Source organism: Mus caroli, unplaced genomic scaffold (genome assembly GCF_978045245.1).
Source record: "Mus caroli unplaced genomic scaffold, Mus_caroli_1 scaffold_14, whole genome shotgun sequence".
In the NCBI taxonomy this organism is placed as follows: domain Eukaryota; kingdom Metazoa; phylum Chordata; class Mammalia; order Rodentia; family Muridae; genus Mus; species Mus caroli.
In genome coordinates, this window is record NW_028227269.1 from 11,525,952 (window position 1) to 11,670,130 (window position 144,179).

The window sequence follows — 144,179 nt, forward strand, 5'->3', positions numbered from 1 at the left end:
TTGTCATTGGACTGCATTTCCCCCAGTCTCTTCTCCATCTTTGTCCCTGTAGTTCTTTTAGATAGGAATGATTGTTCAGAAACTTTGACTGTGGGATAGATATGCTAAATCCTTGAGAGGCTTGAGACCCTAGGGGAGGGACAGGCTTGGTGGAGGGGAGCACCTTCTAGGAGGCAGTGGGGAGGAGGAATGGGATGAGGAAATGTGGGAGGGGGACCAGGAGGTAGGGAAAACAACTGGAATATAAATAAATAAGATAATTTAAAAAAAGAAATGAAGTTCTCTGCATTCTAATTTCCATTGTTATTTTATTTTCTTAAGACTGGGTCTCACTTCTATCCTTGACTGACTTACAACTTGTAGGCTTGGAACTTGCTACATAGGACAGGCTGGCCTTCAAATCCTATAGATTCCCATGCTTCTCACTCCAACGTACTGGGATTAAAAGTATGCACCACTACATCTGGAATGATCATTTGTATTTTGATCTATTGTGGTTTTCTGTAGTGATCTGTCTACTGCAAAAAGAAGTCTCTTTGATGAGAAATGAAAGTTGCACTTTTCTTTGAGTAAATAGTTGGAATGTGTTAGGAATTATCCTGCTTTATTAAAGTGTCCCCTAATTTGTTATCAAGTAGTAGTGATCAGCTCTGAAACTAAATATAAATATACATGTAACACTATATAGTCCAAAAAGATTGTAATATATATTTAGGGATATAGAAATATTCCTAATAATTTATATATTTAGTATAACAATTAATAAATGACATATTATATATATATTAGATATATATATATTAGATACTATATAAGCTATATATGTAATGTGTAATGTGTATTGTGCAATGTTCAATATACATGTAAAATATTTTAATACATTTAATATACAATATATAACATATATTTAAGAAAAAACAGTCTATAAATTTGAGATATGGTAAAGGGTTCATGAGTGAGAATGGGGCGAGGAATGGGAGAGGGATAATGATGTAATTATATTTTCATTTCACAAAAATTAAGTGAGATAATTTTGAAAGGATCATATAAAATGATGTGTTGCATACTGAAAGCTTTATGTATAGATAAACTTGTACTGATTTTATTTTACAATATTAGTTATATATCTTAAGGCTGAGATGATCATTCGGTGGATAAAGTGCTTGCTGCCCAAGTAGATGAGTAGGGTTTGGATCCCTAGTATTCAGATAAATGCAAAGTGAGTGTGATGGTTCATGTGCTATCCTAGTGCCTAGGATATAAAGTTGTGGGTCCCTGAATAATCTGGCTGTCTAGAATACTAGGTGAAGTATGCATTCAAGTGAGAGAACCTGCCTTAATATAAAAGGTTGAGAGTGATCAAGTAGTATACTTGACTTTAATCTCTATCTGTTTGTCGTCTTCTTCTCCTTCTCCTTCTCCTTTTCCTCCTACTCCTTCTCCTTCTCCTCCTCCTCCTCCTCCTCCTCTTTCTTCTTCTTCTTCTTCTTCTTCTTCTTCTTCTTCTTCTTCTTCTTCTTCTTCTTCTTCTTCTTCTTCTTCTTCTTCTTCTTCTTTCTCTCACACACATAGACACACACACACATACACATACATACACACATACTAGTACAAATGTGCACACACATACTACTAGTGTATGTGCACACACCACACACATGAAAGTGCACATATACATATATACACAATCTACAATCTACACACACATTTAATTTAATTATAAATATTAGCTTATATTATTATGTTGGGTACAATTTCTCAGCATTTGCAAAGTTCCTCATCGTTGTCTCTCCTTAAATGTTCTACTGCACAGCTTCCTCCTTCAGTGTTCTATGCCTAAATAAGAGGAATGAGAGGTTGTTGGTTCCATATTGAAACAATTTGTGCCTGGGTAAAAAAAATCATGATTTTTACCCCTCACACTGTATGATTCCAATCAGCAGTGACTTTATGGACACTTTCAGTGTAGCTTTTCAGATGTAAGAATGCTGCTGTTGAACCGTATCTTCCAGGTGCTGCATTTGCTGCATGAAATCTAGCTACATCCATTTTATAGAGAGGCTAAAATGAGAGCTGGAGGGATTGAGTCCCACGAGGGCATAGCCACACATCCAATCAAGCTTGATTCACAAGGAGGACCTCAAACAAGTTTTCTCACTGAATATGTCATTCAGTAAACACAGACCATGAAGTCAAGTAGTTGCTAAATTAGTAGAATCTCAGAAAACTTCTGAAGCCATAGCTCTGCACTGTTATTTAAGAGAGAGGGGGTAGTTTGTCCTTCTGTTCCCAGTAGATCTCTGCTCATCTTTGAAGTACTATCAAGCCACAAGTAAGGGAATGTGAAAATGGATTTTGATAGGTTATTGTGTGTTCCTCACTCTTTCCTGCAACAAGAAACTCTAAAGACCTTTTTACAGAGAATAACATAAAACCCAGTGTGAATTTTATGTGCAACCCAAGAAGAGAATGAGAATGCTGCCTAGATTTCCAACTCTGGACTTACAGTTCTGGCTTTGCTGACCTGACTTAGTTGTGAGCTCCTCCAGTCATGGCTGAGGACTGCTGCAAAGACTGCTGCAGCTTCTGCATTAAGACTTCTACTGGGAGGACGAAGCAACTTACCTCAAGTCTGAGAGGGGGACCTCTGAGGTCACCTCCATGGGCTTCCCCACAGGGTATATGTGCTTTTCCAAAATATATAGCGTTTCTGGGATAGGGTCTAGCTTGACTCAGGTAGGATTCTAAACATCCCCGAATTCTTGTCAGTTTGGTTTCTTATTTCCTCTTTGATAGTTCATCTGTAGGATCTCATGTGTGCCTGACACACTCTTGATAGAAGTGCAGCCCCAAACCTACGCAATCAACATTGCCAGACAATTCTTTTAACTACAGATTTGGCCATGGTAATTCTCTTCTCAGAATCATTCAAACCATAGCTTTGTCATCTAAGGACGTATGCATTTGGGGTTTTTCCCATTTATTCTGCCTCATGTTCCTTTCTACATTTTACGTTTCATTCATATGAATATAAACAATCCCTTACCCATTCTATGAAGGATATCTAAATCTTTCCTTCTCTACCTCACTGTTCTCTCATCATGCCAAAGGTGTGCCACCCACTCCCTTAGGATGACAAGAGCTTTGCATTCTGAGTGAACATAGTATGCTAGCCTTTCCAAATGAGTACTTTCTCCTTTAAAAACAACAGCTTGGAAGGTGCAAGTCTTTGTGTAACAGTAAACAGTATATTAGCTTAAAAAATCCCTTAGAACTTCAGTTTTCATTGCACAGCCCAGGAGACAGTTTGTGACATGGTTGAATTCTTGAATTCTTAAAGAGATGAACAGGGTTGAAATGAGATTTCTCTTAAATTTTTTGCATCTCAAATATGCCCCTTTCCCTTCTCTTTAACATACAAGTAATACTTCCATACAGGGCTCTATAAATATTAAATAATACAGCCCATAAACAAGAATATTTAACTGAGGGAATGCTAAATATACACTGATCAAGACCTATAAGAGGTGATGTATCTATTACCTTTTCAAAATTATATTTTTCACTTATCTAGCAACAGACTAATTTCTCTTTATTAATAGAACCTACTTGTTTATCCATAGGGAAAAGGATTTATGTGTGGTGAAATGAAGTTACACAAATGGGAAAATCAATATGGATGGAGAGGTGACCAGGTTCTTCTAGCAACCCAATAAAGAACATTGATCTGAGGGTATGTACTCATTTATAGATAGTGAGCTACACACAGGCACTCAGGAAACACATGGATTACCTCCTCATTAGTGGGAAAACTTGGTTTTTTAAAATTGCTTATTATCTGGGAAAATTATGTAATGTATTGTAAAAATGTTGTAACAATAGAGTTATTATTACCTGGAATTTTCCATATCTTCACCCATAGAAGTTAGGGATGTGTTCTCCATTATGCACAGTAGAGGAAAAATTCATGCAGATGGGAAGGCTAATAATCAACTGACCTTGAAATAGTGAGATTTTCCTGGATTATCTGGACTAACCCAGTTTAAAAAAAAAAGAATATGTAAGAGGGAACGGTCAGAATATGAAGTAATATTTTAAAGTGTGGACACTTTGCCCCTTCTTAGAATTGGGAACAAAACACCCATGGAAGGAGTTACAGAGACAAAGTTTGGAGCTGAGACAAAAGGATGGACCATCTAGAGACTGCCATATCCAGGGATCCATCCCATAATCAGCCTCCAAACACTGACACCATTGCATACACTAGCAGGATTGTGCTGATAGGACCCTGATATAGCTGTCTCTAGTGAGACTACGCCAGGGCCTAGCAAACACATAAGTGGATGCTCACAGTCAGCTATTGGATAGATCACAGGGCCCCCAATAGAGGAGCTAGAGAAAATACACAAGGAGTTAAAGGGATCTGCAAACCTATAGGTGGAACAACATTATGAACTCACCAGTACCCCAGAGCTCTTGACTCTAGCTGCATATGTATCAAAAGATGGCCTAGTCGGCCATCACTGGAAAGAGAGGCCCATTGGACATGCAAACTTTATATGCCCCAGTACAGAGGAACGCCAGGGCCAAAAAGTGGGAGTGGGTGGGTAGGGGGGTGGGGGGGAGGGTATGGGGGACTTTTGGGATTGTATTGGAAATGTAAATGAGGAAAATACCAAATTAAAAAAAGACGGGGATAAGAAAAAAAAAGAATATGAGGTAATATTTTTAATTTTGAGAATGATAGGAGAGGACCATGTGCAAAGAAATGCAAATTTCCCAGGGAAAGTAAAATGAAATAAATAATTGTAAACCTCCCAGGAGCCCTGAAAACCCATGGATTAGCTCAGTGATATGACTGAAAACACTACCTGCTAATGAATTTGTGAATGTTTGTTCTATTATGTTGGTGTTAGTTTTGTTCTGAGACCAGTCTAATCATGTAGCTCAGGGTGTACTAGAGCTCACTATCAGAGTCCTGCCTATCCTCAAACTTGTAACCCTGCCCTTATGCCTTGTGCCTACCACTTGTGCCTTGCTCCAATTTGTACTTTAAAAGAAAAACACAGAGCACATGACTATTTGTTACAGCTGTATAAGAAAATGGGAATAGAATTAAGAACAAAGCTTGAGTTTGAGACCATCACTAGGTAGGTGGTTAATCTTTGGGAGTTAAAGACAAAATTACCTATGAACTAAAGAACTGAATATACTGAGTTCTTGAATGTTCTCACCTCATTAATTCTACTAATTCATGGATTCTCATCCATTACCTTTAGCTTATCAGCAAATCTCAGGGCAACATTAAGTGTCTTTCTTGGCAATGGAAATGCAAGGTGTCTGGTGCTCTGATTTCTGCTGCTGTGGAAGAAATATTGGCCAGCTCTCTTCTGTAATGCTGCACGTCAGAAAAATCACTTCCTTTATGATTATGGGCATTGCAAGAAGAATCCCTAATTATCAAGTACATCTACCAAAAGCAGAGAAACCATACGAAGTACATGTGAATACGTGTATTTGAAAGAGTTAAAGCAAGGCATGTTGGTATACACCTATAATCCCAAACTCAAGGATTCTGAGACAAGTAGATCTCCAGTTCTAAATTAGCCTGGACTAGTCAAGGAGAGTTTGCTTCAAGAAACGAACAAAAAATAAACAAACTAAAAAAGCAACAAACAGTAACTAATTTTGGAAACTAAAAACCAGAAATGCTGATTAAATTACTCTGAGGTGTAGAACCTGTGTATCTCAGTATCTCTCCTGAACTCTTGGTGGGTGCCAGGTGTTTGATACTCAAGCCTATGTTTTTGTTTGCCACATGGTATCTCTATTACTGTCTTCCTAACAAGGTATACCTCTCATTGCCTCTTTCAACAAACAAGCATCTGATGCTGTGCTAAAATATGTATCACACCTTGGTTTTGGGTATCTCCCCTCCCCCTGCCAAGAAACTGATGCTATAGGCAGAGCTGTTGGACAGATTAGACATTCAAAGCTCACTATTTCCAGTAGATCCTGCACGTCAATCTGCTGCTTATGGAACCAGAGAGCTATTATTTCACTACAGTGTGATCATATAAAATGCCATTGTGTTTTCCCAGGCATGGGGCTGTGATATGCTGCAACATTGAAATCAGAGGCCATTAGGACATTTTCCCAGAACAAAATGTATCCCAGAAGAAACAATGCCACGTGGCTTGTCCTGGTGTGTTATTTTCTCCTGAATTGCAGGCTGCCTCCCCTGCAAAGCTCACATATTTTAAGCTTCACAAATAACACTTTCAAGAGGACTGTGAAATAAAAGGCCCACACAGTTACGGGGCACCCTAGGGGGCATGTGTATGTGTTTGCTTTCCTTAGCCAGATTCTGAAAAGGCCCAGAGCGTGGGAGGTGTTATGGTAGGGCTTCCTGAGGGTGGGGAGAATGAAGGATTCCTTCATCAACCTTATTGTTGCAAAACTTCAAAGTGAGGCCAAGGGAGAGTAGGAGTGGGAGCAAACAGTCAGCCTAGAAATCTGCCATCTTCTCTGTTTGTTCCAATTGTGTTACAAGTCTATTGTCCCTGTGACTCTCTATAGTGCTGGCAACTGACAAGAGTGCTGAGCACACCTGCCTGTCAATCAGATACTAATGTACATTCCCACTTCATTTTTTACTTTCCTCTGAAGATATTTTCTCTCATCTAGAAGACAAGGTGGTAAACTAAGAACCCGGAAGGAATCCTTTTATGATCTAATAATGCATTTTATCCAAGAAGCGATTTGTGAGGAGATACTAACACTCAGTTGCATATAACATTTAAATATACCTCAAACTCAACTCCATCCTGGATTATGTTAGCATGCTGGCTTTTTTTTCTTCCAGCCAACATCACTGCACACATGCACTGGGTTGTATAAACACATTTAATAGCTGGTTCCTTCCCTTGAAGACTTGTCAGCTAGTGGAGGAAAAGGAGAAAGTCCACAGCTGGCAAAAGTACATTCAATGGTTATGTTAGTGGACACGGACAGTAAACAGCCTGTTTTCAAAGGCAGTGTCCAAAATGCCAGTCAGTATTTGAGGCAAAAGCCAGGTAATACATAAAATGATGGAATTTTCAAAACTGTTGACGATTTGAAGGACCAGAGCAAAGTGGGGTTATTGGGTGCAGTGGCAGCTGCTGCGGCTGCTGTATGAGTTCATCCATACTGGTTGCTATAGTTCCCAAAGAAGAACTGATAATGAGAGAAGAATGAGCTCTTCAGGAAAGCTACTGGGAGCCTTCAGTTCAGAGTTTACCCCTAGTCCTGCAGATATTTGACAAGTTGTCCTTCAGCTTTGGTTGTGGAATGGCAGGCTAAAGCTTTGTCAGTGGGCAATGGCTGTGTGAGCCTAGTGGGCAGTGGGCAGAGAAGCAGGGAGTGTATCCAGGCTGGCAGAGGTGGTGTGAATACTGTAGCTGGAGACGGGAACATGGCGGCCCTTAAGTGCTGAGGATCACTGGGTGGGGAATGCTGCAGATTCCTGATCACAGATAGTCTGCAGTGAGGATGACAGCAGTCCTCTCTTTACAATCTGAAATTTGGAAATGCCCAAACATGTGCCCCAAGTCAAAGGACTACTGTGCAGGAAGAGCTGTTCTTGGCTCCGAGTCTGTTGTCCTTTCCATTTTATCAGGCCATGGGACAATCGAAGAGCACAAAGTTACAACCTGTCCCGGGTCAAACTCCACATCAAGATTGCAAACAATGGAGCCTATATTCTCTCCCTTTCTCCTTGAGTCCCACAGACATGGTCAGATCACCCCTCCATCCTCCTAAAGATAAGGGGAAAGAATCAGGATGATGAGACCAACAAAGCCTCTCTCAGAGTCAGAAGATCTTTATTGCTAGTTGAAATTATCTCCTTAAGCCCAGTGTGGTGATCCCCACCACCGATTACACTCAGGAACCTTTTAAGGATGCTCTGTGGGGAGGGGTCTTTCCTCGTGTGGTGACTGCTTTGGAGGTTTGGAAGGTGGGTCATGACTATGTCTTTGCTTTTGCCTTCATGCCATCTAGTCTCAGTGTACAGTCATTGCCATGTACACAGTGATTTTCATGTGGTGACCACCATAATGTGCAATGATCCAGTTTGTGTCCTCTAACCATAACACTGATTTAACAGTGTTTAAATAGTAAATTCTATATCTATCTTAAAGTATCGTCTTGGGTCATTTTTATTTGCATTTCTCTGACCACTAAGGACTTTGAACACTTCTTTAGGTACTTCTCAGGTAGGATAGGAAACAACTAACCACTTCAAACATTTCTCATTTAAAGCAAATTGGTGAGTGTAATTTTCACAATTATTCACTAATTGGACTAGGATTTAATTGGAAGGGTTTCTGTGTTGTGAAGGTTTCCTGCCTACTTATCTGAAAGATAATCAGTTACTAACTGGAAGCAAGATACACCTCAAATTATTTTCTATATCAATTCCTACTGACTATTATAATGTTTAGTTATTTTTGTAAATATTTATGCAAGTCATATAATATGCATATTGCTTATATACTTCCATAGTTGTATGTGGCTCTTTGCATATTCTTTATCATTTCATTATTTATTTGGTAATTTACTTTTGATTCTTCCATGGCAGTGTTCTCACAACTTCTCTTTCAAATCATGATATTGCTCTGATGACAAGAAGGGCATCATACAAGAGTCTAGAGAACATGTTACACATCCTAACATGCTCAAGGTTCTGGGATCCATTTTATGCATAAAAAATTGTTCAATGGTGAGACAAGTGGTCGTGTTTTCACCATTCCTTCTCACACACTAATTTTGACACATTGCACAAATCATGTTTTTCATATATATTGAGATTATCTTATAAAAAAATAAATGGGTTGTCTCTTGAAATAAGTGATAAGTTGTTTTCAGGGCTGGTGAGATGGCTCAGTGGATAAGAGCACTAACTGTTCTTCCGAAGGTCCTGAGTTCAAATCCTAGCAACCACGTGGTGGCTCACAACCACTCATAACAAGATCTGATGCCCTCTTCTAGTATGTCTGAAGTCAGTTATAGTGTACTTATGTATACTATTAAATAAATCTTTGGGCTGGTGCAAGCAGGGACTGAGCGAGCAGGGTTGACCAGAGCGAGCAGAGGTCCTAAAAATTCAATTCCCAGCAACTACATGAAGGCTCACCTATACAGCTACTGTGTAATCACATACATAACATAAATAAGTAAATATTTTTTTCAAAAAGTTTTTTTTTCCACTGGCCTCTAGTATATAGATAAAGAATAGCATGGGCAGTGTATTAGAGGGTCAATGTTTTAACCACCAGTCTTAGAGTTTTTCAAAAGCCATAAGCTAACCAGGCAGGTTTGACCTGTTTGACATTTTTGCTTCCTGCTTTCTTGGCACCAGCCCAGGTTGTCTGGCAGCTCTTCAAATGCTCATACACTTTAATGAGGTGGGTAAATAGGACTTTCTAAACCCAACTGGTTTTGGTGTAGGTGAATATGTTAATGTTAAAGTCTCTTGGTTCTGACTTTTGACCATTAACAACCAGTTTTATTAAGTTGTTAACCTACATATGTTGGCTTTTAAATTTTTTGCCATGAGAACATCATTATTAATATTGTGATTCATAGTCTGATTTGTGTTAAGAAAGGGCTATCCCACTGTTAATCTAAATAGTAAATACCTGTAAATACCTGGTAAAACAGTAAATACCAGTGTGACTGATTCTCCTGTTTAATGCAAGCAGACAGTAATTGTTTCATAGAATCTAAACAGAAGCAAATGGGTGACTTCTAATTAGGCCAGAGCTTTACATAAAGATGATGAAGAAAGATCTGGAGCAATGTGAGGTGAGGGAAGGACCCAAACTGTATGAGTCATTCATCAGAGAGAGAGCCACAGGGGACGAGGAATTCTCAGAGCTGAGCCAGGTGGTGGTTAGACTAGTCTAGGATGCCAGCAAAGAGGCTGAACATGTATGTGGGTGGGTGGGTGAGCTTATTCACCAGCAAAGAGTAGAACTACCAAACAAAAGAAGAAAATGAACCTGAGTATAATGCAAAGTGGAGAGATTTGATTTTATGAAATGTATAGTATTCCAGGATGGCATTCATGGTATGGAGTAACTAACTTAGTACTGAAAATACTAGACAGTTGTTTTGACAGAATAGTAACTCAGTGTAAAGTAGACGAATTCTACAAAAAGGGAGGATTCTAATTGGCTCTGTCTGGAGTTAGGGTAGAAATAAGTTGTGAGTGAATTAGGATGGGTTCAGTTGGTCTGGAGACCAGTCTGGGGACAGATAGAAACTTTCCATTTTACTAATAGACAGTTACTAAGAAATAGATGAATGTTGATTGACTGTGACTCAGTAGTTGACATTTCAAAACATAAATAAATGGCTTGTTATGTTTTCAATAACATCAATAGGAAAGAAAAAAACTAGATAGAACTGGAATAGGCATGAGGTAAAGGGGAGTAGGGAGAAAAGCTGTATCATGACTTGAAGATAAATAAAATAAAATATACACAACGATGCTACGGTGGGGTGATCTGTGAAGGGAATGCCATTGTGTGGAAGGATAAATGGTATAGTATATTTATTATAGAGTGGCCAAGATGTAGAGAACTTCAGTGGGGCAAAAGGAGTAATTGTGACTTTGCAACTGGTTTGCTTGAGTGGCTAGGATATTCTCTGGGTGGGATCATGTGAAATCAGCAAGTGTCTTAAACTCCACAGAGATCATTATATCAACATTGCAGCACACTCTCTAATTCGAGGCCCAAAGGAATCGAATGAGTAGCTCCAGTTCATATTGGCAGATTGGTGGCCTCCTCTGGAGCCTTCCTCCTTTGACCCAATGCTTCATGGCCACTGCCTCACAAGTGAGGACAGTGAACAAAGGCCTCAGGGAAGAACTGGGTAATCTCTGAAGTTTCTACTCTGCGGTGCCAAAATGCCTCCCTCTGAAATACCCTCCAAGTGGTTCTTGCAGATCTTGTACTTTCCTTCTTGAAGTTAGAAATTGTCTGGTCACATTTGACAAGTGGAGCAGAACTCATTGGCTTTGCAAAGTTCTTCCATTAGCCAAATATAGGGAGGCCTCATTAAGAGGGACTCAGTGGAAGCTTATCAGAATAAGATATTGGAGCCAAACTGAAGTAGCCCCAAACCAGGGCAAGCCTCTTAACTGTCAAGAAATACAATTAGCAATATATTGACCTCAGCAGTAAGATATTTTCAAGTATGTTTTCGGTTTGAATCTCTTGTTATATCATGAATTAATATGAATTATGCAATGCTTATATAGGAAAATTTTTCTTAATTTTCTTTAGTTTATGTGGACACTATTCTTTGGTGTTTCCACTCTATTACCTGATAAGTGTTCTATGAGGGCCTTCATTAGTGGCTCAATAAAATTGTACCCAGAAATATTCATATTTGGGCAAAAAATAAATATTCATTATTATTACTCTTTTATTTCCCATTTGAAATTCTGTGGATATTATATGAGAGAAATTCAAGTTCAGGTAATTAAGTACAGTGGTCTTAAAAAAAAAAAAAGCAATGCTGAAGTCATATTTGCAAATCACCAAGCTAATTCAAACTATTTTCAGTGAACAAATTCTGTGCTGCTTCACTTTACATGAAAAATGAGAGGACTGAGTCAATGAGGTTGTGAAATTCCCTCTCTATCTCAGCATCGTTCTCATTTTAATCGCAGTGATCTCTAGACTTTCTGCAAAGAATAACTATTTAGAATGCATAGGTCACGTGATAAACCTCTGATGTGTTAACCTCCAACCTACTCTGGTAGGCATAATTTATTATCCATTGCATTCTGGTCCCATTGTATCTTGAGCACTAGGAATTACTTGTTTCCTGAAAGCTGAGCTTGCCTCGGATCTGACAGGCAGAGATGAATCTTATACAAGGCACTGTTGTAGAAGGTTCATTAATCCACTCATTCCTCCAACAAACTGAACTTACTGCATGATTTATACAGAAGTAGTATTCTAACATAAAGAATACAAAACAATTAATAAAATAATGGCAATAAACATCAGTAGAGGAAAGAGTAACTGTAACAGAAAAATAGCACAAACAAATAAATGTCTCTTTTAACTTATAGTTAACTTTCTAAGGTTTTGCAGCCTGTATGTAAAAAGGCATGAAAATAACAGGTATATTCCAGAAATAAAGCACATTTTAAATAACTTTCATAATCTATTGTTATAATTATTCTATTTCATGTAGCTAGTTTTGTTTATAACTTAATGTGTCCAATAATAAATTAATCTTTTCCACAGTTCTGTATTTAGGGAAAACATAATATATACGGTTTGGCACTGTTTATGATTTCTGACCACTTGAAATCTTTATCTTATGGAAAAGGAAAAGTTGCTGAGTTTAAGTAGTGTGTCCTCTATGCTGGTCACTATTGGTTACTTTATATACAACTCATTTAATTCAATTTTATGAAGTAAACACTTTTAACATTCTAGTTCATAAATGAGAAATTTACGACTAAAGAGAATAAGCAACAAAACCTAACCGTGAGGTATGAAAGCTGATATTTGAATTTAGACAATCACCGTAGATAGTCCCTGTTCCTATGAAAATCCCATGTTAGTATAATGAGAGTGTTGTATATGCAGTGAAGATTTTACATTTCAGTGCTTCAAGTTATTTATATACATGAATATTTTATTTGTAGATGAGATGTGTGAGATTAGAAAATAAGGGAATATGAATGTATGTTTCTCTTTTGATGGGATTAAGTCCAAATCAATTTTCTCTCCATTTGCATTCACTGTTTATTTGAACAGACTAACTAAAACCATAAGTCAGACTATGTTAGCAGAAGGCCTTAGAGTCCAGACTTTACTAACAACAAATGTTGGGAACTATTTGCCAGTTAGGTTCTGGTCTCACTGTTTGTACCTTCCAGGACATTTATCCCAGGACATATCAGTAGTTCTCAGCCTTCCTAATGGTCCAACTCCTTAATACAGTTTCCTTATGTTGAGGTGCTCTCCCCAATCATAAACTTTTTTAAATTTCTACTTCATAACTGTCATTTTACTAGTGTTATGAATTATAATATAAAGTATTTAATACACAGGAGTCTCATATGCTACCCCTGTAAAAGGGTTTTTCAACATTCTAAAGGGGTTGTGTCCCACAGGTTGAGAATCATTGATCTATCTGTGTCCATTTTCTTTGGAATCTTTTGTTAAGTTTCCAAGGGTTAATGAAAGCTCCAGAGTGGATTTAAAGGCAGGACTCCTTCATAACTACCTTTATTGTATGTTCCTGATATACTTCTATTAAGGGGCATTTTCCCTATCAACAGTAGCAAATACATCTTTTCAGCATCAAGACAGTACTAGCCGTAACTGTGACTCTGCACAAGTGGTTTCAAAACTTCTGCACAGCACAGGGGGACAAGTCTCAAACTTCATAGATTGGAATTAGACTCGTAGTGTTATCCCTTTCTGTGTGACTGTGAATATGACATTTAGCTACTACTTTTATTATCTGAAAGTTGGAACTTTATCTCCTAGATTGAGAACTCACAGTCACAGGAATAAATAGCTGTTAGCTATTAATCAGTTAGTTAATTGTAATCTTTCTCTTCCACTTACTGGAAGAGGGATATTTGTTGATTTGTGGGTGGTTGAAACAAAGTCTGAAAGAGTGTTGATGTAACTCTCTAAAGAGCAAGCTTTAAGACAGGTCACAAAGTTATAATAATCATCATTGAGTTGTTAAATGTCTATTTCATTCCATGATGGTATCAGATCAATGCCCCTGAAACACAAATTCAAACATTTCACCGAGGACTTCATAATCTTTCAATGATGCATCTCTGGCAGCAGGATCAAGTCTAAGCCTCTGGCCAGGCATTCAGAACTGCACGATGCTGAACAAAATTAAAGTGAAATTCTTACCCTCCTCACCTTTCCTCCTTGTGTCGCTTTTGTTCCAGAAAAGTTGATCTACTTAGTATTTCTAGAAGACATTTTCCTGATTCAATGTTTTTGTTCATCTTGCATTTTACTCTTGGTGCGTTCCTGTTATATTTTATTATTCTGTCCCGTAAATGCTGCCTTTGAAAGCAGTTACTCTAGGATGTCACAGCAGCATGTTCCACCAAAGCACAGCTTATTTCTTTTTCATTTCTCTGCTATGTTTTGTATACACTGCACGAGAGTTTCCTCTATTTCATATTGTGATTAATTGGTCATGAAGTCATTTGCCTCCTCAATACTTCATCTGTTTCAGAGCTTGGCTAGGCTTTACCACATTTAATCCCTGTAAAATCTTGACCCAGTCCCTAGCACAATTGTCTGAAAACATCTGTTCAATGAACGTAATATCTATGTTTGACCCAGGGCTGGGCACCTGGATTCTAATCCTGTGTAACCTTGGAAAAGCTATTTGTCCACCTTGCTTTCAACTTTTATATACAGTTAAAACAAAAGATTCTTGGTTTTACAAAGAAGCTTCAGTGACTTGAAGGAAACTAGTAAAGTTCTGTTGGGAACTTAGGAGATATTTCTGTTCTGTCCTTTATCCCCCCACCCCCATTTTAAATAGCAATAGTCACCTTTCTCTCTTTTCATCAGACTATCAAATGAGGTTGCATTGAAACATGTTCCACATCTTTATGAAATTAAGCTATGAGAGTATCTATTAATAATTGGTGGTGAGAAGCTGTTTCTGCTTGCCATTTTCTGAGTTCTCACTCAAGTGTCCATATGATGTGAGGCATATTAAGGACACCTGCTCCATTGTAAGTGGCTCAGGCTTTTGAATCGTATCCACTTCAGAAATCAAGGTCCATAAAAATTATTATTTATTTATAGAAAAACTGATATGTCTTGAACACCTACAATGTGCCAAGACCTAGACATGTCAGGTTTCTGATCTTAAAAACCAACAACATGGATAAAGACTTCCCATTTTGCATAGTCAATATAATCTGGAGAAAAAAAAAAAAACTGAGCAAGTCACTAAGCAGTTGGACACCTAGATAAAGACAGGTATGCCGAGCCTCAAATGTTGTGATCATTCCCCAAGATGACATTTAAATTGATAAAAATGGATTTCGGGGATTGAAATGCATGAAATCATGCACAAAACAGTGGAGTCGTTTGGAATGCACTTCTCTTCTCCCAGTCTCTGGGATGCAGCAGTTGTTTGGGGAGTGACAGTGGCTCAGACAGCCTCATTACATTTTTCCATCAGAAGTTTAGCTCAGACCAATGAATGGGATGATTGCGGAGCTGAAGCCGGCTTCTGTGCAGGGAAGGAACCATATGCTGAACCACAAGTTATTTCCATGCAGCCAGCTTGCCTCTCTCTGTTGGATTGTTTTAGCTACCCAGAAAACACACAGCAGTACTTTAGAAAAAAAAAAAAAGTCCAGTGGGAAACAATAGGCTATTTTTGTTACTTAGAGAAAGAGGTGGCACTGGCTTGAAGAGTCATACAAGCTTAATTGCTGGCATAGGGATGGCAGGATGATTATGCTGGGTTGTTTACTGTGGAGGCTTTGGGCACATATATCAAGGTTGTAAAGTGAACTTTCAGGGTTTCATATGAAACGATTTTGTAGAAATGCTTCTCCAGCATCTGGTCCAAGATAGAGCTTTCTGAGCTGTATCCTCTAGGAGGGATTTATGAGAGAATTTTAGTTCTCAAGTGTCAAAGACTTTTGATTATATCCCTTGCTGAGGAGGGAAGTGCTCTGGGCACTGCCAATACAATTTCTGTTTCCTGTTGAAAGTGAACTCATTTATAGCAATATCTGCTCTAACCATAGGCATGACTGATACATGTCACACAAGATCTTTGAGACTATGATTTGGAGCATTTTGCTCAGTGAGGTGTTCCTGTGTGTAGAATAGCATATAGTCCAAAATGATTGCTTGGGAAATAACTTTGTGATTGAAGGAACCTGTAAAATCACATTTCCATATCTATTTAGTGAACAGACAGAAGCCTAAATTACTGTCCTGACTTATACAGTTAATGAGCCACAACAATAATCATTACTAACAAAGAAGAGTTAAAAGCCTTTGCTTGAAAAGTTCATTCATGATTATCATGCATTACCATCAGACACACCTAAATTCTTTCTATTTGCTAGAGATGAAGATTGGCATACTCAATTGGTTAAGATGTAGAGAATAAAGGAATTGTGCAGTACTCAGTACATAAGTGGGACATTTATACCACTTCATCTAATCCTAAGACTCTGAAATCATTGGAAAACAGCATCTGGAAAGATTGTAAGAGCCCGATGCGGTAGGTGGCCAGAAGAAAACAGTGTTTTCTGTACACCTCGGAGCAGTAGCATATCTGAAGCCACAGCTGTTATGACAGCATGAACAAGGTCCATGAGTGCTCAAGAGACCAAATTCCAGCATGACAGGGGGACGGTAGGCATCACAGCTTACCTATGCATGGCTAGGGAGCAGTTGGTAACTTCAGGGAGAGGAAGAGTCAGATTTCTTCAAGGTTCTGGCCCCTGGTAAGTTAACAATGCTCCTGTAGATGGCCACATATCCACGAATATGTGAACAGCACAAACTGTTCTTAATAGGTTTACAAGAAGAGGAAACACTAAATTGGTGGGTAGGAAAGGCAAGATGGATATGAGAGGAGTTAGAAAGGGTATAGTATGATAAAAACACATTGTATAAAATTTTCAAACCACTAAGAAAGAATGGAGAAACATAGATATTTCTGTAATGGTGAAAAGATTCTATTTTGAGATTTCCAATGTGATAGGTTCTTGTTACACATTGCTACTAAGATTCTGGAGTGTGCCTAGTTTGACCAAGGAATTGAATTTTTTGTTTCACTTAATTAGTTCAACTTTAAGGAAACTGATGATATTTGACATTTTATTAACTAATGAAACTAGTACTTAGAATCTTATTAGAAAGGCCACAGGTCTCATTTAATATCTATAAAATCAGAAGCTATATCTAAGTAAGAGTCTCAAATGAGTACAACACATACTAAAAAGCTGACGAGTTATCTCTCTTCAATTGTTGAACGTATAGCAGAATCACATGGAAATAATATGCAGATTTCCAGGGTTCATCCTGAGTTCTGCTTTAGTTTGTCAGTGAGGAAGTTTGGAGGCGACGTTAGATCTCTGAAAAGTTCCCACAGGATGCTGATGGTGATAGTTCTGTGAGGGTGTGAATCACTGCTCTAGAAGTACTCCCTTCCATAGAAGCCATGAGTTCTCACTGACCACATTAGTCCTTAAGAATTGATCACAACATTAATAGGAATTCTGAAAGTTATTTGAAAGTATAAAGAGCATAGTTGAATGAGTATAAGAAGAGACCAAAACACTCACCTCTCATTGATGCCTGACAGGGCCATCCTCTGCTACATATGCAGCTGGAGCCATGGGTCCCTCCATGTGTACTCTTTGGTTAGTGTTTTAGCCCCTAGGATATTTGGCATGTCTGCTTGGTTGATATTGTTGTTCATCCTATGGGGTTGTGAAGGCTCAATGCCCCAGAGTTAGGGAAATGCTAGGGAGGTGAGGTGGGAGTGGGTGGGTGGGTAAGGGAGAGCCCTCATAGAAGCAGGGGTGGGGGGATGGGATAGGGGTTTTGCAGAGGGGAAAACCAGGAAAGGGGATAACATTTGAACTGTAAATAAATAAAATATACAATTTAAAAAAAGAGAAAAGCAAAAGAAAAAAAAAACATGACTTGAGCTCCGATCTTTACCAGTATTGATTGAGGTGTTTAGCAAACATCTTTGATCTTCAGAATAATTTTCTTCAAAAAATGGATCAGGAATGCTACCAAATAATGAGAGCATATGGCTCATAGACCCTCAGACATAGGATGTTTCTTACTGCAGAGTACTCAACATGGGTGCTCAGTGGAATGTGATCAGCTCAGAGTGAAATTGCAACCAAAGACAAAGGACTAAAGGGGCTCGAGCTATGTGCTGCTGATCTTGTCATTTTTGCTCTCTATCGTCATCTGTGTTATTTCCTCAGCCTCCATGTGATGGAAATTTGAGTTGCCAGTTTTATCGTGCCTTATTTTCCCTTCCGTCTTTTGATTTCTAGGATTTTATTTTATTTTTTTTATTTTGTGGCAATTTCCATATTCTTTGAGATCATCACTACTGGATGCCAAGAAAATGTTATTTATAAATGAAGTAGAGGGGAAAAATTAGGGTAAAGAGCTGGTCATTAGGTGTACTTTTGTGTAGGTTTGACACTTTTAGCTCATCAAGGAGAAATGATAATGCTTGTCTGTTTCATTTCTACAATTCTTATGGTTATTTCAATTTTGTTGTGTCTCCTGGAAACTTATTTATTGTTTTTGTGCCTCATGGGTTGTATTTCAGGAATATTAATGTTGGAGGTAAGTACTTGTTCTCATCAGTGCCATGAGTTTACCACACTATTGGCCACCACATGCCCATCATGAAAACCCATGGAGGGCACTCACAAGAGAAAGGATTGCTCCCACAAGGACCCTCAGGTAACAAACAGAACATGTCTTAAGGAATTCATAGACATTATGTTCTCCAACGTCTCACTTGTTTATATTGATATTTCAAAAATCTGGTAGAATTCCACGCATACAAAGTTATATGAATGCATACTTCCATTTATTCAGTTTAGTAATCTAGCAGAGCTCTTTCTTTTTTAGACAAAGAATGACGTAAGAAGAACCCCTGTTGGCAGGTGACTTGTAGAGATGACTGAGGTTCATAAGCTGGAATTGGTCCCCAGCATCAGAGATAAACCTGCTCATGATCTATCCTCATCTCTCGTGCCCCTTTGCTTTCACTGTACCCCGGTGTCCTCATCATTACCAAATGCTTTGAAATGTTACCATGGTATGATTTTATCCTTGAAGTTTAAAAGTCAATGCTCTCTAGATCAGACATTTTGAAAAACATTTTGGATTAATTTGTAGAGCTTTGTTCTGCGGCAGGAATGGGTTTTGAACAGGATAATTTCTAGTGCCAAATGATACAATGGGAAGCTTCAGACAATAGAACCATGGACATTAGGGTAAAAGTGGGTAGAAAATAATACAGATAATAAGCTGTCTTCACCACTGTTGGTGGAAGTTGACAAATGTGATGTGATGTGTTAGTAGCAGATGGCACTGTTTAAAAAAAGAACTAATTTTATTGCCTTACCAACTGAAGTGGTGGTAAACTAATTGAGTTATGTATGTAGAAGTCTTTGGTCTGTGAAGTGATCAGATTCAGTTGGGTTTATTTTTAAATTGTCTCATAAGACTTGCTCCTTAGGCTTAACATTAAGCAATACAACACTCATTAGACTCTTATCTTGTCAGGGTATATCGATTTATGTAGATACCTCTATCTACCTATTTTCAGCTATCTATGACATTCTAAAATATGTATTTTAGATGTACCTGCTTCTATAATGTATCCAGAAATAGATGTATAAGCTTCATTATTTACATCTCTTGAGAAGTTAAAAAGGTCTCAGACATGACTGTCTAATTAGACTCTAGAAAAAAAAAACAGTTAAAGATTTACTTTTAAATCAGTGCCTAAATAATAACAGAAATTATATATATATATGTATATATATGCACATGTAAATATATTTAATTATACTCCTAAGATATCTAATTGCTCATCTCCAGTGTATATACAAAACTGTTGAGTAGTATTAACTAAGTTAAATAAGTCTTATGGTTTTGATCCTGTTTTTCTGGTCAGTATTATATTTCTATTTGCTTCAGCCCTTCAACCTTCATAAAAAGTAGCTTTGCTTCTGTAACTCATATAATTGTGTCTTTAAATTCAAAAAGTTTTCTTTATCACCACTGAAGGTGAAAGTGCCTCAACTTTAAATAAGGTTTTATTTATGTGCCATGAGCAAGTGCTATGAAGGGTGTGTTGTATGTGTTTACAGAATATTCAATGGGGCTACATGCTGGACATTTCTTCAAATTGAATGAAAAAGACTGAATTTTTTTGGAGACAGGTTTTCTCTGTGTACCAGTCATAGTTATCCTGGTACTTGCTTTGTAGGCTGTCCAGGAACTCACAGAGATCTGCCTGCCTATGCCTCCTGGGATTAAAGGTATTTGCCACCATGCCTGACCTGATTGTTTCTTTCTTTCTTTCTTTCTTTCTTTCTTTCTTTCTTTCTTTCTTTCTTTCTTTCTTTCTTTCTTTCTTTCTTTCTTTCTTTCTTTCTTTCTTTCTTTCTTTCTTTCTCTCTCTCTCTCTCTCTCTCTCTCTCTCTCTCTCTCTCTCTCTCTCTCTCTCTTTCTTTCTTCTTTTTTGAAATTCTCTCCTATTTTCCCTCTGCAAGTCCCCTATCCCATAACCCCTCTCCTTGTCTTTTTATTCTCCTGACTCAACTTGAGTAATGAAGATTGGAGTTCTCACATCTGATTGTGGTTATATAATCTTATAACTTTCACATTTATATTATACTAGCTGGCATCCTACTCAGTGTTGAAGACTGGAGATTCCTTTTAGATTAGTAGCAAGACAACACAGTTATTTTCATCGTTTTTATTCAAAATTAGATTTAAATCCAAGCCAAAGTAATTAAGCAAGAGAAAATAAAAACAATGGCAATTAAAAGTTCAATTATTTAATTTGCACATGATATTGTCAAATATTGTCTAATTTTTATTGTCTAATTTTTAGTTTTGATATTGTCTAATTTGCACATGATATTGACATTTAAGTAGAAAATTCTGAAGATACCAATTTGTTAGAACCAATAAACACAAACACTTTAATATATAAAATAAACACTCCAGTATTAGTAGCATTTTCTTAGGCCAGCCAATTTTTAGATACAAGTAATTCAAAGGGAATTTAAGGCTTAAGAAACAAAAACTAGTTGTATTATAAAAGACAGAAGCTCCACTCACTGACCCAAAGGCAAAGACATCCAGAGTAGACCTGTGAGTGAATGACACTGTATCAAACTGTAATGATCCTAATATTAAAGAGAATCTAACAGCAAAGTGCAGAGAAACAAATGACAAAAAGCAATGTATTTTAAAGACCGATGTAATATAAAAGTTAAACATCCAAAATTTGTAATGAACACACTTAATTCATTAATAAGAAAATTACTCAGTTTTAGTGTTGAACAATGACCTTACTGCAAATTTGAAACAAGACACATATAGTCAAAGTTATGTAATTCACATTAAAACCAAGATAAATTATTGTCTTGGTTTGTTAGGATAGTAACTTATTATCTAAGTTACAAAGGGTATTAAGCCTTCATAAGGGTCTAGAGGAAAGGAACTATTGTACACTCTTTAAGGAAACACAAATTATTGCAGCTATTTATGTAAACTATCATTGGAGTTTTTTTCAAAAACAAATATGTCAATACTATCCTCCTGTAACCTTGCTTTTGTATATAGCAAAAATGTAAATTGTGTGTGTATATGTGTATGTGTCTATGTGTAACCAACAGAAGAGATATGTGCTTATTAATTATAGCCAAGATACAGAATCAAATTTACTTTCTTTGATGGACATATGTATATGTATGTATATATATATATATATATATATATATATATATATATATAATTATTTAGCCTTAAAAACCAAACTATCATTTGCAGGATGAGTAAATATGGAGTATATGTTGGATAAAATATCCTAAGTACAAATAGACAAACACATATGATCTCACTTCTGCATGAAGTGTAAAACAGAGAACTTACAGACATAAAATGGTCACTAGAGATTGATTGAGAGGGATTCTTGAGATTTGGTCAAAAGACACACGATTTCAGTTAAATAGAAAAAATAGGTTCATGATGCTGCTGCATATCATGATGGCTAAAGTCAGTAACAATGTTTGCACATCTGAAATGTGCTGAGTGAACTGGATCCAAGTGAATTCTAAAGAAAAATTAATTCAAGCATGGCTTATCCATGATTGTGATAATAAGTTTGATATTAGCCACTATGGTTAGCAAGAAAGTTTTAACCCCTCTCAGGGAAGTTTTCAGTGAAATGAGGGAGGAGTCCTTCATACATCGAGAGCAGTAGAAGCACACCTCAATGTTCTTCTGTTTGAAGAAAACATGGCTCGATGTTTATGGCAGTGGTTTGGGGTAAAACCAGAAAGTATATGAATGAATCTTCATTGAAGGCTGCAAAGTGTGTGATTAATATCTAAATAAATGTTAATCAAGCACAAAATGAAGCCAACCAATCAACATCAAGAGAACCACTCTAGAGGGGAACTTTATCATCCACATTTAATGAATGTAGGTTACACCCATTCCTATCCATCCAAATGGTTGTGCAACGGATTCACTCAGTCCTTTTAGTGCCTTGTACATTTACTTTACCTCATAAAAGCCAATCTGTAACCTTATCCTGCTGAGTGAACAACTTTTTGTCAGTAGGAATCAATTTAAGCCACAGGGAATCCATCAATCTCCTCTTAGACCTGTCATTTATCCAGTTATAAATATTGTATTTGATTATATTTGCCCCCAATCATGAAAGCGACATTGCTTCTTGGAATAAACACTTAGCTATGTCCCTGTCTAATTTTTTTCTACCAGTATTTCAATGGCATATTGGATGATTTTGTACCACCATGGTGTACCATGTGTGAGAATAGACAGTATCCTCATGATCTGAATGTGTGCTTTCAATTTAACTCAAAACTTAATTGTCATTATGATGTCATTGTATTTAAGGTATGAAATAGTGACCATGGGGTCTTGCAAATATTATGTTTCAGCTGGTGATGGTATTTTGAGGGCTGTTGATTCTTTTTGAGATAGTAGGTTAGTGTGGAATAAACCTTGGAGTCATAGTTGGACTAATTGGTCTGCTTTCTGGTTCAGTAATATGGTACGGGACTTCAACCACATGTTTCCACCACTATGGGGTTTACCATACTTTCCCTCCCAGACACACCATAACTCAAAACACCAACCCAAATAGATCTTTCTTCCCTTATGTTTTCACTGGAAGGTAGCTTGTCATAGTAATGAGAAAAGTAGCTAAAATGGATAGTACCAAGGTATAGAATTTACCACATGACTATACAAATGTGGTCCTCATAAAATGGATTAGTGACCTGTTTAATGAGAGTGCACAGTTTTTTAGCCTGTTTAACCCTTCTACTTTGTGAAGACATTGGTTTCAACCCCTTTGCCCTCCCCATACAAGTACACAAGCAAGGAGGGTCATTTTGGAAACAGAGATCACTTATCAGCAAACAGGACTGGGCCTGCACCTTGATCCTAGACACCTTGGCTTCTAAAGATGTGAAGTATAAATCACAGGAGTTTCATAGTTTGGTGCAGGCAACAATTTCATATAATTATCTAGTAGGAATTTCTTTTTCTTTCTAGTTTTCATACTTTTGTCTTTACTAATTTACAGACTTTAGTGCCAAAGAAAAGCCAATAAGAGTTCTATTTTGCTTGACTCTTAGATTTCTACCTCTCATGTCAGATACCTCCTAGTCCTAAAGAAACAAAGTAAAACAAGGATTATATTATCAGCTAAGTTGTTTGAGTCTAGTTCTCCAGGGAACATGTCGTTGCCCTGCTTTGGATCTGATAAGAGAATGAATAACATTTAGGGACTTCCTTAGAACATGGTACATCCTGGTGTTAAACAGGTTTAGTTGTGTATTGTCAGGACACCTCCGAGTACTCAGGTCCATCCATGTAAAACTTCCAGTCACTTACTCAGATGTTGCTTCTGCTGAAGAACTTGAAGCACATGGCACGGTAGGAAAAGAGAAGTTATGGGGAGCAACTACAATAAAGTTATTGGTTGCATGCTTAAGCACTCCACAGAATCTGCAGGTTTCCTTTTATGTATTAATTAAACAATTAAAAAGGAATAGATGATTTTCTGTTCCCTATATCATACCCTAAGTATTTAAAAGGAGCTATAGGATAATAGTTATAAGAATATATAATACAAATAGAATGTACCATTTATAGGAAATGACATAATAAGCAGATACTGGCCATATGTTTTGGTGGATTAATCATTGATCATTTAATGCTCTCACACTGAGGAATGCACTGGTTTATCAATAGATGTTTTTCTTTGTTATAATTGGGGAGTGGAGTATGTGTGAATGTCCTTTTCTAAAGGAGTAATAATATTGACATTTTTCAGTTTAACTGTTCAACCTTGGAAGTCCTATCTGTTTTGATTGCAGATGAGAACAAGAAGATAAGAATAAGCAGATGAGGATAGAAAACAGAGAAAGGAAGGTAGACTCCTCACTCCCTGACATCAAAAGCATAGGTATATTACTAAACTACAGTGGACTACTTGTTCCCACTTAGGAAAATGAATTTTGAGTGATTGGCAAAGGTACGAGGGCTCTGTAAAAGGCTATCTGCTATGGGGGCCATAGATGCCTGATGAAATGATTACACTTCAATGGTGGTAGGCATTCCAAACACAACCACTAGGACTTAACCTCTACTCTGCTTCCACTTCCTTGATTTATTCCTGAGCCTGGCAGCTTTCTAACTCTTACTGTGAGCTACTTGGTTCCTTTGTAATGCATTTCTCTTTTGCTCATATTAACTAGTATCATATTTTGTTGTTTCAAATTGAGATTGCTGCCTTGTTCAGTATATCAAATCATCAAAAACTGAGGGGTAATAATCATAAAGAAACTCTGGCTCCACTGTCAGGGACTTTGAAGAAGCCTGGGGCAAGAGTTCAAGAGGAGACCATTTGTTCTCAGGAGGACTAAGAACAAAGAACAGTTTCATAAACCAGACTGAGCCTGCCCTAGGTCTCTAAGGCAGTGACTCATAGAACAAGCCAGCAGTGAGACAGAGATTATTAAGTAGAATTTACCCAGCAACTCATATTACAGGAACAATCATTGTGTTGATTCTATTTGAGCATTCAGTAACCAGGTGTTTTATAGATTATGATAAACAGACCTCAGGCTTCTATGATATGGGAAACAGATCCTCTTTTTCAGTGCTCCTGTAAGGACTATCTTAGCAGCAACACTGAGAAGGCACTGGCCATCCCCAGTGTTGACATTTGCTGGTGAAGCAAACAAAAGCAATCTGGTTGAAAGTCTGAATCCAGGCAGTGGCGCAACACTTCTTTAGCAGCTCCTGGCTTTATGAGAGGAAAACAAAAGGCCAATGACCTTTGGTGTGTTGTAAAAGAGTATTTTATTAAATATCTCAACTCGTGGTTTACACCTATTTATTAATCTGTGATAAAACAAAAGGCTCACACACAGCATCCTTTCTAACTTTGCTCCAGAGTGTTCTAGAGCCTTTCTAAAACATTGAGCTCCTGAACAACCTAAAACCAATTAGACATAATTGTGTTGTTTTTAAGTGGTTCTTCCAACAACTTACAGGAACTTGAGAAAAGTAGTGTTTTCCCATGGACAGTGGTCAGTTAGTCACAGGATGTGACCACCAGTGGGTCAGCGAACTGATTCTCAAACCTTGGAGTCAGACTGTGTGTCACTGTCATTTCCTGCAGCACTTTGACTCTGGCGTGGCATCTTTCTTTTTATCATGGCAGCTTCAGAAAATTCAATTGCACAAATAGATAACTCTGAGAATGAATGTGGTATGACTAATGTGAATCTAAGCTAATTCACTGTAGTTGCTTACCTAGTGTCAATAAATGTTACCACACCTTACTTGAGGATCCTGTATGAGATGCCTATGAGCCCAGTGGAATTGCTTAGTGGGCATTTTAGCAAACATCTTGGGAACTGTAAACATGAAATCTTTCTACTACATCCTGTGGCCAATGGTTGGCCAAGGAAAATGCACATGTACATTTTTTTAGCTTAAGATTAACTGGTGAATTTTTTAAAGAAACATTCTTTTGAAAGAACTCAGCAGTCTACAATGACTCCTAAGCTCAGACATTTGGTCTAGAGACATTTTCTCTAAAAGAATGAACTGAACCTATAAAAAGAGGAGAAAAACAGCAGTGTGCTTTACAATTATAAACTTGTAGTTTCAGGTATCAATGCTAAACATGTATCTACTACAATGAGTTTGATAGCATTGCAGTATTTAGAACTTTTAAAAATGAAATCTTTAGACATTTATGAATGTTGACTTTTAAATATATAGTGGGATCTATTAGCACTGTGACTAGCACAACTCAATTTGTCTGTATTTGTTAATAACTTAGCATAGGAAAAGATATCTGAGTGATTTTGAAGTAAAAGAGCCAAATAATACAAAAAATAGACAAGTGGTGTTTTAATATGCCAGATTAATAGATATTCATTAAAGTAGTTTCAGATTCTGAATTTCAGATAACTGTCAAGATCTTTCCACTTTCCTCCATGAGTATAGCCCATAGATAGATGAATTTACACAAGAATATGAAAATCCACTGGCACACTCCACCTTTTCCTAGGGTTTCTTTGCATATTTCCACCAAACATGTCAAATGCAAATGGAAAGATAAGATTGTAATGACTTTCTGATTAAGTCAGGCATTAAGAAGATGCCTTATTAATGCAAAAATAATTCTCTCTACAATTTTTTGAGAAGTGCTTTTTGTTCATTTAGTATGGATAAATTTAGAACTTCTTAATAGATGAATGAGTATAACTTTATATTTTCTCAATTTTGACATATTTGTAGACAAGCTAATGTGCTGTGAGTCTCTGGTGCAGAGGCCTGTGTTCTCCTCATAGGCCTCTCATGCTGCTGCCTTTCTGTCTGTCTGTCCATGACATTAATAAATTTCCTCATTTCCAGTTAACATTTTAAAGGGTTCCTAAGATCAAATATTTGACAATCATAGCATTAGCCATTCATATTAGGCAAAAAAGGGGTTAGCACAACTCAAAACACTACTTGTCAAGGTTGAAGGTCATCCCAAGGTTACACAGTTTACCAGTGGTAGTGCCAAAATTTGACTTCATTTTCCAGAGTTTTTCTTTCAGTTTCATAATTTTTTCATAGTGTATGGGAACACAAAACCAAATGAGCACAGCCAGAAATCAAACCCATCATACTGAAATCATTGACTTTGATATTATTTATCTGGACAGAGAACCACTGAAGAATAAAAACCCACCCGAGCTGTCTGATCATAGCATCATGGGGGAATAGAGTTAATCAAGACAACCATGGGTAGATGATGTCATTTCTGAACCAGACTATGACCAAGAGCCCTGAAATGACAGTGCATGAACACACCCTTGAGAACTCTGAAGCAGCTGACAGGGCATTGTTGGCTGACTGTATCTACCCTGTGCTATAGTAGATTCAGCCTGTCCTTCTGTGTTATGTACCCTGGCCATTGATATGTATGTACACATAAATCTCTCAGTGGTTCTTCCATCTAGTTTGGGAAAAAAATCATCCTTTTTGTGAAAATTAATTTTTTATTAAATTATTTTATTTATTTACATTCCAAATGTTGTCCCCCTTCCAGGTCTAGTATAAACTAATCTGGACCCCCTCAGAGCTCCCTGAGAGGAAGCTACTAACCAAGCAGCATACATGGGCTAGTGTGGCCCCCAGAACATATGTAGCAGAGGATTGCTTTGTCTGGTTTCAATGGGAGAGGATGCATCTATTCCTGTAAAAACCATCCTTTCTAATGGCTGCCACCTTTTACTGTTTGCAGAACACTCACAATCTTTGATCTCACATGGCTTCCTTTTTGTGTGTGATAGCTATTCTGTTTACACCCTGTCCACAGTGAGAGGGAGGTAGCCTTTGTAACTTATCCATGAAAATATTTCTTCAAGTTTGTGGAAATGTCCTAGGGAGGAGTTTGAGAAGTTTCAGTGTAGAATATTCTCAAAGACTTTCCTGATACAGCAATAACAAAAACTTACGTACCACTTTGTGAAAAAAAAAATGATCTTTTATTGCAGTATTATGTTTTCATTAAACCAAACCTGACATTATACTGAAGTCTGACATTTCTCTATCTATAGTCAACAGATGAAATCATACATTCGAGACAGACAACAGGGGCTTCAACATACAGCAAGTTCATCACCACTATGAAATAAAGGGTTTTTTTTTCTCTCTTCTATTTTTATTATGTGTGGTGACTTGGGATCTACCTCTTAGCAAATGTGACGTATGTATCCTACTGGCATTTGCCTTTATCCTGAAGCACCTTAGACATCAGTAACTAGGCCCAGTAGTAGAAACTTTATACCTCTGACCACCTGTTTGTTGTTTCTCCTCCCTGGTACCCACAGTCAGCCCCCTAACTCCACTGTTCAATGTCATTATTTTTGCTTGAACAGTTAACACAGGTGATGTGATCCCTCTATTTCCACTTGTCCTTCATTTCTGTTATTGCAAAACAACAGTTTTAAAACTGAATGTGGTGTGTGTGTGTGTGTGTGTGTGTGTATGTGTGTGTGTGTGTTATGTAAACACATATGTCTAAGTTGTCTTTATCCACTGATGGACATTTGGAACATCCACCTGTCTTAGCTCTTGTTTTGAATACTATAATTATGACAGGTGTGCAGAGAGTTACTTAAGATAGTGATTTCATTCTCTGTCACAATAATCTCAGAAAATATGATTTATGGGTCGTGTGACAGCACTCTCTTTAATTTGGATGAGAATTCAAAAGTTGTTTTTTATAATGGTTATATCAAATTGATTCTCCAAACAACAACAACACTAGCAGCAGCAAACCTGACAGTATTCTTTTCTTTTCCTCCCCACCTTCACTGATGGTTGTCATCTAATATGTTTCTTAAATAATAACCACTCTATCAGATGCAAAGCATGCATCAGGTTTGTTTTGAAGTGTACTTTGTTGTCCATTTGCATACCTTCTTTTGAAAAATACATATTTTAATCATTTGCCCATTTCTACTTGGGTTATTTATTTATTTCTAATCAATTATTTGACTTCATTATGTATTATGGACAGTGATAACTAACCTCTTATCAGATAGATGGCTTGGAAATATTGTCTTCTATTCCATAAATCCCTCTCTCTCTCCCTCTCTCTCTCTCTCTCTCTCTCTCTCTTTCTTCTTATTCACTTTAAGTTTATTATCCACCTCCTGATCAGCTCCTCCCACAATACTTTCCCCATAATCCCTTCCCCTCTCCTCTTAGCAGGTGGGGGACCCTGGGTATTACCCCACACTAGCACTTCAAATCTCTGTAAAGCTAGGCACTTCCTATCCCACTGAGGCCAGACAAGGCACCACAGATAGAAGAACATATCCCACATACAAACAATGGCTTTTTGTGTAGCTCCCACTTCAGTTGTTCAGGCCCACCTGAAGACTAAGCTGCACATCTGCTACATATGTGCTGGAGGCCTAGGTCCATCCTGTTCTTTGGCTGGTGGTTCAGTCTCCGAGAGTTCCAAGGGTCCAAGTTAGGTGACCCTGTCAGTCTTCCTGTGGAGTTCCTATCCCCTTTGGATCCCACAATTCTTTCTCCTATTCTTATATAAAAGTTCCCAAACTCTATCCATTCATTGATTATAGGTGTCTGTGTCTGTCTCAGTCAGTTGCTGGGTGGAGCCTCTCAGAGATCAGCCATGCTAGACTGTCTGCAATCATAACAGAGTATCATTAATAGTGTCCCAAAAGGACATGCATGGTATATATTCACTTATAAGTAGATATTATCCATAAAATACAGGATGCCCATGCTACACTCCACAGACCCAAGGAGGCTGGATGGGAAGGAGGGCACACGCAAGGATGCTTGATTCTCACTCAGAAGGGAGAGTGGAATGTTCATGGGAGGCAGATGGAGGGAGGAAAATTAGGGGGGATTGTGGAGGGGAGTAGGTGGTTCAAGGTGGTGTGTGTGGGACAGGTGTAGGGTGGGCATGGCCAGATGGCAATGAGGATGAATAGAAATCTGTGATTGACTGACTGATGGGGGTGGGTGGTAGAGAGTATCTCCAGGAAGAAATGGAGACTTGGGATAGGGAAGGCATCCAAATATCAATGAACCTATCATTAGCTATGACTTGCAGCATTCAAGATATGGAGTCTGGGGAGGCTACCTCCTGTGGTCAGGCAGGAAACCTGGTAGAGTGATAGGGATACTAACCGACACACCAAATGTTTAACCAAAATCTTATTCTGCTTATAAGAAATTTAGGGATTAGGAATGGAGCAGAGACTGAGGGAGTAGCCAACCAAATTGTCTCTTTACTAAGAATTATTTAGACTTTTACTGACTTGCTTGCGTATTTCTGCTTTGGTTGCCTTTTCTTTGGGAGTCATCATCTAAAAAAATGGTGGCCAAGAATATTTTTCTTGGAGTCAGCAAGATGGCTCACAGGTAAAGGCACTTGCCATTCCAAGTCTATTGACCTGAATTTGGTCACATGGTGACTCACATGGTGAAAAGAATTGACTCACTCACGTTGTTCTTTTACCTCCATTTAAATACTGTGGCAGGAATGTGTGCATGCAGACTCATATACAGCAATGAAGGAACTATTGAAGAAAATAACAATTTTGTATTTTTTATTGAGATGAGTTAGTGTCTTAGACATATATTAAGATATCTTTAGAACATTTGTGATTGTGCATACCCACGTGTATATTCACATGTTGGGGCATGTATTACATTCAGTCAAGTTTCTCTCTTCATGTGGATATATAGCATTCTTCAAAATATTTAGCAAGGAAATTATCTTTTCCTTTGGTTTTCATACAGTTTCTTGAGTAATGGAGCACCTTAGGATGCTATTCTGAATCAGATTAGTCAGTTGGCTGGTATAGTACTTTTGGACATCTTCATGGGTAGTTTCTGAAAAATAAAAAGTATTTTAAAATCTATTTAAAGATAATGGAGGAGTAGAGTAGGAGATGTACCAGGAAATGCTTAAGTTACACACGTGGAACTTCCACAATAGCAAACTTTTACCCAGCTTAGGTTCTTACAGACAAAATCTAGCATTACTTCTTGTTGGAAATAACATGGAGAATTTATCCCTGAAAGGTTTTCTTGGGTTGGCTGCTTTTGAAAAATCAATAGCTATATTGGATAGGGTATTAGGTCATATTATGGTGCCTAAATTACAAATATTTTCTAATGTCGTGGATCAGGAAAGTTACTAGACAATTGATCTTGGCTTCTTTGCTTCTCTCATTCCTGTTATATATAACGCTAACAACTTGCAGTACACTCTGGCTTGAAAATCAACACAGTCGTCCAGAGAGAATCTGAATAGCAAAGAACATGTGCTTTTTTATTCCTAGGTTCATAATTTAGTAGGGAAGAATCCAAGGCCACCAATATTAACACTATAACACAATATTAATCCCATTGATAAATAAGACCAAGTTGCTTTACAGAGGAGATCTAGTATATGTACATGCCAAAATATTTGAGAAAAATAATACAAATCAAGGTAATATGAGGAAAGCATTTTATTTTCTGACCATTCTGCCTCTAGTGATTTGTTTTTAAACAGAATATTACCTTGGTTCCTGAAATTTCACCATTCCTAATTTAGGGTAAGAGTTAAAAGATCTTGATAAATACTAGCATACTTCTTTCAAAGTGCTGACATGTTAAGTCGGAGGAAGAATATTAAAGCAAGATGCAAGAAGACGCAGGGAGATGAGTGTTATAGGCAAATAAATCTTACTGTCTGTAAGATGTATTGAGAATAAAGGAGAGTTGGAGACTACGGTAATGAACCACTGTGGAGTCTATTCATAGCTGTGGTTTGAAATCAATTGGGGTGGACATTTGCTCTCTGGGAGTTATGTTTATGTGGAGAAAAACATATTTATCTCTGTCCAGATGTAGATATGAACAGAAGGAAACTTACAAAAAAAAAAAAAAAAAAAAAACAGACTGAGCCTCAAGGTTTTCCTATTATTAAAATTTCTATAGAACCATCATCTGGATCAAAACTTTTATATCAGCAGTAGGGACTTTTGTTCTCTACAAAGTGAAAGCAGGGCTCCTTTACCACAGAGTCTGGTCAAAGGTGCTTCCTTGTCCACTGCACTCGGCTTCAAACGAAATTACTCATGGTATGTGCAGCAAATTCAACTTGGATGAAACTGTATGTGCCTATAGTCAGCTCTACTAATCTGGAGGCTGAGACAGAAGTATCAATCACTTATGGACAGGATTTTCAAGGTCAAACTGGAAGATATAGTGAGACCCTATTTGTAAAAGATAAACTATTTAATTGCTTCAATGAAATTTATCAAGCTATTTATAAATTAGTCACTTATCTGTTTAAGGAATTATTACTATTTATGTGCCTAATACCAAACTAAAATGAGCATAACACACGAGAATTTTTTATACATAGACATTATTATAAAGGCATATGCTTAAGACTGACTGTATATGGAAGTCTTTCTTTGCATGACTATAGTGCTAGATAGTTTGGATAAAAGTAATAGACAGATATTGAAGGTCTTATTAAAAAAGTCACCAGAGTCATTAAAATGTTTTAATAGTTCAGTATGATTTCTGTATTGAATAAGTGCAATAAAAAACTAAGGGTAAGGTCCATTAGAATACTATTTAAGTTTTATAGGTCAGAGATTTCAGTAGGTTTCTACAGCAAAATAGAAGTGATAGATAGAAAGGAATTCATAAACTAAATGTAAGACAACATGAACTAAATTTGTGGCTGGATGCTAACTAATTAAATGCTAATCCTTTGAGGTCATTGCCCTATTGTTTCTGTACTAAGGGAGTTTCATCCTAAAATGTCTGTTTATAATTGATCCATTCTAGAACAGAGTTTTCAAAGTCAACTTGGATGGCCCCAAAATGGAGTAATATGAAGTGAAATTATTTCATACTACTATGGACACTAAGATACCACGTACACCATACCTTCCTGTTTACTCTCTCCCGAGTTTCAATTCACTTCACCGTAACCATCCATAGCTGAATATCCCGTTTCCATGTGCATGTATGTGTGTTCATCTTTCTGATTCACTTGCTCCCTATAGCTTCTACACTCTGGTCTCATCCCACAGTTTAAACAGAATAAACAGTCTGAGAACACTAAGTCCAAGTGTGGGAAGCAATCGAGTGCTGTCCCAGACCTAATTCTAAAATTTCCCAGGCTATAGGTCATCTGTCAACAGATACTATGATGTCAGGAGCATTTTTTTTTTATAGAATTTTGACAAGTCTATACATGTTTCTGGCATTTTATATGTAAACATCTGGCCTACTGTGATCACTAGTAGTGGGAATTCAGGGAGACAGCAGAGTAGAATAGTGGAATCTGCCCTTGTATCCCTACCCTGCTGTCTTCTGTGAGCCATCAATCATCACAGTCACTCTTGGTATGGGTGAGATCATCAATGGTGATAACATTGAAGTTGAGTTTTAGGGGGTAGTTCTTCCAAGATGGTTACCCTAGTCTTTGTAATTGTAGGTATCTTAGCAGACAGTACCATAAGTATCCTGCCTTTTACCAAATATTTGATCATTGGTTTAGCATCTTTATGATGCTTATGTGAGCCAATTTTTAAGATACTTAATTTAAATAATGATATCTTAATGTCATTTACTACATTTATTGGTTGGTGTCTCACTTAATGGGGAGCTCCTGTATAGCTGTGTGTTTGAGGATAAAGCTATATGTTCCTATTATGTTGAACAAGTTACAGTCTTATTACCTTTATTTTCATTATCATCTTAGCACTAACCAGTAGGACCTTTTCAGAGGTGGTCTTTGGTCTAATTGACAGTCCATCATTTTTTGGCTATGTCTTACTTTCAGAATTCTGGAATTAAAATAAACTGTTTTTTGTACCCTACTCTTACCACAGGCTTTGAACCAAATCCCTTTCTAAGCCAAGTTTAATTATAAAAGAGCATTTAGAAGAGAAAATGTGGATGCTTAGCATGTCCATGGCTCCTTGAGTTGTCATCACTGCTAATTATAATGATGTAGCCTGAAAATAGATATGTTTATGCACTTATATGTAATTCTCAAACTTACACATAACACTATATTAAGCATATGATTAGAAATATACTATGATATCTTACATATATGTATCTAGACATACTTACATATGTTCTTTTAGCTACCTGCATGTCTTTTGCCATGGTTTTAGAAATACTGTTACAAAATTAATTTATTAAAGTACATATATAAAAATAATATATTTCATTATATGCATATGTTAATATTGGGTGTGCCAACACCTTAAGTTTCATTAAAAAGAATCATAACCTCTATTATACCATGATATTTGAGGTTCTTTTGCCTGTAAGTGGAAACATAACTCCTATTACCTTTTCTTTATTTAAACACTTCATTCTTTACACAATCAATACAAAATGCCATGGACTGTCCATCAGCTCCAGACCTCACTACCACAATCCCATCTTCTTCCTTGTTATGAGCCTGTGTGTGACAGCCTGGCTACCTCTTCACCCTGGCTGATACTCTGGCCAAAGTTTGGTAAGGTTTGTACTCCTGACTGTCTCATGGGATAAACAGGGATAAAGATAAAATGCTTAATTCTTCTTTAAATCTACTTATTTATTTTATTTTATGTGCATTGGTGTTTTGCCTGCTTGTATGTCTGTGTGAATGTCAGATGCCCTGGAATTGGAGCTACAGATACTTGTGAGCTGTGATGTGAGTTCTGGAAATTAATCCTGGGTCCTCTGGACAAGCAGCCTGTGTTCTTAACTGTGGAGTTTTCTCTCTATGCCTGGATGCATTGTTTTTATAGAGAGTAAAAACATAAAAGTGGTGGGTAAAGAAGAAAGCTAGAAATAATCTTCTGGAGTCAGTGCTGAAAGTGAACAGCCCTTAGTTTTGTTATTTTAAAAACATACTCTCAGGAACATACTTAAGAATGGTTAGCTGATATACATTAATTAGTGCTAAGTGCTACTCATTGTATTGGAGTTGAGATGGAGAAAATGGATTGTCTGATGGAAAATGCCCTCAGCTTAGGTAAGGGGAAAGATGTGAATTTAGCAATTATCTACTCAAGATTAAATATGACTTAGTGTTTCAGGTATTAAATTCCTGACACTAATGACACACCATAGCTATCACCATTCCCACTTTTGTGATGAGCATGTTAATTTCAGTTGTCTGTACAATCAGGGAGCAAATGTGTTATAGAGTCTGGATTTAAATCTACTTTGTCTGACACCAACAGTTGAACTTTTGACCTTTATTTGCAAGATTCCTCACGCTGAATGATTGCATGTTTAATGAACTCAATAAAAGAGTCAATGTATTAAATCTTTGCACAGTGTCACTCACACTCTGGGACTGAGTGGGCACTTAGTCAATAGGACCATGCATTTCAGTCCAGCCTTATTTGCATAGAGAGACTCTGCCCCACATAACCACAAAGGTTTACATGCGTGTGCACACACACGTGTTCTCCAGGGCGTTAAATTGTATCTTTAGAAAAATGTCTCACTAATATTTTTTCTTTTTTCTTTTTGGTCTTGTTTTGCTTTCCTTTATTGATTTTGATTTTCTGTTCAGGATTTATTTTCTCTTTATTGATGTCAAATAATAAACAGATTCAGACTTAGTCAAGAAAAGTTTACCTAGAAGGTGACTTGATAAAAGGGACTGCAGAGAAAAGCAGAAGCTCTCATCAGACGATCCAAACAATGCTTGTCACCAAGTTTCCAGTGGAGAATTCAAGGTTTTTGTTTATGAGAAATAAACATAGCTAGAAATCAAGTGTGGGAAAAATAGAGAGAAAACTTGAATGTGTTAAAATTCTACCCAGAGCCTAACCTATTATCAGGGTTGTGTGGGAGAAAATGTTAATGACAAGCTGTGGTCTAACTCAGGTTTAGGTCAAGATTCAGAGACTGGGAAGAAAGAAAGACACTTCAGCAAAACTGGATTAACATGTGCTTTGTTCTGATCAGTCATGGGGGACAAGCATTTCAAGCAGTCCTTTAAGAGGCAAAGAATGGGTTTGGATCTTAACCTCTTCGTAAGTAAAATGACACCTATTGTTTAGCAAGCAGAAGGGCAATTTTTGTCATAAAAGTTTCATGAACAGAAAGGGATGGGTGGGCATTTCTTACTTACCTCTGGTTAGAGGCTCAGAGACTCGGATAAAGTTAGAAACTGTTACCCTGTTTAGAGTGTCATAAGTCATGCTGGTTCTGAGCATACTGCTCTTCTGTGCTACTGGCATTATGCTAGGTTCCCGAGTAGTTCTCCCTGAACACCATTTTTCAAGTCTGGGGGAAAAATATTTCACTTAGATTTCAATAAAATTGTGTCATAAGTGAATTATGGGTACTAGAAACCAAAGGAAATTGCGTCATCGAGGACAGCTCTTGAGAATATGCCTGGCCATATTTACCTTGAGAGTCCAGTTCTAGGCTGGCTACATGTTTGTTGAAGATCCCAAATATAGATTGCATTTTATGTCCCTTTTCCAACTTGTTTTCATGGACACAATGTTACAATCCATTCATTTCCATAAGAACACATTTTTGGACAGTGTACTTGAGTCAGCAGTTTGCGTGGCTGAGGAAGAGGGATTGCCGCAAGTTTGAGGCCAGCCTTGGGAATTATGTATGACTTTCTCTCTCTCAAAACTCAAGCATACAAGCAAAAATAAAATGCAACTGCCTTTGAATACCAAGTAAAACTGTTAATATAATCAATCTAACAATACCCCATTACTCGTCATGTAAAGGTAGCATTGAACTTGGGTTTCCTTTCATTAAGCCATCCTCCAAGGTGACAGAAACATATATGCTACCCATGTCCTTGACAGTTCACTTCAAAGAGCATCTACCTATAAGAGAACACATAAAGCACTCTGAAAATATAAAAATATTTATAGACACAGGAGCGAATATTCAGAGAAGACAGTCTGTATTAAATGTCCAGGAAAAACCTCCTAGAATTCTTTATACATATCCTGTTCCTGACTGACTGAACTACCTTGTTTTCTATTGCTAAAAAAAAACTATGTGGCCAAGGAAACTTGGAAGAAAGCAGCTTATTTGGCGTATGCATCACAGACTACAGTGCACCATAAGGGAGAGTAGGGACAGAAGCTTGAGACAGGAACCGGAAGTGAGGCCACAGAAGGATGCTGCTTACTGGCTTACATCTTGTGACTTGTTAATTCTGCTTCCTTCCTTCCTTCCTTCCTTCCTTCCTTCCTTCCTTCCTTCCTTCCTTCCTTCCTCTCTCTCTTTCTTTCTCTCTCTCCCTCTCTCTCTCTTCCTTCTTTCCTCCATTCCTTCTTTCCTCCATTCCTTCTTTCCTTCATTCCTTCTTTCCTTTCTTCCTTTCTTTCCTTTCATTTTTTATTGTTCTCTCATAAACTATATCCTGACCACAGTTTTCCTGCTTTCCCTACCCCCAGTTTCTTCTCCTGACCTTCCCTCTCTCCCATGTGAAAATGGAGGCATTTGCGCATCTGAAGTGCCTTCTTCCTACATAACTAAAGCTTTTGTCAAGTTGATAAAAACAAACAAATCAGCCAACTAAACCAGTACAATGCTGTTCCACTTTTCAAGCTACCCTTACAACATCTGGGCTCATGTACATCTCTAAGTACATAGGCCACTTCTTACTGTAGGTCTTCTTATTTACCTATTACCTTTAGAGTATTTACAAGCATTGATGATTTCTTTAATATTTTGCTTATGCTCCTCTGCCTGTTAAGAGTAACCTGTAAATGCTTGTAGTCTTACATGACTACCTGTCAGGATTCTAAATCACCTACTGAAGAGTGTCTCTGAGTATTTGTTTAAAAATTAGGACAGAGGGCCATTAAGATATCTCCATAGGTTAAGTCACTTATGAGCAAGATAGACAACATGGGCTCAGTCCCTGGGACTCAGCTAACTTACATGAGATTTGGCTTTAGCAAGTTGTTCTATGATGTTGATAGGTATACCATGGGATGCCTACCACTACACACACACACACACACACACACACACACACACACACACACTCAAATACATACACAGTCATATCATTGTCCATACACAAATACACACGTATGTATGCCTGCATACACACATACACATATACAATCACACACATGCAAATGCAAATACATGCATACACACACATACACACAAATACATATAAATACATACATGTCCAGATATGCTTATATGCATGTGCATACACACATATATCCACACACATACACATGCACATACACAAATAAATATACACACACACATATATGTATATATATTCACAGATATGCATATACTCCTGCCCCCATAAACAGACACTCATGCATACACTTGAACTTATGAACATACATGCACAGACACATACTCTCAACATATACACAAACACCCATGCACACACTAATGTAATGTTTTTAATTATTGAAAAATTTGACAGCATTTAAATCTAAATATGTCTGGAAGAAATAGAGAGTTTCCTGTTCTGAGACATCAGCATTCCAAATGAATCAGACCACATCATTCCCCAAAGCAATAGGTAAAGCCCTGGTTTATATTTGCATAACTATATGGCCCTCTCTTGTGCTATTTGGTTGTGCACATGTGTATCTGTTTCCCCTGTTCCAAAACCACTACCTACCTGCATTAAATTTAAATCCACCCTTGAGTAGCAAAGAAAAATAAATTCAGGAACCTTTGAAGTGCCTTCTATTCCCATCTCAGTGTTTAAAATAATAGTTTAGTCTCAGCTCAAGATCTGGGTTATGTATGTTATTTTCAGAACTAACGATGTATAGTGTAATTTGAGCTCTGCAAATGATAATACCTATATTCATACTATGATTTACCATTTTTAAAGCAATTTCATGTTGGCTCATTTAGCTCTCATGAGTACTTTTTAAGAAAAAAAAATATACTCATTTTAGAAATGAAGAAACTGCCAGCCATATCTATTAGCTGATTTTGCTGAAACTCTACACGGAGTCAAGAGCAAATCTTGGGACTAGAGCCAGCCAAGGTTTTTTGACTTTTGTCCAGTGGCCACTCCATGACAGCCTGCTGAGTCAGCCACAGGGGTGACTTGGCCTATTTCTATCTTTGTTTTTAAATAGATTGTGTGTTTGGCCTGCTTTTCCAAATGAGAATCGTCAGTAGGTTTATCTCAGAGTGGATGCTGTTCTTTGGCACAAGACCTTCTTTTCTAGGGAATGTTCTGCATCCGGAAGGAGCTCAGCAGTTACTTAGTCCAAGACAATATCCCCACCATGTGGCTGGCTAGTCCAAAGTTGATTGTCTGAAAAGACAGAGAGCTCACTCCTTTATACACTTTCCTATATGTGTCACATTTGCTTATGATTCATGGCAACTCATAAAACAGATGCTGTGACTGGCTTGACTTTAACAAATGGAGAAGCTAAGGTGCCAAAATAGACATTGTATAAGGTTATAGCTTTAATCAGTTACAGACTAAGGATTGGACTCATGCAGTTTATATTCCAGAGGGTCCTTACTTAAGGATCCTACTATGCTGCATGTATACTCAAGTTGAATGGTTTCATTTCTAAAATGGAGATCTTCCATAGTGTTCTTATACAATGTGAGTGCACATAGATATGTATCCAAATAAATGCAAGAAGTTCATCAATCAGAAATTTGGGTTCGGCTGTGTTTACACAGCTTGGCTATGGCAGAAAAGAATTCTTGTAGTGCGGAGTAAATGTGTTGGCAAGCCACTTTCTTCTTTAAACACTCAGATCTCTCCAGAGCAGCTCTAGAAATTACCCCTTTAGTGTTAGCCAAGGATTGAAATCAAGAGTAGAGTTCTGGTTATATCCTCAGCTTTATTTAGATCATAGAGTCAGCCCTTCATCTTATCTTCAGTGCATTTATCTTAAAAATTGAATGTGAAGTTTAGCTACATGAAGTATCCCTTTGTATGTCTCAATCTTTAAATTAAACCTAGCTCAGATGCCACCTATTTTTACTTCTGATACAGAAAATGGAATTTCACAAGTGAAGTTAATTCAGTAATTCTAATTTTAAGCCCAGTCCCTCAAATTCATTTTTCTAAGTAATTCCCATCATTTCTTTCTGTATTATTAGAGCACCACCATGGTTTAGAAGTAATCTGTGCAGAGTCCTGGCCCTAGGTGGGAATGGAGTGGACAGGGAAGTGGCACTCTGATATTGGCTCATTTGAGTTTCTTTCTGACCATTACTAATGTGTGCTTCCTTTGCCCAGTCTGTTATCAACCTTTGCCCATTTGGAATCCATATGTCTGCCCAGTCATAGACTTCAGTTGTAGTAGCCTTGCTTTCTTCTTATCCAACATGGTGTCTGGTGGTTCAGAAGGGTGTCTGGGGTGTCTACTTGTCCTCTCACACATACAGACAATTCTGAGTGCCCCGGCACGGCAGCCAGAGTTCCATGGGACCATGGTACAATTTATCTTTTATCCCTATGTTTCTTATTGTTTCAGCAAAAGTTCCCTGAAGGCATATGGATTTTATAAGAGATCTGTGCTGGCCCCGGGATACCACCCAAAGACAGGAATTAAGAGCCCCATTTTTGAAATCTTCCCAGTTAGCAATGGGAGTTTAGCATATTGATACATCATTTGCGTAGTGTGCATGAAGACCAAGTTTTCATCTCTAGTACACCATACCAACCCTTACACATACACACACCATAGTTCTTTCAATTTATTGAATGATTTCTCTTCTATTGTGCTTCAGTTTTACCCTAAAGTAGAGCGTGAAGAGAATTACCTTTCCAGCAATTCTCACATATTGAGACCCATCTCCTCTCTAAACCTTTAGCCTTATCTGTGTTCAGGGGAGACTCTTGTCATTTACAGAACTGTTTAAATAATCTTATGCCAGCATTTCTTCTTCCCCATCCCATAGTTGATGATAGAGCTCTGTAGTCTAAGCACATCCCTTAAATAGTTAAGAACAGCAGTGATAAAAGGCCTTTTCAATTCTCAGTGTTGTTAAAATGGGATAGTGAATGAGGCTTTTCCTATTGTCTTAGTGCTTTGGCTAAAGTTCCACTTCTGAGAACAATAAGTTCTGACATTATAAATAGAGCACCACATTGCAGCCAGTTTCCTCTCCCAGTGCTTGGCCGAGAAACAATTGCCACAGTAGTCTGTGACTCCCCCCCCCCCCCCCCCCCGTTCTCCCACCCAGAGCAGTGTAGGCAAAGAAGAGATCAGAAATTCTAAGACAGTTAACTAAAGACAAAGAAAAATTCTAAGTAGTTATCATCCTTAAAGCTTTCTCCTTTCTTTACACGTGGGCAGGAACACATTCTCCTAGGGGCTTACCCAGAGATTTCCAAGGCACTGGTAAAAGAGGGATGGGATTCCCTTTCCAAATGAAGCTGACTTGCAAAAGTTGTTCTTCATTGCAGTGCAGTCCATCAGTCTGTAAGGCAACTCTTAGGGACATTTGGCGTGGGTGGTTTAGTTACTATAGTGTGGGAACCCCTCACCAGTTGAGAAGCAGCAGGTGGGCATGGATGCTATCAGAGCAAGGGAGGAGGCAGCCTGACACCTGCTGTTAGGTGCTTCATGATGTTTAGAGTGACCAAATAGGTTTTGTGGGATGTGTCTAAACTTCGGTTGTCTCTTACATGCTCATTAGCATATCTTTAGGATCCAGAGTAAGCTGTCAGGGTCTGTGGGATGTATAGCAAGCAGGCAGAGGTGAAGGGGGGTGGGGGTGGGGCGATGAAAAGGCTAACTATCAAAATGAAAAGTCTGTGGGGTGAGAGGATTACCAGGAGAGATTCTGGGAAATCCATATACTGGCTTCTTAAGAATCTGCCACATAGACACAGAGGGCACATGGGAGGCACGTGAATGGGATCATGGCCAGGAGCACTAGCCTAGGAAGAGCAATAAAACAAACCTAAACATATGGGAAAGAAGTTCCCCCTGTGGAATAGCAGATCTTTCTCTCAAGAAAGGCCCGGAAAGTTAGATGGATATTGTGCTTAGTCTAAATTTTCTGAGGCAAGTCAACCATGTGGCAGACCACCAAGGGGTCACTGGGACTAAAGGGAGTCATTTGCATTTATTCTTAGAGTTGTAGCACCTGAACATCCTGCTGACTAAATCAAAACTTGCTATTAGAATGAACCAACAATGAACTCACGGCATTGGTGGGCTTAAATTGTCACTAAAGATCAGACAATGCATTTGGAAAAAAAAAAATAATGTTTCTCTTTTTCTTTCCATACAGGAGAACAGTGAGGTAGTTACTGTCTCACCCTGGTTTCCAAAAGCATATTTAGGGAGTCACTGTTAAGGGTTTCACTTGGTCCTTATTGATATCTTTATGGACTTTATCTTTCGGGGCCAGCTTCACTACTTATAGTGAAATAGTAGACATTAAGGAAGAAAAAAATGTTTAAATGGAAGGAAAGCCAATTAATATCTTAAAAGAGTTTTCCACACTGGAACTGGGTCTAGCTGTTAGCTAAGAGGTAGCTTTTTAATTTTAGTGCTCCAAGCACACCCCTGTTGCCTACTGTAGTTTAGAAATGGGATGAGAGAAGCAAGCAACTTTCTGGCGATGTCATGATTTCGGAGGTTTCTCCCTAGGCAGCCAATCAGTGTTGAACTAGTTCTCATTATAAATAATTTATAGAGAGGCAGGCTTCCGGTCCTGGTCTCTTCTTAACCCTCTCCTAGACTCCTGACATTAATCATCTGCCCCCGAGGGAACTGCTTCAGTATCAAGCCAGTCTATCTGTCTTCATTCCATTGTGGGTATATGTATATATAGGGTAGGGGTGTGTGGGTAATAATCAGATGTGTCAATCTGCATGTATGGAAGCCAGAAGAGAGCATTGCACAGCTGCCTCTATCATGCTCTCTATGGCTTTGAAACTGTCTCTGAACCTGGAGCTAGGCTAGTAGCCAGAAAACGCCTCCTACCTCTCTCTCTGTTCTTTCTCCCCAGCACTGGGCTATTGAGGAGCATATGACCACATGTGGGGTTTGATGCAGGCTGGGGAATATTCAGCCAGGTTCTCATGCTTGCAGGAACCCTTATTGGCTGTGTCATTTCCCCAGGTGCTCACCACAGGACCGTTTCTTCTAAAATAGCCCCTCTTCTGCTATCAGCAAACTCTTCTGAGGGATAGCTTTGTTTAAAACTCATCCAGATTTCCATTGAAAAGTATAATATGTGCATTCTATTTTAAAATAGCCTTCATGTTTAGATAGCTCTCTGTCTCTTCACTCTTCCCCCTTTGATCTAACCTCCTCTATAGTTGAAGATTTTGTTGCTTTCTGAAAAGCCCATAGATTTAAGTCCACTTTCCTGGAGAAATCTACTTCTTCCCTTGTTATTCTGAATCCTCACTCCTGCTCAGCAGATACCCTACCCCTCTCCTCTCCTCTGCTGCAGCTGCTGGCAAATGGCTTTCCAAGATCAAACTTTTAGCCCATTAACATCAGCCTGCTCATCTTCCATCCCAACACTTCCTCATTGCTGCAGTACCAGTCACTGCTCTCTCTGTCAGGCATTTCTTGTTCAGTCACCTGAGCACACAGGGCTTTTTTCTTTTTCTCTTTCTTTTTTTCCCTTTTCTTTTTCTCTTTTTCTTTCTCTTTGCATGACTTTTTATTAATACAGCCAAGCACATTGCCTAGACATTAGTAGAGGTATACTGACTTGCTCTCAATGGAATGGAACACAATATTCACAGGTATCTCAGAATCCTCATTTTGTCAGATACATACAGATACTGTGTGTATCTGAAAGTCTGAGGATTTGATGTATCATTCTACAATGAATGCATTTTTCGTTGGAGGTTCTGGAACCTTTTCAACATCTGTTTGCTTAGTGAGAAGTTAGGTTTTAAAACAAAGGGGCAAATGAAGTAAGGACAGAGATAAAAGCTCTTGCAGGCCTAAAGATTATTTAATTAGATAATATAGATAATACAGCCACTGTTCTTATGTGCTGTGTCTATTGTGAGTATTAGTCAATGCTAATCAATCAAAGGAACACGGGGGTCTAGGGAGAACTCAAGACCACACAAACCTTTTTCATATTTTAAAATTGTTTGCATTTGGGTCAATTTTTTTTGGAAGAAGACCTATAGTGACAAATTTCAAGTTCTTTCTCAGTTCACTGTTACAGCAGCTGGGGGAGAAGTTTCACCTCCCATCTCCCAGGGTCAGTGGGGAAATGACTTTGCACAAGGTGGTCCACACAGTGGTCTAGTTGCAAAGATCTAAAGCTTCTAAGATAGTAGAATGAGTACAGGCTGCAACAGGGATGAGACAGAAGACTGGTTGGAGGAAGGGATATCACTAAGGAAAGGGGAGGACATGTGACAGGGAGAGCAGTGTGGTAACTAAAGGGAGGCACTGACAGAACATTACTTTAAAAAACATAAATTTTGTATTTTGGGAACAGTGATTAGTTTACAGTGACGACTGAGCAGGATGTATGGAAATTTATAATACACTCCTTGCCTCTAACACCTGTAACTTCCTTAATCATCAACATCCCACACTTGGGTAGTATACTCAAAATGACCCTAGGCTAACATTTAATCATCTCTGCAAACCTGTAGTTTATTAGCCTCAATTCTTGATGTTTTATATTCCATAGATTTTGAGAAATGTCTAATGACATGTAGCCACCATTATATTATAGTAAGGCCACTATCAGTGCTAAATATCCTCTGTGTACCATTTATTGACCCCCTTAGTCCTCTGAGAACCAATATTTTTGTTTTGTTTTTGTTTTTGACTATCTTTATAGTTCCTAAATGTTAAGTTTTGTACTCATAGCATGTAGCTTTACCTAGTAGCCCTGTTTAGTCGAGGGACATTCACTTCATGTTCACTCATGTCTTTTCATGACTATGTAGCTCAACTGAGTTATAACCTTTCCTTATTTGGAAGAACAATGGTTTAACTATCCATTTACCTACTGAAGGACACTTAGGTTATCCAGATGTGTGGAATTAGGGATGAATCTGTTTTAAAAATTCAAGTTGAGGGTATTTTGCAGACATATGATTTTAGTTACCTTCATTGAGTATTAAGAACATGGTTTATCTATACTCTGGAAAGATCATGCTTGGCTTTTTAAGAATGAGTCATACTTCTAAGGTGATCATGCATGGTGCATGTGTAGAAGGAATGAATGTGTATCCAGACAGCTCGGATTTTCATCAGCATTAGTGAACTGGAATTCTGGATTTGGGACTTTCAGGTAGATGTGCAGCAGGAAAGGCAATGCTTTGATGTTGATCCTACAGATAGCTCATGGACCTGTGAAGAATGAATAGACACCTCTTTTGATTACTTGCTCCAGTTTTCCTCTACTTCCATCAGACCATGGAAGCACATGGTGTGAAACTTTCTCCTCCACAATTTCCTGCAGATTCTCTTCCCTGGCAGGTCTAAACTTGCCTTCATATCTTTTCATTTCCTTTTCCAAGTACGGTTCTACCAAAATTGAATTTTGCTGACTAATAAACCTCTAAGTTATAATTTCAGTATTATCTAAAAAAGAACACTTATGTGACTCACCCTGAGATTTGGGCTCAAAATATGCTTTTAGAAAAGATTCCACTTCTTTTGAGATAGTCAAAAAGGAATTTGGCTTGGCATTTATGCCTGCCATCTATATTATGCCCGTCAATCCATGCTTTATAAATGGATCCTGTTAGACAATGTAGACCTTCCTGTATCATAGAAATTCTATGCTGAAGATTTTTGTCCTGGTGAATGCCACTAACCTCTCAGAGGCAGTGTTTTAAAAGGAAATGCAATAGTACATATTTGTAGATATGCTTTAATTTTATCCAATTCCAGAAATCTGATAATCTTCCATGCCCTAGAAATTTATGGTTCTGTTACACTTGGGCTTATAGTGTGTAGCACTAGTTTATAGTCTATAGCACTGGTGTCCCTTATGCAGTCTTCTCAGTGGTAGGAGGACATACCTCAATAATATTCCAAAGAAATTTACATAATGACAGAGAAGAAATGAAAGGGCAGAGAACCCCAAGAGCCTACATCAGCATTCCATGAGAAGCATTGAACACATATACAGACCCTAAGATTTGGAACCCAACTTCTCCTTAGAGCAATAGTGTTAGAGTAAGGTTCAAGGGAGCAGAAAACCATAGTTTTCCCTATCATCGCTACCATGTAAATTTCCTACAGCTGCACAGATCAAAGTGTGTGGATGAAAACAATGACATCTTACCCTCATCCAGATCTGGACACTGGGAGTTTGACATTAAAGTGTCACCTGGTGACTTGGTGGAAGCCTTCTTTGTATCCTTGAGTTGTAGCCAGAATACTCCAATTTCTGGTTTTTTCCTTGTGTGGTGTTCTTCCTGCATGTCTATTTTCAAATAATCTTTGATTTTCCTAATGAGAATGCCAGTCATATTGAATTAAGGGCTATCCTACTGAATTATGATGGCACAAGTAATATGTACACTGTCTTATTTCCCAGGAAGGTCATAATCATAGGTGCTGTGTGTTAGGACTTCAGTGTATATTTCTGGTACACATAATTCAACCTTAAAATATATATCCATTAAGTTTGAGACATTTGGAGTTTAAGAACAGCTTGGGCTTGAGAGTTCAACCAAATGCATGTTCCCCTTCACATCTCTCTTGGAGTCATTCAATTCCAGCATTCAGGGTATGTGGTTTTTCATTAAAAAAAAAAAATCAATCTTCTCACAGGTGGTGTATGCATCTCCAGCCTCCAGCCTCCAGTCTTTCTCTCCCCCGCCTCTGTATGTATATGTGTGTGTGTGTGTGTGTGTGTGTGTAAGAGAAAGATAGACAGATAGAGAGACAGAGAGAGAGAGAGAGAGAGAGAGAGAGACAGAGTGAGGGAGAAGCAAGATAGAATATGTGAGTGGAACAGGGAAGAAAGCACACCGATACCTATGGGGACTGCTAGGGGTATCATTCCAGGAGTCCAAGCTTCATATATGCAGTCAGCCATACAGTTACAGGGAACCTAGTGATTTTTTCTGAGATTATTGAGATTTGCTGAGAATATGATAGATGCATAGAAGGAATTATTTAAATTTTGTAAATCTAAATGTACTTTAGATTGCACATCTTTAATCCCAGCACTCGGGAGGCAGAGGCAGGCAGATTTCTGAGTTCAAGGCCAGCCTGGTCTACAAAGTGAGTTCCAGCAGCCAGGGCTATTACAGAGAAACCCTGTCTCGAAAAACAAAACAAAACCACAAAAAAAGAACTAATTATTAAGTGTCCGTGGGAGAAGACAATGCACAAAATAATCTCATTTTACCTACTTATTCTCATGGAGCTAGAAATTGAGTATGTCTGGATGGGCCAGCAAATTTTTGCATTTGTAAGATATTGCCCATGGGATACACTGCTGAAGGTGAAGATCACCATGCCTATTCCATCACCTTTGACTATAATATTTCCTAGTTCTTGACAGTTTATAGCTTCTCCAGTGCCCTCAACTAAACACAAACACAAAGACTTATTTACAAATGGGTGAAATTCATCTTATAATATGTCTCATGAAATTTCTAGATGAAGCCATATAGAAGCTTGACTCCACCTGAGATGGCGCTCTTGCCCAACTATTGCCTCTGTTGGATGGTGTTCTCCACTGGATAGGTATTCACCTATCATCTGAGACATATAGCAGTCATGTTTATCTAAGTCATCAGACATGTATAGTGAACTCACTTCTGTGACACCTGGAAATGTATCTATCACATGCATCTTTTTTTTTTTTTTTTTTTTTTTTTTTTTGCAATCTAAGTCTGAGGTAGATCAATAGGTGATGGATAGACATGTGAGTGGATAGATAAACAGATGTCAAATAGATCAGATAGATGATAGCTTGAGAGATGGATAGACTATATCAGAGGATTTTTTCATGGGATTTGGTGCGTGATTATGGAATCTGAGAAGACCCCCAAGACTATTCTCAAACTTAAACAACATGGCTAAGATCAAGTTCAAAGCCATCTGAGTCATGGGAGTCAAGGGAATAACTTTAGGATTGAAGAATCTTTTGAGAATCTTCAGAGGCAGTTGGACACTGGTGTAACTACTGGAGATTGAATAATGAAACTCAAGTTTTTTGAGAAGAAAGAGTAAACCCACTGCTTCTTTGCATTTTATCAAGCTCCAGCAGATAGATGTTGCTTGTCTCTACTGATCTTCTCTGGAGAGACTCTCACAGACTTATGATTTACCAATTGTCTTGGTATGCCTCAGTCTAACTAAGTTGGCACTGACAGTTCCCCAACTCTCCCTAACTATTTCTCTTACTTCTCTTGCCCTCATGGAAGCTCTTTTGTTAATCACTTGAACAATATACCATTTCCGATTTCACTATTAGGAAAGTCACCTGGCACAGCCTGTTCTACTACAGCTGTTTGACACAGTCCCAGCAAAGCTCAACTGAATGCTATGATCACTGTCATTCTGTCTCACCTTTTGGTTTGGGGTTTCTGTGTGTTGCAATCTTGGAGACTTTCTAGATTATGATTCATTTTTTGCCTTTCCCCAAGAAAATTATGTCTGTGTGTTTTTAGGAAGGTCCTAAACTTAACTATATCTGGCTCTATTTGAATGACCTTTTATGTTTTAATTTTTTTATTGGTTATTTCATTTATTTACATTTCAAATGTTATCTTCCTTCCTGGTTTTCCCTCTGCAAGCCCCCTATCCCATTTCCCCTCCCTGTTGCTTCTATTAGGATGCTCCCCCACCCACCTACCCACTCCTGCCTCAACACCCTAGCATTCCCCTACATGGGGGCATTAAGCCTTCACAGGATCAAGGGCCTCCCCTCCGTTTGAAGCCAGATAAGGCCATTCTCTGTTACATATGCAGCGGAGCCATGGGTCCCTCCATGTATAGTTTTTGGTTGGAGGTTTATTAGTCCCTGGAAGCTCTGGGAGATGTGGTTGGTTGATATTGTTGTTCTTTTTATGGGATTGCAATCCCCTCCAGCTCCTTCAGTCCTTCCCTTAACTCCTCTATTGGGGTCCCCTGTTCTCAGTCCAATTGTTGGCTTCAAGCATCCACATCTATATTAGTCGGGCTCTAGCAAAGCCTCTCAGGAGTCAACTATATCTGGCTCCTATCAACAAGTACTTCTTGTCATCAGCAAGAATGTCTGGGTTTGGTGGCTGCATATGGGATGGATCCTCATTTGGAGCAGTCTTTGGATGGCCCTTCCTTCAGTCTGTGCTCCACTCCTTGTCTCTGTATTTCCTACAAACAGGAACAATTCTGGGTTAATATTTTTGAGATGGGTAGGTTGCCTATCCCTTAACCAGGGACCATGCCTAACCTCTGGATATGGTCTCTACCCTTTGTTGGGTATTACAGCTAATGTCATCCCCATTGGGTCCTGAGAGCCTCTTGTTTTCCTGGCATCTGGGACTTTCTGGTGTGACTTTCTCCAGTTTTTCATCCCCCCACTGCTACACACCTCTCTTCAATTTCCTGACCTTCTGTACATCTCATGTCCTGCCCCCTTTACCCTCCCTCTCCTTTCTCCTTCCCAAGGCCCTCCCTCTAACTCCTGTGATTATTTCGTTACCCCTTTTAAGTAGAACTGAAGCATCCACACTTTGGTCTTCCTTCTTGAGTTTCATATGATCTGTGAGTTGTATCGTGAGTATTCCGAGCTTTCTGCCTAATATCCACTGTGGTACATTTACACAATGAATGTCTTTCTTATGCCTGGGATATCATGATAGCACAGATAATGAGGCCACAACTCCAAGGACCTTCTTGGGCTCTATGCCCCTAAGCAAACTCCAACATTATAATTAGTTCAGGGCACACAAACTTTACTGGCCTGGAGAATTTGTTACAGATTCAAGGCCTTCTTTTTTAATATGCTTAGAGCTCTCTGAAAGTGTAGTTTGAAGATAGGGGGTTGTACAGGGTTCATCCCTGAAAGAATAGTTCCTCATAAATAAGATAGTTCTCTTGTGAGCGCCTGACTCGCCAGCAAGAACAATGCCACAACAGGATCCTTCCGCACACGTTTATTGGGAGAGCATGATTGCAGAGGCGAAAAAGACCCCAAGTCCAGAACTGGTGCTGCTTATATAGGCCTAGGAGAGGCCTGTCTCACACCCGGATTGGATTGGTTATGCTTTCCACCTCATTTGCATGCTCCTCATCTGATTGGTTATTCTCTCTCAGGACCTCACTGAGCCTCATTATCATATCTTATTTGCATGTCTCTCATCTGATTGGTTATTCTCTCTCAGTACCTTGCAGAGCCTCATTATCATGCCCGGGCCAGGCAGTGACTTGGTGAAAACTTTACTGTATATATACACATTGGTTGTTTACCCAGACTTATGTGTGGTGGCCAGCGGTAGCCAGCGCCACCCTGCAACAGCACATGTGGTTTCCCACATAGTTTGGCTAAAATAAACGTTTCCTACTTTATAGCATAGATGATGAAACAATACAGTAAAAGGAGTTAGAAATTAGTATTTTCTATTCATAAAAGGGCCAATTCAAATACTTTTCATTGTCTGGGGTACTTTAAAATTACAAATATTGCCAGCATAAAAGCAGGCTGTCATATATTAAATATGTTTGCTTTGGAACAGACATTCTTTAGAGTCTTTAAATTGGAGTTACAGGGCTGATAATAAAAAATAAAATAAAATCTATTTTATTTGTACTTTCTAATTGTAACTAAACTTATAACCATGGACATGTAATGAAAAATCAAACACATAATCTGTACTTCTGGGATAATCATTAGTCTGTCTTTCTTCTGTCAAACCTGTAGAAATAAAGAAGCAATCTGACTGCTAGTCTGTCAGACCTGCAAGACCTGAACACTGTGCCTGATTCACCATTCCTTAGCTGATTCCTTACCTAATCTTGAGGATGGTCCTAACAACAATGGGCTAGAGAGACCCCTGGTAGTCAACCTGAAACAGACAGAAACTACTCATGTTTATCTAAATCACTGGCCATATATAGTGTTTCCTGGTAGTGGACACAGGAGCATATATATTTCTAGTCTATAGTAATCATGTGCATAGTGTTTCTTGTAATCTAAGTCCGAGAAAGTTACAGCTTTACTTAACCAAGAGTTCAGCTTCAATTTTATACATAATCTAATGGATTTTGCACATCTTTGCCTATAATCTATAGGATCACTAAATTTCCTAAGTAATCATAAACAGTCTACTCAGAAAGATATTAAAAACTCATAAATTGTTCATGCTAGCTTTATAATGCTCCTGGGTCATTTGTTAGAGCTTCTCCTATGTATGTTATATATAGACACATTATTGCTTTCAAATATACATGTATCTGCCAATGACTGCCCAGCCTGTCTGTATTGTTCTCATAGCAACACTTCTTACATCTAAGAGTACAGTTAGTGTTAGCTTTTATTTTTCCTTTCATACACAAATGGACTTACCCAGTCACTCTGTCAACCCTATGTTCTTCTCCATTTACCCTACCCTATCTTTTGAGGAAATGAAGCATTTATCTTCACCTAATTTAAGTTTCCTCATCTCTAGAGAGGTGCTAATAATGTGGTAGTTTTATGAAAAATGAAACTAAAAATGTCCAGAATGTCTCTAAAAATTATAAACACTCCACCTTGTCACCTCCCTTCTGTCAAATCTTCATCAAAACACATTTGCCCTCAATGCTCTAAGTCATATGCACTAACCATAGAGAAAAAGATGCTTTAAATCATATCTACCCATAAGGCCAAACCATAATCATAGGAGAAAAGATTGTTTTCTTCTTTTCTCTGACACCAGGTGCTTGTGTGAGGAAAATGGGGAAGGGGACTGGCTACAGCTCTGCATCTGAAAACACGTTTTGGTCTTTGATCTCTCTGCTTGTATTCCTTCCCTAGGCAGGAGCTTAAAGCTCCTTGGCTATTAAGTCTAAGAAGAAACAGGGGGGGGGGGGCAGTGATCATTTTTTAACCAAGTTCTGACTTTATCTGGTTAACTATTTTTTGGCTTTAGTTAGTGTCCTTAACTATGAAATGAAAATGGAAGCAACAAACATTTCTTTTAAAGGTTTACAGACTTTGCCCTTTATTAGAATTGGGAACAAAACACCCATGGAAGGAGTTACAGAGACAAAGTTTGGAGCTGAGACGAAATGATGGACCATCTAGAGACTGCCATACCTGGGGATCGATCCCATAATCAGCCTCCAAACGCTGACACCATTGCATACACTAGCAAGATTTTGCTGAAAGGACCCAGATATAGCTGTCTCTTGTGAGACTATGCAGGGGCCTAGCAAACACATAAGTGGATGCTCACAGTCAGCTATTGGATGGATCACAGGGCCCCCAATGGAGGAGCTAGAGAAAGTACCCAAGGAGCTAAAGGGATCTGCAACCCTATAGGTGGAACAACAATATGAACTAACCAGTACCCCCCCCCCCCCCCAGAGCTTGTATTTCTAGCTGCATATGTATCAGAAGATGGCCTAGTCAGTCTTGCAAACTTTATATGCCTCAGTACAGGGGAACGCCAGAGCCAAGAAGTGGGAGTGGGGGAGGGGGAGGGTACAGGGGGACTTTTGGGATAGCAATGGAAGTGTAAATGAAAAAAATACCTAATTAAAAAAATGTAATAATATAAAAAAAGGTTTACAGACAAACTAGGGAAGCATGCTTGAGTGTGCCTAACATAAAAATGATTTTCAACACTGCATAATGACTTATGGAATGATAAATGCCACTCACTTGTTAGATATATAAGAGGTAAAGCCACAGAAGTTAGTTTAGGAAGTGAACAGAAATTGAGAAGGTGGTGTCACCAATATGATTGGTTACAGATTTTTCTATATATGAACAAAAACGTTATTTTATAAACTAGCTAGAAAAATGCAAAAACATTAGTTTATCCATCTTTAATGGATGTTAGTTAATGGATAAATAGAAACTGTAACATACCATCTTAATCACTGTTCTAAGAGTCCGTGAATACAACAATAAAACAATAAAAGAAAAAATTTAATTAGGGCTTGATTAAAGTGTCAGATATTTAGTGTGAAGTGGAAATTATGCTTTCTTTGGAGAATCAGTTGTGTCATGTGATTTTTTTTTATGGAAACTGTCTTATGAGAGGATGTTTTGCTCAGAACAGACACTTGGTGTTTTTCTGGAAACTGCCTGGAAAAGGGGCATATGATGTTTTGTTAGAACGGCTGCTTGAGAGAACACATGATGTTTGGGAAAAGTATATATAACTAGCCAGCCAGCCAGAGGACAATGCTGTGTGACACTGCTTGTCGCTCTGCTGGTTTTTATTGGGCTTTGCTGATGCTGGTTTTGGCTGAAAATGCCGTGGTACTGGTTTGTATTGCCTTCTTTGCTGATCATTCTTTGTTATGACTTCCATAGAGAGAAGTGTACCAATGAACTTCTTGTGGTGTTACAGCAGCTTGGCAGGTCCTCATGGTTTCTTCTAGATCAAATTGCTATTGCTGATTCATGAATGGTGTTTACAAATAGATTGAGCTACTACTGCTGATTCATGTAAACTAAATTGCTGATACCCTGACAATACAGATTGGATTCACCCCAAAGAACTATTTCTAAACAGGTCCTTATCTTCCTCTGCCCTGTTAACCTTTCCTTTCCACTACAACTGGTAGGTAATGGACTAGAAGGGAGGTTAAAGCATTTAAGTACACATATTAAAGCAGATTTTAAAAAAAATATAAGCCTACATTAGTCTATACTCATCAAGAAGGAAGCATGGCAGCATACAGACAAACATTGGGCTGAGAAGTAGCTGCGAGTTCTACATCTGGATCCACAGGCAGCAGGAAGAGAGAGCTACTGGGCCTACCTTGTACTTTTGAAACATCAAAGCCCACTTCCAGTGACTTACTTACTCCAACAAGACCACACCTACTCTAAAAGGCTATGTCTCCCATTTCTTTTTAAATAGTGCCATTCCTTGTTGACTAAGCATTCAAAGGAGCACATAGGGACCATTCTTTCCAAACCACCACACTAAGCAAGCTGGGCAACTTTTAGTTGTTTCCAGTCAAGGGTATCAATTAATTTGGCTGAGACAAATATATGCCTTTAGTATTGAAAGCAGAATGATAACTATGGAAATAGAAAAGTTTTTCCGTAGAAACTGCATTAAAAGTAAATTGATGGATCCCCGGATATGGCAGTTTCTAGATGGTCCATCTTTAAGTCTCAGCTCCAAACTTTGTCTCTGTAACTCCTTCCATGGGTGTTTTGTTCCCAATTCTAAGAAGGGGCAAAGTGTTCACACTTTGGTCCCATAATCAGCTTCCAAACGCTGACACCATTGCATACACGAGCAAGATTTTGCTAAAAGAACCCAGATATGGCTGTCTCTTGTGAGACTATGCCAGGGCCTGGCAAACACAGAAGTGGATGCTCACAGTCAGCTATTGGATGGATCACAAGGCTCCCAATGGAGGAGCTAGAGAAAGTACCCAAGGAGCTAAAGGGATATGCAACCCTGTAGGTGGAACAACATTATGAACTAACTAGTACCCCCCTGGAGCTCGTGTCTCTAGCTGCATATGAAACAGAAGATGGCCTAGTTGGCCATCAGTGGAAAGAGAGGCCCATTGGTCATGCAAACTTTATATGCCTCAGTACAGGGAAACGCCAGGGCCAAGAAGTGGGAGTGGGTGGATAGGGGAGTGGGTGGGGGAGCATGTGGGAGACTTTTGGGGTAGCATTGGAAATGTAATTGAAATAAATACCCAATAAAAATATGGAAAAAATAAATTATAATACAAAAAAAAGTAAATTGTGATATTGTTTGTAATTTTGGAAGGGTAAGAACATGAAGACTAGGGTTGGCTTGGTTCTAGGGACACACCAGAAAATTAGAAGACAAATTTGCCTGGAAATAATTTGAGTTCAGTTTTTGGTTTTGCTTGTGTTTGTGCAAAACTGAACAAATGGTTTACGTCTTCTGAACTTCGATTCTTTTTCTTATTTTATTTATTTACATTTCAAATGTTCCTCTCCTTCCCAGTTAAACCCCCTATGTCCTCCCCCATTCCCCTTCCTTCTATGAGGGTGCTCCCCCAACTACCCCCTCTCACCTTACTACCCTGGCATTCCCCTACACTAGGGCATGAAGCCTCCACAGGACCACAGGCTCCCCTGTCATTGAAGCCAGATAAGGTAAACCTCTGTTACATATGCAACTGGGGACATGGATCCCACCATGTGTACTCTTTGGTTGGCAGTTTAGACCCTGGGAACTTTGGGGGATCTGGTTGGTTGATATTGTTGTTCTTCCTGTGGGGTTGCTAACTCCTTCAACTCCTTCCATACTTCCCCTAACTCCTCTATGCAGGTGCCCACATTTAGTTCAATGGTTGGCTGCATGCATCCTCATCTGGATTGGTCAGGCTTTGGCACAGCCTCTCAGGGGACAGCTATACCAGGCTCCTCTCAGCAAATGCTTCTTATAGAGAAAGAGCTTGTCTAAACTTAAACTACTATACTAACTCTTTCATATATTTAGCAGAGCATCTCAATAATTTAAGTTACTGTATATATTAGAGCTTATGAATAAGAAGTCTGATTAAATCATGAACTGAAACCAAACTTTAAATGTTGTCAAATTATTTGAGAAGTTCACAATCTTAAAATATGTCTGTTACAATAAAACTATTATGTGAGATATGCAAAACACATCAAACTCAAGAAGAATGAAGACCAAAGTGTGGACACTTTGCCCCTTCTTAGAATTGGGAACAAAACACCCATGGAAGGAGTTACATAGAGAAAGTTTGGAGCTGAGACAAAAGGCTGGACCATCTAGAGACTGCCATACCCAGGGATCCATCCCATAATCAGCCTCCAAACGCTGACACCATTGCATTCACTAGCAAGAGTTTGCTGAAAGGACCTAGATATAGCTGTCCCTTGTGAGGCTATGCTGGGGTCTAGCAAACACAGAAGTGGATGTGCACAGTCAGCTATTGGATGGATCACAGGGCCCCCAATGGAGGAGCTAGAGAAAGTACCCAAGGAGCTAAAGGGGTCTGCAACCCTATAGGTGGAACAACAATATGAACTAACCGTACCCCTAGAGCTAATGTCTCTAGCTGCATATGTATCAGAAGATGGCCTAGTCAGTCATCATTGGAAAGAGATTCCCCTTGGTCTTGCAAACTTTATATGCCTCAGTACGGGGGAACGCCAGGGCCAAGAAGTGGGAGTGGTTGGGTAGGGGAGTGGAGTGGGGAGGGTATGGGAAACTTTTGGGATAGCATTGGAAATGTAAATGAAAAAAAAAACCACCTATTAAAAAATTTTATTACAAAAAAAGAAAATACTTAACTATAGACATACATTTAAATTATATATGAATTAACTTGGAGAAAATGATAACTACATGATAATTTGCTAAAATATGTCTCATGCAGCACAGAGAAAATTAGGTAGATCTAGTAAGCTTATCTTTATATTTTTGCTTTATGTTTATGCATATGTTTCATGCATGTATGTCTGTACACCACATGGAGTATATGAAGAAAGTAGTGAGTTCTCTGGAGCTAGAATTCCAGATCACTGTCAGTTGCCATGTTTGCGATGGAAACCAAACATGAGTCCTCTATAAGAGTAATACATGACTGTTTCCACTGAGCCATTTCCCTGGACCCCAAAATTATCTATAGTAAATAGTTTCAAAGGCCTAATTTATCCCATTAATATATTACCTAGGGGTTATTGCTCCAAAAGTTGAGAGGATATGAGAAGTGATCTTGGCTTCCCAAGATCTCAGGTAGAAGGTTATCTACAATCTAGGCTTGATGCTTTCTTGGCCACTTACATGTTTCGTCTCATCCTGACGACCAGTCTTTCTTCCATGATGTTACTTCTGATGAACTTGAAGCATTTTAAAGTTTTCATTTTATAGATACTTCACTGTTTACCCCATCATTGGGCTTATATGTGTGCTTCCCACCTTTTGCTTTGTACATTTGTTTTTTGTTTTTTGGTTTTTTTTTTTTTTTTTCTGCTTCAAATATCTGCTTACCCTCAAGGTCTTCTAGAAGGCATACCTGTTAAGGTTTGAACACCAGGCAGGACTTTCCTGGCCTATTATCTATACTTATAAATTGAGTATAATTAGGCATTATTGAAAATGTGAGCCATATATGACTATCTGAAAATTTTTAGGGTGAAAAAACTGAGCTTCAGTTATTATTGATAATTATAGATAATAGGCCAGTTCCTCATTATACAGTTAACCCTCTGGAAATGTTAACTATGACTTATCTTCCTTGTCCTTATCAACACTCCATTACCCTTCAACTCAAAAGAATAAATGGCATGGACCTGAAGGAGAGCTAGGAGGGGTGTATGGGAAGGCTGAGAGTTAGAGCAGGGAAGGAGAAATGATGAAATTATATTATAATCTCAAAAAGTAAAAGAAAAAACGTTAACTTAAGGAGACAATCTTCTGGAATGCCCTCAGGTAAATTTGCTGCTTGCTTCCTGCATATTTCCATAGGCCCATGCTTTTAACTCTTATTCATTAGTAAAAGCTATATTATAATTCTGTCTCTGTATCTTCCATGTTCATGAGAGGATAAAATCAAATTAAAGGAAATGTTTTGCATACATCTAGAGAGGGATTGAGGACAACTCTGGAACTAGATTACTATTGCTATTGTTGCTTACAACAGTCACGTGAGCTTCATGGAACAATTCTTATTTTTTTTTTTTTTTGGTACTTTCCTCATTTACATTGGAGCTGAGACAAAAGGATGGACCATCTAGAGACTGCCATATCCAGGGATCCATCCCATAATCAGCCTCCAAACGCTGACATCATGGAATAATTCTTAAGGACACAGGCTCTTGTGCCAGATGCTTTGAATTCAAATGCTGCCTTCAGAACACATTAGCTATGTTGCTTTTGTTAATTTTCTGGCAAAAACTCTCTAGTGCTTCAGTTGTATTATATGTGAAATAGAGATAAATGCATGCTCATATAGTAGGGATTCTGAGAGAACAAAATAACTTAAAAGACACAATATACTTTAAAAGCTCCTGAACAAGTTGTAAATATTTATAAAATAATTAAACAACCTTCAGGAACAGCAACATACATTTTCATCTCCAAAACATCATAAAACTTGGAGAGAGAATGATACCTAACACAATGGTGGAACATAGTCCCCTCATTCTATGTCTCTTATACTTAATAATACGTAATTTTGTTAAGAGGAAAGCCTAGTCACAAGTTCATACAACAGACACATATATTGGTATAGGATAACACACTACTCGTTTGCTTAAGGCACACTGATAAGAGCCTTTAGGGAATCACAGTTTAAAGATATACTATCTGATCCATCAGAGATAAATACATATGTTGAAACAAGATAAATAAAGAGCAAGTACATTTGTATATCTGAAACAAAGAACAGAAGGAGTTTCTGTAATAAAGAATAATGAGTTGTAGAACCTCTCTGCAGAGAGAAAATTTTTTAGGTAATGATTTTTTGATGGCTAAATATGAAAGAAACAAAATGTGAAGGAGCTAAAGGGAGTCCAGGTCAGTGGTGTAGGTGTGGTCAAAGCTTTGAAAGTAGAAGTCTTAGTTAGTCTGAAAGCCAGAAATAAGGCTTTTACTTGTCTAAGTGTGTTAGACAATAGAGAAAACAACTTGTTATAATGCTGAAACAGAGGTCTGTAGATTTTTTTGTAAGTAGTTGAGTGATACAGATGCACCTTACATGTTTATAGGAGGGGGACACATAGAAGAAAGGTAAATTTAAACAAGGGGCCATTAATAGTTAAGAGAGATCACATCAGGGCTCAGAAACAAGAAGGGTAGCTTGAACTGGGTTGGTGATGATATTGAAATCAGAAAGAGTAAATGAGCGTCTACTATTGATCTGTTTTCAATAATGTTTTGGATATTTCTCTTCTCTCTCCTATCTATCCTCTCTGTTTCTTTTCCTTTTGCTCCCTCTTTCTCTTACACACACACACACACACACACACACACACACACACGAGAGAGAGAGAGAGAGAGAGAGAGAGAGAGAGAGAGAGAGAGAGAGAGAGAGAGAGAGAGAGAGAGAGACAGCCCTAGATGATTCATCACAATTCTTGCTTGATTGGCTGAATGCATAGTGCCACCACTTAATGAACAGTAGAGGTATTTGGAATGATGGAGATCTCAGAAGGATAATCAGGAATTCACTGCTTCTTGTATTATTGCAAAAATGGGTTCTCAAGAAGATCAAGAATGGATGAAACTTTTGGATTAATTACTAAGAAAGCAGTAGTTCTCCACCCATGGGATAGGATCCCCTTGGAGTTGCATATCAGATATCCTGCATATCAGGTATTTACACCATGATTCACAATAGTAGCAAAACTAGAGTTATGAAGTAGCAATGAAATAATTTTATGGTTGGGGTTTTCCACAGCATAAAGAACTGTATTAAAGGGTCACCGAATTATGAAATTTGAAAAGCACTAAAGTAGGGTTTTTTAAGCCCTGTAAATTGATGAGATGTTATGAACAGTAACACCAGTAGCAACATTGAGAAACTTCCACTTTCTTGGAAGATAACAAGCAGAGTTAGTATTTGAAGGTAGGGGGAAGAAGGTGGGATCAGAGAAGCTAAAAAGTGGGAGTATTACAAGAAATTTCAAGGCCTCTGAAAGATTGAGATGAAGGCACATTTCATGATACTAATTAACAAAGAGGAATTTCATTTGGGTATCATTGGGAGAAGAATGGCAGGTCAGTGATCTAGAAGGGAAATTATGGGGAGAAAAAAATATAGGTAATTCAAAATACTAGATTGTAACAGAGGTACCTACAGGAGACTATGTTTTAGGGATGCCTTTGTTTGGTTTGCTCTATAAGAGGACAATCAAGGTAAATTGGAAAATATTGATCTAGGAGCTGAACAGTAATAGGATCTGTGTTCAATATCCAGCATCTGTATGTTTGCTCACAACTATTCTTAACACCAATTACAAGAGATCTAATACCCTCTTCTGAGCAACTATGCATGTGATGCACATACATACATATAAACAAAACACTCAGATGCATTAAATAAAATAAAATAAAATGATAAAATCTTACCAGCTTATGATAACTCTCTAGGCTTGCAACAATGTCTATAAATTATGTCTTTTTCTCTGAGCTTTTGCCTATGGAAAGTTCTTTCTGTCATTTAGTTGTTGTTTGTTTGTTTGTTTGTTTGTTTGTTTGAGACAGGGTTTCTCTGTGTAGCCCTGGCTGTCCTGGAACTCACTCTGTAGACCAAGCTGGCCTCAAACTCAGAAATCCTCCTGCCTCTGCCTCCCGAGTGCTGGGATTAAAGGTGTGCTCCACCACCTGGCTCTTTCTGTCATTTCTTAAACACATATTAATAATACAGTTTCATGTTACTCTGGAGGCTAGGTTCCAAAGATAATGATCAAAGCATATATATTTGATCAATAATAATTGATCAAAGCATAGTATATTTGAATCAGTATTTCTGAACATTCTGTAAATTACTCAAAACATTAGTGGTGAAACATGGAATTTGAATCAACCATGAACTGTGTGAAGTTTCAATGCTTGTCTTGGAATCCTGGATTTGACACTTCCAAATTTTATGATGTCTAATGAAAACCTATATTCTAATTTTCCCACTTCCAAAATGGGTTAATTCAATATTGAGTGTATTCTGTATAATTCTGAGCGATCAGGACAATTCAGAAGATTCCAGTGTCTCCACACAGAACTATTTGCCACTTTTGCAGTTCAATTTGCATAGACTGTGAAAAACTCAGTGGATGCAGATTTCACCAAGAGAAGAAAGAAACAAACAAAAATTAACCTAACTTCATTAAAAGAAACCTTAAACACAAACACAACTAATATTATTAGATTTTCAATTGAGAATTCTGCCTTGTGCAATGAAAAGTATTTATATGCCCCAGTACAGGGGAACGCCAGGGCCAAAAAGTGGGAGTGGGTGGGTAGGGGGGTTGGAGGGGAGGGTATGAGGGACTTTTGGGATAGCATTGGAAATGTAAATGAGGAAAATACCTAATTAAAAAAAGGAAAAAAATGTATTTATAAAGCAGTTTTGATAAAGATTAGAGCCTTTTTATAAAATAATTTTACATTTTTCTTTCAGGTTTAAGTTAACTAGTAATTTTTCTTACATGGGACATCAGACTCATTTGAAGGGACAAAAATCAAATGAATTATATTCAACTGTACTTAAATTATTTGGCATATATTACCTAATAATTAACACTGGAAATACAATATCAAATATCCAATCACATTTCTAGCTGAGGCTGAATTTACTTTTATTTGAACAAAAATAATGTAACATAACAACACGAATATAAAAGCAGGATTTTTTACAAGACACTAACTTTACATCACTCATTAGAGACGCCATGAAATTAGAAAGCTATGCCATGAATAATGTTTCCCTTTATGCAAAGAGGTATTTTTAAACAATGTATTCCTCTTATGTCAATGTGTTATATAATATTTTTAAATTAAACCCATTTAACATTCAACAGTTTTAATTTCTGCCATGCTAAATAGTAATAGAATTCACATATCCTACCATTATCTGGGGTCCTTAGAAATTTACAGTATAGAAGCTCTCCTGAGACCTAAACATTCCTCATAGTACTATTATGTAGTTTAAAGCACTCAGTGCTCGTAAAGTCCTCCAAACAGCTCCCATATAGCATTGCACAGATGCTTGTTCCACAGTGCCTACAGGACCCTGTGTTATTTTTTGTTAGAAACAAGAAAGAACATGTTTAGTAATTGGAGGAATTAGGTCATATGGCGGTAACCGTAATAACACCCTATCTTCATATCCCTTTTACCTCCTTGTAAATTTGAAGAATAAATTCATAGCAATGCATAACCTGTAAAAACAAAATCTCTTAATTTTTAAAAATTTTTATTTATGCTTATTTTCCCCTCTCACTTGTCTCTATTCCACATTTCTCATTTTATTGTTTAATTTGAACACAGTAAATGAATTAACATTGCTTAACTATGTTTCATGTTACTGGGAGCCAAGAAGGAAATGATTTGTAAGACCTAGGATTTTCCTAAATTCAGTCTGATGAGGGACATAAAAACACATAAACAAACTAATCATAGGCTTGTATATAATATTTAGATGAAAATGAATAAGTAGCCATAGAGAAGCAGGCACCTACTTAGGGAAAAATTACTTCAAAATAAGAAATTAACCTTTAAAGGAATTGTAAAGATAGAAAACAAATTTCCAATTAGACAAAGATGAATATATTTCCACAAATGATTGTGCCATGGAGAGTGATAACAAACACTTAAAGTCTGTAAGTTTTAAATTTCATGTAAAAAGTTGGATGATGTTGGGAGAGTCATGAAAGGCAAGGGTGAAAGTGTTGGGGGGTCCTGATGGGGATGTCCCGTGCTGAACAGCTTCCTGGAGCCTTGCACACCTGCAGCAAGGCAAGTGTCTGAGAAGTGGTAGCATCTTACTGCCTTCCTCTGCTTTATCCCAAGTGGGATCCCTTGCCTATAAGCAGAGGAAGCTGTCTAGATTTGTCATGTTGTCATTGTTTTCCTTGATGCTAGTGGTGGTGCCAATGTTGGACACTCCTAGACCTCTAGACCATTCTGAAACTCACATGCAGAGTTCCTCTTGCTTCTGAAGTATCCAGGGGCCTATCAGAAGAATACATTAGACAAAATCAGCAGAGTAGAGTACCAAAGAACTGCAGAAACAGTCACTGGGTTCTCTGTGAAGGCCAAGCTGGTTGGAGAGAGCATGACAATATTTGGTGACATAACTGGGAAAATTGTGATGGGTACAGATATAAAAAAGATACCAATGTCCCAAAGTAACTTGCTGGGATAGAGGGAGAATAAGAGTGGGGGATGGCATTAATCAGACTGCATTTTGTATACACACACACACATGCACGGTTATACACACATACACACACATACACACACACACATGTACAGTTATACACACATACACACACACACATGCACGGTTATACACACATACACACACACACATACACACACACACACATACACACACATACAAACACACACACACAGCTATGAAATTGCCAAAGGACAAATTTAATAAAAAATTCAAAAATGGGCATTATTTATTAAGTTACTCTTAAAAATATAATATAAACAATACACACAAATATAACAGAGTCATAGAATAAGGCAAATATAGTATGCTTTTTAGGGAATTTATGTGATAGGCACATGGGACTTCTTTATTTTTACTGTTTTCTTCAAAGTCTGAGATGGTTTCACAATTAAAATTTCCCCCACATTTCTGAAGGTTTTTAAAAGGAGTAGTATTCTATCTCTGTTCTTGGCTTTGGCTTTGTTTTATTTGTGTGGTTTCACGCCACTTGCTGTGTAGTCCACTTTAAATGCAAATGCAGTCCTCTGAAATATCCTTCCAAGTAGCAGCGCCCCAGCACACAGAGTAGTCCATCAGCGCCCTGACCCACAGGGCAGTGCAGCAGCACCCTGGCACACAGGGGCAATGCAATAGTACCCTGGTACACAGGGCAGTGCAGCAGCACCCTGGCACACAGGGGCAATGCAACAGTACCCTGGTACACAGGACAGTGCACCAGTGGCCTGGTACACAGTGGCAGTGCCCAGCATGCAGCAGAAGTAACTAGCACTCAGTGATAGTACAGCAGTGTCTGAGCACACAGAGGCAGTACAGCAGTGTCCAAGCACACAGTGGGAGTACAGCAGTGCCCCAGTACACCATTCTGAAAGACAGATATTTTTGACTTTGACTTTCATAATGGAGAACAAAACAATATTAAATAAGACAAGACTTGACTAGCTGAGTTCATTAGTTTTTAGAGTTTAGAGTTTAGGATGTGTTTCATCACCCTTGTAAGAAACGTTTACATCTACTTTTCCTTCTCATTTCCTCAACACCATGGCCAGAGAAAACAGTACAGCAACACTTTCCTCTGAAGTACACTACAGTGCAGAGTTCCTCTGTATCCATGGGACACACAGCTACAGCAAGCTCCATTCTCACTTATGATCAGAGAATGCCAGAGAAGTGGGAGGCAGCACTCTGACAGCCTACCAACTTAATCAGACAGTAACTCAATCTTGCACCACAGGGCTTGTGACAGCGGCTGTTGTCCTTATAATTATGTTTCCTCAGGCAGTGGAGGGGAGTCCTGTGGTCAAGTGAGTGTGACTAGCCCATACTCCCTGCCGCAGGCTTGTTTGCAGGGGAGGTGGATGAAGCTATTCTCAGCTGCCCTTACAACCAGTTATAAATTACTTTCGGAGAGCTAAGGTCAAAGGCACGGGAAGAACGGAAAGTGACAATGGCAAGGATTTATGTGGCCCCTTCCTACAAGGAGTCCAAGCACTTCAGATATATGATCTAATTTGCCCTCCTCTGATCCCTGGGAAATAGAGGGCTTGTGGTGAGGCAGGTATGGAGCCTTTGGTTAACAACCTTGAATTATCAATAAGGCAGTGGTCTCTCTTCTCTATCATTTTTCCCTCTTTCTTTTAAAGTTAGCAAAGCTGATTGTCGTTTCTAGGATGGTTTCTAACCTTGTTTCCTGGATCCATTTGGCCAACATGGGTAAGGTAGTTAAGATGATTCTACATTTAGCAGAGTGCTTTTGACTTGATTGCTTGAGAAAGTGTCATACAGAAATCAAATGCACATTTACTATCAGGCTAAATAAACCAGTGGAGCTTGATATGAAGAAAATCTCTGTTATGATCATTTAAATAAAAGTTGTTAAATATTGACAGTTTAATCCTCATTGCTGAAGTATGTGCCCAGGATTGATTTCCATTGTATTTGTATCTACTGTGAGCTTTATGAATCCCTTCCATGAATAATAATTCAATTTTCTGTTGGTGGTACACATCTGAGCAGTCCACAGTCACTCAGAGTTTGCAGGAACATTGGCCTTGTTCTAGTTTTTCTGATTCCTGACCTTGGGCTCTGTCTCTGTGTAACACTGACTGTTGGCTACTTTTTCTCACACAAAGAACAATGGTGTTTAATCAGGTAGAAACAAACAGTGCAGAGGCAAAGAAGAAAGGTAGGACTAGAGAAGTTCACAAGACTGGTCAGGCATTTAAGTGTTTACATACTCCTCGCTGAGTAGGAGTGTGGGTGTATGTCTGTATGTGTGCATGTGTGTGCATGTAGTGTGTGTGTGTGTGTGTGTGTGTGTGTGTGTGTGTGATTATTTGAAGTTGTACAATTGTACAGAGCTACAAAATGATTTGAGGAGCCTGGATCTGGCATAGAGTATGTGACTATAACCAGGATTTTAGGAAAGTCATCCATAAGAAGAAATGAGTGAGGACAAAAGGAATTAAAAGCCAACAAAGGAAAGGAATTAAAAGCCAACAAAGGAAACATTGAGATTGGCTGAAAGTGATGTAAAAATCAGACTTATTCTATTTGAGCTCCTGGGAGAGGGAAGGGGTGTTTTCTGTAAGAGGATATTCTATAAGTTTAACATGCTCAATAGAAACCTACACATCCAAGAAAATTTGGGCAGCACAAATTTGCCTTGACTTTTGTTTCTTAAGTATTCAAAATTGGCAGTGTATGGGAAAAAGTGGCCCTGAGAGGAGTTGGGAAGTAATGAATATTATCAAAACACTCTGCATGAAACTCAAACCTTTCACAGAATTTAGAAAATAATAAATATACTTATGGTATATATGGTAAATATATATGACTTATTGTCTATATCCATATTTTTGAATATGAATACTTTATATATATTATAAATATTTATTTGTTTGTTTATATATTTGCTATAGTAGTCTAGAAACATCCCAGTTTTCAAATAAAGAAAAGCAAAAACAAAACCACTGGCACAGAAGATAAGATGCATTTAGCCAACAGCCTAATGGAATGTGATCAGGTGCTGATGCTGAAATTTAGCTTATAGACTTGGTTATCGAGTTAGTAGAGTTAAGAGTGGGAACAAAGGAAGAAAGCAGCAGGGAGTAGGTGCATTAAATGAGCTCTGTGGTCCACATGTGATAGAGAGCTATGTTTTAAGAATTTTTAAAAAAAATCAAAACTCCTTGCTTGTAAGCAAGACTATGTAATTCTAAGAAGTGCTTAGAATCCCAGTATTTTCAGGGATGATCAGGACATAATAGGCTATGCATAATTTCAGACAACCTTAGAATCTATTCTATGTTTTCATGCATTCTTAAGTCAAAATTTAGGAACAAATATGTCCCAATATTTATTTATGCCTGTTTATAGAAATTAAGTAAGTAAGATAGTTCATCCCTTAGATGTAAATAAGAATCCTGGATATAGATTACTTTATATCAAAGAACAAACTGACACTTGTAGATTGTAATTACAGGTGTATATTTGTTAGAGGAACACATCTTAGGGAATTTATATAAATTATACATGGTGGCTTATTAGGTTGACTTACACAAAAGGGATTTGGTATTCTAGCAATGACTTTTCTTATGCTAAAGGAGCTGAGAACTTGGGAGTGTTTCGTCCATGAAACTGGCAGCCTCAGCAGTCCCAATCTGATGCTGAAGGCCTGGGCTTGGGTACTCATCTCAGTGAAGGATAGCCGAGGCAGCTAGGATGAGACAGACATGTTCCTCAGCAGGAAGCACAGATTGCCTAAGCAGCCTGAGTTTTACTTAGATCTCTTCCTAGAGCTGCCTCCCACTGGAAGGTGAGATCTATTCTGCAGGTCAAGTGTCTGCCCTCAGTTTCTCCTTTCTGGAAATGTCCCTTCAGATTCACCATGGGACAGAACTTAGTGGACTTCAGAGACCATCAAATTGACAATCATGACGAACAAGAAAATGATCTGGAACACTAACTGCCTGGCACATGATGAACAAGAACACAAGATAGATTGGGAAGCCAAGGTTGGGGTTTTTGAGTTTCAGTGAGTATCATGGCTTATCTTTCCTTGTCCCATTTTCTTTCTTTCTCCTTCTTTTTGTTTTGATTACTATCTTTCTTCATCTAATACAAACACAAAAGTAATAGTTAAAAAAGTTAAAGTATCAGCTTTTATTTATTTTTATTAACATTTTTCTTAGAATTTATTGTCTTTTGAATTTTTCATTTTTTGTCTGAAACCAATCCTACTATATATACTATGTTGTGCATTAGTTAGCTCATGGGAACATGGTAATTAAGGAAATAGGTCCCTGCATTTATTTAGAGAGTAGAGAGTTTTCCTTGCAGTGAATTGCCTTTGTTTGAGAACACACTTGGATGGTAGTCCTTTTATAAATAGCAAGAAGAATCAAACAAACTCTGTACAAAGTAAAATGTAAAAATGACATCATTTTTTGAAGTTCCACAAAAATCTGAGCGAAAAAGGTGTGTGCTGATTTAAAAACAGTATTTATAAAACACAAAACAATTTTAAATCATAGTGGTCTTAAATAAATGAGTTAAACTGTAAATAGATGTGGCTTAATTCAAGCTACTCATATCAAAAGGCTTTAGAAGACAAATATAACCAATTTGATATGTGGAGTTAAAGGTATTGGGATTAATCTTAAAAAGAGAAATTACAAGAATCAATTACCAAGTATATTTGTAACCTGTGGTAATCACAGTTAGATTTGGGGCGAGGAAGGTTACCTTTGAACATAGTAAACAATTACAAATGGTGTGTGTGTGTGTGTATGCATGTATGTGTATGTGTGTGTATTTGGGAAGATAAAACTATCCCCCCCATACATACACACACAAATACAAACACACACATGAACACACACATGACACATTCTTTTCCATATGCAATGGTTTGCTCAGAACAGTAAAAAGGATATTGAGGTCATGAGAGCTGGCTGAACAGTTGAGAGTACTTGCTGTTCTTGCAAAGGACCCAGATTCAGTTCTGAGCACCCACTTGGGAGTTCATTTCTGTTTGTAACTACTAGTTGTTGTCTTCTCCTGGGCTTCATGGGTACCAGTCAGGTACCTGTCACACTGACATAAATGCAGGCCAAACATTCAGACATATTAAAATATAATTTAAAATTTAAAGAACAAACAAACAAACAAACAAACAAACAAACAAAAATATTTTAAATAAAACAGAGGTTGGTCTCATTATTTCCTTATATGGTACACTAGTAAGCTCATTTTGGGTATGAGAGGATACCATACCTGTCCACTTCTACAATATGTGAATGATTCTTTTGAATAAAACCTTTACTGTCAACTAGAAAGTAGTATAAATGGAACACATGCATAGTAATGAAATCCATCCAGCATATTGTACATCATAGACACTCAATACTCTAGTAACACAAGAGAGGACTTTTGGGCTCTGTCAACAAAACCTCAAATTAGGGCTCTGGTGAAACTTTCAGCTGGGACTAGTTGATGAGTTTTCTTCATTTGGGTTTTTTTTTTTCCTATCAACTCTGGTCTTTGTGTTTTTGAGATATTTCTAGACCCATATAATAGTTACCTTTGGGCTGTGCTCTTGATTTTAATGTACACTATAAAACTTTAGGCTTTTCATTCATAAAACATTAGATTTAATTAGAATTTTCCTCAGCCACACATTTATTGATCAGGTTAGTTAACCACCATCCTTCTTCACATTCATGAAAATGTAGGGACTGGCTGGAGGAAAGGCTGGCTCTTTCTCATGTGACTGAGCCTTACCTAGCAAAGAGCTAAAGCTGAAATGTCATTTTGATTTATGCTTTATCAAAGCTTCTTGAAAACTTCTGGGTGAATGTAGTCAAGAAGGATGTTTGCTCAATGTCTTGGCTCTACAAAAGTTAGAGAGATAGTGCCATCTATGCATTTTAGATAATCATAGGTGTTTAGTGTAGAAGACAAGTCTAGATATAGCTAGGAACACAATAAATATTTTCATAAGTCATAAATAATGATAACCTTTTTATTATCTCTAAAATTGTTTTACAGTCCAGTCATAATCTACCTCCTGTTCTGCCCTCCATCAGTTCCTCCCGCCATTCTTCCTTTCTCCATTTCCAAGAGGATGTACCCACATCCCCACACACCCCACAACCCCCACACTCTGCCAAGCCTCCCCATTCCCTGGGGCCTAAAGTCTCTCAAGAGTTAGGTGTGTCTTTTCTCCTTGAGGCCAGACTAAGCAGTCCTTTGCTATATTTGGGTCAGGGGCTTCTAACCAGCTAGTATATGTTGCCTGGAGGGTGTCTTGGTGTCTGAGATATCTTGGGGATCTAGGTTTGTTGAGACTGCTGGTATTCCTATCAGGTCACCCTCCTCCTCAAGTTTTTCCTGTCTTTCCCTAATTCAACCACAGGGGTCCCTGTCTTCAGACCATTGGTTGGGTGTAAGTATCTGTCTCTGTCTCAGTCAGATACTTGTTGGGTCTCTCAGAGGGCAGCCATGCTAGGCTTCTGTCTGTAACTACATCATAGCATCAGTAATAGTGTCAAGCCTTGAAACCTCCTCTGGAGCCTCTCCTTGGAGCTTTCCTAATTTGAGCCCATCATTGGACCTCCTTTACCTCCGTCTCTTCTCCACTTTTGTCCCCACAGTTCTTTTAGGCAGGAACAATTCTGGGTCAGAGTTTTTGACTGTGATGGTAACCACATCCATCCATTGTAAAGGAAAAGGGGAACATGATTAGGTATTGAGGTGTGAGGGCCTGCAGAATGAATGGAAATATACAACCACAGGAGGTGGAAGATGAGAAACCCTCTAGAATGTACCAGAGACCTGCATGGTGAGAAAAATCTCAAGACCCAAATGGAGGGACCTTAGATGAAATGTCCACCAGTGGGGAGAGGGAACTTGTAGAATCCACCTCAATTAATGATAATCATTAACACTACTGACCACTGGATGATCTAGCCTGTTTGATCCTTTTTAACATTAGAACAGAATACAGAATGTTTAGATAAATGCCCAGTGTCATAATTTCAAAAAATAAACAGCATTCTAACATTTCCTCTAAATGTGTCATTTTGAGCTTTACAATGACCACTTATCTTGCAATGGATAAATGGATAAAGGTGTTATCAGGGTCTATACATAGAGGGCTTGGTACTCAGGTTGACACCACTGGAAGGTGATGGAATGCTCAGAAAGTGAAGACTATTGGAGAGCTGTAGGCCATGGAGAATGTCTTAGTCAGGGTTTCTATTCCTGCACAAACATCGTGAACAAGAAGCAGGTTGGGGAGGAAATGGTTTATTAAGCTTACAATTCCATACTGCTGTTTATCACCAAGGAAGTTAGGACTGGAACTCAAGCAGGTCAAAAAGCAGGAGCTAATGCAGAAAGCCTTGGAGGGATGTTCTTTACTGGCTTGCTTCTGCTGGCTTGCTCAGCCTGCTCTCTTATAGAACCCAAGACTACCAGCCCAGAGATGGCACCACCCACAAGGAGGCCCTTCTCCATTAATCACTAATTAAGAAAATGCCTTAAAGCTGGATCTCGTGGAGGCATTTCCCCAACTGAAGCTCCTTTCTCTGTGATAACTCCAGCCTGTGTCAAGTTGACACAAAAAATAGCTAGTATAGAGAGTATCTTAGTTATTTTTTCTGTGATAAAAACCTTTGCCAAAAGTAACTCATGGGAGAGTTTATTTTGTTTCTCAGTTTGAGGTTATGGTTCTTGTGGTTTGGAAACTCTGGTAGCAGGAGCAAAAGACAGTTGACCACACTACACACATGGTCAGAAAGCAGATAATGGTTACTCCATTCTTTCTTTTTATTTGCTCCATGCTTCATGTTAGTCTTTCTTCCTCAACTAAGCTAATGTAGATAACACTTAGACTCTTAACACAATCATGACAGTCCCTCACACATAAGCCTCACAGTTAAGTCAATATAGATAAACCTTTATACATATGCTCAGACTCTAACCCAATTTAGACAATCCATCATACTCACAACCAACTATAATCCAATCTAGGCAATCCATCACACACATGAACAATCTACAGTCCAATTTAGGTAGTCCCTCACAGGATCACCTGGATATTTGTCTTCTAGATGATTCTAAATGGATTCTATAAAGTTAACAGCCAATACTAACTGTCACAGGGTGTGTGCCCCTTCAAAGGACTGTATAACACTAGTTTCTCCTTCTGCACTTGTCCCTTGGTAGGTGATGTATGTGTTTTCCTTTGCAGCGTGTTCTTCAACCAGCAAGAATATAAGAATCTTCTTTGTCTTGGGTGATTCCTCTAAAACTGTAAGTCCGAATAACCCTTTTTTTTCATAAATTAGTTAGTTTAGATATTTCATGATAGTAACAGAAAACCCACTAACAAATGGGTGCCCACCGAATCTTTGCTATTGGCATTCTTTGTGGTACCTTGCTGTTATCTTAGACTTCTTCACATCTGGTTTTCTTTGTACTTGACAGACACTGGTCATTTATAAGCTCTGGAATGTTTACATGTTCCCAATTGAAGTTTTGAACACTCAACGTTTAGTATAAACACTAGTAAACTATTCCTACTTAGTTAAAACCCATGTGGATTTTACTTAGGAACTAGACTCCTAAGTATACTTAAGGAGACTTAATTTCTTCATCAAGTTAACAACATAATGCATAGGCGTATACTTGAGGCGTTGGGAGAAGCTTTCTAAGCCTTTGAAGTTAACAACCACAATGACTTAAATGGACATTACTAATTGAATTAAAAATTGTAGGAATATTCTAGCCAGTAGGTACCTGATTTTAATTGTTTATAGTCAAATAAGTGTGTGCTCTTTTTTTACTTTCCAGTCAGAGACAATGAAAAGATACAATTAGAATGCACAAAACAAGAGTATACCATTATCTGAACAATGAAAAGTAAAGCTATTTTTGCAATTCTGGGAAATCGTTCTGAACATAGTTGCAAGGAGAGCAGTCTGAGTTTTTTCCAATCTAAAATAAGCATTTTTATAGCAAAACTCTGTGTGTGTGTGTTAGTGTGTGTTTATCTTCACAATAACTCTCTCCATGGAAGGTGTCCCCATGTTCCTTTCTCTTTGCCAATTCCTTTTTCTTCCTCCAGGCAGTTATTTCCTAGTAATGTTGAATTCACCATTTCCTGCAGCTGTAAATGCAGTATTCTATTAGCTAATCAATTGTTGGAATTGATTGGCAGATAAGGGTTGACCATAACCAGGGAGAGGAAATGAGAGTCTATGGATTTCCCTTCTTCATTATGTTTGTAAAGTAATTTGAACTTGCTCCTGCCAGCATTAACAGCCTTGCTCATTTTGTGTTTTACCTTCCCAAAGGCCTTGCAGAATAGAGGGCACTGTGCACATCCGACCAAGGCCCTGACTGGCTCATTCGGCTTTGATTCTTGTCTGCAGCTAATGGCTGTGTTGAACTGTTTCTGAAACATCTTTTACTTTTCCACTTCCATTTCAAGCAGCATCATTGCAGAAATAAGTCCCTTGACTAAATCTTAAAGGATGGGCAGCGGATAATTATGGAAAGGGATGGAAAAGAAAGGACATGGTTTTCCTGTAACTTTCATAGGCCTTAGAAGTTATAACTGCTGTTGAGGCCCTACTTCCCAAAGAGGTAAATACCTGTGTAACTACACTCTTTATGCATAGTTTTCAAAAAAAGTATTATATATGAACATATATGTGAACACACAATACCTATATGGTATACTGGCTAAATTGTTTGTTTGTTTGTTGTTTGTTTTTTTGTCATGTTCACATAAGTTAGATTCATCTGTGAAGAAGGAATTTCAATTGAGATAATCCTTTACCAAATGATCTAAAAGTAAATCTGTGTGGGAATTTTCTTGCCTGATTATTATGTGGGAAGGACTAGCTCACTGTGTGTAGTGCTAGCTCCTGAGCAAATGGTACTCTGAAGTTTAAAAAACATTTGAGTGAGCCACAGAGAGCACTCTACTCCTCTACTCTCTCTGCTTCAGTCCCTGCCTCTAGTTCCTGCTTTGAATTCCTTCCATGACTTCCCTCACTGATGTACTATGATGATGGGGAAATGTAAGCCAAATTAAACCTCTTCTTCTTCGTTTGTTTTGGTCACTGTTTTATCACAGCAGCAAGAAACCAAACTAGAACACACACAAGACAGAATTGGAAATAAATTTTAAAACATCAAAAACTGACCAATGACTTCTCTTTAAAATAAAATTTCCTGGTCATTTTAGGAAAGAAACCTATAAACACTTCCATGGGATCACTCTAAACAACACCTATTCGTTTGTTTATAAGAACTGACAGAGTCACTTATATACAACCACCAAACCCAGACACTATTGCATATGCCAGCAAGATTTTGCTGACGGGACCCTGATATAGCTATCTCTTGTGAGGCTATGCCAGTGCCTGGCAAATACAGAAGTGGGTGCCCTCAGTTATCTATTGGATGGAACACAGGTCCCCCAGTGAAGGAGCTAGAGAAAGTACCCAAGGAGCTAAAGGGCTCTGCAACCCTACAGGAGGAACAACACTATGAACTGACCAGTACCCCACAGAGCTTGTGTCTCTAGTTACATATGTAGCAGAGGATGGCCTAGTTGACCATCAATGGAAGGAGAGGCCCTTGGTCTTGCAAAGATTATATGCTCCAGTACAGGGGAATGCCAGGGCCAAGAAGCAGGAGTGGGTGGGTTGGGGAGAAGAATGGGAGGAGGGTATAGGGGACTTTCGGAGAGGAAACTAGGAAAGCATTTAAAATGTAAATGAGGAAAATATCTAATAAAAAAAAAAGAACTGACAGAGATCAGAATAATCCTCCTCTAATAAACTCTTCACAGTCACTAAATCTCTAAAAAACATTTCAAGGGGCCTCAGCACTCACAACACTTAAGACATCACTTTTATGAAAGCTGCATTTATCTGAAATGATGAAGGCGAGGTATGCAGCCCAGCAGATGGAAGCTCATACCGAAATGGAGAGAGAGTAAGCAGAGATTCCAAGGTTCATGTGTTTCTTTCTAACAATGCTTTGCTTTAGATGATTCCACACAGGTATGCTTGGTAGATATCAGGGATGCATAGGTTGGTTTCCTTGGTTTCTTCTTCAGATCTCTGGTCCTCAGCCAACTGGCCCTTTCTGGACATGTTAGAAGGTCTTTTTCATGGTCATATTTGCAACAGTTCATGAAGGAAGGTGTGCCAAATGACTCCTCTACTAAGATGTGTGAGACTTCAGGAATGTTCTTTTTTATCTACTGGCATTAGCTATAAGTAGAATATTCTTTTCTTTAAGGTTAAGTATGTAGCTCAGTTGGTACTGTGTTTGGCTTGATCACATGAGGCTCTGGGCTTGACTTGGAGTACCTCCTAAGCAGGATATGGTGGCTCACACCCACAATCTCAGGATTGTGGACCTGTGAACCAACTGGCAAGAGGGTTAGAAGTTCAACGCCATCCCCAGGGACAGTACTTTCCAGTGCAGCTTGGAATACAGGAAACTGCCAGCAAGCAAACATACAAAAAGCTTGATTGTATCAGACATCACTATAACTGAGGACCAGCTTTTCTGTAGGGCTAGGAAGAAAGGAATTTGCACTGGATGCTTGCCCAAGGCACAGTGTGTTGGTCTGACATTTCCTTTTTTTTTTTTTTTTTTTTTTTTTTTTTACTAACTGTTTCAACTTCCTCTGGTTCCCATATAACAGGTAGAATGGAGTTCTGTCCTTTGGCACTATGAGTGTGGTAAGAAAGGGTGAAGTCTTCTTCCTCCAGGAAATGTTGTCCCAGGTCTCTCTCCTCAGTCTTACAAGAGGACGTCAGAAGTGAGGATCACAAACAGAAAGACTAACTTCCTGTGTTTGTTTCTCAGAGTAATAGCTTCATTCTGCTGCTCCTCTTGTGGTGCCCTCTGTCTTTCCAGGCCACAGGTAGTCTTCCTGAGAGTGCTAATGCCTATTATCCAAATAATTCATCTCTTATCTGCACCCGAAATGCATTCACATCAACTACAAGTTCTCTTCCTCTGATCAGGATGCCCAGGGTTAAAACCTCTTCTCAAATCTAAGTCTCTTTCCATAAAAGAGAGGATGAGAGAGGGCTGGGAACTCATGGTATTTTAGTCTATCTATCTATCTATCTATCTATCTATCTATCTATCTATCTATCTATCTATCTATCCATCCATCCATCCATCCATCCATCCATCCATCCATCCATCCATCCATCTATCTATCTATCTATCTATCTATCTATCTATCTATCTATCTAGTGTATTTTTTTTTGTCAGAAAATAATAAGTCTGTATCCCTCAACAGCAGTGGAACTTTCAAGATTGGCATGGTAGGAGGTCATTAATGTTTGAAAGGTGTGTTATTAAGAGTTTTAGCTCTGTGTATGAAAACATGTTTTGAGGTTTAGAACAGAGTCAAGTCTATGAGTATGAACAAACTGAGCCTCTACTTTTAAAATATGGTCCATTTCTTCACAGAAAACTGTGGTGAGATGTATTTTTTCTCTTCTTCTATCTGTTGGTGGGAAACAAAGAGCTATATTACTTCATGTCCTCAAATGAATTAACCTCAGAGTGCATCCAGAAATTCCTGCCTGGTACAAACAGACACATTCAGTAGGTCTATAGATGCTTTTGAAAATTACCATAGAATTTTAATTTCTGGTAAGGTAAAACCTGAGTGGAATCAATGGATAGCTTTTATCCCTTGATTATTTACAAACATGACTGCTAGCTCTTAAGGAAAGATGTAAGTCAGAAAGGAACATGAGATTTCAAGTAAAGCTAAGGCCTTTAGTCCTTGACTTTATCTTTTCAGGATCTTAATGGTGTTAGTGACATTACTGTCTTTCTGAAGGACATGCACAGATTTAATGGCATTATATAAGTGGACTTTTTAACTATATACTTTGAAAATGTTAACAATCATATCTCCTTTTCTCTTTCAAAATCAGAAAGATTTTGTGGTTTAATCTATAAGTTGTTAGAGGTGCCTGTACTCTAAGCACTTGGGAGGGAGAAACAGAAGGTTCAGGATTTTAAGGGCATCCTTGGCTAAATAGCTTATTGATTGACAGTTTGAAGCACATGAGATGCTATCCTCAAAATATATACACTGAGTTAAATGCTTATTTCTCCTTTATAAAAGTTTATTTTTTGAGCACTTCATGCCCTTACAATGGATCTGCATTACCATACCCTCCAACTCCTTCATTAGCTCTTCTTCTCCCTCCCAAATTCATGACCCCTGTAATTATTATTGTTATGCTTATACAAACTGCTGAGGCTGTTTAGTTGCTCAGAGGTAAGGGTTTCCAGAATAGTCACTTTGAGATGATCTATGGGGGAAACTGATTCTCTCAAAATCATTGACTACCATTAACTATTCATCTAGAAATGGGACCTTATGGACTTTCCCCAATATTCATCAGCATATTAGCTTGTATGGTCATTATCTTCATCTTGGGAGCCATATTGGTGAAGTTCATGGGTGTATAATCTCTGTCATGTCTAGATAATAATTTATGATTCTCAATGAATTAAACCAAAGGTTACTGGGGAATAGAAGTAGTTTGTTATTTTACTTTATGTGTCATCTGATCAGATAATTTAATCCTGTATGCTAATTGACAATGATATCATAAACATCTGTTTGTTTCCTTTTCAAGAATAGCTTAACACCCTTCAAGGAAGCTTTTGTTGGGTTTCTATTTTGCCATTGTAAGTAAGAATACAAGAATATTACATATTGTTTAAGGTAATAGGGAAGGGCTTAAGGACCTCTGGAAGTGTTGACTTTCTGCTTATCATGTCAGTCCTTACAAAGGACAGAAAACAGGCAGATGAATTCCTGGCTGACTTATGCCTGGCTATCTAACATCCTGTAAAAGCAATGGTTGTCTGGTTTTCTGCTTCTGAGTGAGAAAGATGCTCATTGGCTCACAAGGCATATCAGCAGGCTTCTGCATTCCCTAAATGCTAGCTGACAGTGCTTTGATAAGAGCAAGAAAGTCATAATTGCACAGAAAATATCCCAGAGAGAGTTCCTAAGACATGCCCCCAAGATTCTGTGATTATGACTAATGGGATTCATTCAAGTTTTCTTCAAAGTGACTAATGGCCTCATTTCCATTCTGATTCTGACAGGAGGAAGGGCAGTGTCTTGTAGCCCAACATGGCCACTAACGTATAGGTAAAGAAGCTTAGAAAAACATGGCCAACATTTAGAACCTTAACTCTGACCTCTGACTTGGTCAGCTGTGAAATCTTAATATAAGCATTTGTAATGGTTAACACTGCTGTAAACTTGACAGGCTCTAGGATTCCCCACAAAACATGCTTGTGGGCATATCTGTGATGACTTGCCTAGATGAGAACATCCTTTGAGCATGCCTGGGAGGGATTTTATTGTGTATATTTACTGAAATGGGATGCCCTAACTGGAATGTGTATTTCACTTTGTTCTGCTTGCCTACATATAAAGAGAACCAAAGGAAAGCCTTTGTTTTTGTTCCACTTGTCTTTGTGGCTTGCTTATGAGTTAATCCACCGTGCTGCTGCAGAAAACCTTCATTGTTCTCAGAACCTAGCTTCTTTATCCTTCTAATGTGAAAGGAAGACTAGTGGATGTCCAGGAATCCACTAAGCCATCACTTCCACATGCATTGACACTGCCAAGGTATCCAGACTCCCAGGCTGAGCAGCAACCAAGTTTTCAGTGGCTCTAGTATGAAGACATCGGCATCACATAGTCCAATCAAATAAACCCTCCTTGAATATCTGTGTACTCTATCACTCTATTCTTCTAAAGAGCCCTGGCAAATATAGCATGTTATTTAGCATCTTTCAGATTCAGTTGTTTTCCTCATCTCTCAGGTAGTGTCAGTAATAGTGTTTGTAGTAGTGGATAGGATATGCATCTCATAAGTCCCAAGACAAAGACTGAGGTCCTGCCTGCAACGTGAAGAGCTTGTGTATTGGATCTGGCTAAGCATCTTCATCAATAAGGTCCTCAGAGTGATCACTGACTAAGAGGACTGAGAGCACACAAGGGACACACCGAACATTTAATAAATACTTACTTACTGCCAGTTTCCTCTTGTAGAAATATTACAAATTATTAACAAAGTTAGTGAATGGGTTGTAGAATAAAAGAGTATCTAAAGAGTAACACTTGAATTAATTATCTTTTCAGCAAGCCAGAGAATGGTTTATACTTAGTATAACTAGGTAATTGACCTGGAGGTGGCAATTCTTGATTTTTCTTCTTTTAGCAATAGAAGTATCAGATATCTTGCTGTAAGCCATCTTGAAATTCTCAAAGATACCCAGTTAAAAGCTCTTTCTCTTATTGAGTGCAGCCTCTTTTATGGGACAGCATAGCAGACAATTTTCTTATATTGCTCAGGAGCAAAGCTTAATAGAATTCTTTGATCTTTGAAAATTAGAGACACAGTCTTTATGGAGACTTGATCAGTTGGGAGTTGGTGAGTATGGCAATTCTTGACAGCTCTGACTTTTTGTCCAGGGACAGGTAAATGGAGACTGTGAATGATGTTAAACTAGAATAGACTATTTTTCCTTTCCTTGCGCTGTGTATAGCCAATGGCACTTTATTTCATGTTTTTGTAAAACTTTTAAATCTGAAACCTGAGAAGAGAAGACTCACTTAGCTTTCTTACAGTTGACATTTGTTTACTGTCACGGTCTCTTTTTGACTAAACAGTTAAATTTGTTAAAAGAGTAAACAAGTTTATAGTTAGTTACATTAAGCTTTCCTCCTATGTGAGATTAATTGCTTACCTTGGCCAGCATTTTAGAGCTTCAAGAGTTAAGCTAGAAATGTGAATGATGACAACTGTGCTTTCGATGTTTTCTTAAACCAAACCCAGTAATAGCAGTTCAACCATCATGAAATCAGGTAAGAAGGGGTGGATAAGGAGCTTTCCACTAGAGAAAGAAAGTCAAGTTTGTTGTAGCACACTTAAATTTCAGTGTGTGTGTGTGTGTTATTTTATCTCTTTGTTTTAGTATTGTTTCACTCTTTCTCATGATTTGTTTCTAGAACCTGGTTATGGCTTATAAACATTTACTCTTTGATAAAGGATTTATTGTCACAGAATCCCTCTCAGCATTGCCTTGACTTTCTCCTTCAAATTTTTGCAAACTTTAATTTTCACAAATGTATATGTATATGTATGTGTATGTGTATGTGTATATGTATGTATATGTATGTATGTATGTATATAACTTTTCTCAGACATTTTTGTTTTAGGACATGATCACATCTACCCTATCCCAACTCCTCCTGTAACCCCTCAACACATCCTCTCAAATTTACGATCCCTTAATATATATTATAACCTGTTGAGATCATAATATGGCTTCAGTTGCATGTATTTAGGCATAAACACTACTGTAGTTTGCTAATGAATGGAGTAGAGGGAGAGATGGTTCTTTAAACCTAAGCAACAATTTGCTGTCTTCAGCTCCTTCTCTTGGTTGGGACCTTGTCAACTTTTCTTGCATCCATGGTGAAATGTTTGTCTACTCATGTAGTCTTTGACAGTCTTGTGGAGGCCACCACATGGTTGAGAATCCATTGGTAAAACATTCTTTTCCTTCTCAGAAGAAATTATCACAGAATCTTTCTGGTCTTCTATAAGGTATTTATTTAAGACCAGTACATTTCTTAGAATTTTCATGTGTTTTGATGTTTCTGTGCTGTTACAAATTTGATTTTACATGTTTAGAAAATATATTTAACCCATTCCCCTTAAATATCATTTGTACCTTATTGGCTGATGTTAAAATTTTAAGTATTCTTAAAGACTTTTTAATGTTGAGAGAGTGACTTTAAATTTATTTTATCTTATTTCTGTAGGGGTATGAGAGCTTGTTTGTATGTATGCCTAATACATGGGAAGGCCAGAAAAGAATATATTTTTCCCTGGAACTGGAGTTTGAGATAGTTGTGAGGCAGCAGGTGGGTCCTCTGGAAGAATAGTGTTGTAGTATTAATTGCTGAGCCATTTCTGCTGGCTGAGAGATACTTTAAGTCTCCAGTATAATTCTGGTTTGTCCAATTCTTGTCTGGGTTCTATCAAAATACATCTCATATGTCTCAACTTTGGTATTTGCATCTTCTATGTGTGTTAATCCTTTCATTACTCTTCAAAGCACTAATATCTCTGCAATTTTGTTTTTTCTAAGTATTTGATAGTAATGTAGCCAGTCAAAGTATATCAATGACATTTTCCATGTATGTGTTTCATTGTTGTTATTCTGTTTCTATCAACCTGCTGTGCTATTGTTATATTTGAAGTAGACTATTGGATTCCCCAAATTCTTTTTAATCAGAGCACTGGGATGTTTGCAATTAATATAATTTGTGATATACTGGAGGATACAACTTATACTCTGTTCTTTAACATTTTTCTTTATCTCTCTGTTTTGATTTTATCTTCTTTTTAGTGCTTCCTGAGTGTCATGTGACTGTTTTCATTTTACTGTTACTGGTTTGTTTTGAGGTATATATCTTTACATGGCTCTAAATAGTTGTATGAGGAATTCTCTTGAGGGAAGTTACTTTGTAGACAAATTTCCAAAACTTTTTGCTCAACTGTAATGTCATTCTATTTGCTTTGTTTTATAATATAGAAAATTAATCCACCAAATATGCCTTTTAGCATCGTGCTCTGTCAGTAAACTATGTCTGTAATCTCTGCAAGTGTCTTAACCTTTTTTTTTCCTTTCATGTATGTATGTATGTGTGCTATGCATGTGTGTAGGCACATGCGGGGTGTATATGCTCATGAATGTGTGTGTGTGTGTGTGTGTGATATTGATATTTGGAATAGTCTATAATTGTTCTTAATCATAGTTCTTTGATACATGATCTCAGTCAGATTTGGAGCTCAGTGATCTGGCTAATCTTGCTTGGCAGTGTTATATGGGGATCCTCATTCTCTGTCTTTAAGTCTGGAATTACATGTAGGCCACCACCCCCACATGTACTTATATGGGTACTGGGATCTAAATTCTCTCTGACATGGCAACTGCTTTAATTGCTGTGCTATTTCCTCAGCTAGTTTAAAAGAAAATGTTTATTTTTAATTTACTGTAGATAGAACTCTGGGTTGTTTCATTTAGCAAAAAAACACATTCTAATTGCTTTTCCCTCTCTATGTTTTCTGGTGAGAAATAAGATAACACTCAGTTTGCTTCTCCTGTTTCCAAGGTATTTTGCTCGTGATTTGTCATGTTGCTGTTGTTGCTGTCTGTTTGTTTGCTTTGTTCTGTAAACTGTGTAATCTAAAGGGTAACAGCTCTCTATGCTGTCTACATCCTATTCACTAAAATCGGAATGTGACAAGCACCTTTGCAGACATGTTTAAAAATCATCGGGAAGGAAGATTAACAGGGTTTGTCTGGGTGGAGCCAGTACAATAACAAGAATTCAACTAGGAGGAGTGTCAGAGAAAGGGAAGGAGGTAGGAGATGATGCTAAAGAGGCAGAGCTGGAAAGCAAGAAGGGAAAGGTGCTAGGGAGAATGGAAGATAGAGGAGCAATGTCCATGAAGAGAGAAATGGGAATGTGGAAGCTGCTATAAATTGAAAGGCCAAGGAAATAATCTCTCATAAAGCTTCAGGATAGAACACAGCTGTCTTGATTAAGCAGTATTGATGCCTTTATAATGTTTAGGACATTTGATATAAAGTATTTTAAAGCTTTGTGATAAATTATTAGAATAGAAATGGCATGTTAATATAACACATTCTAGTTTATATATTTTCTTTGGGTTATGTACAACTTCTTTAGGCAAACGTTTTTTTTTTTTAATTTTTAAATTTTATTTTTTAACATAGCATATCTTTAAATACTTTCCCAGCTCCACACCCATGTCCTCTTCTGTTCCTAACAAGGCCAGTAGAGTTTTCTGTTACAGTTCTATGGGTCTCTGCATATCTATAACCAGTCTAGTTCCTCTAAATTAAGCAGGTTCTATTTTAGCTCCAAATTCTCACTATTTTCCTTTGTCTTTTCCATTCTTTTTTTAAAAAATTATTATTTGTATTAGGTATTTTCTTCATTTACATTTCCAATGCTATCCCAAAAGTCCCCCATAGCCCCCCCCCACTCCCCTACTCACACAACTCCCACTTCTTGGCCCTGGCGTTCCCCTGTACTGAGGCATATAAAGTTTGCACAACCAATGGGCCTCTCTTTCCACTGATGGCCGACTAGGCCATCTTCTGATACATATGCAGCTAGAGACACGAGATCTGGGGGGTACTGGTTAGTTCATATTGTTGTTCCACCTATAGGGTTGCAGACCCCTTTAGCTCCTTGGGTACTTTCTCTAGCTCCTCCATTGGGGGCCCTGTGATCCATCCAATAGCTGACTGTGAGCATCCACTTCTGTGTTTGCTAGGCCCCGGCATAGCCTCACAAGAGACAGCTATATCAGGGTCCTTTCAGCAAAATCTTGCTAGTGTGTGCAATGGTGTCAGTGTTTGGAGGCTAATTATGAGATGGATCCCTGGGTATGGCAGTCTCTAGATGGTCCATCCTTTCATCTCAGCTCCAAACTTTGTCTATGTAACTCCTTCTACGGGTGTTTTGTTCCCAATTCTAAGAAGGGGCAAAATGTTCACACTTTGGTCTTTGTTCTTCTTGAGTTTCATGTGTTCTGCAAATTGTATCTTATATCTTGGGTATTCTAAGTTTCTGGGCTAATATTCACTCATCAGTGAGTACATATCATGTGAGTTCTTTTGTGATTGGGTTACCTCACTCAAGATGATGCCCTCCATGTCCATCCATTTGCCTAGGAATTTCATAAATTCATTCTTTTTAATAGCTGAGTAGTACTCCATTGTGTAAATGTACCACATTTTCTGTATTCATTCCTCAGTTGAGGGACATCTGGGTTGTTTCCAGCTTCTGGCTATTATAAATAAGGCTGCTATGAACATAGTGGAGCATGTGTCCTTCTTACTGATTGGAACATCTTCTGGATATATGCCCAGGAGATGTATTGCAGGATCCTCTGGTAGTACTATTCGCTGAGTTTTAAAAAATGTAGTCATGGGGAATGCCAGGGCCAAAAGAATGAGAATGGGTGGGTAGGGAAGTGGGGGGCGCTATGGGGGAGTTTTGGGATAGCATTGGAAATGTAATTGAGGAAAATATGTAATGAAAAATATTAAAAATTAAAAAAAAAGAAGAAAAAAATGTAGTCATTAGATTTAATCCAAATATATATATTTTTATATTATGTTGCTTTAATGAGTGTTTCTGCCTCTTTGTCCCTCTCTCAAATGGTGCACGACTATTTATAACTGTTCACTGATTTTTTTTCATGATGCTACTTGTCCAAAGAATATAGAATTTTTTGGGCAGGTTCATATTTTCCATGTTATTGATGGACTATTTTGTATCAAACCCCAGACATTTTCCTCAATTGTGAGGCTATAGGGTTTTTTTACATTTCCTTTAGCTTCCTCCCTCTACCTTCTCTTCAGCAGAGGAACTGAGGCCCTACTTTGTTAATACAAAGTCTAAATTTGCTACTTTTCCTCTGTTGATACCAAATGGGACAGAGGCTTGTCACTGTTGGACATGAGTGTTAGTTCTGTATTTCTGGCCACCTTCTGCTGATACCATGCTGGGTATGATAGGAGGGGTCACTTGTCTATGCTCTCTATCTGGTCTCCACTGATACTACCTTGAGCATTTCCGCTGACCTCTGGAAGGTGGTCAAATTTCTGACTTCTCATTAGTCCTATATGTTGCCAGTCTGAAATGATGGGAGGAGAACCCTTGGTAATACTAGGTAGGGAGAGAATCCAGGGCCCATATGTGCTCCAGGAACACATGGGTGGATGTGGAGGTTGGAATTTCTGTCAGGAGCCATTGGAGATACTCTTTCTTCCTTCAGCTTGTTCTATTCTGAATATTTTATTTTTATTACTTTTATTTTTTAACTTCCAGGCATTACCTCCCTTCTGGTCTGCCCTCCAACAGTTTCTCATCCCATTCCTCCTCCCCTCTGTCTCCCCATTCCCTGAGGCCTCAAGTCCCTTGAGCATTAAATATGTCTCTCACTGAGGCCAGACCAGGCAATCCTCTGCTGAATGTGTGTTGGGGGCCCCAGACCAGCTCTTGTATGATGCCTAGTTGGTTGCCCAGTGTCTGAGAGATCTCAGCAGTCCAGGTTAGTTGAGACTGCTAGTTTTCCTATGGGGTCTACTTTTATAGGGTCTGTTGAGGTGACATTCAGATCTTCCTATTCAGCTTTTTCAGGTCTAAGTGAGAACAGGTCACATTCTTTATTTTTTCCACCATAGTTTAGATTCCCTAGACTGACTTTTTTCTTTACTATTTGAATGGAAAGAATAGGCTTTTAGTTGAACTTATGTCCTGTCTCCAGTGGCATGCTTGAGTTGCAACATATTGTGGGGAAAACCCCAGGAACATTGCTGTGGATTGTCTCTTAGATCATCAGGTTATTTCTCAGCTGACTGCCTTTCTCCACTTTTCAGAGTTTCCTAGTATTAGTTTTGTATATGGAATACCCAGGGATTTGGGCTATAAAGTCAGAGGACAGGGAAATATATTTTCATTTTTCTGAAAGCTGAAACTTATCCTCAGTGATTGCTTTATTGCCATGGCTATGTTTATTACTTTTCAAATCTATTTTGTTTTACCATTGCTATTCCAACATGTAGTTTTTTATTTGAATACCTCTTTGTTTCTCTATTCTTCCTTTGTCAATTGATTGTTTCTGGGCCTCTAACAGTGAGATTAACTTAGTATTTAGTGAAACTTCATATTCCTTTTTCACATACCTTTTTGAGGGAATTGAAATGGGCATTCACTTAATTATTTGTTTTTAGAATAATTGCAGTGAAATCGTTAATTAAAATAGACATTGGCTATAGTCTTCCTACTCTGTTTCTAAGTTCCCACTTGTTTATGTCCAGTGGCTGCAGAGACTGGTTAATTTAATTAATAGTAATTTAATTTTGGAGGTATTTTGTTTGAGCTAAGTTTAAAATTATGAAGCTTTTAGAAATTCCATGTAAAATTACAATTGTTCTGATATGTATGTTGACTCATTAAGAGGTTGTAGCATAGAGGGCCAGAGAATTTACTGCATTCACACTATTCCTCATTGAAAGGTGTTTGTCCCTGTAGGTAGACTAAGGATCGTGGCAAGAGTAGGGCTTACAGTAGGAACTACTCAATCACTTGCTTAGATTCTTCTAAATCTGAGAATACATTAAAATATTCTCAAAAAATACTACCAGATCATAGTCTCTACCGTTTACATGTCATTGCCAATAATTCATTATGAAGCTAAAAATAAAGTTTGTAGACTGTTAATAACAAAGAAAAATTAAATTCAGTCAACCATTGCAGAAGAAAGATTAATTTATCTTTTGATATGCTAGCCACAGGCGCTACAACCCAAGCTCTTTATTTTTATCAAAAATAATATTGCAAAATTGTTCTCTTGCGATGAGTGTGTGTACAAAACACATAGGAAACAAGTCTCAGAACAGGATGCCACATAGTTATGTAACCAGATACTTTCTTTAGTTTTAGAATTTTCTTGAGTTTGTGTTGTTATTTAACTTCTGAAAAACCTGTAGCTTACAATTTCATTCTTTACAAAATATTCATGTGTGTGCCTAATATTATAAATCTTTGCTTTAAACAATGACTCCCAAATATTTTTTAAAAAGGTTTTATTAAACTCTCTTGTATTTAGAGTCACTTTTCTATCAAATTCCCTGAGCAGCTATATGAGAGGAATATAAATTCTTTTTAAGAAAATAGGAAAGGTGTTTAACAATACATGCTTTTCTTTGATCTATCACATTTCACTGACTACAATATGGCACTAATTATAAAATTTATTCTAATACCAGAGATGTTAAATGACAATGTGAGCTTTAAATCAATAAATTATGGTATGTTAATAGGCAGTGCTCACAGACATATGAAGAAATATTTGTTTTATTGGAAAAGATAATTTCAGAACTATAAAAACTTTTAGAATGACGTTAATAATTGAGTGTATTTGGGGAGTTTAAAGGAACTTACTTTTAAGCATTGGCACTGCCATCACTGTAATTCTGTTAAGTGGATCTTTGCATATTCTGTTGGGAACTGTGGGTTGAGGAATTTCATTTACTTTTGTTGTCTCTACAACACATGGCTTGTTCTTTCAAAGGCATTTCATAACTGTTGATTTTAAATATTGGTAGCCACTGACAATAATTTTCTGTTGCAACTATAACGAATCACCAAGAAGTCAGTGGCTTGAAACCACAAACAATGGCTATCTTAGGCTTCTGGAATCTGCAGGTTGGATCAGGCCTGACATTAGTATTGGAAGGACTAAATCCCTCCTGCAGTCCCTGGGGTCACCTGTCTATTTTATCTCTCAGAAGCTTTACACAGCCCCTGTCTCCTACACTCTCCCTGTGTTCTAAAGATATGGCACTTCACCCCCAGGTGTTTCTTCTCATGACTCCACTTTTGTTCTTTCAAACCCCTGCCATTCTATGGGAGCAGGTGACCTTATTGGGTCCAATCACACAATGTGTTGTTTTATTATTTTCTTAGCTTTTGTTAAAATTCCCATTCCCAGTTGAAATTATTGATCCCTTTCATTACAGAATTCACAGAGTCACCCTACTCCATATGAGGAAGTTCACAAACATAGCAGGGTCTGCCTTTTTACCTAGTCTCTAAGTGGAAAAATTTCCCCAAGACCTTGTCACTGTGTTTCTACTCTCTCTCTCTCTCTCTCTGATCATAGTTCAAGATAAGTACCTTGAATCTAATTCACTTCTCAAACCCTCTCTTCATCACTCGAAGCTGATAACCTACCTTCATATTTCAAACTGAAAACTGAAGCCATCAGATATGAATTGCTTTATCATTTTTGTCATGGAAGCCCTCTTAATATGTACTGTGTGACAGCTGGTGTTCATCTCTCAGATGTGTGTGTCTAGGATCATAAATTGTAAGAATAAGCTGTACCTCCCTTCACATCTTCCAAGTTGTTTACATGTCCATCCTGTATTTCTTTTGGGATAATTTCCTAACTGGGAGCTAAAGCTGGTCTTTTGCCATAATAAAGCTTTTCTGTCAACAACTTCATTAAGATTTTGTTTACAAGAAGGACCCATTTTCAAGATGGAGATATTATAGTTCGAGAAGTTGACAATCATTTGCACAGAGGTAAGAATGTGGACCTCAGAGGGAAGGGAAGTGTATGATCATTAATTCTTCCTTCAGAGGATCCCATCTTTATAAAACACTCTATTATATTCTGTATCAACTCAGCAACCTCTTGAATCCACTTCTCCCACCAGATTCAATTCCCTTCAACAATAGAAGGTTCCTGCAGCTTTTCACTCTTCACTGGCAACAAAAGCTCCATGTAAGATGATCTGTCAAAATCAACCAGCAGACTCCCAGCATTATACTTTAGACTGTATAAATTTGACCCCCATTTTATTTCTGTCTGTTTGATGCATAAAATATTTCTATATCAGTGACTTCATTGCTATATTGAATGCCTTTCTCTTTTGCTTTTCAGTAGAACCTGTCATTGGCTAGTCATTCTCTCACTTGAATCACAAATTTCTCCAGTGAATTGTTCTCAGTTTCTTAGGAATATTATTTAGTATTAACCATCTGTAATATAAAAATCCCTTCCTTCTCTATCACTCACCATTTTATTTTACAAACTATCCTATTTCTTTGGTTTCTAATAATAAATTTCTCAAGAGATATTTTACCCATCTACATTCTGTTCATCAAAAGTTAATACAAGAAATTCATTCACCTTCCATTCAGAATAAATAAAAAATCTCATTTTATGTTAATTATTATATTGCTTGAACACCAATCTATGATGCTTACTCTGATATGCAAATTCCCCTCTGAATTTTTCTCAATATGGCTATCTGAAATTTGCTCTTCTCCTTATTCTTTGTACTTTAAAATTTTTCATGTGTCCATTTGACTGACACCCCACAATTATATGCTTTAATATTGCGACTACAAACAGAAATTTAGCTAGTAGATGTTAGTTTTATAATATTTTGTTTTATAAATGCACTGCAATATTTGTGCTGCTCTATGACTTTTATTATATTTGTGAATTTTTATATAGACAATCTAAAGAGCTAAATTTCAATGGAGTAAGATGTGTATGTTTCAGTTCCATCAAGTTTTTAATTATTTTCAAAATTAGTTTTGTAAATGTCATCAGGCTGCCTGAATTTTGCTAGTCATGTGATACATGTGCAATAGCCTATCTTTGCTTCTGTTCACTTTTCTGATTGTCTTGGGAGCAGGATGATTTTCATATTTATTAGTTATTTTGTCTTCTGGGAATGAGCTGTTTAATTCCATTAAATCTTTTCTCATTACATTTTTCATTCTTTAAAATCTTGACTTGGGAGGACACAGGAAACAAGGAGCAGCCTGGAACAGGATCTTTCCAGTTTCTGTCTGCACCTGGAACTGATCCTGTGTCACAGCACCCAGAGCTGAACCTGTGCCACAATCCTCCATTCCCAAATACCACTGGGAGAGAGATGGTTTCCCAGGACTGCAGACAAGACTGTGAGCATAGGTAAGACCACCACTTCTGCTCAGAGGGATCCTCCTGGAACCCTCAGAACACAGTAACTAAGGAGCATATTGAGAACGGTTCCTTCTGGTGTCTGTCTGCACCCTGAGCTGATCCTGTGCCACAGCTCCCCATACATAAACTCCTCTGGAAGAGAACTAGTCTCCTAGGAGTACTGACACATGGGTTTGCAGGAGAGACAAGCCACAGTCAGAGACAGCAAGACCAGTTAACACCAGGGATAGCCAGATGGTGAAAGACAAGGGCAAGAATATAAGCACCAACAACCAAGGTTACTTGGCATCATCAGAACCCAGTTTTCCCACTATAGTCAGCCCTGAAAACCCAATACGCCAGAAATGCAAGACAGTGATTTAAAGTCACATCTCATGATGATAATAAAGAACTTTAAGAAGGACACAACTAACTCCCTTAAAGAACTACAAGAGAACACAGGTAAAAACATAGAAGCCCTTAAACAGGAAACACAAAAATCCTTTAAAGAATTACCGGAAAACACAAACAGGTGAAGGAACTGAACAAAACCATCCAGGATCTAAAATTGGAAATAGAAACAATGAAGAAAGCACAAAGGGAAACAACCCTGGGGATAGAAAACCTAGGAAAGGGATCAGGGACATAGATGTAAACATCACCAACATAATACAAGAGATAAAAGAGAGAATATCAGGTGCAGAAGATAACATAGAAAACATTAAAAAAAACAGTCAAAGAAAATGCAAAATGTAAAAAGATCCTAACCTGAAACATCTAGGAAATCCAGGGCACAATGAAAAGATAAATAAGGATAATAGGTATAGAAGAGAGTGAAGGATCCTAACTTAAAGGGCCAGTAAATATCTTCAACAAAATTATAGAAGAAAACTTCCTTAACCTAAAGAAAAAGATACACATAAATATGCAAGAACCCTACAGAACTCCAAATATATTAGACCAGAAAATAAATTCCTCCCTCACAAAGTAGTCAAAACACCAAATGCACAAAACAAAGAAAGAATGTTAAAAGCAGTAGGGGAAAAAACGTCAAGTAACGTATAAAGGCAGACCTATCAGACTTCTGACCAGAGACTCTAAAAGACAGAGGACCCTGGGAAGATCTCATACAGACAAGAGAACACAAATGCCAGCTCAGACTACTATACCCAGCAAAACTCTCAATAACCATAGATGGACAAACCAAGATATTCCATGACAAAACCAAATTTATACAATATCTTTCCACAAATCCAGCCCCACAAAGGATAATAGATGGAAAACAACAACACAGAGGGGAACCATGCCCTAGAAAAAGCAAGAAAGTAATCTTCTTTCAACAATCCCAAAGGAGGATAGCCACACAAACATAACCCTAACTCTAACAACAAAAATGACAGGAAGCAACAATCACTTTTCCTTCATACCTAAATTCTTCATAGAATTAAAAAGAACAGTTTGCAAAATCATTTGGAATAACAATAAACCCCAACATAGCAAAGAGTATTCTCAATAATCAAAGAACTTCTAGGGGAATCACCATCCCTGACCTCAAGCTGTACTACAGAGCAATAGTTATAAAAACTGCATGGTACTGGTATAGTGACAGGAAAGTAGATCAATGGAGCAGAATTGAAGACCCAGAAATGAACTCACACACCTATGGTTACTTGATCTTTGACAAAGGAACTAAAACTATCCAGTGAAAAAAGACAACATTTTCCAAAAATGGTGCTGGCTCAACTGGTGGTCAATGTGTAGAAGAGTACAAGTTGATCCATTCTTGTCTTTGTCTCCCTGTACAAAGCTCAAGTCCAGTGGATCAAGGACCTCCACATAAAACCAGACACACTGAATCTATTAGAAGAGAAAATGGGAAAAGCCTCAAACACACAGGCATAGGGAGGAATTCCTGAAAAGAACACCAATGGCTTATTCTCTAAGATCAAAAATAGACGAAGGAGTCTCATAAAATTGCAAAGCTTCTATAAAGCAAAGAGCACTGTCAGTAGGACACAACAGCAATCAACAGATTGGGAAAAGATCTTTACCAATCCTACATCGGAGAGAGTACTAATATGCAATATATCCAAATAACTGAAGAAGTTAGGCTCCAGAGAACCACATATCCCTATTAATAAATGGGGAAGAGAGCTAAACAGAGAATTCTCAACTGAGAAACCTGGAATGGCTGAGAAGCACCTAAAGAAATGTTCAATATATATCCAGAAGATGTCACAACCGGTAAGAAGGACACATGCTCCACTATGTTCATAGCAGCCTCATTTATAATAGCCAGAAGCTGGAAAGAACCCAGATGCCCCTCAACAGAGGAATGGATACAAAAAATGTAGTGCTTTCATAGCTTTTATAAAGGCCTTTGCTTACATATTTCTAAATATGTTATAGAATTGGTCTCCGAAGTTTGACAATCCATGTCTTTGGGGGTTGTTTCTTCTGTTGGGGATGTAAAGCAATGGCCTAGGTTTTATTTTCCATGAGCAGACAACTGAATCCTATCATCATTTGTGAGCTCCATGTCTCTACATTGCTGTACACAGTTATCCTAATAAGCATTTGTCTGCTTCTGCTTTCATCACCTTTACTTTTCAGCTTCACAGGTCCTGTACTAGTGTTATACTTACTACAGTCATTTAAAGTCTTATGTCTAAAAGTAAAAGATGCCTTGTAGTTTGTCCATGTTTTAAAATTAGTTTTGAAATATTGAATAATTATTGCTTCAATTAATGTTAAAATTCATTTGTTTAGTTCCAAGTAAAACCATGTTAAGCTTTTGATATAAATAGCCCTGACATAGGAATTGTTATTATATATCCCTGTGATTTTAGAATGGTGGAATTTTCTGCTTATGAATAAGTTGTAAATGTTTCTACTATCTATATCCTAGGGACTGAATTTACATTGTCTGGCTTAGTAATGGTAGCTTCCTATACCTATACCTATACCTGCTGAGCTATCTCTCAAACCTAAGTTACCTTTTATGTATTTCCATACATAATTTTGAATATAGTTCTATTTTGTTATGCTCATTTCTATGTACCTTATATTTAAGTTGGTTGCTTTTATAAATTGTATTGCGTGTGACTTATTGTTTTATACTGAGTATAGAGTTTATGTTTGAGTTTTGATTTTAAACTTATCAATGGTTTTACTCTCTAATTTTCAAATTCTTCTATAAATTTTCTTTTTTTAATCTCATTTTGTTTATTTTTTTCTTTTGACAACAATATTTTCCAAGGCATAATCTTTGTTTTAATTTTGGTAAACTGTCCTTTTTTCCATGGAATCCTCCAACACATAAAAAATTAAGTCTTGAATCCAACTTATCTGCCTTGTCTTTTGTCATCCAAGTCTTGGTGTCCTGTCCAAAAGGGCTCCACTTAGGACCTCATGAATATTTCATTCCTTATTTGTTATTTATGTATATATATTACATAATTTAATATAATTATATGTAACTAAGTTGACTGAATATTTGTAGATACAAATTTTCTTTGGCATTTTTGAGTTCTGAAAGATTAAATATGAATTGATTTTATGTATATTACATTATACGAATTAAATTATATATTTGCTTACTTTTGTTGTATTACATGCATTCAATTATAAATTATATATACATAAACATATACATACACACACACACACACATATATATGTATACACACACACACACACACACACACACACACACTAGTGAAGTCCTAGTGAACAAGTATAGCTTCTTTCTCTTACAGCCAACAAAGTTTGTCTTTTATTCTTGTCTCAAATGATACCTGCTTTAGATTCTTTCTAAAGGATCTCATTTCTAAAGTTTTTACCCATTTTTGTTTATAAGAAACAAAATCAATCCTTCCAAACAACTGCAATGCAGGGTCAACTTGAAAGATGGCAATCTCTCTCTCTCTCTCTCTCTCTCTCTCTCTCTCTCTCTCCTCTCTCTCTCCCTCCCCCTATCTGTGTATATATAATTTGCCTACTTTTGTAGCATGTTCTCTAAAATTAGAAGGGTACAGATATTAGCTTGACATGGTAACAACATATACTTGCATTTCAGTTGTGTGATGGTTAACTTTATTGTCATGTTGATTGAATTAAGGAACCACTAGTGTATTAGTGAGGCACAATTGAGGTGTGTCTGTGAGTTCATTTTTAGAGATTAGTTGAAGGAAAATGATCCATCTTGTGTGTGACCCACATTCTCTCATGAACCTGGCTCCTGTATTAGGAGGGAAGAAGACAGCAATCTGAGTGCTGAGTGCTGATATTTTTCCTTTTTTATTGTTTCATAATCCACCTAAATGAAAACAAGTAGCTGTCATGCATCCCCCACCATAACAGACTGTATGTTCAAACCACAAACCCAAATAAATGCTCATTTCTTAAAGTTGCTTCTAGTCATAAATTTGGTCGTAGCCACGGGAAAAGCAACTACAAATATGTACATATATATATATATATATATATATATATATGTATATATATATACATATACATAAATAAGACAAGTAAGATATATATATATATATATATATATATATATAACTTTATTTTCCATTTTAACAGGTTTCAAGGTAGGAGATGTGTAAAGATGAACTTCTATCATTATTATACATTTTGTTACTTGCTTTTGGCTATATTTCCAACATCTGAGCATTCTTTACAGAAACACTCAACCAGCCCTTCAAACCACAGTTAGAATCTGCAAATATCTTTACTAAGATACCCTCAGAGCTTGTGCCCTGAGGTAGCTTTGCCATTCACTCTGTGTAGTGAGTATGATGTCTTAAATAATCTAAATTTCTAAATCATCTAAGTATGATGGTATTGCTTTTAGCAAACTCTTTCTATCTTTATAAATAAACATCCATGTATGATCAGCAAGTACATATGGTACTTTTTAAATAGAAAGTCCTTTTGATTTTTAGGATTTGAATTATAAGGGTCTAAAATAAGGCAAGTAAGCTTTTTAAAAGTAAAACCACAATAAATAAAAATAACACTGGCCATGCTATTAACAATCCCCAGTTGTGCCTGACACTGCAGAGAAATGTATAAATCCTAGCCTTCTTGCAGAAGGAAATATAGGTTTACTAGTGTTTTTGTTTCTATATGATTTAAATACTCAATATGTTAGTTTTATTATCTATAGAGGACTTACATATTAGTTCATTGTCTATTGTACTTTCCCTGAGGACAAACACAGTTATATATTAATAAATAGCTGATTGTAAGTTATGGCATGGCAGGATATCTTTCCTGAAGCCTAAGCATAGACAGACATTTTACACTCAGTAGAGTAACGAATAACTATTGAGTTTTATATTTTAAATACAAATGTTGAATACTGTGACTATTTTAAGGCAGTGTCTGAAACTATTGAGTGATGTATAGCAATCTAAAAAGTTGATTACTAATTGTCATATACTCAAAGCACAGCATACTTTTATCCAGGAGCATAAATATGAGTCTCATGGAAGATTATGCCCAAGATTCTGTAAGCACCGTAGAATAGGCTTGAGATGTGACTACCCAGTGTCCAGGTACTGATATTTGCCATAGACTCCTGAAGAGATAAAGTGCTTGTACCCATTCAAATTTCATTTAAATCACTTCTAAAATATTATATTCTTTTCATACTTTTAAAAGAGGCAATTATTATTCACAATTTTGGAAGTTCAGTAGAAAATAAAAATAAGAACTCTTATCTACCTTGACTAGCATTAATAGTATAAACATATTTTGTTTTTTATGTTTACTTTATTTGTTATGATTTTGCAGAAGCAATGTCATAGGATATGAATGACATATAGTTTAAATTGGGAAAATTAATCCATGTTATTCATCCTTATATCATTAACAATGTAGATTTCTACTTTATTCCCTTAGAGAATCTTTTATCATATTTCTGTTACCCAAGTCATGCTTTTGGCTTCATGTTGCTAGCAAATATTTCACTATGGGGAAAAGAAAAAGGTTGATGAATTCCTTTGGACATGACATTTTTCTCATTTTCAGATTGCTACACAGTGGTGAAATTACATGGTCAAAGCCAGCCACCTCTTATCTGATGCACTGGCTGACTCCTAGAAACTTAATCACCTCCAGCTTTGGCATTTTAATAATAAAATATATAATGCCAATCCATCTTCAAGTCTTGAAAATCAGTGCCCTCTACTTGCAAAAGACTTTGATGTTATGCACAGCATGGGTTAGCTGTACTGATAACCTGGTTAACCTTCATACAGGCAACTTGAACATAAACTTTCCATCTTTTCCTCCAAGGAGCTTTGCTTGACAGCAGCAACATGAATAGATTTCTGCCCAGACCTTGCTTAGCAATCTCTTCACTAGAGAGATTGCAAAAGTGGCGATACATAGAGGATAAAATAAATTACTCCAAATCAGAATCCCTTCTTAAAATTAGTGTACATCAATTGTACAAAATAGTGGGTCTCATTATGGCATTTTCATACTTATACATAATGTATTTCAACTATATTCTGATGAACATACTACTCTCTTTTTTTGTCCTACCATGTAATTTCTCTTCTGAAATTATATGCAAAAATATTTTATTTTAAAGCATGTGTGTGTGTATATGTGTGTGTGAGAGAGAGTATTTGTATAAGGAAGTGTAAGTATTCATGGAGACGAGAGAGTGAATGGGATCCTATGAAGGTTGCAAGTGCATGAAGGTTTTAGAACTGAATATGGGCCCTCTACAAGGGGGGAATGTGTTTCATCTGCTGAGCTGTCTCTGTGCCTAATGTCTCTCAGTTTTATGTATTTTTTAAATCTAGATTTCACATGAGAGAAATGCGACATTTTTTCTTATTTCTGTGCATTTTACTCAATATTACAATTAATAGTTGCTTCTACTTTCCTATAAATATAATATATTTTCTTTGTAATTGAAAATTTTCATTTTGAGTCCTTCTTATCTTTCCTTCCTTCTGAATAGAATTTAGAATAAAAAGCCTTAAATTATACTTAACTTTCCTAGCCTATGCTATGAATTTAGTAAAATATATTTCTAGCTAATGGCTAAACTAATTCAGCACAAATGGTAGGATATATATGTATATATGTATGGTAGCATGTATAAAAGTATGTATGTATGTATGTATGTATGTATGTATGTATGTATGTATGTATGTATATCATCCTTCCCAGGATCTAACTTGGTTTTCCCCAAGTTAACCCTTAACAGGTTTTAAGCAGGCCTATGAAATAACCAAGAAAATCATGTAGAGTTGTAATTTTTATGCTTAGCCATGACATGTTTTTGTATGCATATAATAACACATTCACATTAGTAATAACATATAGAGTTACAGTAATAACAGCTCTTGTTTACTATGAACCCTGCTCCCAAGTTCTATAATATAGAAATTGAATTACTGCATATTTCTAAAATTCTAGCTTTTAATATTTCAGTGATGCCAGCCTTGTGTTATTAATTTACCTATATTTTATGTTTTGTGGAACAACAGTTGTTAGTTCCCCTGTTATCACCCTTCTGCTTAGGCTTTGTCACATCTACCTAACCATTGTGAGACTTGGCCTTAGGGATGTTAAGCATATCACATCAGTTTAAACAAAAATTTGAATTTAGCACTCTCTGCTCCATATTAGCATTCAATTGAGAGGTGATTTTGCATACTTTTACTTTGAACATCTGGAGTCAGTTTTTGTACCGCCTCATACTTTACTGTCTTTTTTTCCTTCACACCAGTGGAGGAATATATATTGAACTATTTGAAACAGAAGTAAGGACCACAAACATTGACAAATATTTTTCTTGAGATGGACAGTTAACTTGGAGTTGATGGACATTGGGCAATAAAAGGTCACAGACACCACTGACAGGTTATCTGCCTTATCAGGTTCTGTTTTGTATGTTCCTCTGCAATCTTCTTGCTGGAGGTCCATCCAGGCAATCACTCCTGAATGTCACTAACTGACTAATGATGGTCTTTGCCTTCCTCAGCTTCAGCATCTTAACACAGTTAGCTTCTGAAGCTAACTGACTTCTGCCAAGCGGCAGACATATGTGTATACAGGTCTGAGGATGACTGAAGATATCAAAGTAAATATATGCTGTCCCTGATAAAAACTCAAATCCTCATGACTTTGAAAGCAGAATAAAATAGTGTCATTCTGAACTAAGCTTGAGGGACTCCTCACTGGATAATCAACTTCTTTTAAGTACTTCATAGATCTATTGCAACTGATAGAAAAGATAACCATAAATTATTTTTAAAACATTCTTCCTAAACCTGTTTAGAATTTATTTCATGGAAATAGCAAAGTATGGGGTTCCTCTCAATATTTCACTCATCGCACATTGAAATTGGACCGTGGGTTTGATTACGGTCATTGGCAGTGGACAAGTAAGCTGATCCACACTCCTCAGAATCAGAGTGTTTTGTGTGTGTAGCCTCAAGTGATGAAGGACATTTTTTCTCTAATCTGTTTTGGTTAACACAGGGCTTGATTATTATTTTTAAACAGATTTTCCTTTAGTGTCTTGGGCTTTCTTTGCCAATTGATATCCATTGGGTATAAGGAAAGGACACTTAATGAAGCAAAATTATTCATCTATTCAAATGTAGCCATTGTGTGTCCATGTGGAGTCTTTTATTTGCAGCATTCTTCTCTTAGAAGAAGAATGTCGATTCCTGAAACATGAGAATTAGAAATTTGAGGCTCGCCTGGTCTACATAGTGAGTTTAATACTGTTGAATGACATAGTGTGATCCTGTCTAAACTAAAAACAAGGGTGACAGATATATCTCAGTGTTAGAACACTTGCTTTGCAACATGAAGCCATGTGTTAATTCCCCAATAAGCCAAAAAAAAAAAAAAGCCAATAAATATCTAACTCTTCTGTAAATCTAATCCTTTCTGCTAAACTAGAATTAAAATTTTCCCATTAGTGGCCAAAGATAGTCTGTTTAAACAGTTGTGTAGTTTGCCCACCCTATAAAAATATTCTCATAACTGATTTCATTGTTTGGAATTTACTCTTGTTTTAATTTCAATGTATTTTAGAAGATTCATCAGCAGAATAATCTTGTATAAGACTTGAACACAGCATCTCCTGTCATAGAGCTGTCAGACAAGATACCTGATTCTCATTTATTTACACTGCCTGTAATATCTTTCCCATCCCCTAGTACATAAGAGAAATGGTATACACCATTTTTAAATTAGCATGTAAATTGATCTTACATGAATTTGAGTTTCAGAATATGTTAATATGATACAGTGGACAGTGACTGGGAATCCCAGGGTTTTCATATTGCAGAAGAGAAATCTAGGATGGGCAGGAGAGTCTTGGTTATTATTGATGTTGTTGTTATTATTACTATTATTATTATTTATCATAAACATGTTTTTATTAAATTCTTAGTTAACATATACAATATATATATATACATATATATGCTCTTACTATCTTATAATAGGCGCTTTAAAATCACAAATTTTATATAGATAATGAACTTTTAAAATATTGCTATTTGCTTATGAACACAGATTTGGTTGTCAATAAACAATCCCAGCAACTTTATTTGTAAGAGAATAAATATATTTCATGTGGTTACTGTAGTAACAATAGTCCTCTTACTTAATTTGACTGACCAAACAGGAAGTAACTATACAAAATGTTATTGTGAGGAGCCATGTTTCCATCTGGGAGAGCTCTGTTAAACACCTCAAACCTCAGTGCATATTAGGTATTCAATAAAAGTGGCTTTTATTTTCATGAAAGGTATTTTAGAGAGTATAACTGAATATCACAAACCTTCCCTGAATAGATGCTACCTAGAATAAAAGCAGCCCTATAATGCTGCCAAAATCCCAAGCCAGGGGCCTTGAAAACTTAGCAGCAATGATAGAGATAAGAACTGAGAGTAATATTAAAAGCTGGAATATGTCTATATTCTGAAAGCACAGTTCCAATTCTAAAACAGTACAAGTCTGGGAGACTAATTTTTTAAAAGCTCTTAAAAACCCATCTGCCCTCTGAAACAAAGATCTATCCTAGATTTATGGAAAATTAGCTTCAAAATCCACTCAACAATATAGAAGACTTCAAAAACATTACCAACAATAAACATACCAAGCCATAAACCAATATATAAACATATAAACTAAGAAGAACAATATAAGTGGAACAACAGTTTATATAAACAGTTTGGAAACAACAGAGGGATGGGGGAATACTCATGCCCTTTCCTGATAAACTAAAAATTTATTTATGTATAACTCAGCCATTCAACTACTTGTGGATATATATATATATATATATATATATATATATATATATATATATATATATATATATTTGGCCTCCTTGTAGCACAGCTCATGTGCGTTTGCAGGTACATATCCCCACAGAGGAGATTCTACATCACCATTCAGAATAGATCCTGTAGTTCTATGGTGCAGAATAAGATTTCAGATTGTAAAGAGAGTGAAAGAATCCAAAGTTAGAGAAGGTAGGAATGTAAGGCTAAGAGATCAGGGGACAGACAACTGTTCATTGGTGGCAAGTGAGTGGAAACAACGGAGTAGAAAGAATAAGAAAGTATGCATGCAAGGTTGATGGATATCAATGAAAACTCAGTGCTTTCTTATATAGAGATGGAAATGTTGCAATGGCAGAATAATTTGTGGTAAGGCTGTGCTTCAGTTTGACATAATGAGTAGATGAGCCATTTAGTGGGCACGATATGACTCTGGTCTCAGGATGAAGGCACACTTCCCAGCTGTCTGCCATGCTGACCAGTGAGAGCACGGGTAGACTTTGATCCTGGCTGCAATCAGCTCTATGGTCTAGCATTAACCACCTCCCGTGTGTGTACCCTACACCAAGGGCTGGTAAATATGGGATGAGGTGCTATGCTTGGCGTTTTACCCACACACCAGGGCATCGAGATCCTTATGTGGTTAGCTGTAACCTGTGGTGAGACAACCTCACTGCAGTTCAACTTTTCTGCCCAGTGTTGCTTTCTCATATCATCATAGGTGACATTATCAAGGGCATCACTTACCTTTTGCGTGCAAATCTCAGTGGCATGAAGACACCAATAATAACACAGTTTAGGACTGTTTTGATTAGAATAATACTTGTGGGGCTGGCCTGGAGCCGAGAACAAGTCAAAGAATGCCTAAAATCTCTCATCCTGAGTCACCCCATCCCGTCCTTGCTCTGGTGCCAACAGATCCCAACAGATAGGCTATCTTGGATGCCAATATGCTCCTTTGCATAAACTCATGCATCTACAGGGTCACGATGACTGGTTACTCTTTATCTGGCCTCTGAGGCTGACAAATCCATGGCTGGGTGTTCTTTCGATATGAATTTAAAAGATTCATTTATGCAAATGAAACACCCTCAGTGTTCTTGCCCCAGTCAATAACATACCACCATTTGGGCCCACCTGAGTATTCTTATTGGGGTGTAAATATCCCCTGCCCCCTCCTAATAAGCTATCCTCTGACACAGTTTCTTACTTTATTGAGACAAAGAGGAACTGGAGCCCAACAAGTACTCATGTTTCTCAATGATCGATGTTCATATTGACACAATATTTATATGTAATTCCCTATATTTATTGACTGTATAATGATCAGATCAAGATAATTACCATTTCCATCTGAAACCTCAACTAATTCTATGTTGGGTTCCTTTAGATTTTCCTGGCTATCTTGAAACAAACCATTTTAGTGTCCTGTGACACACTATTCTAGTGACCTGTGGCACACCAGAGAGAATTAGCCTGCCTTTTGTATCTTACTGCTTTCCAATTCCTAGTGACCATTATCCCATGATCTTCTGAGACCAGTTAGTTCCAAACAGAATTGAGAACATGCGGTGGGTATTTGTCCTTTATTCCTCATCTATGTTGCCAGATAGAATTCTTTTCAGTTTCCTGGTGTCTCAAATTCTTCCTATAGTAAATGATAACCTATTGCCCCATTTTACCATCCACCTACAGAGACAATTTAGATGATTTTGTATATTATATATTGTGAATAATGGTGCTACACACATATCTTCAGCTTGTTGGCTAAATTTCTTTTGGGTATATGTGTCCAGTGGACTTGTTGGAACACAGGAGACTCTGCCTGCCCTTTTAAATTATTTCTGGTGTTGGAAATTAAACCTAGGGCCTTGCATCATATGCTAAGCCTGGACAGTAACACTGAACCAAATGTCCAGGTCTAGTTTTAGATATGTAAAATGAGTTTCGACATTGTTTTCCATAATGGCTGAAATAATTTTTATACATTCTTACCAGCAATTCATAATAGTTCTTCTATTTTTCTATTTCCATATCTAACCCAGCATTCATTTTATTTTGCATTTTTTGATCATAAGAGTTTTATCTGGCTTGAGACAGTTTATTAATATTCCCTTGATGATCAGTGATAGTCTCTATTTTTATGTGCTTGCTGCTGTTTGCATGTTTTCTTGTGAGAAATACCTATTGAGGTATTTTGACAATTTTGAAATTTGGTTATTGGAGCTTTGCTCTTAAGCTCAGTAAAAGTTATATGTGTTATAGATATTAATCCTTGTTAGATGAACAAAGGTTACTTCAAATTTTTCAAGTTTTTCTGTCTTGCAATTTCTTTTTTTGTTGTTTATATATGTGTGAATTTATCTCTATACCATCTTATCAACTTACCTGAATTATTTAAGATTTCTAAGGCTTTTTTTATTAGATAATTTCTTCATTTACATTTAAAATATTATCCCCAAAGCCTTCTATTCCCTTCTTGCCTCCCCGCCCTGCTCACCAACCCACCCACTCCCTGGCATTCCCCTGTACTGGGGCATATGATTTTATTTTATGCTTTAACTTTGTGCAAAATAATTCCTGACATAAGTGAATTCTTTCTGTCTAGATCCTAGTCTTGAATTGTTTTAAATATTGGCTATCAGAACTTCCTTTCAGTTGCTTGGACCTCAGGCAGTTTCACTATTTTATTATTTTATTTTTTATGTTATAACTTGATGACATACAACCCAGGTGTATGGTATCTTCTGTATAGTCTCCTCTAATTCTGTAGGGCTATCAAAAGGATTTGTAAAGCCTTACAATATTTCCAGAGACTCTGTGATCTCCAAAAATATCAACCACATAGAGGGTATTCTACTTCAGATACTACTTTTGGTTTAATAACGTGGTGCTTCAAGAATCAGGTTTATCAAGGACTTTTTTTTTAATTAGGTATTTTCCTCATTTACATTTCCAATGCTATCCCAAAAGTCCCCCATACCCTCCCCCCTCTTCCCTACCCACCCAATCCCACTTTTTGCCATGGCGTTACCCTGTACTGGGGAATATAAAGTTTGCAAGTCCAATGGACCTCTCTTTCCAGTGATGGCCGACTAGGCCACCTTTTGATACATATGCAGCTAGAGTCAAGAGCTCCAGGGTACTGGTTAGTTCATAATCTTGTTCTACCGATAGGGTTGCTGATCCCTTTAGCTCCTTGGGTACTTTCTCTAGCTCCTCCATTGGGGACCCTGTGATCCATCCAATAGCTGACTTTGAGCATCCACTTCTGTGTTTGCTAGGCCCCGGCATAGTCTCACAAGAGACAGCTATATCAGGGTCCTATCAGCAAAATCTTGCTAGTGTATGCAATGGTGTCAGCATTTGGAGGCTGATTATGTGATGGAATCCTGGATATGTCAGTCTCTAGATGGTCCATCCTTTTGTCTCAGCTCCAAACTTTGTCTCTGTAACTCCTTCCATGGGTGTTTTGTTCCCAATTCTAAGAAGGGGCAAAGTGTACACACTTTGGTCTTCCTTCTTCTTGAGTTTCATGTGTTTTGCAAATTGTAACTTATATCTTGGATATTCTAAGTTTCTGGGCTAATATCCACTTATCAGTGAATACATATCATTTGAGTTCTTTTGTGATTGGATTAACTCACTCAGGATAATGCCCTCCAGGTCCATCCATTTGCCTAGGATTTTCATAAATTCATTCTTTTTAATAGCTGAGTAGTACTCCATTGTGTAAATGTACCACATTTTTTTCTCTGAGTAGTACTCCATTGTGTAAATGTACCACATTTTTTTCTCTTTTTTCTCACATCCATTCCTCTGTTGAGGGGCATCTCGGTTCTTTCCAGCTTCTGGATATTATAAATAAGGCTGCTATGAACATAGTGGAGCATGTTTCTTTCTTACTAGTTGGAACATCTTCTGGATATATGCCCAGGAGAGGTATTGTGTGATCCTCCGGTAGTACCATGTCCAATTTTCTGAGGAACCGCCAGACTGATTTCCAGAGTGGTTGCACAAGCTTACAATCCCACCAACAATGGAGGAATGTTCCTCTTTCTCCATGTCCTCGCCAGAGTCTGCTGTCACCTGAACTTTTGATCTTAGCCATTCTGACTGGTGTGAGATGGAATCTCAGGGTTGTTTTGATTTGCATTTCCCTGATGATTAAGGATGCTGAACATTTTTTCAGGTGTTTCTCAGCCATTTGTTATTCCTCAGGCAAGAATTCTTTGTTTAGCTCTAAGCCCTAGTTTTTAATGGGGTTATTTGATTATCTGGAGTCCACCTTCTTGAGTTCGTTATATATATTGGATATTAGTCCTCTATCTGATTTATGATAGGTAAAGATCCTTTCCCAATCTGTTGGTGGCCTTTTTGTCTTCTTGACAGTGTCTTTGGACTTACAGAAGCTTTGCAGTTTCATGAGGTCCCATTTGTTAATTTTCCATCTTACAGCACAAGCCATTGCTGTTCTATTCAGGAATTTTTCCCCTGTGTATCAAGGACCTTTTAAAGGACAAATATTTAATTTGTCCTTTTTACAGTTTCTTCTATTATTAGTCAAAATTTCTTGTTTCCATCTGATTCGAACTTGCTTGTTTTAAAATGAAAACATCCATTTTTTTCCATTGAGATAATAAAATATTTCCCTCACAATTCTTAGAAATTAATATCACCCCCACAGATATACATATGTAAGATTTTATTTCAAAATGAGGACAAGTTTTGTTTTGTTCTTTCAGCTCTGCCATTATTCTTTTGTGCTTTAATAGTTGCTTTCATGACTTCCATAGTCTACTTCAGCTGTTAACATGACACAAACCTAGAGTCATTTGGGAAGAGGGACCTTTAACTGAAGAAGTGCTCAGATTATTCTGGACTATGGACATTTTAACTGCTACGTGATGAAATAGAATCCAGTCCACTGTGGGTAGTGCGATCCCTAGGCTATATGAGAAAGACAGTTAGTCAAGACAGAGGGAGCAAGCTATTGGGCTGCCTTTTCCCATGGTTTCTGATTCATCTTCCTGCCTTTATGTTCCCAGGTGACAATGAAATAAACTTCTTCTTCTCTGAGTTGTTTTTGGCCATGTTATTTATCACAGCAATAGAAAAGTACTAAGACCATACACATTTAATTTATTCTGTTTTCTCCACCCATTCTCTTCTTTCAGTGTCCCAATATATAAATAATGACTTTGCCATGTCAGTCAACAATGTCTAGTCTTTTCTTACAGACTTGTGGCTTGGATGAAAATATCCCACAGGGCCCCCAATGGAGGAGCTAGAGAAAATAGACAAGGACTTTTGAACACTAGGTATCTCCAGTTGGCAGCATAGTTTGGAGAGGTGATACAACTTTGAGGGAAGAAAAATGTAACTGGATTGGACTTTGGTGATCAACAGTCTTGCTTCATTCCAGTTTGCTCTCTTTCTGCTCTGTGGTTTTGGTTGAAGATGTGATCTCCCAGCTTCCCCTGCCCATTGCCCCCAGAGTTCCTTTACCAGATACATATAGACTGTCCCTCTGAAACCTTAAGCAAAAAATCAACTATTTCTTCCATGACTCACTTTCAGTCCTGGTATTTTATTACAACTGCAAAGACTAATAAACACAGGACTCCTTTATTTTCCATTTGATAACAGTGGCTGCTAAATGGAAGTGTTTCTTTTTCTCAATGTCTGTACAGTTATCTAATGAGTGATAATATATTGATTTTTAAGTCAAACTCTTACTGTCAAGGAATCTTTGTTCTTGCTATGCTTTATTCTCTTCCTGAGACCTACTAACAAATATTTTGATTAAATTGATGTCCGTTTAAATATATTAAGATATTAAAAAGTCTGGTATTGTAACAATTTTCACTCTTTTTAATTAGGTATTTTCTTTACTTACATTTCTTTTACATATATATATTATTAGGTATTTTCCTCATTTATATTTCCAATGCTATCCCAAAAGTCTCCCATACCCTCCCCTCACCCCCACTCCCCTACCCACCCACTCATACTTTTTGGCCCTGGCGTTCCCCTGTACTGGGGTATATAAAGTTTGCAAGTCCAATGGACTTCTGTTTCCAGTGATGGGTGACTAGGCCATCTTTTGATACATATGCACCTAGAGTCAAGAGCTCCGGGGTACTGATTAGTTTATAATGTTGTTCTACCTATAGGGTTGCTGATCCCTTTAGCTCCTTGGGTACTTTCTCTAGCTCCTCCATTGGGGACCCTGTGATCCATCCAATAGCTGACTGTGTGCATCCACTTATGTGTTTGCTAGGCCCCGGCATAGTCTCACAAGAGACAGCTATATCAGGGTCCTATCAGCAAAATCTTGCTAGTGTATGCAATGGTGTCAGCTTTTGGAGATTGATTATGTGATGGATCCCTGGATATGTCAGTCTCTAGATGGTTCATCCTTTTGTCTCAGCTCCAAACTTTGTCTCTGTAACTCCTTCCATGGGTGTTTTGTTCCCAATTCTAAGAAGGGGCAAAGTGTACATACTTTGGTCTTCATTCTTCTTGAGTTTCATGTGTTTTGCAAATTGTAACTTATATCTTGGATATTCTAAGTTCCTGGGCTAATATCCACTTATCAGTGAGTACATATCATTTGAGTTCTTTTGTGATTGGGTTACCTCACTCAGGATAATGCCCTTCAGGTCCAACCTTTTGCCTAGGAATTTCATTAATTCATTCTTTTTAATAGCTGAGTAGTACTCCATTGTGTAAATGTACCACATTTTTTTGTATCAATTCCTCTGTTGAGGGGCATCTGGGTTCTAGAAGGTGGACTCCAGAAAATCAAATAACCCCATTAAAAATGGGGCTCAGAGCTAAACAAGTATTCTCACCTGAGGAATACCGAATGGCTGATAAACACCTGAAAAATTGTTCAGCATCCTTAATCATCAGGGAAATGCAAATCAAAACAACCCTGAGATTCCATCTCACACCAGTTAGAATGGCTAAGATCAAAAATTCAGGTGACAGCAGATACTGGCGAGGACATGGAGAAAGAGGAGCACTCCTCCATTGTTGGTGGGATTGCAAGCTTGTACAACCACTCTGGGAATCAGTCTGGCGGTTCCTCAGAAAATTGGACATAGTACTACTGGAGGATCCCACAATACCTCTCCTTGGCATATATCCAGAATATGTTCCAACTAGTAAGAAAGACACATGCTCCACTACGTTATTATCAGCCTTATTTATAATAGCCAGAAGCTGGAAAGAACTGAGATGCCCCTCAACAGAGGAATGGATACAAAAAATGTGGTACATTTACTTACATTTCTTCCAAAAACCCACTATCCCCTTCCCCTTTGTGCTGCTCACCAACACACCCAGTCATACTTCCTGGCCCTGGAATTCCTCTACACTGGGGCTTAGAGCCTTCACAGGACAAAGGGACTCTCCTTCCATTGTTAAGCATCTAGGCCATCCTCTGCTACATATGCAGCTGGAGACATGATTCCCACCATGCATATTCTTTGGTTGGTGGTTTAGTCCTTGGGAGCTCTGGGGCTACTGGTCAGTTCATATTGTTGTTCCTCCTATGGGGTTTCAGACCCCTTCAGAGCCTTGGGTCCTTTCTCTAGCTCCTTCATTGGGGACCAAATGCTCAGTCCAATGAATGGGTGTGAGCATCAACTTCTGTTATTTGTCAAGCACTGGCAGAGACCCTCAGTAGACAGCAATATCAGATACCTGTGAGCAAGTACTTGTTGGATCCACAATTGTGTCTGGGTTTAGTCATTGTATGTGGGATCCCCAGGTGGTGTAGTCTCTTGATGGGCATTCATTCAGTATCTGCTTCACACTTTGTCTCTGTAACTCCTTCCATGGGTATTTTGTTCCCCCTTCTAAGAAGGATTGAAGAATACATATTTTTGTCTTCCTTCTTCTTGAACTTCATGTGTATTGCTAATTGTATCTTGGGTATTCTGAGCTTCTGAGCTAATATCCACTTATCAGTGGGTGCATATCATGTGTGTTCTTTTGTGATTAGGTTACCTCACTCAAGATGATATCCTCCAGATCTATCCATTTGCCTAAGAATTTCATGAATTCATTATCTTTAATTGTTGAGTAGTACTCCATTGTATAAATGTACCACATTTCTGTATCCATTCCAATGTTGAGAGAAATCTGGGTTCTTTCCAGCTTCTGGCCATTATAAATAAGGCTGCTCTGAACATAGTGGAGCATGTGTCCTTATTACATGTTGGAGCATCTTCTGGGAATATGCACAGGAGTGTTATTGCTGGGTCCTCAGGTAGTACTATGTCTAATTATCTGAGGAAACACCAGACTGATTTCCAGAGTGTTTGTACCAGCTTGCAATCCCACCAGCAATGGAGTAGTGTGCCCCTTTCTTCATGTCCTCAACAGCATCTGCTGTCACCTGAGTTTTTGATCTTAACCATTTTGACTTGTGTGAGGTGGAATCTTAGGTTTGTTTTGATTTGCATTTCCCTGATGACTAAGGATGTTGAACATTTTTTAGGTGCTTTTTGGCCATTTGGTATTCCTCAGTTGAGAATTCTTTGTTTAGCACTCTTCCCCATTTTCCAATAGGATTATTTGGTTCTCTTGAGTCTAACTTCTTGAGTTCTTTATATATATTGGATATTAGCTCTGTATGCAATATACGATTGGTAAAGATCTTTTCCAATCTGTTGTTGACCTTTTTGTCTTATAGACAGTGTCCTTTGCTCTACCGAAGCTTTGCAATTTTATGAGGTCCCATTTGTTGATTCTTGATCTTACAGCACAAGCAATTGGTGCTCTATTCAGGAATTTTTTTCCTTGTGCTCATGTTTGAGGCTCTTCATCAAGATTCAGTGTCTCTGGTTTTATGTGGAGGTCCATGATTTACTTAGACTTGATCTTTGTACAAGGAGATAAGTATGGATCAATTCGCATTCTTCTACATGCTAACTGCCAGTTGAGCCAGCACCATTTGTTGAAAATGCTGTCTTTTTTCCACTGGATGGTTTTAGCTCCTTTGTCAAATATCAAGTGACCTCAGTTGTATGGGTTCATTTCTGGGTCTTCAATTATATTCCATTGATCTATCTGCCTGTCACTGTACCAATAGAATGCAGTTTTTATCACAATTGCTCTGTAATACAGCTTGAGGTCAGGGATGGGGATTTCCCAGAAGTTTTTTTTTTCTTTTTCTTTTATTGTTTAGAATAATTTTCTCTATCCTAGGGTTTTTGGTTAATCCAGATGAATTTGCAAATTGTTCTTTCTAACTCTATGAAGAATTGAATTGGCATTTTATGGATATTGCATTGAACCTGTATATTGCTTTAGGCAAGATAGCCATTTTACTATATTAATCCTGCCAATCCATGAGCTTGGGAGATCTTTCCATATTCTGAGATATTTGATTTCTTTCTTCAGAGACTTGAAGTTTTTGTCATACAGATCTTTCACTTCCTTAGTTGGAGTCACACCAAGGTATTTTATATTTTTTGTGACTATTGTGAAGGGTTTCCCTAATTACTTTCTCAGCCTGTTTATCCTTTGTATACAGGAAGGCCACTGAGTTGCTTGAGTTAATTTTCTACCCAGCCACTTTGATCAAGTTGTTTATCAGGTTTAAAATTTCTCTGGTGGGCCAAAGTTTGGAGATGAAACAGAAGGATAGACCATCCAGAAACTGCCCCACCCATGGATCCATCCCATAATCAGCTACCAAACGCAGACACTATTGCATATGCTAGCAAGATTTTGCTGACAGGACCCTAATATAGCTGTCTCTTGAGAAGCTATGCCAGTGCCTGGCAAATACAGAAGTCGATGCTCACAGTCATCTATTGGATGGAACACAGGGCCCCCAATGGAGAAGCTAGAGAAAGCACCCAAGTAACTGAAGGGGCCTGCAACCCTACAGGAGGAACAACAATATGAACTAACCAGTACCCCCAGAGCTCCGTGTCTCTAGCTGCATATGTAGCAGAAGATGGCCTAGTTGGCCATCATTGGGAAGAGAGGCCCTTGGTCTTGCAAACTTAGTGGGTGGGTTGGGGAGCGGGGCAGGGGGAGGGTATAGGGGACTTTCAGGATAGCATTTGAAATGGAAATGAAGAAAATACCTAATAAATATTGTAAAAAAAAGAGTTCTCTAGTGGAATTTTTTGGGTCACTTAAGTATACTGTCATATCAATTGCAAATAGTGATCAATATTTTGACTTCTTCCTTCCAATTTGTACCCCTTTGATATTCTTTTGTTTTCTAATTGCTCTGTCTAGTACTTCAAGTACTATATTGAGTAGGGAGGGAGAGAGTGGGCAGCCTTGTCTATTCTGATTTTAGTGGGATTGTTTCAAGTTTCTTTCCATTTGTTTGATGTTGGCTACTGATTTGCTGTATATTGCTTTTAGGATGTTTAGATATGAGCCTTGAATTACTGAATTTTCCAAGACTTTTTTCATGAATGGGTGTTGGATTTTGTCAAATGCTTTCTCAGCATCTAGTGAGATGATCATATGTTTGTTTTTTTCTTTGAGTTTGTTTATACAGTGGATTATGTTGATGAATTTCCATATATTGTACCATCCCTGCCATTGATTTGTTTGAGTTAATTTTATATCCAGCTACTTCACCGAAGCTGTTTATCAGGCTTAGGAGTTCTCTGGTGGAATTTTTAGGGTCACTTATATATACTATCATGTCATCTGCAAAGAGTGATATTTTGACTTCATCTTTTCCAATTTGTATCCCTTTGATCTCCTTTTGTTGTCGAATTGCTCTGGCTAGGACTTCAAGTACAATGTTGAATAGGTATGGAGAAAGTGGACAGCCTTGTCTAGTCCCTGATTTTAGAGGGATTGCTTCAATCTTCTCACCATTTACTCTGATGTTGGCTTCTGGTTTGCTGTAGATTGCTTTTATCATGTTTAGGTATGGGCCTTGAATTCCTGATCTTTCCAAGACTTTTATCATGAATGGGTGTTGGATCTTGTCAAATGCTTTTTCCGCATCTAAGGAGATGACCATGTGGTTTTTGTCTTTGAGTTTGTTTATATACTGGATTACGTTGATGGATTTCCGTATATTGAACCATCCCTGCATCCCTGGGATGAAACCTACTTGGTCAGGATGGATGATTGTTTTGATGTGTTCTTGGATTCGGTTAGCAAGAACTTTATTGAGGAGTTTTGCATCAATATTCATAAGGGATATTGGTCTGAAGTTTTCTATCTTTGTTGGGTCTTTTTGTGGTTTAGGTATCAGAGTAATTGTGGCTTCATAGAATGAGTTGGGTAGAGTACCTTCTGTTTCTATTTTGTGGAATAGTTTGTGAAGAACTGGGATTAGATCTTCTTTGAAGGTCTGATAGAACTCTGCACTAAACCCATCTGGTCCTGGGCTTTTTTCAGTTGGGAGACTATCAATGACTGCTTCTATTTCTTTAGGGGATATAGGGCTGTTTAGATCATTAACCTGATCTTGATTCAACTTTGGTACCTGGTATCTGTCTAGGAACTTCTCCATTTCATCCAGGTTCTCCAGTTTTGTTGAGTATAGCCTTTGGTAGAAGGATCTGATGGTGTTTTGGATGTCTTCAGGATCTGTTGTTATGTCTCCTTTTTCATTTCTGATTTTGTTAATTAGGATGCTTTCCCTTTGCCCTCTAGTGAGTCTGGCTAAGGGTTTATCTATCTTGTTGATTTTCTCAAAGAACCAGCTCCTTGATTGGTTGATTCTTTGAATAGTTCTTCTTGTTTCCACTTGGTTGATTTCACCCCTGAGTTTGATTATTTCCTGCCATCTACTCCTCTTGGGTGAATTTGCTTCCTTTTGTTCTAGTGCTTTTAGGTATGTTGTCAAGCTGCTAATGTGTGCTCTCTCTAGTTTCCTTTTGGAGGCACTCAGAGCTATGAGTTTTCCTCTTAGAAATGCTTTCATTGCGTCCCATAAGTTATGGTATGTTGTGGCTTCATTTTCATTGAACTCTAAAAAGTCCTTAATTTCTTTCTTTATTCCTTCCTTGACCAAGGTATCATTGAGAAGAGTGTTGTTCAGTTTCCACGTGAAGGTTGGCTTTCTATTATTTATTTTGTTATTGAAGATCAGCCTTAGTCCATGGTGATCTGATAGGATGCATGGGACAATTTCAATATTTTTTTATCTGTTGAGGCCTGTTTTGTGACCAATTATGTGGTCAATTTTGGAGAAGGTACCATGAGGTGCTGAAAAGAAGGTATATCTTTTTGTTTTAGGATAGAATGTTCTGTAGATATCTGCCAGATCCATTTGATTCACAATTTCTGTTAGTTTCACTGTGTCCCTGTTTAGTTTCTGTTTCCATGATCTGTCCATTGGTAAAAGTGGTGTGTTGAAGTCTCCCAGTATTATTGTATGAGGTGCAATGTGTGCTTTGAGATTTACTAAAGTTCCTTTAATGAATGTGGCTGCCTTTGTATTTGGAGCATAGATATTCAGGATTGATAGTTTCTCTTGGAGGATTTTACCTTTGATGAGTATGAAGTGTCCCTCCCTGTCTTTTTTAATGACTTTGGGTTGGAAGTCAATCTTATCAGATATTAGAATGGCTACTCCAGCTTGTTTCTTCATACCATTTTCTTGGAAAATTGTTTTCCAGCCTTTCATTCTGAGGTAGTGTCTATCTTTTTCTCTGAGATGAGTTTCCTGTAAGCAGCAAAATGTTGGGTCTTGTTTGTGTAGCCAGTTTGTTAGTCTATGTCTTTTTATCAGGGAGTTGAGTCCATTGATATTAAGAGATATTAAGGAAAAGTAATTGTTGTTTCCTGTTATTTTTGTTGGTAAAGTTGGCATTCTGTTCTTGTGGCTGTCTTCTTTTAGGTTTGTTGAGGGATTACCTTCTTGTTGTTTCTAGGGCGTGGTTCCTGTCCTTGTATTGGTTTTTTTCTGTTATTATCCTTTGAAGGGCTGGATTCGTGGAGAGATAATGTGTGAATTTGGTTTTGTCGTGGAATACTTTGGTTTCTCCATCTATGTTAATTGAGAGTTTGGCTTGGGTATAGTAGCCTGGGCTGGAATTTGTGTTCTTTTAGTGTCTGTATAACATCCGTCCAGGATCTTCTGGCTTTCATAGTCTCTGGTGAGAAATCTGGTGTAATTCTGATAGGCTTGCCTTTATATGTTACTTGGCCTTTTTCTCTTACTGCTTTTAATATTCTGTGTTTATTTAGAGCATTTGTTGTTCTGATTATTATGTGTCGGGATGTATTTCTTTTCTGGTCCAGTCTATTTGGAATTCTGTAGGCTTCTTGTATGTTCATGGGCATCTCTTTCTTTAGAGTTGGGAAGTTTTCTTCTATAATTTTGTTGAAGAAGTTTGCTGGTCCTTTGAGTTGAAAATCTTCATTCTCATCCACTCCTATTATCCGTAGGTTTGGTCTTCTCATTGTGTCCTGTATTTCTTGGATGTTTTGAGTTAGGATCTTTTTGCATTTTACATTTTCCTTGATTGTTGTGCCGATGTTCTCTATGGAATCTTCTGCACCTGAGATTCTCTCTTCCATCTCTTGTATTCTGTTGCTGATGCTCGTATCTATGGTTCCAGATTTCTTTCCTAGGGTTTCTATCTCCAGTGTTGCCTCATTTTGGGTTTTCTTTATTGTGTCTACTTCCCTTTTTAGGTCTAGTATGGTTTTGTTCAATTCCATCATCTGTTTCGATGTGTTTTCCTGTTTTTCTGTAAGGACTTCTACCTGTTTGATTATGTTATCCTGTTTTTCTTTAAGGATTTGTAACTCTTTAGCAGTGTTCTCCTGCAATTCTTTAAGGGATTTTTGTGCTTCCTCTTTAATGTCTTCTACCTGTTTACCAGTGTTCCTCTGTATTTCTTTAAGTGTGTTATTAAAGTCCTTCTTTAAGTCCTCTACCATCATCATGAGATATGCTTTTAGATCCGTGTCTAGCTTTTCCGGTGTGTTGGGCTGCCCTGGACTGGGCGAAGTGGGAGTGCTGGGTTCTGATGATGGTGAGTGGTCTTGGTTTCTGTTAGTAAGATTATTATGTTTACCTTTTGCCATCTGGTAATCTCTGGGGTTAGTTGTTGTCGTTGTCACTGTTTAAAGATTGGAGCAGAAGCTGTGTTCCACTCACCAGCAGTCTCAAAATCCTGTGGCGGGGGTCGTGGGTAGCTGGTGGGTGTCAGCCGACCCTGCGCTCTAGCTACCCAGGTGCTGGTCCAGCAGGAAGTGGCCTGTGGTCCTACTCAGGCCGTTTTTCTGCTTCCCTAACTAATGCAGTCTCAGTTCCCGCGCGCAATTGGATTGGAGCAGAAGCTGTGTTCCACTCACCAGAAGTCTTAAGATCCTGTGGCAGGGGTCGTGGGTAGCTGGCGAGTGTCAGCCAACCCTGCGCCCTAGCTACCCAGGCGCTTTTCTGACCGGAGAGGCTTGTGGTCCTGGATTTCTGCTTCCCGAACCAAAGCAGTCTCAGGTCCCGCGTGATTGGATTGGAGCAGAAGCTGTGTTCCACTCACCAGAAGTCTTAAGATCCTGTGGCGGGTGTTGTGGGTAGCTGGCGAGTGTCAGCCACCTGCGCCCTAGCTACCCCGGCGCTTTTCTGACCGGAGAGGCTTGTGGCCCTACTGAGGCCTGATTTCTGCCTCCCCAACCAAAGCAGTCTCAGGTCCCGCGTGATTGGACTGGAGCAGAAGCTGTGTTCCACTCACCAGCAGTCTCAAAATCCTGTGGCGGGGGTCCTGGGTAGCTGGCGGGTGTCAGCCGACCCTGTGCTCTAGCTACCCTGGTGCTGGTCCGGCCGGAAGTCGGTTTTAGATTCTTTGTCGAAGATCAAGTGACCATAGGTGAGTGGTTTCATTTCTGGGTCTTCAATTCTATTCCATTGGTCTACTTGTCTGTCACTATACCAGTACCCTGCAGTTTTTATCACAATTGCAATGCAGTAAAGCTTTAGGTCAGGCATGGTGATTCCACCATAGGTTCTTTTATCCTTGAGAAGAGTTTTTGCTATCCTAGATTTTTTGTTATTCCAGATGAATTTGCAGATTGTCGTTTCTAATTCATTGAAGAATTGAGTTGGAATTATGATGGGGATTGCATTGAATCTGTAGATTGCTTTTGGCAAGATAGCCATTTTTACAATGTTGATCCTGCCAATCCATGAGCATGGGAGATCTATCTATCTTCTGACATCTTTAATTTCTTTCTTCAGAGACTTGAAGTTCTTATCATAATAGATCTTTCACTTCCTTGGTTAGAGTCATGGTAAGTTATCTTATATTATTTCTGACTATTGAGAAGGGTGTTGTTTCCCTAATTTCTTTCTCAGCCTGTTTATCCTTTGTGTATAGAAAGGCCATTGACTTGTTTGAGTTAATTTTATATCCAGATACTTCACTGAAGCTGTTTATCAGGTTTTGGAGTTCTCTTGTGGAATTTTTAGAGTCACATATCTATACTATCATATCATCTGCAAAAAGTGATATTTTGAGTTCTTCTTTTTCAATTTCTATCCCCTTGATCTCCTTTTGTTGTCGAATTGCTCTGGCTAGGACTTCAAGTACAATGTTGAATAGGTATGGGGAGAGTGGACAGCCTTGTCTAGTCCCTGATTTTAGTGGGATTGCTTCCAGCTTCTCACCATTTACTCTGATGTTGGCTACTGGTTTGCTGTAGATTGCTATTATCGTGTTTAGGTATGGACCTTGAATTCCTGATGTTTCCAAGACTTTTATCATGAATGGGTGTTGGATTTTTTCAAATGCTTTCTCAGCATTTAATGAGATGATCATGTGGTTTTTGACTTTGAGTTTTTTTATATAATGGATTACATTGATGTATTTCTGTATATTAAACCATCCCTGCATCCCTGGAATAAAACCTACTTGGTCAGGATGCACGATTGCTTTAATGTGTTCTTGGATTCAGATAGCGAGAATTTTATTGAGTATTTTTGCATCGATATTCATAATGGAAATTGGTCTGAAGTTCTCTATCTTTGTTGGATCTTTCTGTGCTTTAGGTATCAGAGTAATTGTGGCTTCATAGAATGAGTTGGGTAGAGTACCTTCTACTTCTATTTTGTGTAATAGTTTGTGCAGAACTGGAATTAGATTTTCTTTGAAGGTCTGATAGAACTCTGCACTAACCCCATCTGGTCCTGGGCTTTTTTTTTTTTTTTTTTTTTTTTTGGTTGGGAGACTATTAATGACTACTTCTATTTCTTTAGGGGATATGGGACTGTTTAGATCTTTAACTTGATCCTGGTTTATCTTTGGTACCTGGTATCTGTCTAGAAATTTGTCCATTTCGACCAGGTTTTCCAGTTTTGTTGAGTATAGCCTTTTGTAGAAGGATTTGATGGTGTTTTGAATTTCTTCAGGATCTGTAGTTATCTCTCCCTTTTCATTTCTGATTTTGTTAATTAGGATGCTGTCCCTGTGCCCTCTAGTGAGTCTGGCTAAGGGTTTATCTATCTTGTTTTTTTTTTTTTTTTCTCAAAAAGCCAGCTTCTCAATTGGTTGATTCTTTGAATAGTTCTTCTTGTTTCCACTTGGTTGATTTTGTCCCTGTGTTTGATAATTTCCTGGCATCTACTCCTCTTGGGTAAATTTTCTTCCTTTTTTTCCAGAGCTTTTAGGTGTGTTGTCATGCTGCTTGTGTGTGCTTTCTCTAGTTTCTTTTTGGAGGCACTCAGAGCTATGAGTTTCCCTCTTAGAAATGCTTTCATTGCGTCCCAGGAGTTTGGATATGTTGTTGATTCATTTTCATTAAACTCTAAAAAGTCTTTAATTTCTTTCTTTATTCCTTCCTTGACCCAGGTATCCTTGAAATGAGTCCTTTTCATTTTCCATGTTAATGTTGGCTTTCCATTATTTATGTTGTTATTGAAGATCAGCCTTGGTCCAGGTTGGTCTGATAGGATGCATGGAACGATTTCAATATTTTTTTATCTGTTGAGACCCTTTTTGTGACCAATTATATGGTCTATTTAAGAGATGGTACCATGAGGTGCTGAGAAGAAGGTATATGCTTTTGTTTTAGGATAAAATGTTCTGTAGATATCTGTTAAGTCCATTTGTTTCATCACTTCTGTTAGTTTCATTGTGTCCCTGTTTCGTTTTTGTTTCCATGATTTGTCCATTGATGAAAGTGGTGTGTTGAAGTCTCCCACTATTATTTTGATGTGTTTGGTGAGGTGCAATGTTTGCTTTGAGCTTTACTAAAGTTTCTTTAACGAATGTGGCTGCCCTTGCATTTGGAGCATAGATATTCAGAATTGAGAGGTCCTCTTGGAGGATTTTACCTTTGATGAGTATGAAGTGTCCCTCCTTGTCTTTTTGGATAACTTTGGGTTGGAAGTCGATTTTATTCAATATTAGAATGGCTACTCTAGCTTGTTTCTTCAGACCATTTGCTTGCAAAATTGTTTTCCAGCCTTTCATTCTGAGGTAGTGTCTGTCTTTTTCCCTGAGATTGGTTTCCTGTAAGCAGCAAAATGTTGGGTCCTTTTTTTATAGCCAGTATGTTAGTCTATGTCTTTTTATTGGGGGAATTGAGTCCATTGATATTAAGAGATATTAAGGAAAAGTAATTGTTGCTTCCTATTTTTTTGTTGTTAGAGTTGACATTCTGTTCTTGTGGCTGTCTTCTTTTAGTTTTGTTGAAGAATTACTTTTTTGCTTCTTCTAAGGCATGGTTTCTGTCCTTGTATTGGTTTTTTTCTGTTATTATCCTTTAAAGGGATGGATTCGTGGAAAGATAATGTGTGAATTTGGTTTTGTTGTGGATAATTTTGGTTTCTCCATCTATGGTAATTGAGAGTTTGGCTGGGTTTAGTAGCCTGGGCTGACATTTGTGTTCTCTTAGGGTCTGTATAACATCTGTCCTTAATCTTCTGGCTTTCATAGTCTCTTGTGAAAAGTCTGGTGTAATTCTGATAGGCCTGACTTTATATGTTACCTGACCTTTTTCCCTTACTGCTTTTAATATTCTATCTTTATTTAGTGTATTTGTTTTTCTGATTTTTATGTGTCGGGAGGAATTTCATTTCTGGTTCAGTGTATTTGTAGTTCTGTAGGCTTCTTGTATGTTAATGGGCATCTCTTTCTTTAGGTTTGGGAAGTTTTCTTCTATAATTTTGTTGAAGATATTTGCTGGCCCTTTAAGTTGAAAATCTTCATTCTCATCTACTCCTATTATCCGTAGGTTTGGTCTTCCCATTGTGTCCTGTATTTCCTGGATGTTTTGAGTTAGCATCTTTTTGCATTTTGTATTTTCTTTGATTTTTGTGCCGATATTCTCTATGGAATCTTCTGCACCTGAGATTCTCTCTTCCATCTCTTGTATTCTGTTGCTGATGCTTGCAACTATGATTCCACATTTCTTTTCTAGGTTTTCTATCTCCATTGTTGCCTCATTTTAGGTTTTCTTTATTGTGTCTACTTACCTTTTTAGGTCTTGGATGGTTTTATTCAATTCCATCACCTGTTTTTTCGTGTACTCTTGCAATTCTTTAAGGAACTTTTGCTTCCTCTTTAAGGTCTTCTACCTGTTTAGCATTGTTCTCCTGTATTTCTTTAAGTAAATTATTAAAGTCCTTCTTGATGTCCTCTACCATCATCATGAGATATGCTTTTAAATCCGGGTCTAGCTTTCTGGGTGTGTTGGGGTGCCCAGGACTGGGTGGGGTGAAAGTGCTGCGTTCTGATGATGGTGAGTGGTCTTGGTTTCTGTTAGCAAGATGCTTACGTTTGCCTTTCGCCATCTGGTAATCTCTGGAGTTAGGCTTGTAGTTCTCTCTGGTTATTTCTTTTTCTTTTTCTTTTTTTTTTTTTAATATTTTTATTACATATTTTCCTCAATTACATTTCCAATACTATCCCAAAAGTCCCCCATAGCGCCCCCCACTTCCCTACCCACCCATTCCCATTCTTTTGGCCCTGGCATTCCCCTATATTGGGGCATATAAAGTTTGCAAGTCCAATGGGCCTCTCTTTCCATTGATGGCCGACTAGGCCATCTTTCGATACATATGCAGCTAGAGACAAGAGCTCCAGGGTTCTGGTTAGTACATCATGTTGTTCCAACAATAGGGTTGCAGATCCCTTTAGCTCCTTGGGTACTTTCTCTAGCTTCTCCATTGGGAGCCCTGTGATACATCCAATAGCTGACTGTGAACATCCACTCCTGTGTTTGCTAGGCCCCGGCATTGTCTCACAAGAGACAGCTATATTTGGGTCCTTTCAGCAAGATCTTACTAGTGTATGCAATGGTGTCAGCGTTTAGAAGCTGATTATGGGACGGATCCCTGGATACAGCAGTCTCTAAATGGTCCATCCTTTCATCACAGCTACGAACTTTGTCTCTGTAACTCCTTCCCTGGGAGTTTTGTTCCCAATTCTAAGAAGGTGCACAGTGTCCACACTTTGGTCTTCATTCTTCTTGAGTTTCATGCGTTTAGCAAATTGTATCTTATATCTTGGGTATCCTAAGTTTTGGGCTAATATCCACTTATCAATGAATACATATTGTGTGAGTTCTTTTGTGATTGTGTTACTTCACTCAAGATGATGCCCTCCAGGTCCATCCATTTGGCTAGGAATTTCATAAATTCATTCTTTTTAATAGCTGAGTAGTACTCCATTGTGTAAATGTACCATAATTTCTGTATCCATTCCTCTGTTGAGGGACATCTGGGTTCTTTCCAGCTTCTGGCTATTATAAATAGGGCTGCTATGAACATAGTGGAGCATGTGTCCTTCTTACCGGTTGGGACATCTTCTGGATATATGCCCAGAAGAGGTATTGCTGGATCCTCCGGTAGTATTATGTCCAATTTTCTGAGGAACCGCCAGACTGATTTCCAGAGTGGTTGTACAAGCTTGCAATCCCACCAACAATGGAGAAGTGTTCCTCTTTCTCCACATCCTCGCCAGCATATGCTGTCACCTGAATTTTTGATCTTAGCCATTCTGACTGGTGTGAGGTGGAATCTCAGGGTTGTTTTGATTTGCATTTCCCTGATGATTAAGGATGTTGAACATTTTTTCAGGTGCTTCTCTGCCATTCGGTATTCCTCAGGTGAGAATTCTTTGTTCAGTTCTGAGCCCCATTTTTTAATGGGGTTATTTGACTTTCTGGAGTCCACCTTCTTGAGTTCTTTATATATATTGGATATTAGTCCCTTGTCTGATTTAGGATAGGTGAAGATCCTTTCCCAATCTGTTGGTGGTTTTTTTGTCTTATTGATGGTGTCTTTAGCCTTGCAGAAGCTTTGTAGTTTCATGAGGTCCCATTTGTCAATTCCCGATCTTACAGCACAAGCCATTACTGTTCTATTCAGGAATTTTTCCCCTGTGCCCATATCTTCAAGGCTTTTCCCCACTTTCTCCTCTATAAGTTTCAGTGTCTCTGGTTTTATGTGAAGTTCCTTGATCCACTTAGACTTGACCTTAGTACAAGGAGATAGGAATGGATCGATTCGCATTCTTCTACATGTTAACAACCAGTTGTGCCAGCACCATTTGTTGAAAATGCTGTCTTTCTTCCACTGGATGTTTTTAGCTCCCTTGTCGAAGATCAAGTGACCGTAGGTGTGTGGGTTCATTTCTGGGACTTCAATTCTATTCCATTGGTCTATTTGTCTGTCACTATACCAGTACCATGCAGTTTTTATCACAATTGCTCTGTAGTAGAGCTTCAGGTCCGGCATGGTGATTCCACCAGAGGTTCTTTTATCCTTGAGAAGAGTTTTTGCTATCCTAGGTTTTTTGTTATTCCAGATGAATTTGCAGATTGCACTTTCTAATTCGTTGAAGAATTGAGTTGGAATTTTGATGGGGATTGCATTGAATCTGTAGATTGCTTTTGGCAAGATAGCCATTTTTACAATGTTGATCCTGCCAATCCATGAGCATGGGAGATCTTTCCATCTTCTGAGATCTTCTAGAATTTCTTTCTTCAGAGACTTGAAGTTTTTATTATACAGATCTTTCACTTCCTTAGTTAGAGTCACGCCAAGATATTTTACATTATTTGTGACTATTGAGAAGGGTGTTGTTTCCCTAATTTCTTTCTCAGCCTGTTTATTCTTTGTGTAGAGAAAGGCCATTGATTTGTTTGAGTTAATTTTATATCCAGCTACTTCACCGAAGCTGTTTATCAGGCTTAGGAGTTCTCTGGTGGAATTTTTAGGGTCACTTATATATACTATCATATCATCTGCGAAAAGTGATATTTTGACTTCATCTTTTCCAATTTGTATCCCTTTGATCTCCTTTTGTTGTTGAATTGCTCTGGCTAGGACTTCAAGTACAATGTTGAATAGGTATGGAGAAAGTGGACAGCCTTGTCTAGTCCCTGATTTTAGAGGGATTGCTTCAAGTTTCTCACCATTTACTTTGATGTTGGCTACTGGTTTGCTGTAGATTGCTTTTATCATGTTTAGGTATGGGCCTTGAATTCCTGATCTTTCCAAGACTTTTATCATGAATGGGTGTTGGATCTTGTCAAATGCTTTTTCCGCATCTAAGGAGATGACCATGTGGTTTTTGTCTTTGAGTTTGTTTATATACTGGATTACGTTGATGGATTTCCGTATATTGAACCATCCCTGCATCCCTGGGATGAAACCTACTTGGTCAGGATGGATGATTGTTTTGATGTGTTCTTGGATTCGGTTAGCAAGAACTTTATTGAGGAGTTTTGCATCAATATTCATAAGGGATATTGGTCTGAAGTTTTCTATCTTTGTTGGGTCTTTTTGTGGTTTAGGTATCAGAGTAATTGTGGCTTCATAGAATGAGTTGGGTAGAGTACCTTCTGTTTCTATTTTGTGGAATAGTTTGTGAAGAACTGGGATTAGATCTTCTTTGAAGGTCTGATAGAACTCTGCACTAAACCCATCTGGTCCTGGGCTTTTTTTAGTTGGGAGACTATTAATGACTGCTTCTATTTCTTTGGGGGATATAGGGCTGTTTAGATCATTAACCTGATCTTGATTCAACTTTGGTACCTGGTATCTGTCTAGGAACTTCTCCATTTCATCCAGGTTCTCCAGTTTTGTTGAGTATAGCCTTTGGTAGAAGGATCTGATGATGTTTTGGATGTCTTCAGGATCTGTTGTTATGTCTCCTTTTTCATTTCTGATTTTGTTAATTAGGATGCTTTCCCTGTGCCCTCTAGTGAGTCTGGCTAAGGGTTTATCTATCTTGTTGATTTTCTCAAAGAACCAGCTCCTTGATTGGTTGATTCTTTGAATAGTTTTTCTTGTTTCCACTTGGTTGATTTCACCCCTGAGTTTGATTATTTCCTGCCGTCTACTCCTCTTGGGTGAATTTGCTTCCTTTTGTTCTAGTGCTTTTAGGTGTGTTGTCAAGCTGCTAATGTGTGCTCTCTCTAGTTTCCTTTTGGAGGCACTCAGAGCTATGAGTTTTCCTCTTAGAAATGCTTTCATTGCGTCCCATAAGTTTGGGTATGTTGTGGCTTCATTTTCATTGAACTCTAAAAAGTCCTTAATTTCTTTCTTTATTCCTTCCTTGACCAAGGTATCATTGAGAAGAGTGTTGTTCAGTTTCCACGTGAAGGTTGGCTTTCTATTATTTATTTTGTTATTGAAGATCAGCCTTAGTCCATGGTGATCTGATAGGATGCATGGGACAATTTCAATATTTTTATATCTGTTGAGGCCTGTTTTGTGACCAATTATGTGGTCAATTTTGGAGAAGGTACCATGAGATGCTGAGAAGAAGGTATAACCTTTTGTTTTAGGATAGAATGTTCTGTAGATATCTGCCAGATCCATTTGATTCATAATTTCTGTTAGTTTCACTGTGTCCCTGTTTAGTTTCTGTTTCCATGATCTGTCCATTGGTGAAAGTGGTGTGTTGAAGTCTCCCACTATTATTGTATGAGGTGCAATGTGTGCTTTGAGCTTTACTAAAGTTTCTTTAATGAATGTGGCTGCCTTTGTATTTGGAGCATAGATATTCAGGATTGATAGTTCCTCTTGGAGGATTTTACCTTTGATGAGTATGAAGTGTCCCTCCCTGTCTTTTTTAATGACTTTGGGTTGGAAGTCAATCTTATCAGATATTAGAATGGCTACTCCAGCTTGTTTCTTCATGCCATTTGCTTGGAAAATTTTTTTCCAGCCTTTCATTCTGAGGTAGTGTCTATCCTTTTCTCTGAGATGAGTTTCCTGTAAGCAGCAAAATGTTGGGTCTTGTTTGTGTAGCCAGTTTGTTAGTCTATGTCTTTTTATCGGGGAGTTGAGTCCATTGATATTAAGAGATATTAAGGAAAAGTAATTGTTGTTTCCTGTTATTTTTGATGTTAAAGTTGGCATTTTGTTCTTGTGGCTGTCTTCTTTTAGGTTTGTTGAGGGATTACCTTCTTGTTGTTTCTAGGGCGTGGTTCCTGTCCTTGTATTGGTTTTTTTCTGTTATTATCCTTTGAAGGGCTGGATTCCTGGAGAGATAATGTGTGAATTTGGTTTTGTCGTGGAATACTTTGGTTTCTCCATCTATGTTAATTGAGAGTTTGGCTGGGTATAGTAGCCTGGGCTGGAATTTGTGTTCTTTTAGTGTCTGTATAACATCCGTCCAGGATCTTCTGGCTTTCAAAGTCTCTGGTGAGAAGTCTGGTGTAATTCTGATAGGCTTGCCTTTATATGTTACTTGGCCTTTTTCTCTTACTGCTTTTAGTATTCTATCTTTATTTAGAGCATTTGTTGCTCTGATTATTATGTGTCGGGAGGTATTTCTTTTCTGGTCCAGTCTATTTGGAGTTCTGTAGGCTTCTTGTATGTTCATGGGCATCTCTTTCTTTAGATTTGGGAAGTTTTCTTCTATAATTTTGTTGAAGATGTTTGCTGGTCCTTTGAGTTGAAAATCTTCATTCTCATCCACTCCTATTATCCGTAGGTTTGGTCTTCTCATTATGTCCTGTATTTCTTGGATGTTTTGAGTTAGGATCTTTTTGCATTTTACATTTTCCTTGATTGTTGTGCCGATGTTCTCTATGGAATCTTCTGCACCTGAGATTCTCTCTTCAATCTCTTGTATTCTGTTGCTGATGCTCGTATCTATGGTTCCAGATTTCTTTCCTAGGGTTTCTATCTCCAGTGTTGCCTCATTTTGGGTTTTCTTTATTGTGTCTACTTCCCTTTTTAGGTCTAGTATGGTTTTATTCATTTCCATCATCTGTTTGGATGTGTTTTCCTGTTTTTCTGTAAGGACTTCTACCTGTTTGATTATGTTATCCTGTTTTTCTTTAAGGATTTGTAACTCTTTAGCAGTGTTCTCCTGCAATTCTTTAAGGGATTTTTGTGCTTCCTCTTTATTGTCTTCTGCCTTTTTATCAGTGTTCTCCTGCATTTCTTTAAGTGTGTTATTAAAGTCCTTCTTGAAGTCCTCTATCATCATCAGGAGATATGCTTTTAAATCCGTGTCTAGCTTTTCCGGTGTGTTGGGGTGCCCTGGACTGGGCGAAGTAGGGGTGCTGGGTTCTGATGATGGTGAGTGGTCTTGGTTCCTGTTAGTAAGCTTATTACGTTTACCTTTCGCCATCTGGTAATCTCTGGGGTTAGTTGTTATCGTTGTCACTATTTAAAGATTGGAGCAGAAGCTGTGTTCCACTCACCAGCAGTCTCTAAATCCTGCGGCGGGGGTCGTGGGTAGCTGACGGTACCCCGGTGCTGGTCCAGCCGGAAGAGGCCTGTGGTCCTACTCAGGCCGTTTTTCTGCTTCCCTAACTAATGCAGTCTCTGGTCCTGCGTGCAATTGGATTGGAGCAGAAGCTGTGTTCCACTCTCCAGAAGTCTTAAGATCCTGTGGTGGGTGTTGTGGGTAGCTGGTGAGTGTCAGCAGACCCTGCCCCCCAGCTGCCCCGGTGCTTTTCTGACCGGAAGAGGGTTGTGGCCCTATGTAGGCCGGATTTCTCTCTCCCCAACCAGAGCAGTCTTAGGTCCCGCGTGATTGGACTGGAGCAGAAGCTGTGTTCCACTCACCAGCAGTCCCAAAATCCTGTGGCGAGGGTCGTGGGTAGCTGGCGGGTGTCAGGCAACCCTGTGCTCCCGCTACCCCGGCGCTGATCCGGCCGGATGAGGCCTGTGGTCCTACTCAGGCCGGTTTTCTGCTTCCCTAACTAATGCAGTCTCAGGTCCTGCGCAATTGGATTGGAGCAGAAGCTGTGTTCCACTCACCAGCAGTCCCAAAATCCTGCGGAGGGGGTCGTGGGTAGCTGGCGGGTGTCAGGCAACACTGCGCTCCCGCTACCCTGGTGCTGATCCGGCCGGGTGAGGCCTGTGGCCCTACTCAGGCTGGTTTCTGCTTCCCTAACTAATGCAGTCTCAGGTCCTGCGCAATTGGACTGGAGCAGAAGCTGTGTTCCACTCACCAGCAGTCCCAAAATCCTGTGGCGAGGGTCGTGGGTAGCTGGCGGGTGTCAGGCAACCCTGTGCTCCCGCTACCCCGGCGCTGATCCGGCCGGATGAGGCCTGTGGTCCTACTCAGGCCGGTTTTCTGCTTCCCTAACTAATGCAGTCTCAGGTCCCGCGCAATTGGATTGGAGCAGAAGCTGTGTTCCACTCACCAGCAGTCCCAAAATCCTGCGGCGGGGGTCGTGGGTAGCTGGCGGGTGTCAGGCAACACTGCGCTCCTGCTACCCTGGCGCTGATCCGGCCGGGTGAGGCCTGTGGCCCTACTCAGGCCGGTTTCTGCTTCCCTAACTAATGCAGTCTCAGGTCCCGCGCAATTGGATTGGAGCAGAAGCTGTGTTCCACTCGCCAGCAGTCCCAAAATCCTGCGGCGGGGGTCGTGGGTAGCTGGCGGGTGTCAGGCAACCCTGTGCTCCCGCTACCCTGGCGCTGATCCGGCCGGATGAGCTCTGGTTATTTCTTGTTCCTCAGGTGTTTATGTTAGCCTCTATCAGCAGACCTGGGAGACTAGCTCTATCCTGAGTTTCAGTGTCCAGAGTACTCTCTGCAGGTAAGCTCTCCTCTTGCAGGGAAGGTGCCCAGATATCTGGTGTTCGAACTTGGCTCCTGGCAGAATTTGTGATCCACTCACAGAGGTCTTAAGATCCCGTGGAGTGTCCTGTGTATACCTTTCGGTTATCCGCAGACTCCACGCCCAAGGTTCCTCGGTGCTGGCGTGGATGGGAAGGGACTTGTGCCCCTGATCAGGCTGGGTTTTCTGCTTCCCTAATTAATGCAGTCTCAGGTCCGGTTCGATTGGATTGGAGCAGCCACTGTGTTCCACAAAACAGAGATCTTAAGATCCCATGGAGGGTCTTGTTGGTAGCTTGCGGGTGTCAGCACACTCTGCCTGGATTGTGTTTCTTAATATTAGTCATAGCTACTCATAATTCAATTACGCATAGAAAATGTTTTATCCTGGACCCTTCTTGAAAAGATCCATATGTGTTAATTGCTGAACGTTTATTCCCCTTTATTCTCTCCTCTCCAACCTCAATTTTTACTCTTTAATATCAAGTTTGATGGTGCGATTAGGTGCCTGTGGTATGAGGAGGTGAATAAAATGATTTTCTAAGTTACTTACTTTTCTATTTCTCTCTCATTTCTTGGTTGGGATTCATGCAGCTGGTATTTAATTTCCTTAAAAGTCATTTTTCTTCAGGGTGAAAATGATGCCTGGGTATGCCAAGTTTCATGGCTGTGGGATTGCAGTTGAGAAATATCACCGTCTGTTCATATCCTGCCAGAGGGTTGTTCTCTACTTGGTGTTGATGGTGGCTGCAAAATGGTCTCTGTGAGCAGGACTGTAGGGCTTCCTTTATTGGCGCCTGATGTCACAGCATAAAATGGCCATCATTTCTGGTGCTACACACATATTTCCAAGTCATTTCCAGCTCTGACTCTTCTTAGCAAGATGCTGACTCTTCTTAGTAAGGGTAGTAAGTGATGCTGTTTCCAAATCCTTCTAGAGGAAATACTAGTGATTTTTTTTCTTGAAAAAGAAAATTATTGAAAGTAAATCATATTAAATGTTTATATGTTCTAAGCTCCTACTATGTTTAGATATGTCTTAATGAGACTGCCTGGATTATCTACAATAATGCTTCAAGATAAATGCCATACCACCAACCTAACCCAATCATCATGGTAATGATAGAGTGTTCAGAAAACTTAACTATGTTTTTTGAATGTTATACAGTTACTAGATAAAGCTCTTTATCAAAACTAAATCTCTTTGATCCTGCTTTCTGTGCTATACAGAATGGAAAAAGAAATTATCAGGAATATATATAGAATACTTATAAAGTAAATGTTTCTTCTCTCTCTCATTCTCTCTCTCTCTCTCTCCCTCTCTGTGTATGTATGTATGTATGTATGTATGTATATACGTATGTTTATATATATGTATTTATTTATGGATATACCAACTAAGAAATTCTGAACACCATTTGCATTGCTAACATTAAGATTCTACCATGTTATCTTTTATATAATTGCTCTATGTCCAGTTGAATGGAAGAGAAAAAATTACATATTCATTTTCACTATTTTATATACAACTATTATGGAACATCCAATAAATGTTATATTCCTATTAGTTAATATATTCTACTCTGAGAAAAAAGATGAAAGAAGCACCTTTGCCCCTGTGAGATTTGCCATTCTCCATGCTTTAAAGTCATGCAGATGATCATGTTAGGTATTTTAGAAGTTGATAATGTGTCTTGGTTTTAGGTTGGCCAGGCTAAGGGAAGAAACATTTTTTATTATTGCATCTTTAAACGTTTATTGACTCAACTATCACATGTAACACAAGAATGACCACATTGTCATCTTCACAGTCAGATGTAAGTTAATGTGTGAGAGAAACATGGGATTCAAAGTGACTAAATAATCAACATAACTTATTAATATTTTGGTATGACTCCCATTTTAAAATATTATTAGCTTGTGAGCACCTCAAACTAAAAACCCAGAAAAATTTTCTGATTCATGCTCTTCATACAGAAATTAAGGACAGTTAGTTGAATCTTCTATTTATAAAATATTTTGAAGTTGACAGGTTTATCACTTGTCTGGTTGTACTTCCTGAAATCTGATCAAACATTAAATGTAAGGTTGGAGAGGCAGTGAGAGCTAGAAGAGGAAGGAAACATTTTTACAATGCCTGACTCTGAGGGGCCAGCCAGATGGCTTTTTGAATAACTGTGCTTGCCAACAAGCCTAACTACCTGAGTTTGGTACCTGGAATCCACATGCTGGAAAGAGAGAAGCAATAGTTGTCTCTGATCTCCTCCTGGACGCTATGGCCTGTATGTGCCCAAACATACATATATACTATGCTGGTTAGGTTATTTTGTCAACCTGATATAAACTTGGGTCCTCAGTGGAAAAGATGCTTACATTCACTTGGGCTGTAAGAAAGTTTGTAGACATTTTCTTTCAGTTAATGGTTGAAAAAAAGCAAGCCAAAGGAGCCACAGAGACTAACTTTTAAGCAGCCCACCACCATAGTTCTAGTCTCCAGATTTCTGCTTAAGCTGTTCAATGATGACTTCCTGCTTGTAGTGGGGAAATGTTATGGATTGTGATAGGGAAATGTGAGCCAAAAAAAAAAAAAAAAAAAAAAAACCAGCCTTTATCTTTCCCAAGTTGCTTTTATTGTTATAGTTTTTATCACAGCAACAAAGAAGTAAAAATTAACTAGAATACACACACACACATTCACACATAATATAAATATCAAAGGCTGGATCTCTTTTATGCTCAAAGAATCTGGAATGAAATGCAATTTTCATCAAGAAGAGGGTTAATGTGGTAATTAAATACAAATATATATATAAATGATTAATAATAATAATAATAATAAAATATGATGTACCGTATAATGTATTTAGTAAGGTAGACTGCAAGAGGATGCAAAGGCTTTAGTTTTACCCTAAACACATTTTTTTTTCAAGAAAAGAGGGAAATAACTTTTCTTTCAGCATATTATAAACTATAAATTTTCCTTTAAGACCATTTGCTGACTTATAGTCTCTGGTTCTATTTTAAGGGCAAAATACCATATTCTACATATAATGATAAATATCATGTCTGTGTGTGTATTTATTTATTGATAAGCACTTAGGTTATTTCCATAGCTTGATTAAATTTTTCCTCAATATATTGTTGGATATTTTTGCCTTAACATATGAAAATTTCCCTTTTAATATGCATTTCAAATAGTTTCTATAATTTTATAGAAATATCACAGAATTTTCCATCTTGATTTTGGATCTTGAAGCTTTGTTGGATTCCTATATTAGTTTCAACATTTTCAGTAAGATGTTAGAGCTTTATACATAGATGGTCATGTTATCTGCAGACATAATTTTACTTCCCTATTTTCATATGGGGATGTCTTATTGTTCCTTTTCCTCACTCTTATGTGATGGTTCTTAGTGCTATATCATATTAATGGGCCAATTTGTAAAGCTGAAACTGAAAAAAATCTTTTGGCCTTTTGATTGATCCTCCACACAATGTTTATTATACAAGTTAATTTAGGAAAGGGCTTTGGGTTATCAATTAAACCAGAGAATGAAATCTCCCAGCCTTAGAATGAAAATTGACCTTCTTATCTATTGCTTTAGGGCACCTTATGGCCATCTGAAGTCATCTGAACAGGGCTTTTGTCAGTAACCTTGAGGAGGGTTAGAATTTAAATATAGTCATCACTAAAGCAAAAAGTCCATGCTACCCTCAGAGGCTAGAACATCAATCCTTATAGTGTCTTCTCTCTTTGCAAAGATAGAAATAGAATCTCACTGGGAGCGAGATGTGTGGAAAGGAGAGAGAGAGAGAGAGAGACAGAGAGAGACAGAGAGACAGAGACAGAGGCATACAGAGGCAGAGAGACACAGAGAGACACAGAGAGGGACAGAGACAGAGACAGAGAAAGACTGAGAGAAACATACACAGATAAATAAACACAGAGACATAGAGAGAAAGATAGCAATAGAGAGAAACAGAGAGAACTTCAGCAACTGTTCTGATGTATAGTTCTTAAGATGAGAGGCAGATGGGAAAGACCCCTGTCTCATTCTTGTGGTCACACTTAATCTTAATCACATTCTTAAAGGTTTCATCATCCAACATTTTCATATCAGGACTTGAGGCTTTAACATATGAATAGAATGGCACATAGGGTTGAAAGAAATGTAATATATTTTGGAATTTTGAGTGAGCTGTACTCATCTATGGTAAAATACTATGTTAAGCTCATGATAAAACTGTGAGTATATCTTTAAACTTTTACTATAGGTCAGTTTCTTTATTAAATGGACCTACAGAGGGAGCAGATATTGGCCAAGGTCCTAAGGAGTAGTTGTGCCAAGCAAATGTAGAACTCATTCCTCATTCTGCTTTCACTGGGTTTCTATGACTACCGGAAATATCTAATAGGCTACATGCAACCTATAACAGCTATGAATATGGACGAAGACATGTGAAGTTGACAAAGTTAATTTGCAATGTCAAAAAGTTGGCCATGCTTGGGTCTCAAACCAACTGTGATATATTGAAAATACAACCTCTTTGTGTGTACAGGGTTTGTGGACGTCACTGTAAAAAAGAGAATTTTCTATGCAAGCTTAAGAACCTGAGTTCAAATCTCTAGTCCTATGTAAAAATCATGCATCGATCAGACACTTCGATTCCTGTATCCTCAGCATTTGGGGCAGGGTAATGACAGGCAGTGGGAGCTCACTAGCTGGTCACTAAATGGTGAGCTCCAGGTTCAGCAAGAGACACTGCCTCAAAGGAATAAGGTGCAAAGAGATAAAAAAGACACTTGACATAATTCTTTGGCTCCTGCAGGAACGGGATCTGGCATACTCATCTGCATAAATACATGCAAACGCACATGCATCCACATGGAACTCCACTTACATTTGCAATCTGCTGACTCACTTCCAATGCTTATCCTCTTCTTGACTTTTCAAATATCTGCTTTTATCTTCAGGTAACTTTTCCTAAGATTCTTGAGTCTGCATAACTCCCACTTCTTTCCATCTGTCTCTGATGTTACATTTCCGACCAGATCCCTGCCTTAGGTAACATTGTTTCCTGGGAGAGGAAATGAGCCATTAGACGCTCCTAAGGAGCTAGTGAAGCAATTACTGAACTATGGAAAAAGGAAACTAGACAAAGTAATAAAAGTTTCTCTGATCAAACGCCAGTCTGAACATTCTCGTTGTTTGACTCATGTATCATACTGCCCTTTCACTTACTAGCATGGAGAGCAGTATTATTTTCTGGAAAATGTCCAAGTTAATTTAAGGACAGAATAAGGAAGATGTAGTGGTAATGCCTTTGACTCAGACACTTCATCCAGTGTGGTTTCTTACAAATGAGATGACTTATGCAGGGTAATGACTTCATTTGAAAACAATCTTACAGCCACAGAGCTAAACTGGCTACTGAATTGTCTTTATTGGTGTAAGGATCCCAGAGTCTCATTTATACTGTTTTAGTATAAACCGCATTATATGTAATAAAAATTTTTTTTGGTTACTTCCTATCTGTAGATCAACAAACATTACTGGATACTGAAGGCAAACAGCATCAAATGGTGCTGCTTAGACATCTGGCACTATTAGCTATAAACTAAAGACACATGCACTATTCACTCTTTACTACTCTTAGAACAGATTCGTCCTGTGTATCAAAGAAGCCCTTTCAGTTGGCTACTTTTTTGTGGGTCAGAAATAATCATTCATGGATGTCTCTTAAAATATCAGTTTTGGTTGTTTCCTTGGTTTGGTTTGTCTGTCTCTCTCTGTATCTATATATCAATCTATCTATGTATTTATGTATCTATGTATCTATCATCTATATCTATCTATCATCTATCTATCTATCTATCTATCTATCTATCTATCTATCTATCTATATCTATATATTTTACACTCTGTTTTGATTTTCTATTCTATCACTTTTCAAATGATCCTCTCCTAGGATCCCATTCAAGTTTTCAATTGATATAACTTCATGAAGCTGCCACAGGTAGCTCAGTCATTGTCAAAGGGATTTTAGTGTTTATCACTCTTCTTTTTGCTGGTCTTGATAATGCTAGCCAGTGAGATTGTCTCATTCATTGCTTGTATTCTTCCTAATGGATTCACTTATATCACAGTCCCCGGCATCATTTGTAACCACCTACATGTAATCCTTTCTGAAGTATGATGATTTCACATTTATTTATTTCCTTCCCTAGTCTCCTAACTAATATACTATAGTTTAAAATCTAGTCATTGCTGAGATTTGAATATGTTTTTATAATTCATTCACTTGAGGGTTCAGGCTACAATGTTGATTTGCTATTGAGACAGCATCACTTAAGCGCTTCCTAGAACCTCAGATTGGATTATTCAGATGTAGAGTCTGATCTTTTTCAAGTCCACTTTTCTGTTGGTATCCCTTGTTTCTGGTAACTACCATCTAAATTCAATCAGTTCTTTACAGAAATGTAGTGCTTATCATGGTATACTTATTCTGCCACCCACACCCTTGTTAATCTAAAACAAAACAAAAACAAAAGCAAGCAAACAAACAACAAAATGTGACATAAAATGTATAAAAATCTAGGACACTATGAAAGACAAAATCCAAGAATAATAGAAATAAAGGATATCAACCCCTTCAACCCCATAGGAAGACCAACATTATCAACCAACCAGATCTCCTAGACCTCCTAGGGACTAAATCAGCAACCAAAGTGTACACATAGAATGACCCATAGCCCCAGTCGCATATGTAGCAAAGCATGAACTTGTCGGGCATCAATGGGCAGAGATGCCCTTGGTTCTGTGAAGGCTTGATGCCACATTGTAAGGTAATCCCAGAGAGGTGGGTGGGTGGGTGGGTGAACATCCTCATAGAAGCAGGGGGAGGGGGATGATATAGAGGGTTCCCAGGGGTGAAACTGGGAAAGGGGATAACATTTCAAATGTAAATAAATGAAATTTCCAATAAAAATAAATAATTTCTCACAAATTATGCAATTCTGAACAATTAAAAAGAAAAAAGAAACGAATGTCAAATTCATAGAAAATATTTTCGACAATTCATAGAAGAAAATATTCCTAACTCAAAGAAAGAAATTCTTTTCAAGGTACAAAATGTGTACAGAATACAAAATAGATTGTATCAAAAAATTCTCCTCAGCCCATAATAATCAAGCTATTAAACATATAGAACAATATTAGAATATTAAAAGCTGTGGTTAAAAAAAGTAATATATATAGGCAGACCAAGTAGAATAACAATTGACTTTTCTATAGAGACTTTAAAATATTAAAGGTCCTACACAGATGTTCTATAGGTTCCATGAGACCACACATGCCAGCTCAGACTACTATACCCAGCAAAACTTTTACTCACATTACATGGAGAAACTAAGACATTCTATCGTAAACTCAAATTTAAGCAATATCTAGTTATAAATATAGCTCTAGAATAGGCATTAGGAGGAAAATTCTAAAGAAAACAGAATGTAAATGTATAAATAATCCCAGATCACCACGTCAAAAGATCAACCATAGCCCCTACACATACGGAAACATTCACGCACATACACTCACAAAAGCACACACAAACATACCATAAAAACAAAATCATAGTAGTCAGCAAACACTCCTCTTTGATACCTCTCAAGATAAATTGTCTCAATTCTCCAGGAAAAGACAGACTAATAAAATGTACTTCAAAACAAGATCCAGCCTTCTGAAGCATCTAGGATACACACCTTAACATCAAAGATAGGCACCACTTCAGGGTAAAGGGATGAAGAAAGATATTCTAAGCAAATGGACTTCAGAAGCAAGTTGGTGTGGCTACTTAAATACTTCACAAAATATATTTCCAACCAAAACTAAACAGAAGAAATAGGGAAAGACACTGCATACTCATGAAAGGAAACCAACCAAGATGACGTTGAGATTCGTACTATCTGTGCACCAAAGACAAAGGTACCCAAGTTCATAAAATAAACAGTCCTATAGTTTAAATCACCAATTGCCCTTCACAGACTGATAGAGGGAGACTTCAATACCCAACTCTCACCATAGACAGCTCATTGAGACAAAAACAAAATAGAAAACTTCTAGACCTAACTAATGTTAAAACCTAATAGACTTAACATATATTTAACAGAACATTTCACCCAAAGAAGAATATAACTTCTTAGCACCTCATGTAACTTTCTACAAAACTGAAAACTTACTCTAACACAAAGCAAGTATACACAAAGAAGAGAAAATTGAAATGATGCCCTGCTATATCCCTCATAAATTAAACCTGGATATAACAACAATAACATGTCAAAAACAAACTCATGGAAATTGAACTGAATATTACTGAATATAAAATAGGTCTAGATAGAAATTAAGAAAGAATTTTTAACAACTTTCTGAAATTTAAAAACTTTCTAAAAGGAACATACAATACAACCATGCTTAAGGGTGGGTCTAGAACCCAGGGTGGATGGTTCTAAGAGACAAGTTCATAGCACTATGTGACTACATTAAAAAAAGAGAGAGAGAGAGAGATTTCATACTAGAACTTTAACACCATACTTGCAACCTCTATAACATGAAGAAATAATATTTCAAAGGAGTATATGACAAGAAGTAATCAAACTCATGACTGAAATCAATAAAATAGAAACAATAACAACAAGCAATAAAAAGAATACATGAAACAAAGAGTAGGGTCTTTGAAAAATCAGTAGATTGGCAAATCTTTATCCAAACTAACTAACAGGAGAAAATAAAATGTCCAAACTCACAAAGTTAAAGAAAGAAATTCCTGACATAACTACAAATACCAAGACAACCCTGAGACTCATAAGGACATATTTTAAAACATGTACTCTGCCAAGTTAAAAATAAAATCTAAAAGAAATTAGTAACTTTTAAAATCCATACCAACTACCAATTTAAACAGACGTATAACCACTAGTAAAATAGAAGCAGAAATGAAAATCTTCCAACCAAACCAAACCAAAACCAAAACCAAATCCAAAACCAAAAATCCAAGGCCAGATGACTTTAGCTTAGAACTTGACCAGACTGTCAAAATGAGTTAATAACAATGCTCCTCAAATGATTCCACAAAATAGAAACAGAAGAAACGTTACACAGTATAATGAATAGTGGACCTGAGGGTCTCTGAGGAGAATTTGATGGACTTCACATGGGGAAAGTTTGACAGACCTTTTAACAGTGAGCAGAGACTGGTAACTAGTATATACTGAGGTAGAACAGAAGCGAAATTTTAGTGGAAGTAAATGAAGCCAAGTTTCTGAATAAACAATATTCTCCCCTAAAATATGCCATGTTTATCTGTGTCACTTTATTTAACTCTCAGAATGGTCTACAAGATTACATGATTCAGAATGGGGGAGAGGATGTCAGATTAAGTTTCTTACATAAGGATGCAAAAGTGTTAATAGTGAATTAAAACTTGGGTTCAGAACTTTATTGAGGATTGCTCTAAATCTCATCTCTCCTTACTTTATATTTCATTCTTTATTATACTTTTAATACATATCTATAGTATCAAATTCCTGATTATTTTAGATTTGCTTATATATTTTATGCATGTGAGTACCCAGTCACTCTCTTCAGATACACAAGAAGAGGGCATCATATCCTATTACAGATGGTTGTGAGCCACCATTTGGGTGCTGGGAACTGAACTCAGAACCTCTGAAAGAGCAGTTTATGCTCTTGACTGCTGAGCTGTTTCTCCAGCCCCCAAATTGCTGAGTTCACTATAGAGTAAATTTGTTACTTTGTAGAGTAATATGATCAACTCTGTTACAAAATTGACATATACATTTATGCACACAAGGATATATCTACTATATATGTGCATATTTTAATATCTTATGATTTAATGATAATTTAAATTATTGCACTGTAATATACTAAAATACAATAAAAATCATGACTTTTGATTACCCTTCTACCAAATAATCTTTCCAATTAATAAAGAAGAAGAAAATAATTGCTTACTGGAGAAGAAAAACTAGCTCTGCAACATATATTGATCTTGAGAAGACATAAAGATTATTCAATGGCAAACTCCTCAAGTTCAGATCATGCATACGTGATGTCACAGGTTTCGGATCCTGATACCAACAATTACCGTTACATAAATATGAACATTACTTTGTAGGGAAAAATATAGAGATGGCTCCTTTTTTAAAAAAATGGACATTTTACTTATTTATGTTTCAAATGTTATCCTCTTTCCCAGTATCCCCTCTGCAAACCCTCTATCCCACCCCCTTTACCCTGCTTCTATGAGGGTGCTCTCTCACAAACCCAGATCCACCTCACCTCTCTAGCATTCCTCTATATGGGAATGGGACATGGGACATGTAGCCTTTACAGGACCTAGGGCCTCCCTTCCCATTGATGTCAGGTAATGCCCCTTAAGCTAACCCAGCATTGCTCCTGTGTAAAGGAAATATAGGGACAAAGAGTGGAGCAGATTGAAGGAAAGGCTATCCAGAGACTGCCCCACCTGGGGATCCATCCCACATGCAGACACCAAACCCAGATACTATTGCAGATGCCAAGAAGTGCTTGCTGACAGGAGTCTGGTACAGCTGTCTCCTGAGGGGCTCTGCCAGATCCTGACCAATACAGATGTGGATGCGTGAAGCCAACCATTGGATTGAGATGGTTCTGAAATAGGATTCTGCATCTCACAAAGCTTGGTTTTCATTACAACTTTTAACATTTTTAGAGGTTAAAACCAACATAATTCATTGCATTGCCAAAAGAAACTAGCTTATTCTCTTAACAGTGAGCCTGGGTTTTTTTTCCATTGGGTTCATAATGTTCTCTTTTATTTGGCCATGCAGATTTTGGAGTCCTTCTGGACTGGCCACTAGACACAGAAAGCAAAGTGGATGGCCCCCTCTAGTGGACACGGCCCATCTTGTGGTTTCTGCTTTACCCACCGCTCAAGTTTGCTTCTCTGTTGCTATAATAAAACATTCTGACAGAGAGCAGCTTGGAAGGAAAAGGTTTATTTCATCTTACACTTCCAGGTCACAGTCCATCACTGAGGTAGGAACTTAGTCAGAACCATGCAACAATGTTTCCTGCTGTCTTGCTCTCTCATGCATGCTCAGCTAATTTTCACTTTTATATTTTAATTATTTTTGAAATTTCATACTTTGATCATATTTTTCCCATCCCTCAACTCTTTGCAGATTCCATGCCAACCACTTTCCAACTTCCCACCCACCTAACTTCATGATTATTTTCTCTCTCAAGAAAAAGACAAAGAAAATACTAGAAAAAAAGAAAAAGTCAAGGACTACAATTTGTGTTAGTCAACCACTCCAAAGCATGAGGCCTACCTTGGCTTGGCATTCGGTTGATACACACAATTTCAAACCACTGAAGCAAACTGATTTTCCCTCTCCCAGAAGCTATTAATTGCAAATAGCTTCTAGAACTTTGTGCCCATTTCCACTTCTATTTTCAAACATTAGTGTTAGTTATTGCTCTCCACATTATTTTATCTTGGTCTCCCATCCCCCACCTCAAAGCTCCCATTCTATTTTTTTCTTTATTTCTTTAAAATGCTATATTCTATTTCACCCTCCTTAGGAAACATCTTCCATCCCTGACTCCATTTCCCATTCTAATTATCTAACCTCTATGAGTATTCTAAAGAAAACACTCATACCTCTAGCTTAGAAGCTATCACCTACATATAATGCTGTTCTTGTATAGCATAGGTCCAACTACTTAGCTCAGTTACCAATAAGAACAAAAAGCAAACATTCACAGGCTACTCTGATAGAGACAATTCTTCATTTGATGTCATCTCTTCCCAGAGGACTCTAGTTTTTGTTCAGTTGACACTAAAAGCAATCAATGTCAATGCCAACCCTTCCCTAAGTGTGAGCTTATTTTCCTTTGTTCACTCTGCAACCATTTCATTATTATATTTACATCATATTTGTATAAACATCCCCATAATTTGTAAATAAATTGTACCAAATTATTTTAAAGGAGATAAGGAAAGTGTACGTTTAATACAGAAAGAAAAAGGAATAGAAAAAAGGAGGTGGTAAAAGAAAGTTAACACAACACGGGAGAATTTCTCTTGGATTTATAAGGAGCATTCAGAGAGTTTAATCTCATTTTGCCCAGACGCAGATGTCCTCATAACAATGATGCTTCATGACTCTCATCTGTTGTCCTTGGGTTCATTGTTACAGATGATAAAATCACCACCTCTCTTGTTCCCTCAGAGACAGCCCACTCAACTAAGGGACAGCCTTGCTTATCTGTGAGGTCACAGTTTTGTTCTGTTAAAGCTGCCTGTGACAAAACTATCATTTCCAAAACCAAAGCATTGAGCTTTATTTAGAATCATAAGCACAGGAAAAATCAGCTCTCTCACTTTTTTTTTCTCACTCCCTTTGAGATGACACAAAACCCAAAGCCCAGTTGTTAGAATCAGAGGTGTTAATGGGATCTGGAGGAGAGGCACGCAGTTTGATATGCTGAGGCAAAGACAGACTATCTGCAGTGTTTCCTCTATCAAATCTTCATTACCTATCATACTGTGTCATTACTCACTAGCTTTAGCATCAACATGCAGCTCTGACATTCCTTTCCAGCCCCTCTTTCTCTGTACAAATAAATGTTTATTGATCAGTAGTGGCCATGTCCAATGCTGGCAGGAATCCACAAGCTTATTAACTTTCTTTATTAAAGCTGAATATAATCTGGAAAGAAGTGTTGATTCCCCCTGGATTTGGGGTCATTTATATCTTTCGTTTGTAATCCTCCATTTGTAACATTTCATTACACACTATCTAATGGGACTTGGGGATATTTTTGTTTGCTGAAGGATTTTTCTATCATGCTGCTTTCCTTCCTCAATCATTAAAATGTTGACAGAATGTCTACAGGGAAAGAAAGGAGTGCCACTGTGGATGTCTGCAAGCTTAGCATGTGCTCAATTATATTTGCTTTCATTTATAAGGTGATTTGAGGCTGAGTTTCCGATCCAGAGTTTAGCTATAACATTTGTTCCTTGGTGTCCTTGTGTCTTAGGCATCATTTGTCTTTCACGTCTCTCAAGTTACTTTACAACCTTATTTCTCCCACAGAATTTTAAACATAGGTTTTAATTTCACCCAGTCTTGACGACTCTGCTTACAGTTTCCCTTTCTCTTATCTCTCTGCTCTTCCATCTTTTACTCATCTCGCCCAAGCAAAGTGATCCATTTAAAAGGTGAGCATGCTATGTCATCCTGGTACATAAAGTTCTCATTTCATTGAATCCCAAATCAAAGGGCATTGTCAGGCTCCAGTACCTGGCTAGCCTTCCCATCCTCTCTATCATGCACCCTTCTGTTTAGTTTTAATAAGAGAACTTTCACCACCCCTTTAATGCCCAATGACTCTGCCCAATCACTGCCTTGTCTTCCTTTGTCTCACTGTACTTATACTTTTGAATCCAAATTTTCTACATGAAGTTTTCTTCTTATGAGACCTTAGAAGAGCACATATATGTCTTTTTTTTTTTTGAGGGATACTTTACAGAAATCTTTAATAGGGTTTTACAAGGGATTAACTCATTAACTCCAAATGACCCAAGTGACACAGATAACAAACAGTACTACAAATACCATTGTTTATATCAAGCAATGTAGTCACCATTTATGACCATAACATTTATGGAAGATATTCATTTTAGAAGGAGATTTCAACCTTGGCATTTGCTGCTTTCAGTATTATAAGGGAGATTACAGCCATGCTTTAGCTCAGGTTGAAAAGCAGGTTATGTGGGAAATACAAGATAAGTAAGGTTGACTGTTACATCCTTACTTTAAAAAGCAGGTTAAACAAAAAGGCTGAATGCCCAGGAGGACAGCAATCTCAAGGTTTAAGGGACCTCAGGTGTATTGTTGTTTTTTTTTTTAATTTTTTATTAGGTATTTTCCTCATTTACATTTCCAATGCTATCCCAAAAGTCCCCCATAACCTCCCCCCCCACTCCCCTACCACCCACTCTTATCATTCCTTAATTGAGCTGGAGTTTCCATACCTCGCACAAAATATACTCAATAAAATTCTACTGAATTGTTCATAGGAGAAATGAACAAATTCATGAAATAAGCTACTTGAACAGAACTAATACAGGTGCTAAACTCTTGAAAACATAAGATATAATAACCTTGTGGATAAGTGAGTTATACAACTCTTGGAATGTTGATTTAGAAACTACATTAGTGAGATCCAAAGGAATCTAAGTCAATATAATCCAGCTTGTTAGTTGATAGGTATAGGCACTGAATTGTGAAGAAGACACAGGTATTCCTGGAGATCTGTGAGTACAAACTCACAGAACAGGAGCTTAGGACATTCAACTCCTGTTTGGGTGTGTTCTGTGAAGGTCCAATCACTCAATTTTCACTGAAATTCCAGGGATAAGGGGTCATTTTCTGCCTTCATAAAGGTCTGTATCACTCAGTAACCCACATGGTTAGAAGAAGAGATTCCAAAAGGAGACTATCAGCAACATTGTTTTTCTAGCTTTCAAGTGTTACCAGGGTGAATTTCAAAAGTTCTCTGAAACATACACTTGATTCATCATGTGTTAAAGATCACTTCAAGTACAATGTTGAATAGGTATGGAGAAAGTGGACAGCCTTGTCTAGTCCCTGATTTTAGAGGGATTGCTTCAAGCTTCTCGACATTTACTTTGATGTTGGCTACTGGTTTGCTGTAGATTGCTTTTATCATGTTTAGGTATGGGCCTTGAATTCCTGATCTTTCCAAGACTTTTATCATGAATGGGTGTTGGATCTTGTCAAATGCTTTTTCTGCATCTAACGAGATGACCATGTGGTTTTTGTCTTTGAGTTTGTTTATATACTGGATTACGTTGATGGATTTCCGTATATTGAACCATCTCTGCATCCCTGGGATGAAACCTACTTGGTCAGGATGGATGATTGTTTTGATGTGTTCTTGGATTCGGTTAGCAAGAACTTTATTGAGGATTTTTGCATCAATATTCATAAGGGATATTGGTCTGAAGTTTTCTATCTTTGTTGGGTCTTTTTGTGGTTTAGGTATCAGAGTAATTGTGGCTTCATAGAATGAGTTGGGTAGAGTACCTTCTGTTTCTATTTTGTGGAATAGTTTGTGAAGAACTGGGATTAGATCTTCTTTGAAGGTCTGATAGAACTCTGCACTAAACCCATCTGGTCCTGGGCTTTTTTTGGTTGGGAGACTATTAATGACTGCTTCTATTTCTTTGGGGGATATAGGGTTGTTTAGATCATTAACCTGATCTTGGTTCAACTTTGGTACCTGGTATCTGTCTAGGGCTTCTCCATTTCATCCAGGTTCTCCAGTTTTGTTGAGTATAGCCTTTGGTAGAAGGATCTGATGGCGTTTTGGATGTCTTCAGGATCTGTTGTTATGTCTCCTTTTTCATTTCTGATTTTGTTAATTAGAATACTTTCCCTGTGCCCTCTAGTTAGTCTGGCTAAGGGTTTATCTATCTTGTTGATTTTCTCAAAGAACCAGCTCATTGATTGGTTGATTCTTTGAATAGTTCTTCTTGTTTCCACTTGATTGATTTCACCCCTGAGTTTGATTATTTCCTGCCGTCTACTCCTCTTGGGTGAATTTGCTTCCTTTTGTTCTAGTGCTTTTAGGTGTGTTGTCAAGCTGCTAATGTGTGCTCTTTCTAGTTTCTTTTTGGAGGCACTCAGAGCTATGAGTTTTCCTCTTAGAAATGCTTTCATTGCGTCCCATAAGTTTGGGTATGTTGTGGCTTCATTTTCATTGAACTCTAAAAAGTCCTTGATTTCTTTCTTTATTCCTTCCTTGACCAAGGTATCATTGAGAAGAGTGTTGTTCAGTTTCCACGTGAATGTTGGCTTTCTATTATTTATTTTGTTATTGATGATCAGCCTTAGTCCATGGTGATCTGATAGGGTGCATGGGACAATTTCAATGTTTTTGTATCTGTTGAGTCCTGTTTTGTGCCCAATTACGTGGTCAATTTTGGAGAAGGTACCATGAGGTGCTGAGAAGAAGGTGTATCCTTTTGTTTTAGGGTAAAATGTTCTGTAGATATCTGCCAGATCCATTTGATCCATAACTTCTGTTAGTTTCACTGTGTCCCTGTTTAGTTTCTGTTTCCATGATCTGTCCATTGGTGAAAGTGGTGTGTTGAAGTCTCCCACTATTATTGTATGAGGTGCAATGTGTGCTTTGAGATTTACTAAAGTTTCTTTAATGAATGAGGCTGCCTTTGTATTTGGAGCATAGATATTCAGGATTGATAGTTCCTCTTGGAGGATTTTACCTTTGATGAGTATGAAGTGCCCCTCCCTGTCTTTTTTGATGACTTTGGGTTGGAAGTCAATCTTGTCTGATATTAGAATGGCTACTCCAGCTTGTTTCTTCAGACCATTTGCTTGGAAAATTGTTTTCCAGCCTTTCATTCTGAGGTAGTGTCTATCTTTTTTCTCTGAGATGAGTTTCTTGTAAGCAGCAAAATGTTGGGTCTTGATTGTGTAGCCAGTTTGTTAGTCTATGTCTTTTTATCGGGGAGTTGAGTCCATTGATATTAAGAGATATTAAGGAAAAGTAATTGTTGTTTCCTGTTATTTTTGTTGTTAAAGTTGGCATTCTGTTCTTGTGGCTGTCTTCTTTTCGGTTTGTTGAGGGATTACCTTCTTGTTGTTTCTAGGGCGTGGTTCCTGTCCTTGTATTGGTTTTTTTCTGTTATTATCCTTTGAAGGGCTGGATTCGTGGAGAGATAATGTGTGAATTTGGTTTTGTCGTGGAATACTTTGGTTTCTCCATCTATGTTAATTGAGAGTTTGGCTGGGTATAGTAGCCTGGGCTGGAATTTGTGTTCTTTTAATGTCTGTATAACATCTGTCCAGGATCTTCTGGCTTTCATAGTCTCTGGTGAGAAATCTGGTGTAATTCTGATAGGCTTGCCTTTATATGTTACTTGGCCTTTTTCTCTTACTGCTTTTAGTATTCTATCTTTATTTAGTGCATTTGTTGTTCTGATTATTATGTGTCGGGAGGTATTTCTTTTCTGGTCCAGCCTATTTGGAGTTCTGTAGGCTTCTTGTATGTTCATGGGCATCTCTTTCTTTAGATTTGGGAAGTTTTCTTCTATAATTTTGTTGAAGATGTTTGCTGGTCCTTTGAGTTGAAAATCTTCATTTTCATCCACTCCTATTATCCGTAGGTTTGGTCTTCTCATTGTGTCCTGTATTTCTTGGATGTTTTGAGTTAGGATCTTTTTGCATTTTCCATTTTCCTTGATTGTTGTGCCGATGTTCTCTATGGAATCTTCTGCACCTGAGATTCTCTCTTCCATCTCTTGTATTCTGTTGCTGATGCTTGCATCTATGGTTCCAGATTTCTTTCCTAGGGTTTCTATCTCCAGTGTTGCCTCATTTTGGGTTTTCTTTATTGTGTCTACTTCCCTTTTTAGGTCTAGTATGGTTTTGTTCATTTCCATCATCTGATTGGATGTGTTTTCCTGTTTCTCTTTAAGGACTTCTACCAGTTTGGTTGTGTTTTCAGAGCAATTCGACAACAAAAGGAGATCAAAGGGATACAAATTGGAAAAGATGAAGTCAAAATATCACTCTTTGCAGATGATATGATAGTATATATAAGGGACCCTAAAAATTCCACCAGAGAACTCCTAAGCCTGATAAACAGGTTCGGTGAAGTAGCTGGATATAAAATTAACTCAAACAAATCAATGGCCTTTCTCTACACAAAGAATAAACAGGCTGAGAAAGAAATTAGGGAAACAACACCCTTCTCAATAGTCACAAATAATATAAAATATCTTGGCGTGACTCTAACTAAGGAAGTGAAAGATCTGTATAATAAAAACTTCAAGTCTCTGAAGAAAGAAATTCTAGAAGATCTCAGAAGATGGAAAGATCTCCCATGATCATGGATTGGCAGGATCAACATTGTAAAAATGGCTATCTTGCCAAAAGCAATCTACAGATTCAATGCAATCCCCATCAAAATTCCAACTCAATTCTTCAACGAATTAGAAAGTGCAATCTGCAAATTCATCTGGAATAACAAAAAACCTAGGATAGCAAAAACTCTTCTCAAGGATAAAAGAACCTCTGGTGGAATCACCATGCCGGACCTAAAGCTCTACTACAGAGCAATTGTGATAAAAACTGCATGGTACTGGTATAGTGACAGACAAATAGACCAATGTTATAGAATTGAAGACCCAGAAATGAACCCACACACCTACGGTCACTTGATCTTCGACAAGGGAGCTAAAAACATCCAGTGGAAGAAAGACAGCATTTTCAACAAATGGTGCTGGCACAACTGGTTGTTAACATGTAGAAGAATGCGAATCGATCCATTCCTATCTCCTTGTACTAAGGTCAAGTCTAAGTGGATCAAGGAACTTCACATAAAACCAGAGACACTGAAACTTATAGAGGAGAAAGTGGGGAAAAGCCTTGAAGATATGGGCACAGGGGAAAAATTCCTGAATAGAACAGTAATGGCTTGTGCTGTAAGATCGAGAATTGACAAATGGGACCTCATGAAACTACAAAGCTTCTGCAAGGCTAAAGACACCATCAATAAGACAAAAAAACCACCAACAGATTGGGAAAGGATCTTCACCTATCCTAAATCAGACAAGGGACTAATATCCAATATATATAAAGAACTCAAGAAGGTGGACTCCAGAAAGTCAAATAACCCCATTAAAAAATGGGGCTCAGAACTGAACAAAGAATTCTCACCTGAGGAATACCGAATGGCAGAGAAGCACCTGAAAAAATGTTCAACATCCTTAATCATCAGGGAAATGCAAATCAAAACAACCCTGAGATTCCACCTCACACCAGTCAGAATGGCTAAGATCAAAAATTCAGGTGACAGCATATGCTGGCGAGGATGTGGAGAAAGAGGAACACTTCTCCATTGTTGGTGGGATTGCAAGCTTGTACAACCACTCTGGAAATCAGTCTGGCGGTTCCTCAGAAAATTGGACATAATACTACCGGAGGATCCAGCAATACCTCTTCTGGGCATATATCCAGAAGAAGTCCCAACCGGTAAGAAGGACACATGCTCCACTATGTTCATAGCAGCCCTATTTATAATAGCCAGAAGCTGGAAAGA

At 38.0% G+C, this 144,179-nt stretch overlaps 1 long non-coding RNA gene across 1 annotated transcript; it reads left to right on the forward strand.

Annotated features, from left to right (window-relative positions):
* The first annotated feature begins 3,652 nt into the window (after positions 1 to 3,652).
* LOC115032770 (uncharacterized) lies at positions 3,653 to 71,258 on the forward strand. The gene is made up of 3 exons (XR_003838392.1): positions 3,653 to 3,733; positions 66,818 to 66,971; positions 71,193 to 71,258. It is a non-coding gene; the product is annotated as an uncharacterized LOC115032770 (long non-coding RNA).
* Positions 71,259 to 144,179: the final 72,921 nt, after the last annotated feature.